The sequence below is a fragment of the Sebastes fasciatus genome, chromosome 20 (genome assembly GCF_043250625.1).
Source record: "Sebastes fasciatus isolate fSebFas1 chromosome 20, fSebFas1.pri, whole genome shotgun sequence".
Lineage (NCBI taxonomy): Eukaryota > Metazoa > Chordata > Actinopteri > Perciformes > Sebastidae > Sebastes > Sebastes fasciatus.
Window position 1 is genome coordinate 4,269,221 of NC_133814.1, and position 144,179 is coordinate 4,413,399.

The 144,179-nt window shown below is 40.0% G+C and overlaps 2 protein-coding genes across 3 annotated transcripts; both read right to left on the reverse strand.

The window, feature by feature from the left end:
• Positions 1-18,228: 18,228 nt before the first annotated feature.
• On the reverse strand, positions 18,229-20,142 carry LOC141758539 (dexamethasone-induced Ras-related protein 1-like). Of its 2 annotated transcripts, none has more exons than XM_074620071.1 (2): positions 19,743-20,142; positions 18,229-19,312 (listed from the first exon to the last, which is right to left on the reverse strand). In XM_074620071.1, exons 1-2 carry the CDS (start codon positions 20,011-20,013, stop codon positions 18,780-18,782), a joined length of 804 nt encoding a protein of 267 aa, XP_074476172.1. In that variant the 5' UTR covers positions 20,014-20,142; the 3' UTR covers positions 18,229-18,779. The 2 variants fall into 2 exon arrangements, with proteins under 2 accessions (XP_074476172.1, XP_074476173.1); XM_074620072.1 differs by having other exon boundaries at positions 19,018-19,238; positions 19,743-20,139.
• A 7,712-nt stretch (positions 20,143-27,854) lies between these two features.
• pemt (phosphatidylethanolamine N-methyltransferase) lies at positions 27,855-103,407 on the reverse strand. The gene is made up of 7 exons (XM_074620237.1): positions 103,149-103,407; positions 99,005-99,112; positions 61,755-61,870; positions 51,861-52,006; positions 43,883-43,994; positions 34,432-34,506; positions 27,855-30,696 (listed from the first exon to the last, which is right to left on the reverse strand). The coding sequence occupies exons 1-7, from the start codon at positions 103,251-103,253 to the stop codon at positions 30,642-30,644; spliced, it is 717 nt and encodes a 238-aa protein (XP_074476338.1). The 5' UTR covers positions 103,254-103,407; the 3' UTR covers positions 27,855-30,641.
• Positions 103,408-144,179: the final 40,772 nt, after the last annotated feature.

A 144,179-nucleotide genomic window follows, 5' to 3' on the forward strand; every position in this document is an offset into this window, starting at 1 on the left:
CCGTTTTATAAAAATACACTTTTTTTCAATCATATTTGCTCCAAATCTACCCACTGCTGCTCTAACAGTGTGTTTAAAATTGCAACCATGTGTCTGTTTGTGACGAGTTGGAAATAAGAATGGTGCTGCAGTCCTCTGATTCAAGGAGTGTGGCTTTTACACAAAGTGTCGCTCACTGTCAGCAGTCAAGGAGCGGATGCTGAAGAGGCGGACAGCGACTATGAAGGAAGGTCGAAAGAAGACAAATGTGTAACAGATGGAGGGAGGGGTGAGGAAGAGAAACACAACACACACTGAAGCTGTGTAGGTGTGAGCTTGACCCACAGTTAACTGTTAAAGCTGCTTACAATTGTTGTATAATTTTTCACACTTTCCCTGTTACTGAATGCCTATAAGGAATAGTAGATAACATCTTATCAATTAGAGTCATACAAGTGATACATGCTGTACAAATACCATTTTGTAACCAAGAGTGTGTAACGCTAGAGTCAATATCTGCCTGTCTTTACAGATGTAAACATTAGCACGTGGGTTGAAGGATATCCTGTCTCTGCCTGTAAAACCATCCACCTGCAGATATTTACTGAGGGAGGAATACCAAACTAAAGGTTACTGATTAATCACAAACCATCATTTAGTTATTGCGGTTACACTGGAATATTACAGAATAACTGGATAACACAACACTAAGCTAGACAAACAGAGAGGGGGTGGATATATGGCACGTGGTTATTTCAGTGGAAAAGAATAAGCTTTATTATATTATATTTGTATTACATATGTTATAATATCCCAGGCCACATAATTAAACTATGTTACGGATGTCAATTTTCTTCTCATCTTATCTTTGAAAAGTATATATTTCAATTTTAAAGCATGTTTTAAGGACAATATTTGTATGTGTAACAGAGAGTAGTGGAAGAAGAACTCAAATGATTTACTTAAAGGAGACATACAGTATCTTGCACATTTGCAGGTTCATATTTGTATTTGGGGTTTCTACTAGAAGATTTTTACATGCTTTAATGTTCAAAAGACATTATTATTCTATTCTCTTATTACTCATTCTGTCTGTCTGAATATACCTGTATTCACTCTCGGTCTGAAACGCTCCATTTTAGTGCCTGTCTCTTTAAGACCCCCTCCTGAAAAAGCCCAGTCTGCTCTGATTGGCTTGTGAGAAAAATATGGTGGCACCTTTAAGAAGGTAGTTCTCAAGCTGTGGGCGTTATATTCTGATGAACCTGCATGTGACATAGGAAGGGGAGTTAAATCTGAATGGCTTGTTGAATCACATGTTTTCTGATCCAGGCAACCCACAAAAAACTGACTGGGTTGAAATGTATCTGTTCTATATTATTTTATAATAAGATAGAACTAATAATTTATTGTAATGATGAATAATATCAACCTTTATTGGGTCTTCACATCGACAAAATAAGAAACCAACAAGATAAGAAGATAGATTTGTGGTCTTTTTATTTACTTATAGCCTAATAACATCAGACACTCTCGGTCCACACACCTTTAAATATGCACTTCTGTTACACCGTGTAAATAAACCACGTACCTATCAGCTGTGCGGTCAAGCCCACGACAAGAGATGTATATAGCCACTTAAATGATGGGTCAATAGTACTTGCTGTCTTCCAATGTTTGTGTTTTTTAAACAGAAAACAGGTTTTATGCTGCGATAATTCCTGAAAATGAATTTCAATACAGCCAACAGTAGCCTAAGTAAACTTTCAGGCGATCTTCTGGCAATATCTCTCCAGCCAGCGTCCTCCTTATTTAGGTGTTTGTAGTGAAATGAGGAGGTATCGTATTGATAAGTCCTCATTTCAACTTCATGAATCAGCCGTTCCTCATCCGTTGTGGCGCTTTCAAAATGAGCGACAGGAATAAATAGAGACAGGGCGTCAGACAGCACGTCATCGTTAGGACATCCCAAAAGAAAACAATGCAATCAAACTAATTTAGTCACTGACGCTTGCTTGCGTCACATTCTGTTTGGAGGCTGTAATATGCAGGCTACACACATCTTAAAACATTAGACCTCCCTGTGTTGTACACATTGCATTCCCTCTAGATTTTTTTTTGTGAACCTTCAAACTTAAAGTTCAAACTGCGCCTATAGATATGTCCCCTTTAAAGGTCCCATATTGTAGATAGTGAGATTTCCATGTCTTTTTTTTATTATAAAGCAGGTCTAGGCGCTATATAAATATTGTGAAAGTAGCCCCGGGGCCTCAAGTAATATTAAGGCACCCCTGACTGCAGCTTATGAAAGCCATCTTTAAAATTGCATAACTGTGCAGTAACGTAGCAGTCGATGAGATAGCACATCCTTGTTTTTGTCATTGCCGATAGCTGAGATCCTGCTTTGATCCAGATAGTAGGAAACCTAAACACAGTGACCTCAGAGGTGTGCAGCGGCTGACCCAAGTTCTTATTTAGGTCAAAGCTAATCCACCGTAGAATCGATTGTTCACACCACATTAACAGAGAGGTGACTAATACGTTTTTATATATAAAGGCGACTGCTTTAAAGGAATACACCGTGTTGGGGGAGGTTGGTGGTCAGTTAATCCTGGAAGTCCATTGTATTGAACTATTTCCACCTCAGGTGTAAAATAGACCATGATTAGGTGTTCTGAACCCATCTGTGGATTCATAAATATATATATATTTATGAGGCCCTAGGTGTGTCTCTGTGGATCAGACAACCCCTGCATCTCAAACCCTGCTAATCCTGGTAATGAACCTAGCATCAGGCCTGTTTCTTAATAATATATCATTTCATTTTTATTTCATTAATTTGTATTTGTATTATATTTGTATTGTATTAGCCTATTTCCACAGGCTAATACAAACCACTGCTAACATTTGATATATTTAAATGTCAGTCTTCTTGGAAGGCTGTTTCCCCAGCGTCACTATATACTGTATAAAGAAGCAAATAGTATATTATAGTAGGGCTGTCAAAGTTAGCACGATAATAACGCATTAACGTAAATTGGTTTTAACAACACTAATTTCTTTAACAGTTGAGTGTGTAGGATCTGGATCTAGATTGCAACCAACTGAAGTCTCTCCCGTGTGCCGAGCGTGTTGGAGAGCTACGGTGGCCGACGCGAAAACGTGAATGGCCCTCTCTGGAGCCATTTGGAGCGGAAGTGAGTGGTGAAGCAAGAGAGAGAGAGAGCGGCGGCAATAGGAGTGAGTAACGTTATTGACTCCGGCCCAAGCAGGAAAAGTTAACAGAGTTTGGTTTGTCCATTCTGGGCTACTGTTGAAACATGGCGGACTCCATTGAAAGGACCTGCTCCCTATGTAGATATAAACGGCTCATTCTAAGGTAACGAAAAACACAAAGTTTCTTATTATCAGGTGATTATACACTAAAGAAAACACACTTATTAATATTATATTCTATTACTGCCAATAGAGAGCAGTTACACATTAACGCAACTTGCAATTTTTAGATTGTAGCGGGCTCAGTTTTAGATACTGGTATCATATGAAACTAAAAAAACAAAGAAATCCATTCTTACCAACCAGGTATGTATACTTACGCTAAATTTTGGCCAGGAAAAATTATTTCAAAGGGGTCCCTTGACATCTGACCTCAAGATATGTGAATGAAAATGGGTTCTATGGGTACCCACGAGTCTCCCCTTTACAGACATGCCCACTTTATGATAATCACATGCAGTTTGGGGCAAGTCATAGTCAAGTCAGCACACTGACATACTGACAGCTGTTGTTGCCTGTTATAATTTGAGCAAATTATTTTATGCTAAATGCACTACCTGTAAGAGTACTAATATTTGTCATCGTTTTATGTTGTTAATTGATTTCCAATAAGAATTTGCATAAAGCAGCATATTTGCCCACTCCCCTTGTTGATAAGAGTATTAAATACTTGACAAATCTCCCTTTAAGGGACATTTTGAACTGAAAAAAAAGTGCAAATAATTTGCGATTAATCTATTAACTATGGACAATCATGCAATTAATCGCGATTAAATATTCTAATCGATTGACTTGCTCTATATTATAGATGTTCTCAGCACATGAATTGATTGAAGACCAGTTTTATAAAACACCTGAAGCAGACTTTTAAAATTCTGCTCTTTTTACAAAATGCACTCCAGAAACCCAGCATGAAATGTGTGTTATACCACAGCTCTCTGTGCTGATTAAATATATCAGAGCAGAAGTGGAGAGCGGCATGTGCACTTCACTTCTTTGGGCTGGGTAAAAAAAAACAAAAAACAGCCCAGATTGAAAAACATGCAGTTGAAGAGTTCATTTTTAAATGTTTTCCAAAAAAACAAACATTTTTAGAATAATAACCGGAGCTGCTCACTCAAAATGTTCCAGGCCATGAGAATGTAATCATCCATGTTAAGCAAGGACTACATGTATTTGTCACCCGTTCGTTCATTCGTTGTCGTTGCATCATCATTTTGTCAAAGCGGCACTCTTTGAGACGGAGGACTCGTTCTAATATCAACCTGAGGATCTAGAAAAACATGCAGTATTATTAACAAAGCTGCAGAGTGACACAGCGGGAGGGTCGGCACCAGGGCGAGGCAATTAAGTCCTTCAAAACCCCTGAGTCATCGCCCACCCGTGGTACATCAAATCCATCACCAGACCTGGCGGGTTTACATGGCCGTAAGACGTCTGTTATATTGTTTCTGTTTGAGAGCTGTCGTGCGTCAGTGGATCAGCCTCCACACACACACACATACTCCCGAACTCACATCAGAAAGGCCTTTGATGAAAGCGCCTTATGTCATCTGTAATTGAATCTTCACTCCTGCGTCTTGTCTGCTCCGATCTAAAGCCTTTGTTGGAGCAGATTATCCTCACACGCAAGACACCCAAATCATCTGTTTCTCATAAAAGCTCCTCGTCATACAAGCCCCCATCTGTCTCATCCCTGCTACTCCGCTGCTGTTGATCCAAGGACGAACTGCCGTGAAAGATCCTGCAGGAGCAGCGTGGAGTGGAGATAAGTAGACGAGCAAGTTCTGGAAAACAAAGACATGTCGGCCTGATAATCACCAGTCTAAGATAGGTCTTACAGCACCTGCAGGCCAAGTCATTAACATGGTGCGGAGCCTGGCAGGTGTCAAGAGTGGGCTGATGCTTCTAGCGACCTCTGACGAATAAGTCAGTCCGGTCGCACTAAATAGCGTATGAATGACACGGTAATTGCAAGTCATTTCGTGTGCAATAAGGTCGCCGTTCTTGCATTTGGCGTTTCATTTGTACGCCATGTAGTCTGTATTGACTGCAATGTAAAAACATTTGCGTAAATATGCTACGCTCAGAGCTAGTGACGTAGAATAAAAAGTGTGAAAGACTGCTTATGGTGGGGGGTGAGGGGAGGTGGATGGGTCCAACAAACACTGGGCTTTCAACCAGAGAGTTGTTGAGTTATTATGAAGTTACGTTCGTGACATTTGTGACGTGTTTTTCGCACTTTCCGTTATATTGTTTCCGTACGTATCTTACTTAGTTTATGTACTTATTTTAAGCCCAACCATGATGTTTTCCCCAAACCTAACTACGTGTTTTAGTTGCCTAAACCTAAGTGAGTGGTTTTGTTGCCTAAACCTAATTGTGCTAAACCTAACAGCGAAAGTTTCCGAAGTTATGTTGTGTTGTTTCTGTACATATTTAACTTAGTTTACATACTTATTTTGTGCCCAACCATGAGGTTTTAACTAAACCTTACTAAGTGGTTTTGTTGCCTAAACCTTACCTTACATAAGCAACACTACTGTTGCGTGGGTTATAGACTACCTCACTTCCAGACCTCAGTATGTGAGGCTTAGAGGGAAGATATCCGGTACAATTGTTACCAACACAGACGTGCCCTAAGGCACCGTTCTGTCGCCATTTTTATTGTACATAAAATGTTTTTCTTGACCTGGGAAGTTACGATTATTTTGTCAAATGTCGTGAATGTTAAAATGCAGTTGTTCAATATCATGCTCTGCTGCGTGCACAAATGTGTTATTATAGAACATGCATTAGCAAATTTAAAGCAGCAGACACGACGAAAACATGTATGCCAGACAGCAGATTACTCAGAAACAAACAACAGCAGTGACTTGTTTGTGTAACCTGATATATGAAAATATATCTGATCTGGAAAAAAAAAAGAATAATAATTAGTGAATATTATAACTAACACATCATGATTTGCACATAAATTATATGCAAAAAAGGATATATATAAACACGGGCATCTGTGATTCCATAATGTGTGCATACTTGGAATTTCAAGTATATATAGTATAGTATTTATAGACTCAATTACTATTACATTTGTGCAGCGCAAATAGGACATATATGTAAGCCTAGAAACTGCAAATCCATGTGCTGTGAGGAGACTCTTTATGAGACCATGTGAAGATGTTAAAGCACAAACAAAAACTGAACAAAGCGTCCTGAACTCACGCTGACTGGCATTGTGATTCCCAATCTGCTCAAATCGAAGCAAGTGCCATCTACGTATCAGCAGCAGCAAAATGTTAAATTTAGATGCCAGGCATTGTCTCGAATCTGGACTGAGACAGACAAACACGCAGCAGTCATGTGGGCACACACACATATAGCAAAGGACAGACAAGCGCAGCTGCTGATGTACTACAATTAGATTTGTGAGCAATTTTAACATGTGTTTTTTGTGTGTGTGTGTGTGTACACGTGTTGGTGTGTGTGTGTTTTGTTCCACTGCTTGAGTTAAGGTTTCTCTCTGTGTGATTGAGGGACAAAGAAAAGAAAGGAAAAAACAATCATTCAGAGGTCATGCTCAGTGCGTACTTCTGCTTTTCCACTTTACATGTTCACTTGTGTTTTTCCAGAAAATTAGCCATTTTCTGTCCCGGTAGCAGAGGTTTTAAGATATGACTTCAGCTACAGTCAAAATGCATTGGTCATATTTCAAGCAATACTAAATGCAACAAGGAGAAATATGCATAAACCTATGGGTTTCCAACCTGACTGCTTTAGTGTATTATTTGGTGGTAATAATTATTAAAGGAACAGTGTGTAGAATTTAGGGGGATCTATTGGCAGAAATGGAATATTATATTAATAAGTATGTTTCCTTTAGTGTATAATCCCCTGACAATAGGAATCGTTGTGTTTTCGTTACCTTAAAATGAGCGGTTTATAACTAAATATGGAACGTATCTTTTTCACGGAAACAATGGCTCTAGTGAGGGCCATTCACGTTTTCACGTTTTGCGTCGGCCACCGTAGTTCTCCTACACGCTTGGCACATGGGATCATTTTCAGTTGGTTGCAAACTGCAACCTACACACTGCAACTTAAAGGCCTAATAAAGTACATGATTGTACAGAAGACGAAAACGGCTGTGATTGCAATATTTTTTTTAATTTGATCCTGTTATCTCAGGTTCACGATTTATTCACGATCTGTTCACGAATTATAAAGTTGTTTTCTTGGTGGCAGGTTATCTCCAGAAAACAAAAGGTATTTTTTTCGAGAGAATGAGGAAAACTGCTTAGTCATTTTGCAAAAACAAGATATTTATCCTGTTATCTTGAAATTACGAGATAATTAAAGCTAGGGTCAGTAATGCTGAGAAGCAAGCAAGAGTACACTAGATTTTTAAAATGATCCAACCGAAAAACTCAGCCCAGTGTTGCCAACTGTTTTCCAATTACAGTAGCTAGCAGCACTAGGTCCAAAACTCCCTAAATCTAGCGAGAAAGTAGCCAAGTCCGCGACACTGATAGTCTGTCCTTTCAGGCCTCCCTCCAAAGCCACTCCCCCAAAATTAGCATTATGAACATAAAAACGAACATGGCTATTGTTAGTACTCATAGCTGTCAAGCTAGCAGACTGTGGAAGTGCAATGAGTGCAAGGGCAGAGTGCGAGCACATAGTCAGAGCATTTGATTTATTGATTGCTGTTGGGATGTAATGAGAATTTCAACAAATATAACAAAAAATGTATTTAAACAGCACTACGATCCCTACCTTTAACTTGTGATTTCAAAATAGTGGAGAATATAAAATTATTGCAACCGTGGCAGTTCCAGGCTTCCGTATATAAGAAAATTGGCAAACTTAAGACACACCAATGTTACTTTTTAACTCTAGATGACTTCCTGTGGCTCAGTTACATCCTAACTAGAGTCAATCTGATCATGTGCTACTGTGTCCGGAGGAGGATGTGGATGGCTGCTGCTGCTGGGATGCAACCAATCAATCAGTAGCCATAGTTTGGTAGAAACGAATCAACACACACCCACTACAACAATACCGGCTCACGTGCATCGAAGTGTAGGTTGAACCTGGTTAGGATGTAACTTGACCTATGCATACAAAATAGGATCGCATTCAGTTCCTATGCATATACATGACACATCGGGGTGGCATTGACTCCTGCAGGGCACCCTTCCTGTTTGCAATTTAACCAGTGAGTTAATACTAACTGCTGCTTTGGGCGTGCAAGGTTTAGTCTGGAGAGCATCTCTGACATATTGAGCATGAGAAGTGAGATGCAAAGTCAGCAAACTGTTTGTGTATTTAACTCTGAATCAATAGAAAGATGAAAAGCATTGATAGATGTGGAAATTTACAACCCAAGGTTTATGAGTTGCTGTTAAAATTACATCAGATTTTTGGGGAAAAAACATTTTTACAATATGACTAAGTGGACAGTATAGTGTACAAAACCATGGCTAAAAGGTGGTATGTTTTCATTCTGTGCAGTCTCTAACGGACGACTTTGAGACGACTTTAAAGGCAGGGTTGGGAAATATTTTAGAAACATTTTTTTTTATAGTAGTTGAAATTCTCATTACACCCCAACAGCAATCAATAAATCAAATACTCTGACAAAAAAGAAAATAGAAATCTGTTATCTGTGGCTGTCACGGGACTATAATAAGCCTGGAGTCTTCCACAAGCTGCTAGCTAGACAGCTGTGAGTACTAAGAATAGCACTGTTTGTTGTTTACATTCATAATGATAATTGTGGAGGTTGGATAATTTGTATAATCGAGCGTACTCTTGCTGGTTTCAAAATATAATAAATATGAAAAAATACTATAAAAAATATGTACAAGAAACATAAATATAGAGTAGAAGAAAAATATTGTAAAATATCAAAAAGTGTGTATGTATATATTAGCCTCACTATACATCACTTCCTGCATTGGTGCTCGTTGGCATCGGACATGAACCATGACATTTTTTTGTGTGGACCTGGGGCTGTTGTATTAAACTGCATTAGTTTTAGCTGCACTAGGTGGACCTAATAAACTGGCAACTGCATGTGCAGTATGTTGTTATGTCACTATTTAATCAAGGCCTGTCCTATCAGTTTGATCTCAGCCAGTGTCTGAGCCATCTCTGCATCTGCTGTGGTGTTCTGCTGAAATATATAAATACATTACGGATTAAGACTGATGCTGCCAGAGACCGGGCTACTCATCATCCCCGTATCAGTAAATCATTTTTTGAAGAGGCAGCAGTTTGGTGTAGCAGCAATCAGCCCTGTGTTGTGTAATAAGTGTCCACAGCCTGGCAGACTGAACACAAAGGTCTCTCTTTCCTTCCTCTGCCACAAAAGCTGCAAATATCAGAAGGACAATATGATGCAGATGCTCATTTCTTACAAAAATGTCCATGCCGACCCAGTCTGTAGGGGAGTTCATTCATAGCTACTTGTTACGTAAGATCACTCATAACACTGAGGGTTCAGAGGTAACCAAACATCCTGGATTACTTTTTATTAAATCATGTCTCAGTGACAAATTGGGGTTGTATAGTTTTCCAGTTAACTCGTCGGTTATTGGAAGATTTAATTTGAGGAGGATGCAATTGAGTACAAGAGAGCAAGGTTCCCATCTTAGAGGAGCATGCTGGATAGTGATGTCACTATTGGTGTCACTGAAATCAGACAAATTGAGAGGTTGAAGTTTAAAAATGTAATGAAAGCTACAATTAATAAAATAACAAATAATTTGATTTCCAAATGGATTTTTTTCTATTAAATTGTCCACAGCAGTGAGCTCTTTTTCCAGCAATGAGAGAGGCATTAACAGGGATCATCACTAAAACAAACAGCTTCTGTTTTCATTGCTCGGTGAAGTCATTTTGCATTTTGCCTTGTCATTCAAAAATGATGCACAGACCGATTTCTACGCTCATCATAGCAGAAATTCTACCAGAATGTAATTCTGTTTCATGGATGATTTGTTTATTCCGTTATGTTAAAGCAAATAAAGCATATGAATAAATATTGTGGTTGGTGCAGAAATAATGCAATGTAAACAATCTGATATTCCTGTTTTCTTGCCATAAAGGAAAAAGATAAGTAATTCTGCCACAAAAAAAAGTGTTACATTTCCATCCACCTTATGCAAAATTAAAAAAAAAAGACTGGAAATTTCAGAAAGGAAAAAGGCAAAATATTGCAATAATGTTTTTATGGTTGGCTGAGATGAAAAAGTTGGCATAGCAAAATATATGCCTTAAAGATTTTCCAAACAGATTTTTTGGAAAAGATACTACAGTGCAGTCATAGTATTCATGTTATGAGTGTAAAAGTTCATTCTTATATAATAATTATAGATATTATAGGACATAGTCACCGTGACGTCACCCATTGGTTTGTGGACTGCCATTTTGAGGCATTTTGGCCGTTGCCATCTTGGTTTTTTGGAACCAGAAGTAATTTACTAAATGAACATCATGCTGTATTGAAGAAGACTTGAAACTAGTGATTGAGACCATAAACTCATGTTTACAATGTTTACTGAGGTAATAAATCAAGTGAGAAGTATAGCTCATTTTCTCATAGACTTCTATACAATCAGACTTCTTTTTTGTAACCAGAAGAGTCGCCCCCTGCTGGCTATTGCAAAGAATGCAAGTTTAAGGTACTTCTGCGTGGGTTCACTGCTATTAACCTTGACAACAATAGTTTGACGATGGTAATCTTAAAGGGCCAGTGTGTAGCATTTAGGGGGATTTATTCCTTTAGTGTATAATCACCTGAAATTAAGAATCGTGTTTTCGCTACCTTAGAATGAGCCGTTTATATCTACATACAGAGCGGGTCCTCTTCACAGAGTTGGCCGTCATGTTTCTACAGTAGCCCAGAACGGATAAACCAAACGCTGGATCTAGATAGGGCCATTCACATTTTCACGTCTGCCACCGTAGTTCTCCTACACGCTTGGCACACAGAAAAAGCTTCAGTTGGTTGCAATCTGCAGCCTCACCGCTAGATGCTGCTAAATCCTACACAATGCACCTTTAACTTAAGGTCCACTTACTATAGCTCTTTCTATAGATTTCAAACTCATCTCACGGTGGTCCTTCAGTTAAAATGATAGTAGTCTAAACTGTGTCTGCTTCTACTTATTGTTACATGCCTGGATTGCATTGTACACTATCTGCCCAGCACCAAACGTCAGACAGACAAACATTCTGTAACGCCCCTTCATAACCAGACTAAATAAATAAAATATGGGACAAATAATGACGTACCAATGAAAACAGACCGGACTGTTCAGAGATAAACAGAACTTGTTGACCTAGAAATGAAGGATGTCCACTAGATTGGTTGCCGGAAAGGGAGAACACCTAGGGTAAAGTAATCCCAAATAACTCCTGTGGTGCACAAAGCGTTGCTGGTATAGCTCTCAGATATGACTCCTCAGATTGCCAGGCTGCAGTGTAGCATGTAGTTTCCACTTCTACCTCTCCCAGAATAACTGTGACAGCAGCACTGCGTGCATAAGGCCATCTCAGCTCTAGATGTCCCCAACCTCGCTGTAACGTGCTGAAGATCAGTTACGACATCGGGTTGCATAAGCAGGATCCTACGCACCTTCACTGTATCATTTGCCCCCATATAGCAATTATGTCTCCATTCTCTCACCCTGTGTGCCTTTAATGATGTACGTCAGGCTGAAAGTTGGCATTTCATTAAAGTGCAAGTAGCTTGGAACATTTTATCACAGCTCTTGGTTTTACAGTGACATTACATTTCTAAGAAGTGGAGGTCACTTAAGTTTGAGCAGTGAAAATCAAGGGGTGTCTTTCCACTTACGAGGTCGTGAATATAGAGGGGGGCATTCATATGGACTCTTCTCCTGAACCCAGTAAACATTTGAAGGCACCAAAAGTCTTTAAAATGCTGGATAGTTCAAAGACCCTGCATACACATGGTCTACCCCCACAGGTGTTTTCACTTGTTGCCTGATAAGGACCTTAGGATGGTGTGTGTGTGTGTGTGTGTGTGTGTGTGTGTGTGTGTGTGTGTGTCTGTATTAACTTTTTATTAAAGTCAGTATTAACTATAGCTTTATTTAATTCAAACCCACCTAATGCCAGACAGCATATTGTCTACAATACAGTAAGCAATAAGCAGAACACAACACACAGCACCTCCTGCAGTGATGGCCGATGTGATAAAGGAATTCCTGATGGAAGTGCCTGAAGCTCACTGTATTCCACCAATATAGCAGTGTGCTCTTATATAACATTGTGAGACTCACGATAGACAGTTTAAAAAAAGGATAAAATCAATCCTGCAGAAGCAGATATATGGTCTTTTTTATTTCAATCTTCCCTGTCGAAACCAGGTGCCTACATCACCCACAATGCAACTTGTTTGCCGACAGTCCCGTCAGAGATTTGGGTGTGTCATGCCAGTAGCAATGCAGCCTTGAGCTGTTAGCCTCAAGCAGAGAAAAATAGCGAGCTATTGAGGCCTGTTAAAGTTTAACAGGCCTCAATAGCTCGCTATTTTTCTATTTTTAAACCACCCAATTCCACTGTTATCAACTCATTAAATGTGCGTTATCAGTCGTTCTAAGCCTCATAGATGTGGGTCAGTAGGGGCCTGCTACACATACTACGTTTGAAAAATGAAAGTGAGACTTAAGGTTTTGAATACGAAGACAACCACACGTTGTCGGTTTCACACGGGATGCAAACTCCGTTGATATCTTACAAAAAGTTATTCCTCATTTTTTTTGTGTTTTCCTATGAATGTGCAGCAACATGTGATGCATGTGTCAATTTCCTCTCCAGTCTTTTGAAATAAATTTCTGTCTTCTTCTGAAAAAACTTGATTAGGTTTAGGCAACAAAACTACTTAGTTGGGTTTAGGAAAAGATCGACTTAGTTAGGTTTAGGGAACAAAATTACTTAGTTAGGTTTAGGAAACGATCGACCTAGTTAGGTTTAAGGAACAAAACTACCTAGTTAGGTTTAGGAAAAGATCGACTTAGTTAGGTTTAGGGAACAAAACTACATAGTTAGGTTTAGGAAAAGACTGACTTAGTTAGGATTAGGGAACAAAACTACATAGTTAGGTTTAGGAAAAGATCGACTTGATTAGGTGTAGGCAACAAAACTACCTCGTAAGGTTTAGAATAAGATCGTGGTTTGGGTTAAAATAACACCAGAAGTGACGTAACTTAAGTATGGAAGTTACATGAAAAAAATAAATCAACAGTTTCTTGGGTGAAAGTCTAGCGTTTTTTGACCAACCCATCCAACCCAACCTCCTCTGTACACCGAGTTTATCGCTCTTTATACTTGCTGGTTTGCAATTACGTGGATTACATTCAAATTGATTTCATAGGATATATATGAATTAGAGGGCATAATTCGTAGGCATAGCTACACACGCTGTATGAGAACAGCCGGTATAGAATATGTTTGGTTAAGTCTGACTGTCTGACCTGCATTTGATGAAAACTAAAATTGTGCTCATGTCACAGTGTTTTATTGTGGTGTCTGTATAAAACAATAACAGCAGTGCAGAATGTGGCCTATACTTTGCATTTCCTTCGATTGAGGCATAATGTAGCAGAGACTTTGTCAGGCCGTCCCTCATCTACGCCAGCGATATTGAAATATTTTCAGATAACGATATTTACTTAGCCATTCCGAAGAAGAATGCATACTAATCCTCTCATTGTTCTGCTGCTGCATTATTTGGTACACCCTGTTCTTATCCACACTGTGACACTGCCCTTCCTCTATTCCCTGTGATGCTGGTACAAATGGTGATGTGTGTGTGTTGATGATAAATGTATGCTCTGACTGGTCCACAATGATTTTCTGTGTGTAAACCTCGAACATTGTGACCTTATTAAATATATTTCTGTGTTTTTGTTGGAGTGTCTCCGAGATTGGAGATCAACGCACACGTTTCTTAAGGACAAAAACAAATGTTTCTCTTCAGCTAATAGACACAACGATGCATGATAATAAAGACCATAATTATGTATCTTTATAATGAATGCAACAAGGGGGAGAGCACATGGTATTACTGATTAGGAGGAGGGCAGTGTAACAGTACGCTGCTGTGTGTCCCTGACTCCTACACACACTTTCTCTCTCACACATACGCAGGGTAATGCAGGATGTTCTGTGCATGTGCGTGAATTGACGGGATACAGTATACAGGAATATTGCTGATAACGAGGGGGTGAACGCGTCACAGAGAGGGAGAAAGAACTGGACACCGTGTTTCTAGTTCACCTTGGAGGCGGCGAAAGGCTACAGAAGCACGTGCAAGATGGCACTTTTGCTGTGGTTTGTTTGAATATGGGGGCACCAAGGGGGGTGGGAGAAACACACCTTCAGCTAAAAAAACATTCAGAATGATAGACTTTAACTCCCGCTTAGCCAAAGACTTGGACACAAGAATATCGTAATGTGCAATAATAGGTCATCTGTCCTACAACTATCAAATAGTTTCAAAGTAGGATTATTCACAAAACTTTCCAAACTAAACAGCCATATCTCGGACGAGCCCTTGCTTACGACCTTAACTTTAGATGAACACAGGAAGTAACATATAACCAACCTTTGCAAAAACAGGTCCAAAACAACAAGAAAAAGCTGCTTATTTATATGAAAATTATTAACAGAGAAACCATCTAATATGTATCAGAAATAGTAGCAAAAAAAGGCGTCACGGTCTCCAAGGCCAAAATAATAAATAAAAAGCCCACACTATAAAAAACAACAACTCATCAAACAAAAACACAATGATAAGCTCCCTAACTAACCACAAAACAGGAGCTGTATCAAGGGAGCTCAGACTATTTGGGTTATTTTTGAAACCACTGACAAACAGCCTTTTGTCTCCTTTTAACCTTTCGTTGTTTAAAAGTTGAGGAACTTTTTATATGTCACAATTTTAATGGGAAGAAATTACCCCCCCAAATTAAGCGATTTAGTGTTTCCTCCAGAATTGTATTTTTTTTTTAATGTATTTGTAATGGACCGTGTACAATATAAAACATTAATATAATGTAGGTGTTGTAACATTATTTAGATTGTGAGAAATTAAAACACTCTAGCCAACTACATTAGGAATGATTCAAATCATAGCCTCTCTTTTACCTTATCAGATGTCGGCATGCACTGCATGGATGATGATTGAAATGACATGCAAATACCAGTATTGTATATATATATATATATATATATATATATATATATATTTTTTTTTTTATATAGCATTAGTCACAAATGTGGTTAAATTTAATGAGGAAGTCCTGGTTCTGCTCCCTAGTCTCATCCTTCTGCTCTTCTTTGGGCTTGATGAGGTTAATTCGGGGCCTGACCTCCTCTTCAGTCTGGAGGTAGAGGAGGTCTGTTTGTATTTCAGGTCCTCCAGGTCTTTGAAATCTGATTTCTCTTTCTGGGAATCGTTTTCCTTCAGGGTCTGGATCTCCTCCACAGTCTCTTTCTCAGCCATCAGCTGCTTTATGACCTCCTGGTCCTCTGAAAGAGATTCAGCTTTGGACTGAATCTCTTTCTCCAGCTGCTTCTGAAGGCTGTTGTTTTCTTTTCTGATTACGTGAGTCACTTTGAACTCCCTCACTTTGTCCTGCAGGGTGCTGTTTTTCTCCTGAAGGGGCTTATTTGTCTCCACTTGTTGATCCTTTTCAACCTGGATCTCTGCTGTGAACTTATGACACTGACTCGTACAGCAGAGTTTATCGACGATGCCAAATTTCCTAAGGGAATCATAGACTTTATTTCCTTGAATGTACCCAATTAATCTTAACTTTGAAGCTCATATAGCAATCACAGGTGAGAACAGATAGATATGCTGTTTAGATATGAAACAGTAGTTGTTTTTCATTTTAAAGGGGAACTTTGGTATTTTCCCTATGCTCCCATGTTTTTGTGTCCAAGTGACTAATGAGGACAACAATTTCTGAAATTGGTCCAGTATTGAGGGAGAACGCTGCAGACGGCAGCCGCAAAACGAGCTGCGAGGGAAAGTGAGCCTGTCACGGTGCCTGCTTGCCCCAATAGCACCATATTGCAGGCTGTGAACAACTGCTGTCTACAGCATTCTCCCTCAATACTGGACCAGTTTCAGAAACAGTTGTCCCCATTAGTTACTCAGACACAAAAACATGGGAAAATAGGGTCCAGGTTGAAAAATACCAAAGATATTCTTTAAGTTACATGAGTGGACTCATAAAAATTATAATTTTAGTGTTAAAGAGGCAGAATCTGCCAATTCATGCTAGTTTTTTATTTTTTTTTAAATGTGCGTGCATATGAATATTAACGCATATTAACGCGTATTCAGAATTTACAGTTAAATTTTGTGCTCATGGGCACTTCTTCAGTCATTTTGATGGACAGGTCCACTTCATTCAGGTCAATTCATTGAAGGGATAATTTGGATGTTTTGAAGTGGGATTGTATGAGGTACTTATCCACAGTCAGTGTATTACCTACAGTAGATGACGGTTGACACGCTCTCACTTTAGAGAAACAGACAGGAGTACCAGTACAGAAGCAAAGCAATGTACTGCTGAGGATGTGGGTGGTGGCAAAACATATTTTAGACACCTAAAAAAATCAATATCAGTTTAAGTGTGAGACAGCTATACAGTCGTTGTATCCATCTATGCTCTTGCCAAAGTCACCAGACTCCATTGAAAAAAAGTGCAATTCTACCTCGTAGATCACAGGCGTTGTTGGTCTACCGCTGCCCTGATCAGTTAGTTTGTTTGAGCTACTTTGACTTTGGTGAATCCAAAACAAACTAACCGTGTTCTGTAATGTAAAATCAAATTTTTTTTCAATGGAGTCTGGTTGCTTTGGCAAGAGCATAGATAACGGCTTCAGTTCCCCGGTCGGAAACATAGCTAAATGTTAGACAGCCAAACAGCCTATGTTTCCAAAAACGAACTGAAGTCATATCCATCTGTGCTCTCACCAAAGCAACCAGACTCCATTGAAAAAAACTGTAATTTTACCTCACAGAACACAGGGGGATGGGGCGGGTGTGTTCTGTAAGGTAAAATTACAGGTTTTTTTTTCCAATGGAGTCTGGTTGCTTTGGTGAGATCATATATAACGGCTTCAGTTCCCTGTTGGAAACATAGGCTGTATAGCTGTCTCACCGTGAAGTAAAGCGGAGAAAATATTCTAAATATAGTATACACTGATATTGATTTTCTTTTTTACGTGGCTAAAATACGTTTTGCTGCCGGCCCCGTCCGCAGCAGTACATTGCTTTATTTTCTGTGCCCGTACTCCTGTCTGTTTCTCCAAACTGGGGGCATTCCAACCACCTTCTACTGTAGGTACTACACTAACTATGCATCTCATAAAACCCCACTTTAAAACACCCAAACTATCCCTTAAAGGCTTTGGATTTGGGTTGTTTTACTAAACGTGGAGTCACAGTTGTGCAAACAGATTGGATTTCTAACCCCTGGTGGTACCAATATTATGGTTTCATATCTGTCAAACATCATCGGATACTGTTCAAACAACCACGAAAGGCCTGCATGCTTTCTCGGAACAATTAAGCCAGTTTCTCTGTGCTGTATTTTCTTTATTTGATGAATGTTATACGTCTGTTTGGATCCAGGTGCACATACAGATCTGAAGTGGTATGATCTGAGGGTGTTTGTTATATTCTGCAGTATATAGCTGCACATTTGGGGGGATAGTTGCATTACAGCAATGAGACATGCTGAGAGGTGTCTGTTATTTGGCCCACTGATGCTTATTCTGCACAAGTGCATGGTTGCAGCAGTGTGTGTGTGTTGTGTTCACTGCATGCTGTTAGAAATGAAGTGAATAGCAGGTGCTGTGTAAAGAACAGTGTAGAGTGAAGTTAAGACAGAAGGAACGAGAAACAATCCAAAAAATATGTTTTAGTTTGTTTTTATTAAATTAAGATTTTCTTTGACTTCTTTGCAATAAATATACATTCACATTTAAAAAAGAGATTACAATGAAACATTCAAGTAGCCGTTATAAAATAGATGTAAACAACATTGTTTCCCCCCCCAACAACATTGCCCCTTCTGAGGTCTAAAGAGTCTCTTTTTTCTCTCCACCTCTGGCATCTGTAAAAAGGCATGACGTCAACAAAACACATTTTGCGCGAGTCTTAAGCCACTTCACACATTGAGGCGCTCTGGTTGACAGAACAAGCAAAACATTCTCAAATGTCTTTTTTTTTTTTATTGGCAGCTCAAGCGGACTCAGCGTGTCTAGTTTCAGTCAGTGTGTCTCCAGAGTGGAGACGGCGCTGCGTCAGAGCGCACGGCGGTGGCGGCGGCGGCCCCGCGGCGTCTCCACGCCTCCCCGTGTCAGTTTGAGGCAGCCGGCAGCACGGGTCGCCTCTCAAAGCTTGACGCACCAGGCTCCTTCTCATCTCAAAGATTTCGTGTCGAGTTTATACTTCGCGTTCCTTTCTTTTAACTAATTGAGCATCTCTCTTTGTCCTTGCCCTGGCCGCCTCCTATGGCCTTCTCCTTAATGTACATGAGGTCGCTGTGCACGCTGGGTCTCCGTGCGCACGGCGTCACAATGCCGAACGCCTCCCCGATTCCTTTCATCTTCTTGTTCTTCATGGACTTCCTGTGCAGCATGTCGCAGTACTGCACAGACACTTTGCGGTGCAGGTCGGGGCTCATCTCGTGTGGCAGCTTGGCCATGGTGAACAGAGTCTGGAACATCTTGTCCACGTTCTCGTTGCGCTTGGCGGAGATCTCGAAGTAGGCGCACTTCTCGTCTTCGCCGGCCACCAGCTGCTCGATCTCCTCCTGCTGCACCTCCCGGTAGAACTCCCGGTCACCCTTGTTGCCGCAGATGACCAGGGGCACGTCGATGTGCTCCTTGATCTTGTTCTTGAGGCACGACTTGGTCTCGAAGATCTGCCGCTTGAGCCGCTGCACCTCCTGGAAGGAGTCGCGGTTGTCCAGGCTGAAGACAAGGATGAACACGTCACCTGGGAGGAACAGAGAGAGAGGGATGTTTGGGTTAACTTCTAGACAAAGAGCAAAGAGATGCAACATGTGTGTTTTCTAAGCCTACTGGTGCACACTGCATCCAGGCATAAAGTGTGCCTTTATGCATAGTATCTCATAATATTGACAGTTTTGATTTATCATGATTTTTTTCATTTATTATAATTTCTAATTTAATCATGTTTTTTTCTTTTCTTTTCCTGGCAGAAATGAGCTTCCATAGTATAAATCGGAGGTTTCTTCAAGTTAAAAAAAAAATAAAATAGGCACAAATCACAAAAAAGTGCGCCTTTACGCATGGCCAAAGTGCGACTTTACGCATGGATGCAGTGCTCTTTGCAGCATTTAAAAAACGCACTTTTTTGCACCATCTAATTCTCTACAACTATTCATCAAGCTGTGGATAATTACCTGTGAGTATGGACAGTCTCCTCATGGCTGGGAATGGGTGGTTCCCTGATGTGTCCAGTATGTCCAGCTGGTAAACGTCTCCCTTGATGCTGTACAGTTTCCTGTGAAAGTCCTCGATGGTCGGCGTGTACTGCTCCTCGAACCTCCCGTTCAGGAAACGGGACACGATGGCCGTTTTACCGACTTTGGTGGATCCCAGAATCACCATCCTGTAACAGTTCTTGGCTGGGATGTCGAAATCGCTCTCGGAGGGAGACATCTTCTTAATCATGTTGATATACTTGGACTGCTTTTTTTTTCTCCCTTGGATCGAGATAGAGTGCGTAAAAAGAGCGGTGGAGCAGTCAGTCAGTGGAGATGGTTGCTGTTTGCTCTGCTGTGTGTTTTGTGTCTGAGCTCCGGACTGGAGTCCTGTATTTATGCGCCTCTGCGCGCTGCTCCTCCTCCTCCTCCTCCACGTCACAGCTCAGTGAGGAGGAACTTCATTGAGAGCTGGGAGAAGCGGACCAATCTCCCACTGGTGCGTCAGTCTGACATTTCTACTGAAGACTAGACTGGGAAACAGTGAGCAGCAGACTCCTCCAAAGAAACCACATTGTACAAGTTTAAGGGACAAATAATAACTCCCACGGAGTTGCACCAAGTGAATAATTGACTTCATCATCCGGCATTTAACCCGGTTTGGCACAAAAACAACAAAACAGGGTCACCCTTGGACATTTTCTCATAATATAAAACCTCAACAGCGGATGTGAGTTCTTCCAGACAGAGCAAATATGTTGCAAGACAGTTTTACTCCATGTCATCACTGATCGTGGATCAACAAGTGGCCTTTAAAGTGTTTTTTTTTTTATTATAACAAACAGTAGTTTATTCTCATGCTTGCAAAAAATAATACACTGAACACATATTTGCACTTTAAGATTAGGCTACAGTTGTGCATTCACTGCTATTGCATATAAAGTTGCATTCATGAATGAATGAATGAATGAATGCATTCACATTCTCAGGAACTGCTGCAGCTTCGTGTCACCAGGCAGAAAGAAGTGGAGTAGTTGAGGATTGAGACGCTGCAGTTACCGAAGTGACCAAAAGGGAGCACTAAGAGTTCAATTTTTTATCTCCACATGAAAGGCATACATTTACCTGGAAGGAAAAAAAACACACACAGTGGAGGAGCTTTGTGTCTGTGTGCATGGATCAGAATATAAGCAGTCTGCCATCTCTTTGTTTAGTGTGGACTGCGTATGAGAGATTTTTGTTTTTAAATGCACATAACAAACACGACAATGTGATAAAATGACTTTAAAACCTCAACAAAAAAAAGTGAAAAAATTAAGAAGACACTTAGACTAAAAGAAAAAATAAATAAATAAATAAGAGGTAGAGCGTGTTTATTATTTTATATAGTCCCAGTCTTCACTGGAGCAGATGTTTTTCCATTTCATGCTGTGCTGTGCTACATTTTGGTGGTTTGTAGCAATTATTTTTTTCCAAAAGAAACTGGCTTTGCAATGTATTATTCAGCACACTTAGAGATTCAGATTAGTTTTTGAGTTTTGAATATAAATGATTTATCCAACAGAATAATTGTATTCAAGAGATTTATTTTTTATTTATCACAGGTGGCTAATGCAAAGAAAAACATGTATCTGTAATGAACAACAGTCATTACAAAAGAAAAAGATGTGTGAATGGAGGTGGGAACAGAGCTGTTTTCCTTATTTTTCAGTAGCGCTTCATAAAACTGAATGGAGTCTCTGTAAAGTGAAAACTTGATTGTTTGCTGCTTTAATGTGGCTCATTCAGTCGGGTGTGAAGAACAACTTATTAACTTTGTGGCACCAAATGATGAAAATGTGAAAATGCAGTTTAGTCTGCAGGGACTCTGGTGTGGAGGGGAGTTGTAACTGTGCAGAAGTGAGATGAAAAGGGAGGCTGAAAGTGTGACAAAGTGCAATAAAAAACTGACTTTCTACATAAATCATGTCTCAAACATCACTCGGGCTTCCGCTCCACCGAAGAGACGAAAAGTGGAGCAATGGAGACTCTAAACCTTCATCATATTAATACATGGAGTAAACATAACATGCGATATTTACATCATTTTTTCTACATCGTTTTCGTTTGTTTGAGGTTTGACTGGTGCTGCTGGTGGGTAAATATACTTGCTTTGTGCAAATGTATGCATATATATTTATTATTGTAAATCAATTACCAACACAAAACAATGACAAATATTGTCCAGAAACCCTCACAGGTACTGCATTTAGCATAAAAATATGCTCAAATCATAACATGGCAAACTGCAGCCCAACAGGCAACAACAACAGCTGTCAGTGTGTCAGTGTGCTGACTTGACTATGACTTGCCCCAAACTGCATGTGATTATCATAAAGTGGGCATGTCTGTAAAGGGGAGACTCGTGGGTACCCATAGAACCCATTTATATTCACATATCTTGAGGTCAGAGGTCAAGGGACCCCTTTGAAAATGGCCATGCCAGTTTTTCCTCTCCAAAATTTAGCGTACGTTGGGAGCGTTATTTAACCTCATTCCCGTATGGTTGATACCAGTGGTTTCCTTAGGTTTTCTAATTTCATTTTTTTCTCCTGGTAAGTTTGACAGGCCACTGAGCCTTTACACTCCGGGGTAATCAGTAAGTGTATCGGAGGTGTCGGTGTCAGATCAGGTTAACAAACTACAGATTGTGCGTCACAGAGTCAGCGGTACAACGCTGCTCGGCCGTCGGCCCGCTCACGGCCAGCTTCAATGTTTTCTTTTCCCAGAGGCGCCCTGCTAAGATAAACAATATCTGCACGCTGACCCACCGTAACCCCCTGACCTGGCCACCTGTGTGGACACATTGTTTAATGAGTCATGGCAGTTTCAAGTATGTGCCTGTCTTGGGGGAACCTGCAGAGTGAGAGGAATGATGTGTTCTTGTGTGTAAGAATAGGTTTTCTCCAGCATGTAACCTCCTGATAGAGAGAAAAGACATAAGCAGTTCATAACACAAAATGGACAAGGTGCTCATTACAGATATAAATAGATGCAACAAAGAGGTGTTGGGGGGAGGCAAAAAAGAAAAAGCACTTGAAAACCATCTGAAGAGTTCCCCACAGCCATCAATCAGCTCTTCCTCCTTCGCTCCATCACAGGTACATAAGACACAGAAAAAATATTACAAGTGTATTTTTTCCCCCCGCTGTGTGAGCAACAGTAATGAGGAAGAAGAGGCGTGTGAAAACAGTCAGTTCATGTTAAGTTGGCTGATAGATAATGCCACTGCGAGGGAGGACTGTCTGTGTAGTGTAGTGCAGCAGCGAAGCGGGAGTCGCAGAGGAGAGTGGAAAAACAAACGGTGCCGACGGCGAGCAAATACGACTTCTGACGGACAGCTTATAAAAGACAGAGTGCAGAGTGCAGAGATACAGATCAGGCATCAATGGGAAATCAATTGCGAAGTCAGCACAGAAACAGGCATGAAATATTGAAAAGCAAATAGCGTAGACTCTGGGGCTGAAGCTGGAGCAGGTTCAGCTTTAGAGTGTAGGTAAAGGAAGGAGGTTAAATAACGCTCCAAAGATGGGCTAAATTCTAGCGAGAAAAAAACTGGCATGGCCATTTTCAAAGGAGTCCTCTTAACCTCTGACCTCAAGATATATGAATGACAATGGGTTCTATGGGTACCCACGAGTCTCCCCTTTACAGACCCATGCTCACTTTATGGTAATCACATGCAGTTTTGGACAAAGCCATGCAGTTTTATGAATGCAGTATGTTATTTTTGCCTATTCTAAAGATGATGTGTTTGAATATTTCTGCATCCTGGGGTCCCTGAACAGTCTTGAATTACATAAATTGTGTATCACTGTAATGCTGAGACTCCTGTGGATCCAGTTGAAATTAAACCTCACTGTATAAAATGACCTGTATTGACCTCTAGGATAATCACAGCCTCATGAAACTTTACAGCCACAAACTAGAGACCTAGAGCATTCAGAAGATGTATGGTTTTCCTAGCTAGATTGACAATAAGTGGGTTTCTGAGCAGTTTCCAGAACAGAAGTGCTCGCTATACAATCACCGAACAATTTAATTCTTGCAGAAATCTCCAAATGTCAAAAAGTTTTTGATCCCAAATCACAGCATGGTTTTTTCTATGGTGTTCCTCAAGGTCCTGGTGTCTTAATGTGGTATTTTGGAGGGATTATTGTTTTTTTTCAGTTCTCGGGTGGTAAAAAATGGTTAAATTTGACACCAAATCTGTGTGTGACGGAGTAGGCGTCACTGACTGAGGGCAGCGCACACACCAACATTTCTCTGCTGCGTCGCTGGCTGCAGGCAGCGTACACACACACACACACACACACGCATACACACGCACACACACACACACACACCAAACATTTCTCGGCTCCCTTGCTGATTTACTCAGAAGTTAAAACACATCGCGACATATCCCTCTCCCCTGAACTTGTTGTCAGTAGTGCAACCAAGGGTGCACAATTGACTGTTCTGCTGTTTTCTAGACGCATATATTCACACAAACATTATTCTCACTCACCAGTTGATGAAACGCTGCCTGTCCATCCTGTCATCATGTCCCCATTCATGAGTTTGATGAGCGAATTTATATGTAAAATATGGCTAGGTTAAAGGGGCTATAAATGTCTTCTCTGCTGAAGAATGTTGTTCATTGCAAATTTTTCTATGTAAGTAATACGCCCAGGGTTAGGGGCTATTAGTTTAAGCCTGGTGAAGGCAGTCACACTATATTAGCACCCTCTACATCCACAGCATGTCCGGAATTAAAACCATCCAGGAAAGAACAACATCCTCACTCAGAGATATATACTGTACAGAGAGCCATGCATAACCCTGCCATGACACAGTTAATCCATGAAGGACAATGGGCCACCAGAACACCTTTCTACATAATACTCGAAAACAAACCACCATAACTATCAACCCCCACCACCACCAACATTAACCCATGATTACATTTAACTCCAGTTACAGTTCACACACCACATACAACCACATCATCCTTTTTTATTCATCATTCTATTTTAAAACATCATCTTTTTATCCATCACCCTATTAAACACCATCCTTTTATCCATCATTCTTTAACTTCCATCTTCTATCTATCTGACTGACAGCCAGCCACCCCCACCCCTATCAGGCGCACACACACTGTACACAGTCACATGATATTGATCTTTGGCTAGTTATGTTGGCTTTTTTAAAGTTTTCTTTATTTTTCTTTATTGAATAAATTTTATCCGTTTTTTTCCCATTTTTTTTATACATATTTCATTTCATTTTATTTTGTTATAAGAAAAAAAAAGAAAAAAAAAATATATATATGTATATAACAAAAAAAAACAAAAAAACTTCTCAACTGGCCGGGCACTGGCCATGCTGCCTCAGCACCAACTGGGCTCCTCCTCCATCTCCTCTCTCCTCCCTCCAATGATGGCCTATGGATAGAAAAGGGCAAAAGCTCTGAGCTATCAACCAGGCTCACGAATTTACGTTACGTTACATTTTGGTGAAGGCAGTCTTGTCTTGGTTTGGTTACAGAGAAGGTAACATTCAGTGAACTCACAGATTGCATTTTGGATTTTTTATTATTTTGCCTGTTTCTAACTGGAAAAGTATGGAGTTATTGAGGAACTCAATTGTCAGTGCTGGTTGATGTTTTTGTAAATAGCTTATTTTATATTTTTTCACTGGATAAAAGCTGTTTTTAATGCCACTTTGTCCTATACCTTGGAACACTAAACCTTCATCCAGAAGGAAGAAGCTAAATTCACTGTGCAAAGGGTTTGGAGTCATCATTAAAACATGGAGCCGGGTATCCGTTGTAACTGTCTGGTGTACAGGGACCCTGAGTTCAGCTGTGACTCACCAATCAGCCTAACTAGACCATTTCACAATCTGATTCTGAGAAGTTCTGTTCTTTAAAGATACGTTTCCAAACCGTGACACCAAAGAAAAGGACAAGATTGATTCAATAAAAGCACGATAAAATAAGGTCATCGTGGTTTTGTCGGTGTGAAAATAGGTCAGTTTCCTCAAGCAAAACAGACGCTGCATGGTGCCCCTTTTTGCACACGGCTTCCCAATTAGCTTCAAAGTTGAACTTTGAGTCAATAATTGTTCCAACATATTTATAAGTTTGCACCCATTCCACTGTCTGGCTCTTGATTGATGTGACTTTGTGTGTGGGCACGTCTTCTAAAATCAATCTTATTTTTTAGATATATTTTAATTGAAGTATAATGTGGGGTTAACTTGGCTACTTTTAGGCTGCAGCTGGTGTTTTTGTAGCACTAGATATTGTTTGACAGTGATGTGATAGCGCCGACACCTACGCGGCGAAAACTCCAATGAAAAGCCAGGTGTTTGGAGGACAGGTTTTTTTTCTCCAGACAGTTACAAGGACAGATGAAACTTGAGGAACCAGGTGTTCTGTTGTAGAGAATTTTCATATAACAGACTTCTGTTCTTGAGACAAAGGAACAAAATGTAGCCAAGGCAGTTGTTTCACAGTGACTCTGACCTACTTTACAAGTATAAAAAGGCATTATAGGGAGGAAACAGTCAGTCTGGCTCTGTCCAGCACCTCTCAAGCTGACTACTCAGCATGATTTGTTCAGTCAGTACAGAATTGTAAAAGAACAAAGAAAAAGAAAACTGTCATGGCCATTTTCAAAGGGGTGCCTTGACCTCTGCATCAAGATCTGTGAATGAAAATGGGTTCTATGGGTACCCACGAGTCTCCCCTTTACAGACATGCCCACTTTATGATAATCACATGCAGTTTGGGGCAAGATTTGAGCATATTTTTTATGCTAAATGCAGTACCTGTGAGGGTTTCTGGACAATATTTGGCATTGTTTTGTGTTGTTAACTGATTTCCCATACAATACATACATACATTTGCATCAAGCAAGCATATTTGCCCACTCCCATGTTGATAAGAGTATTAAATACTTGACAAATCGCTGCTCTTCTTGCTCACTCAGGGTTCATTTTACATGATCAGTGCCGGGAAGGCCAACGTCTGACGGTGTATAGTGGAAAGAAAAGTTAAACGAAAAAAAAAAGTGCCGCATTCACATTGAGGCAAAGAGTGACACATTGCTAGAATAATGACAAAAACACGCTTGAAAGCTCCAGAACAGATAACAATTGGACCTTGTGGTGAGACAGAACGTTCTCGTTCCCAGGGCGTCAAATACCGACCAAATTGTCACGGCCGTCAGCGTGAGACGCACTATCAAGGATGGAGTGACGTAGTTTAAAGAGTGAAAGAGACACACGGGGTAGGCGGGAGGGGAAAACACACAGAATAGTTTTGCCGGTTTATTTTGCCGTGAGACAGCTATACTGTCTATGTTTCCGATGGGGAACTGAAGTTGTTATCTATGCTCTCGCCAGAGCAACCAGACTCCATTGAAAAAACTGTAATTTTACCTTGCAGAACATTGGAGTTGCTGGTCTACTGCTGCCTAGATGGATACAACGGCTTCAGTTCCCTGCCAGAAATGGCTGTTGGACAGCAAAATAAAGCAAAGAGAATATTCTAAATATAGCGTACACTTAACCTGATATTGCTTTTTTTAGGTGGCTAAAACATGTTTTACTTCCGGCCCCATCCACATCACTACATTGCTTTACTTCCGCGCTGGTACTCCTGTCTGCTTCGCCAAACTGGGGGCATGGCGACCACCTACTATGGATAAGTACCTCATACAACCCCACTTCAAAACACTCAGGGACCCCCAGCTATTCCTTTTAAAGTAAAATAGCTGACCTATTTTCTTTGGATTATGACTTAAATGTAAGAATCCAGGCTACTCTGTACCCTACATAGATAGGTAGGTACTAGCCAGTATGTATTTAGTTGCTACTTAATCACAAACCAAATCCAATGTGTCATTTATCACAGGAGCTGCATTAGCACTGCTTGCTGCGATCATAAAGAGAAACAGCACTCTCCTAATAATCCTGAATCATTCAAAGACAGAATAATTATGCGTGATGTTCCCACATGTGTCTGTAAGAGGTCCATATGCAAAAAGTGCTGCCTTTAAGTGCATCAATTAGTAGTCGTGAGACACAAAGAGAGACCTCACTCTTTTATTACATAAATACACCATCAACAGAGAGTACATCAGCATGGCAGTGTGTGTTGTTCAGTTCGGAATGGTTTGCATAGGTAGAGTGTAAAGCCTGTTATTAGTATATAGCTCCTCTGACATTTAAAATGGGTTCATTATTCACACTGAATAACAGTCACAACAACAATGGCAGTGTTGAATGCTATCTTACATTTGGTTACGTAGAAATACAATATGTTTCTCTGAACACAATTGCTGAGCTTAAGTTTTCATGACCCTTAACTCTTTTGAATTTTTTCATTGTGCCTTGAAGGACATTGAAAGTTTCACTCACACCAGTTGATTCAGGATGATGTCACTTAACGTACAAAACAGTCACACCATCAAATCGAGCACAGTATTTTCATTAAACATAGTCATCATGTAGGGTTTTTATATGAATTTGAAAGAGAATTAATTGAGAACTTCTGGCAGTGATCAACTAAAGAAACATTTTGGGATATATTCTAGCTGCTTCCCTGCATTTAGGTCTTTGCTAATAGAGAGGCAAAGTCCCGCCCCCTTCTGGTGGACCACCATGGGACCGTATTTTGGAAGAAATATGAACAGCGGGAGACAAATCATTTTTTTTTTTAAATTGCGCCATAAATTACACATATGATGTTTGTCAATTTAAAAAAATTTTGCAAGTCAAGAAATTCGCAGTTTGACTTAAAATACATAATTAGAAAGACGACACACCCAAAAGTTGCGTAAGTGACGTCTCTCTCTCGCTGAGGCTACAATGCCTGTGTGTTTCCTACTGGGATGTATTCACACCAGCAACAGGTCTCGCTCGCTCTTTTGCTCCCCGGCTGAAAAAAAGACCAGGAGTCGCTGGATAAAACACATCAGGTAAGATAAAGTTTCATCTGTGACTGGAACAGAGCTAAGTTAGCTGGCTAGAGCTGATGACGTATATTGTGTGAGACGAGAGATGTAGTTCACTGAGTGGTTTCACACAAAGCTAACTACAACAACCCATACGACAAACTGAGACTTTCTTGGCTTACTAAATTATCTTTTAAATTGACAAACATCTTATGTGTGATTCATGGTGCAATTTAAAAAATATATATTTCATTCTCGTCGTTGACTACCGTTCATATTTTTTCCGAAATAAGGTCCCATGGGTTCCACCGGAAGAGAAGGGACTTCGCCTCTCTATATCTTACTAATATCTTGAAATGTCAAGAATAGCACAGTGCCTGTAGGTAAAAAAGTGTTGACAAAGTAATTCATGCATCTGGAGAGGAACACAAATAACACAAGGAATGTTATCAACATCAGATAGGTCATTAATACAATACGTGTTTTTTCACAGTGGACTTGTCAAACACAGGTGTAAATGTTTACCATCAAATATGACTTCATTCCATTGAGGCGTGTCAGGTGCAGGTGCTGGGATTGTGCAGGGAGTCTAGTGACGATACCTGAGTTAAGGTGGACGGGTTCCTGTTTTCTGTCCTGCATGATTTAGGCTGTTGATGGCGGTGGGGGTGTTTTTACTGCACATACAGTACAAATCTAACCTGGTACAGCTTTAAAGGAATAATTTGACATTTTTTGGAAATACCTTTATTTGCTTTCTTGCCACGAGTTGGATGAGATGATTGATACCACTGGTTCAAGTATGGAGCTCGAGTTGGGAGGAGGTAAACCTAGCTTAGTATTAAGATTGGATGGTTGCAAAAAGAAGTCTGATTGTATAGAAGTCTATGAGAAAATGAGCCTACTTCTCACTTGATTTATTACCTCAGTAAACATTGTAAACATGAGTTTATGATCTCAATCACTAGTTTCAAGTCTTCTTCAATACAGCATGATGTTCAGTTAGTAAATTATGGTCCCATTTAGAGTCAGATAGACCATAAAGCAGGGGATGCTTTAGGGCGTGGCTACCTTGTGATTGACAGGACGCTACCGTTCAGCGTTCGGTTGTACTAAAAGACACTCTAAGGATACTGTTCATTTTTTCCAGTAAGTACACAAACAAGTGTTTTTCGAAAGCCAAAATTAGCATCCCAATTAATATCAAAGTTAATGTGAATTATGGATGCACCTTGCTAACCAAGCTAGCTAGCTAGTGTCAGCTGCTAACGGTACTTAGCCCTGTCGGGCCTCGGCTACCTTGTGATTGACAGGTCGGTGTTTTCAGTTCCTGAAAGTTAATTGTAACAGTTTGGTTGCCTAAAAATGTCTTATTCAGCGTTCGGTTGTTCTTAGCTCCACCCTCTCGTGTCACTTCTGGTTGCAAAAAAAAACCAAGATGGCGACGGCAAAAAATGCCGAACTCAAGGCTTCAAAACGGAAGTCTACAAACCAATGGGTGACTTCACGGTTCTGGCTCCATACTTACCTCACAGACATGAGTGGTATCAATCTTCTCATCTAATTCTCAACAAAAAGAAGAAAAAAAAATGTTTCTCAGAATATAAATTACTTTAACTTGCCATCCTTAGCCCAAAGTATGCCATAACCATGTGGTCCAAAATTACATTTAAAAAATGTCTCCATGTAGCGTCCACATTCATGAGAAGAGAATAAAACCAAATCAATAATGGAACCCTTGCAGCTGTAGTGTGAACATAGCCTTTGGATCCACACCGGAGGTGGATTAATGATCAACGGTGTTGTTAAATCTGTCTGTCGTTCAGTCCGTCTGTCTGTCCTCGTGACAGGACGGGGAGTCCTCAGCCAAACCAGGAGCAGGGGGAGGTGATTATTCAAGCTTGCGGCGCTGACTCCTCTCCTGATAGATCTGCTCAGTGAATGGTCTGTAAATACAGCAGAACAAACAAGTAATGGGACAATAAATCAGAGAAAGGAACGCCGTACCACTCTGTACCAGGACCGCCGTGTGTGTGATGAACCGTGAGGGAGCCGGAGCGGATCGTTTGTGAATGATAGGAAGATGTCTCTTGTCTCCACGTGTTCCTCCACTCTGTTGCACATGAATGCACTCGCAGTTTTACACCACCATGAACCCCCATATCAAACAAACAGCTGCACCACAAAAACAGCAGCTCTGTTCCTTGTGGGTAATTGAGAGAATATGGAAAATAACATCCCTAATAGGTGATAGGTGACAACTGAGAGGAGCTCTTGAACAGTGCCACGGTGGTGTGGTTAACTATACAGTCTTTATTCATATTCTTATTCAATTAGAAAGGCAAAAAAATTTGTCTATACATTTAATATATATTATTATTTAGCATCTTTATGTAAGCTTATGTGAATAAACCTCAAAATAAATGCTCAAAGAAATCACAATGTGGACCTTTACAGCAAAAATCTAAAACATTTCAAATGCATAAGAGGGAAATAGGGGCATGATGACACACCAAGTCTATTTTTTCCATGGTTATTTTTTGCTGCTCTCGACTCAATCAACAGTCCTTTGTCATTTTGCACAGCCAGGGAGAAGTCCTTTCATGACAAGTCGGCGCTGTGCTGCATCTGTTTCTTGAGTCTGACCACTTAATGTGTCACCAGAGAAAATCCTCTCTGCAAAAGGCATCCGAGCCCGGTGCACAAACCAGGCTTCACTTGCTGCGATTTTGTCATTTTCCACAGTAAACGTCTCAAAGAATTTCTTTTCTTTTTCCATATTTGCACATGCCAGACCGACACCGGACAAAAGCCGTTGAGTTAATTCATTAAAGAAATTAGTAATAAAAATAAATAAATAATAAAAGTAATTTAATACAGTAATAGTCAGTTAAACAAGTTAAAAAATCATCACAGCTAAAAATAAATCTGGATTCTGACTAGATTTCTGAATTGAGCCATTGGAACCAGAGTATCAAGCTTCGAAGTACAGCTGCCAAGTTTATTTTGGGGATTTAATAATATGGGATGGGACTCAAAATCATTATTTAGTGTCAGCTTTCATTGCTGCATCTCACTTTGCATCATAGAAGATGATGAGCTGAGAAAGCTGAGAGGCATTATCCCAACTCACTTGACATCTATTTCCATTCACAGTGTAGTTACTGCATCCATCCCATTGCTGCTTCACACCCCTTTCAGCCGCTGCGTGAGGCCGTATATCCAACCGCCCACCTTTCTACGCTTCACTAAATGAGATCATTCAGAATCTATGCCTGAAGGCAAAAGATAAATATAGCGTATGAATCTTTTCCCAGTCGCAGTGTGTGGTTAAAATCTCGGCACCTGCCTTACCTGCAATTCACAGGCTCGGGCTGAATGTGGACTGGTGCTGGCCGGAAATTGCCGCAGCGACATGCACACCTGCGCTCTCGCTCACGGCGCCTGTTAATGTGTGACATTTGCAGAAATGCATGCTTCCGACACCGCCGGGGCTAACATCTCTTTTCCTTTTCAAGTCGAACATGACACTTGCATTTAACCTGTTGGGCAAATGAGCCCCGTTTTGAGAGAGACATCATATAAATAACTAAAAATAACATTCAGGAGCTCGAAGAGGTAGGGAATGTGTGTTTATGGTGTTTCTGTGTTACGGTTCATGTATGTGATAAAGTAGGTCAATCAGTTGTAGCCTCATCAGTCTGCCATTTTTCTTTTTTTTGCTGCTTCTACTCAGTTAAACATGTTGTTTGTGTTCTAATTATGGGGCTCTCAATATAGTAATGCCGGGTACACACTACACCAGAATCAAGCCGATGCCTCCCTCCCGACAATCGTCAGCAAAGCCACGATTTTTTGATGATGTTAAAGATTATCTTTCCAGATATTCTTGTGGTGTGAGGTGTGTTAAGAGTGTTTCTTACATCCCCCCTAGGAATGCCCCGATCCCACTTTTTCAGTCCTGATACCGATAGCGATACCTAAGGTTTGGGTATCGGCCGATACCGAGTTCCGATCCGATACCATGCAGTGTTTAATTAATAAACTGTATGCCTCACTGTGTGGAAGTGACTTTTATGGGTAAGGCTCGACTTAAACATTGCTTCCCTAACTTTGTAAAACAAAATGTAACAAATAAAAACATACATTTCTAAATTTAGTGAATTGTTATTTATTATTAAAATAATAAATCATACATGGAAAAACCTTCAAAATTAAAAGGAATTACAGTAAAACTTTTTAATGCTGCAACAAATTAACAGGAATTCCAATTCCAATATATAATGTATATAGTATATAATAATATAATTTAATAGATCTGCCCCGATATCCGATCCAACTGTTTGAGTCCGTATCAGCCCGATATCTGATCCGGTATCGGTATCTATGTATCCCTACATGTCCCGATGGGCTCAGAAGTCCATCCTGGCCGCACTGATCTCAAATTAAACATGTTCAATATTTACAATCGGATATCCTGTTGTGTGTGGGAAACCCCGAGGACAGACGATGACGCAGTCATGTGGGAAAGAACGATGCAAAATGAGCTAATACAAAACACGGAGCATAAAGTAGTAGTAAGATGGAGCTCAGAGATGGAGGACCAACTTGTTGATTTGTGGCAACAACACAAGTGTTTATTTAACATGTCGCCATGACTTCATCCATCCATCCTTTGTGAATTCTCAGTACAAAGTAGTGCAAAAACTAACCTCACTAATTCTCCCTGCCCGTCATCGGCCATATTTGTTTAAAGTCACGTTTGATTGCGAGAGATTTTGCGAGGTTTACGCTTTTTGTCTTGTTGTTCGTGAATGGAATCTGTTAGTGTGTGGTGTGCTGTTTTGGCCAAATCGTCGCTCACTACACACTATAGGAACAGAACTGTTAAATTTAACATAACATGTCGTAATGTGTGGGGTCTCTCACATATTCAACATCTATTAAGATTAGAAAAATCATCTTTTAGTGTGGGCCAGCCTTTAGTCGTGACAAAGTGCGGTGTGTTTGGGTACAACCGTGTGCATCTGTGTACCATTGTTGTGCACATATGACTCGTAAATCATATCACGATGCTATGCGACTGGTGTCCCACAATGCAAAGGGCCGCTGCACAGTTAACACACAAACAAACACCTGTACGCCTGCTCTGAAGATGAGAGGACACACGCACACACACACACACGCAACGCTCGATGAGTAAGTGCACATAGCAGCTGCTTCCATGCCGAGCTCTGCCTCGTTTTTTGTGACCGGCCTTGTGACCGGTAGTGGCGCCTATTTTGTGTATTTCTGTGTCTATGTGGCGTGTGTGTATTTCTGCACGTATGTGTCTGTGCAGACAGATGTTCAGAAGTAGGTCGCTGTGTTATAGGTCTGTGACTTAACTCGTAATCGCCGTGGACGAGCGAGAGGTGGAGGACTAATTAATGTTTTGGACCTACTTGTGCTGAAAATCTAAATGATCTAAATTGACAGATGGTGAGGCATTCACACGACACTTCATATGGTGTCATGTGCACCCGTGACCATGCCTGACTATGACCCGAATGGTCCGATTTCACTCTGTGCTTGGCGCATGTTTGGGGCGCACTCCCGGCCGTACACATGAAAAGATTAATCAAATGTATTTTATTGACATACAGTATGTGAACATTGGCCTGAGACAAAGAAAGACTTACCCCTCAAATCTTATCGCCACCTTGTAAACCACGGCGACTACGGCAGTCAGGACGAGCCCAACAGGACTGGCACCACTGGAGACGGAGAGGGAGAGAACAAAAGAGCGAGACAGACGGGTTAGGTTATATATTATGTACAACACAATATGTACTGGACATGAGAAGCACTTCTCAGATGTGAAATGATAGGGAGCGAGAGAGGTCGGTACAAAAAGAGTGTGACAGAACAAAGACAGCAGAACTTGAGATTGAAATAGAAATCATTATCTTTGTGCCCGATATGCCAGAGAATATTATAGAGTCTGAAATTTGGCACCTCTCTCGCTGTTTGAGCTCAAGCCCCCCACATAACCAAGTTTTTTTCTGGTAAATTTATGACTTTATGATCTTGCAAATTTGGGATTTTTTTTCTTGTAAATTTGCCACTCTAATCTCAGAGAGTATCCACGTTTGTTTCCTTACATTTGTGGCTTTATAATCTCACAATTTCTTTTTTGTTGTTGTTGTAAATTCAAAACTTTATAATCTTGCAATTTTGTGATTTTTTTTCTCTTAAATGCATGACTATATAATCTCACAAATATATGATTTTTTTCCTGGAAATTTGCCAATTTTATATCAGAATATCCAAGTTTTTTTTCTCGTAAATTTACAACTTTAATCTCGGAAGTTTCTCAGAGTATTAACTCCCTCCCCCAGCTCCATAATTATTATTTGTTTAAACCTACAATGGCCCTAATATGCAGTCTTACAAAAGTGAAACTGGATTTTATTTTATAAGTGACCGTTTGATGATGATAAATAAAGTAAATATAAAACAGTAAAGTAAACTACAATTACAAAAAAAATATTTTAATTATTATTTCATAAATAATAAACTTTAAACTAGGTTTAAAAAATTATTTACCTTTGTAGTTCATCCTTGTGGACAAACATAAACACACACAACACACTGACCTAAATATACCTGATACCTGAAAGTGGCCCAGTGACAGATTTATTTTATCAAGACAGAAAAAACCCCCATCATAACAAATCCTGTAGGCTCACTTTCATTCAGAGGCACACATAATGGTGGTAAAGCAGGGGGCATATTTATATAACAAAAAAAAGCTTATGAGTGCTGGACTAAAAGCCCTCTCATGTAGAGCACTAGTGTGAGTAACAATAAGCTATTATCTCAAAACACTGTGGACACATAACACATTTTCAATATACACTCAGGCACACCAAGTGGTCTGGTTTCATTTCTCGCCAGACTGAACCTCACCATTGCCAACCATGTCATTAAAAGTAAAGTTAGAAGCATAATCTCAACACCCAGACACAACCCAACTTTGCTATGAGGGTGAATACAGGTTTATTCAGACAGACAGAAAAATAATGTGTTTTTTGAACATTACCGCATGTAAACATGTTCCAGCAGAAACCCAAAATACAAGTATGAACCTGAAAATTAGCATGATATATCTCCTTTAATATTCTCTCCAGCTAGAATGCTTATAATCACCCTCAACCAGAGAAGGTTAGACAGCAAAGAATATTCAAAAGGGCCTAAAGACTTAGTTTCTGGCTGACACTATCTGCTGAAATGTGGGTCAAGGAAGAATCGGAATGCCTCAGATGTGCGATTCCCTTGCTCTCTTAAGACCTACAGAAAGGGTGTCGTCACACCCTGATTGGCCAAGAGGGGAAATGCACCAAACTGCTCTCAATTCTTAATTAAGAGCCAGTCTCCAACACCCTGCAACAGGTGATCTGAATAACCCTCCAATCAACTCAGGGGAATTGTGACATTCAGCTAAAAATTAATTAGTTAACATGCTAATTAGCACATAACACAAAGCTGAGCTTAGTGCTATAGTTGGGACACAGTTTTATCATATTTGGTCAACTTCATCCTGTTTTACTGGGTCAAGTTTTAATTGACTAAGTGTCTGTGCATTTTAGTCTTATCTTCGTCAAAGAAAAGGGCAACTATTTTGGTGTATTTTAAGTCAATAAAAACTGTTGACATTTAAATTGTTTTTTAGTCAACAGTTTACACTGAACATTTCAGTCAATCTAGTCTAGCCAAAATATCACCTAATTTTTTTCTCCCAATCCCTGCTGTTGTCATTAACTTTTTATTTTTTAAACTACATTTTAGTCCCGTCTTTTTTTGTCAACAATATTGCATGTTGTTTCACGGTTTATGCAATATCTTACAAAAAGGTTTTCCTATTTTTTTGTGCGTTTTCCTATGAATGTCCAGTATCAATTTCCGCCCCAGTCTTTTCAAAATGAACTTCCGTCTTCACAGGAAACAACTTTGTTAGGTTTAGGCAACAAAACTACTTAGTTAGGTTCAGGAAAATATCGTCTTGGTGAGGTTTAGGCAAGAAAAGTACTTAGTTAGGTTTAGGAAAATGTTTGTCTTGGTTAGGTTTAGGCAAGAAAAGAACTTAGTTAGGTTTAGGAAAATATCGTCTTGGTAAGGTTTAGGCAAGAAAAGTACTTAGGTTTAGGAAAATATCGTCTTGGTTAGGTTTAGACAAAAAACTACTTAGGTATAGGAAAATATCGTCTTTGATTAGGTTTAGGGGAAAAAACTACTTAGGTTTAGGAAAATATCGTCTTTGATTAGGTTTAGGCAAAAAAAATACTTAGTTAGGTTTAGGCAAGAAAAGTACTTAGTTCAATTTAGCCAATCTTTATACTTCCTCGTCCACAATTATGTGGATTACATACAAATTGATTTTGTGGGATATATATATACGAATTACAGTGCATTTACTTTTTGTAGGTATAGCTACGAACGGTGTATGAGATGTAGATGCATGTTGATATAGTCACAATTGGTGTTTAATGATGGTGCCGTCTAGTCTTAGTCATGGAAAAAAAGGAAGTTGACGAACATACCTAGTCATAGTTTTTGTTAACGCTGCATGGACGATACCACTGAGGGTCGGGAGAAAAATATATTTTTTTGTAATTTGAATGAACTGAGCCTTTAATTTCGACTTTGTTAGTTGGTCTACAACTTTAGCCCAAATCAAATTCACAGTGACTTTATGTTCACAGTTGGAATACACCCAATATTTTTGCTTTCGTTGCTGGGGGATAACCATAAACCAGGTCAAGACGTGTGAAGTGACGCAGGGTTTGACACTACCTGTGGTTTCCAATGATTACTTCCTACAATTCATTTAACTGTCTTTGACCTTTTTACAGGATCACAGGAGCCACAGAAAATAGGACTACAGCATGATGAGTCAGTAGATCTCCATTTACCACTGACCTATCTTACAAACCGTCATAATCACAAATGACAAAACCAAAAGTCAGACCGTCAGCTGACTTGCTTTTGTCAATCTGGTACATCATTTCCAATTATCAGAGTAAGACAGCGTGCCCTTGAACTAGAACTGAATGCCAGTTTTTTTCTTTTCTTCCTCCGATTCATTTTGTCCTTGACCAGCTACGGGAAAAAGAACTAGAGCATAATTCACGACACAAATCTTTTGTACATTTGCCTATTCATGAAGTTTCACAGTTACATGATTCGTTATTAGAGAGAGAACAGCTGTTGGTTTGGTGCAAGTTAATGAGCATCTGAATAAACAACACAGTCTCACAGCAGTTTGTGAAACTGTCACGAAATTTAATCTATTTGATTCGTGTACACAGACACGAATTTCCCTTTTTATCGTGACGCTCAGCACGACCTTTCAAAAACGTCTTTACCGTGCGTTTTCCTAGAAATGTCCAGCAACACATGTCGTATGTGTCAATTTCTGTACAGTCTTTTCAAAATAAAACTACTTAGTTAGGTTTAGGAATAGATCGACTTGGTTAGGCTTAGACAACAAAACTACAGTTGCAGTTTGGGTTAAAATAACTCCGGAAGTGTTGTAACTTTAGTATGGAAGTTACGTGACAAAAACTACTTAGTTAGCTTTAGGAAAAGATCGTTGTTTGGGTTAAAATAACTCCGGAAGTGCCGTAATTTAAGTACGGAAGTTATCTGACACTAAGTTATCTGTGGTTTCACACGGGACACCATCTCCTGGGAGAATCCCTGTGTTTTTTGACCCACCCATCCACCCCGACCTCCTCCCAACGTGGCGTTCGCCACTCTCTGCACTTCACAGTTCACAATTACATGGATTACATACGAATTGGTTTTGTGCTGACCATCACAACATTTTTTTGAAATTCATGTCTATGTACACGAATCAATACACTAAGTTCTGCGACTATTTCACCAACTGCTGTGTGACTGGGCTGGAATAAATAAACGCTGATATTAGAGTAGTGATATTTTTTCCGCAAATGCCTGCATGCTGTTATCTGAATCTATGTACATGACTACGTAACGTGTGTTTCCATGTGCTGTCTGTATGAATAAGGCTGCAGATCTCCTATTCTAGCAGCGTGGTAGCGTTTGGACAAGGACATCGAGCAGACGGAGGCAAAAAAAATAAAAATTAAATCAATATTAATTTGCTCAGGCAGTCAGTGTTACATTATCTTTTTTGTGCACAAGACAGGGTAACAATGTGTGGAAATGGCCCCTGTGCATATGTTAGTGTAGTGGAAGTGTGCAAATTTGATAACAAAAGCGCAAAAACGTACTGAAAATGCATATACGGCATGCCCACTGGAGGCGAGACCTTGGTTACATGCCTTGAGGGAATATATAGGTCATATGCTCATCTCTGTGGTGTTCTTGATGAATGACATTACTAGAGCTTGTGGGAGGAGTGCACACACTGATCCATATACTGACACACATTCACAAGATAGTGGTCATGAAGGGACTGTAGCAAAACACAGGCAATTGACAAGTTTACTTCCCAGCTTCAGAAATGTGAGAACACATCTACAGACATCACAATCCTTGCAGCCCTCGGCAGCTATAGTCACTGCCATTGTTGTAAGTAGGGCGAGGCGCTATGGCTGAAGTCAATATCAAGATATTAATAACAGAGTTTTTCCTGTATTGATATCACAGTATGGCAAATGTATACACAATTGCAGATGAAATGACCAAATTATTGCTTAAAGCTAGGGTTGGTAGTGCTGTTTAAATATGTCTTTTGTTAATTTGTTGAAATTCTCTCTACATCCCAACAACAATCTGTCCAAAAAAAACGAAAATAAAATCCGGGACTCGCTGGACTGTAACTGCAAATCCGTCTGCTACTTCAGCACCATGGACAGCGCCGTGGATTTATCAATACACTGCACAGTTAGGTCTGATATTTCAAAGCCATGGTCAGGGCCAAAGATTGTTATTTGCACAAACCTCAGATAAAGGATCAACGAGTCAGACAGACTAGACTCAGGCAGACGCATCCCTTTTCAAATCGCCCACTGACATGGAGGCATACATGACTCTAGCTTTGACTGTTGATGTGTTCATTGCCTATTTATCCCCATTATCATCTTATATAAACTCGAAGGGATAGATTTCCGTCCGAGCGAGAGAGGTTCCCCCAGTGAAACTGGGTTAATAGCACGTATTCAAAGACCTTATACCTCCCACATAAACACTCACTCGGTGACAAGCAGCAGACGGATAGCATGAGCTTTAAGTGCGAGCGTGCTGTGATTCACTGTCACCCGTGTCATTCTTAACAATATACATATATAATACCTGCCCTCTGCCCTCTGGGACAAGCGATGCAATCAACATAGGACGCACAAACAACAAGCAATCAGGTGTGACGATCGTTTGTGCGTGAAGGAGTTGGAGAATGAGAGCTGCTCCACTGACCTATTTTTCAGGAAAAGGAGAAAGGAATCTGACGTAGAACCCTGAGTTCAATGAAAAACTCTATCATTCATAAAATACGTATACACAGGTCACATGCATCTTTCATCTTTTCTCATTTCATCCTATCCCACCCTCAGTCCTCTGGAGACCCCGCTGCGATCCCATCTGACCTTCGGTGAATCGAATGGAAATAAGATGTGATTGAAAAACAGAAAACATGATGTCTTCATTATGTGGACAGAATGGAGAATAGCGGTGAGGGAAGCACCAGCATGATGGATCCAATATAGAGATTTGGCATGCACCCACCTTGTTTATGTGATGTATACCTGCCTTAGGCCCTGTCTACACGTATACAGATATTTAAAAAAAAGGATATTTTCCCCTTCGTTTAAAAAAAAAAAAAACCTGACCTAAAGTGTATACCACGAGCAAAACCAGACATCTACTGGTGTTATATCGTTCTCTTATTACTGTGGAACAAAAAACAATCATACTTCTATCACAGGAGCCATGCCGTGATCACAGTGTAGCAAATATAGCCATGAATATATGCTTTGTCCATGAAGTTATGTGTCGTGAAATGTATTTGACCGTTTCATTGCTACCCTGTGCTGTTGTTGCACTCTCCACATATACACACTGTATTGTGTGAGCCGTAGCCGAATAGCAACAGGGCAGGTAAGAGAGGGGAGTGCAGAGAGACGAGATTTGGCCCGGAGCAGAGAGCGACCTTTTGAAAGTCAGAGGATCGTTGTTCTCTCTCTCGCTCAAAGATACCGCTCCTTCGCACAAGCACAGCACATGATGGTCCATGATGTACTAGAACTGAAGAGCAGCATTCACCACACTGTCAATCACTCTGGGAAAGTAAGTGAGTGAGTTACCTGGAGGGGTTTTCTCAAAGCGTGAGAAAAAGTACAAGAGGAGGACAGGGCGGGGGGGTTGAAATAGCTAAAGAGCTTGTATATACATATGCTACACTGCTTGAAGCTATAATCCATATGATTTTCATCGCATCACACCCCAGTTTTGATACTATTTATGGACAGCATTTTTCAATAACAGCAATTCAATGTACTGTATTTGAGTTCCATAATTGAATAATCTTTATGTAGCCATTTTTAAGACCTTTACACACTGGGGGCTATTGTTGTGTGTGAATCATTTGCAAGTCAATATATCTTTTTTAGAACAGTTGTTCTTTCACACAGAACATAAATATTATGCGCGAAAAAGTGACGTAATTTTTTTCCCGGGTCGAGGTTGATTTTTCGGAGCTTTCCCAATGCAAATAAAGACATCGACCAATCACGTATAGCCGAGGGTTACGCGTAAAACAACAACACGGAGGCTCTGTAGTCTTAACCAAGACGGCAAACTTTATTACTCCTTTCAACCTCATCATTTTTGTCCAGGCCAGTTTCATTAGTTTGTTTTTTAAAATGATTCTGTTGAACCACAATTCAAAAGCAATATCTGATTTTCATTAGTTCATTTTCAGTACATTTTTATTTATTATTACTTTTGTCAGTTTCAAGTTATTTCAGTGACCATTGTGGGTTTTTCTTTCTTTAACGGAAGGGTACCAACAATTTTGTCCACGTTTGTATATTGATGGGTTGTGAGATAAATGTATGAATGCTTAATTGTCTTACTGTGAATTCAAGTAAAGAACTGTTCCTCTGTGTTTTTTACAGAGACATACGAGGGAGCAGATGTAACCCCTCATCATTCTTGATCTGATAAAGCTGATTGGAATTTAGCCGCATGTCTGAATGTTTCAACTCAAAGGGAGGAGTGCAGCTAAAATACGTTATGCACCCCACAGAATACAGTACTTTTGCTACTACTCATGTAGTTTTTGCTCTTTAATTTGCATCATGCAGCAATTTGAGCTTCCATCTTAGTCATTTAGCGGCACGTGTCCAGATCGTGTTCATGTATTGGTCTAAGTGCAGCGTGTGTCGGCTAATCTCTGTTTCCAGGTCACACGGAGAGGCCGGTAAGTGGCCTAATTTGTGGGTGAGATTGTCTATCACAGCGAGGGCCTTCTGCGAGTGAATGGGGTGTGAGTTTTCCTTCCTCCTTATGTTCTTTGTGTGTGTCTGAGAATATGACATCCGATGAGGTCCTTCAGGATCACTGAAGTACTCTCACAGTCACAGTGGAGCACGTCCTTGGTGGCTTTTGCATTCTAATTCTTCACAACATATCTGAAGTGCATATTAATAACAGATGAGAGTAAACAAAAAAAAAAATCACCATGATGTTATGGCAGGTATAGAAATGTATAAAGTGTACGCTATATTTAGAATATTTTCTTACTGCGAACTGAACTGAAAGTGAAACATATCTGTACTTTTTTTGTCATCGGAGTGGCTGGCTTTGGAGAGATAAGACATAAGTTTCACTTTCAGTTCAGTTCCCCGTCCGAAAGGAGTGAGAAAAGGGTTGTCTGACGGCAAGATAAAGCAGTCAAAATATTCTAAATATAGCGTCCACTTAAACGGATATAGATTTTTTTTAGGTGAGCCATTCTTTTAGGTGGCTAAAATAAGTTTTTCTGCCGTCCCCGTCCACAGCACTGTATTACTTTGCTCTGGTGTCGGTAGTCCTGTCAGTTCCTCCAGGGCGTGCCGACAGTCATCTACATTTTGAACAGATTGTGTGATTAATATGCGATTAATCATGATTAACTATGGACAATTAATATGCGATTAAATATTTTAATTGACTGAAACTAAAAACACCAACAAATATGAAGCAGTGGAGACATACATACACAAAGACATTAGCAAGTTTGTACTAGTATAGAGGGGGAGAGAAAGATGGAGGTAAGTGGAGGTACAAAGGTGAGAGAGAGATGCAGAGAGAGAAGAGGAGGTAGGGAAATTAGGCGATCATTGGAAGCTCGCAGTGCAGAAGACGCGGGGCTGAAAGTGGATTAAATCCAAAGCAGAGAGAAAATAGAAAACGAAATTAGTCACAAACAAGTGAAATGGCCATAGAGGCGGTAAAATTAGGAATGGAGTCCACGTAGCTCTGTGAGGGAAAATGGGGGGCTAACAGCTTTTTATTGGCGACTGGCTCGTCAACCCTGGAGCGCTCGCCTAGCAACTACGCACGCCGGGCTCCGAGAGATGTGGTCACGGTTGTCATAGAGACGAGGCACGAGTTTTTTTTACATCCCCACCTTTTTCATGAGGGAAGTGATTTGCAACTTGGGAGAAAACAACATTTGCAGGTCGCAGCTTATTATCTTTCTGCATGCCCTCACTGTATTTAGAACGCCAGTTGACGTACTTAGCAGCCAGCCGTCGAGCCATTTTCCTTTAATTTAATCTTATGTGTTTATGTGTTAACAACCCCTCGGGTAACGGTTAATGGCGAACCTGGTAAAAATAACTTGTTGTGATTTATTAGAGTCAATCTCAGCTCCAGACCTCTGCAGCGGCATTAAGTTCAAATTACACTCTAGCTGACCTCAGATACATTCATGGAAGTGACCTCTCCTCCTTTCCAGTCACACACACACACACACACACACACACACACACACACACACACACACACACACACACACACACACACACACACACACACACACACACACACACACACACACACACACACACACACACACACACACACACACACACACACACACACACACACACACACACTTACATGAGTGCCAAGCCGAGGTAGTTGGCGGTGCTGCCCCAGTACATCGGGTTCTCGATGATGTTGAAGGGAAAGCCTGTCACCTTCTCATCCATCAGGATGCCAAAGTAATCACCTGGAAAATCAATGCAGACAGATACAGGTTTAGTTGAGATCTATTTAACACTCCATTTAACAACTGTACATTTTTTATACTCGCTTTTTCCTGTTCAGTGATGCAGGAGGCTGGAGCATATCCCAGCATGCACTTAGCAATTAGCAGGAAACATCTCTAAAGGTGTAATTTGTCTCCAGGCACCAGTTTATCAACTAGTTCAGGTTTGACAGGGTCTCAGTGTCAAACCTGGTGGGCTGTTTCAAACTGTTGCCATGGTTACAACCTCGACGTCTCGTTTTGAACTCGGACTTTGGTCCGTTTGTCACGCTACAATCATTTTTGACAAGTTTCTGACAAAGCGGCAGACCCTGAAGTCGGACTGAGGAGTCACTGCCAGGCAGAGCCTGACTCTGGCACCACACAGCCTTGTTAACGCCACGCTGTCTGGCTGCCCCTCCGTCACCTGGCTGCTACTGATGTCAACAAATGTGACCACATGGATATGACCTCATGTGAAAGACTGAAAGATTGACTATTGAGTAACACTTGTCAGAAAATATTAAAATGGAAATTGAATTCTTCTCCTATTGTGTGAGGAAATATTAATTATGACGATATTCTGTGTATTTTTCAAAAAGAGGATAAAACAGTTGTTGGACATTATATTTGTTGAAACAGTGTGAAAGGTTTAAGCCTCTGGGTAGGTGTTTCTCATGAAAATGTTGCTAGGAGACCCGCTGTCAACTTACGTGGTGCTCATTTTCAGGTTCATACTTGTATTTTGTGTTTCTAATAGAAAATGTTTATATGCTGTAATGTTCAACAACACTTTATATTCCTCATACTGTCTGTCTAAATATACCTGTATTTACCCTCTGTCTGAAACGCTACGTTTTAGTGCATTTCAATGGAATTGCAACGGAATTGTGTTGCTAGGCAACAGTTTGGGTCCATGTTTACTTCCTGTTAGCTGATGATATTTACATACACTGCAACAGGAAATAAACTGGGACACATTTAGAATGTTTACATTTAAAACCGTGTAATGGTTTAAATATTGTATATTTGTGACATCGCAAATGGACAGAAATCCTGACGGCTTGTTTCAAATGCGCAATTTCTGAATACGGGCTGTGTGTGTTTCTCCGTATATTGAGTGTTTTGATAGTTTAACAGTATTTACATAGCACTTAAACCTGCTTTATAATATAAAAGATCTGAAAATCTCACTTTTTACAATATGGGACCTTTAAGAAAGCTGGATATGGCGCCGCCACTTAGCCTTGTTGCCAATTTCTCACAGTGGTCTTTTACCCAAAAGACCATCGTTACGAAAGAGACTTCTAGAAAACTGCTGACAGCTCAAACTGCAAACAAAGTCAATTATTTAAAAAAATATATTATTAAATATTTGTTAATGATTACCAAATGATTTGTAATCTTTAAGAAATTGTTCACAAACATATCTATACATCTATAAACATTACATAGATAGATGGACCAGATATTTGTAACACTTTGTTAATCGTTAATAATCTGTTTCTGGTACATCTATTTATGTAACATTTAATAGATGTTATACAAACAATTTTACAGGTTTACAAATCATTTAGTAATCATCAACAAATATGTTATAATGTGTGTAACAATAAACTGTTTTACTAATTTACTAATATAATCAGAATGTAATTGTTATTGTCTCTTATCAGCCATCATACAATATATCATTTATAAACTAATTATTTCATATTGCACAAACTAATGATAAAATAACAAAAATGACAGCATTACTAATAATTCTTAAAGATTGTTAAATATGTTTTTTTTTGTTAACAGTAAAATAACCGTTAACTAAAGTTGAATTAACTATCTATTTACTTACCATTTATAAATGATGGTTATTATACTAGAAAAAATATGCACCCTGGGGTAAACTCGCGTAGGGAGCTCCATCAATGTATGACAATAAATAGAATTTAAAATTTGTCCTTTTGGGTAATTAAAATGTTTAACATCATAAGTACAAAAGTTAAAACAAAGTATATGTATACTGATATCTTCGCAAAAATGAAGATATCAAACATTGGGGTCAGCTGACGTACTGTAGGACACCGTTCTATGTAACCTGAGCACTTACTATTCTTCAATACGTAATAAGTTCCCCAGGTATTATGCACACACATACATTCAAATATTTCCCTTAAGCCTCCCTCGTACATGCACACACGCGCGCGCACCCGCACGCGCACACACAGTAGGTAACAATGACCTGTTGAATTACGCATGTGGTGCTGCTGGCCTTGTTTTTCTGTCAAAGAGAAGCTGTTAATGCCCAAGTTGTATAACAAATTGCATTATGTATGCTTAAACCACCAGTGGGGCAGGATAGAAAAAAGAGATTATATAAACAAATGTGTATGGTTTTGAATTGAAAACTGGCCTTCAGAACAATACGCTAACCTCATTTTTGACCTCCAAAGCGACTACCAGTAACCCATTCATTTGAAAACCAAGCATAACCTTCTTTTTTTTTAAGTGCATGTTCCCAGTGCATGTTCCACTGTTGTTCCATTGCGGTTATGAAAATGGGCAACCTGGATTTGCTGAAGAGTGGTGAGAGCACTGTGGTAGCCCAGAGGTTAGAGAAGTGGGTCTGTGATCGGAGTTTACATCCTGGGCAAGCAAGCGGAACAATGAGTGAACACTCTCCGTGTAATTTCATTGTGTCTGGATCTTTGTTTCTGACTCTGTGCCATCAGTTTGAATCATCAGGTCACAGTGACTCCAGAGGCTTAATATAGAGCGAATAAGACACATCAAATTACATACACACACCCACAGGCTATTTCCTCTAGTGTGTGTGTGTGTGTGTGTGTGTGTGTGTGTGTGTGCGTGTATATATGTTTGTGGGTGTCCACGGTAAGAGGAATTGGAAAGAAAACAGAGTACAGGTTGATCATGGTGAGGCATAACAATCATCCCCACATATACACACCCTTATCCAGAGTAACTTCAAATTAGTTCAACAGTCAAATAAGTAAATAAATATGTAAAGTAATTCCCAGATCGCCATATTGGAAACATACTGAAAAGGGCTTTATCCTCTAGGGCAGGGGTCAGCAACCTGCGGCACCGGAGCCACATGCGGCTCTTTAGCTCGTCTCCAGTGGCTACCTGTGGATTTTTTTTTTTGTGTATATTTTCATTTTTATTTATCATTGTTGTAGGTCTATGGTACGACAGTACGACAGAATATTAGGGCCACATTGAGGAAAAAATTTAAATCTGAGATTTCGAGAATAAAGTCATAATATTATAAAGCAATAATTTTACGTGTTATTTTCTTTTTTTCCCGTAAAGTTCTGACTTTATTCTCGTTATACGACGAGATTTTTGTTCTCGTAAACTTATGACTTTATTTTCGTATGGTTACAACTTTTTTCTCGTAAAGTTATGACTTTAGTCTGTAAATCTCCGATTTTTTTCCCCCTCAATGTGGCCTTATACTCCATAGCACATTTGCACTTGGTCCCTCACTGCATTAGATTTATATACTATATACTCAGACTATAAGCTGTGTTATCTTCATCACAATGATCAAATATTTTGCGGCTCCAGACAGATTTTTTAAAATTTATTTCTTTTGATAGTAAAGGTTGCTGACCCCTGCTCTAGGGAGAATGACTACGTGGATAAGTGATTTCCCCCAAAATTAAGGAGCTAAATGAAATTCAGCCATCATTAATTATATTACTTACACATGTGCTTTTGCTACTGTGACATGACAAAATGCTCAAAGTGAATTTCCCTCCTGTAAACCGTTACGCGGTGTATATGTCTAGGGCTTTTATTGTTAAAGATAAGAAAAGAAGGAGTGGATCTGGTCTGCGCTGCCTTTGTTTGCCATTTTGGTTCAGACTACGGAGTCTCCATGTCGTCGTATGCTATCGTGCACAAGCCTTTACACACCGGGGGCATGACGAATAAACAACACGAAAATATCAAATACTCGCCTGCAAATATTATATGTCTAGGGCTCTTATTGTGAAAGGTAAGAACGGAAGGATTGGATCTGGTCTACGCTGTCGTTTTCAAGGTTGACAAGTCTGATAAAGTTTGCCGTCTTTGTTCGGACTACAGACCTGTCCGTGTTGTTGTTTCATAAATATAAGCGCGACTCAACCCGTTCTGCACAACGCGGTTGGTTGATGCCTTTATTTGCGTTGCGAAAGCTCAGAAAATCGACTTTCCTGAAAAAAAATGACATTGCTTTTTAACCCTGTAATATTCGTGGTCTGTGTGAAAGTACTCGTGACAAAAACAACACTTTGAAAAAAATATATTGACGTATGAATTAATTGGAACAAAGGTCCATAAAGGCTGCTAAACCTGCTGTAGGCCGAATGTTTTTGGCATCATTGGGAAAAAATTTCATAATAACCTCTCAGTAAAAAAGCTAGACTTCTGCACCTCCTCATGGCTCGGTTTTCAAGCTTTACAAAATCTAAGCCGTGATGGAAGACTTTAACCAATCACAGATCATTTCAGAGAGAGAGAGAGCGTACCTATTGGCTGTGCTCCGGCTGGTGGGCGGTGCTTGGTAATACCTCAACTTAATCTCAACATGGCTGCCGGGTCACAAACTTTCTCTTTTAACAGCAAAACAGTACACTACAAGATGTTTCTGAAAACATCTGAGGAGAGAAATAGGCATTACTGTAACAGAATATTGATTCATATTTGATCAGCGCTGCCTTGTTTGACCGTTTGATCGGAGTTTGCGAGTGATTGACAGCTGCTCAGAGACGGCAAGGCTCCAGCTCGGCTCTGATTGGTTGTTTTCCTCCGGTCTGTGAAATCTTGCAAAAGCCATTAGGAGCACCGGAGGACACCGGAGGAACATGATTTTTTTTCCCCGATTACCCGTCTCATGCACTACTGTCAGGATATAGTGACCGTTTTATATAAATAACTTTTTTTAAATCATATTTGCTTTATTTCTACCCACTACAGCTTTAATCACACACACACACACACACACACACACACATGCACACAAAAAAAAACCACATGCAGTTATCATTTTAAAATGGTCTGGGGCATCCTGATACAGTTTATACAGCCATTTCATAGAGAATCTCAGTGTGAATACCAAAGAGAGAATGCATTCTCATAAATCACTGGATGGATGAAATGATCTACTATGAGCTACAAAGTCAAATTTCCTTCTGGAGATATTGAACATGTTCTATGCATCGCTTATACAACAGGCAGCAACAACTTGTCCTCTCCCCAGTTTTCTGCACTACTGTTACTCATTCACGTTGTTCACATGTGCCTGGGAAACTTGTCTATTGGCTGCTACTGGCTGGGCCTGGTCTCTTCTCATTAGTCACACATTTCCTCGGAGAAAAACATTGCTAGATAAACTTTAACGTTTCAAACCTTGCCAGCAGAGTCTGTTGTGATCACTTCGCATGATCTGCATGCAAAATAGACGCCTGTTCATGCACACTCACACACACTAACACATACACACCCTCCTGCTGCCTCCCCTCTGTTGACTGGGTATACGGAGTGATGGACTGAGGGCATTTCCGAACAGCGATGGACAAAGATGGTGCAGGAGCTGAGACTCTGCCTGGAATCTTGGAGATGACTCACTGCAATGACCGACCTAGAAACCAGAACTTGCCAAATGGTCCTAATGTACTGTCATATTCGTGTTCATTTGAATCGATGTCTGGATGTATTCAACAACACGACAAATGACAATAAACATGTTTGCTTCGGAGGCAGATGCGAAGATAATTTGCGCGTGGTGCATGCAAGGACACGAACGCGTTTGTTTACATGCATGGAAATGAGCCGGGCTCTATAAATTGGCACAAATGTGTCTGAAGTCACGTGTCTTTACTATGTAACTGCATTTATATGTCCTCGTTAGGAAACAGCACGTGTGTGCATGTATATTTCTCCTGTATCCCCAACTCAAAAATGATCCCCTAAACTAAAGATTTGGTGTGTTGCTTACGGTATGTATGCTAACTTATTAAATTCTATTCTATTCTATTGTATACCCACGAGTCTCCCCTTTACAGACATGCCCACTTTATGATAATCACATGCAGTTTGGGGCAAGTCATAGTCAAGTCAGCACACTGACACACTGACAGCTGTTGTTGCCTGTTGGGCTGCAGTTTACCATGTTGTGATTTTAAATATTTCTTATGCTAAATGCAGTACCTGTGAGGGTTTCTGGACAATATTTGTCATTGTTTTGTGTTGTAAACTGATTTCCAATAATAAATATATGCGTATGTTTGCATAAAGCCCACTCCCATGTTGATAAGAGTATTAAATACTTGACAAGTCTCCCTTTAAGGTACATTTTGATCAGATAAAAAAATGTGCGATTCATTTGCAATTAATCGCGATTAAATATTTTAATCGATTGACTGCCCTACCATGTAAACCATTTTAGTTAAGCGCGTTACTATACTAAGAATGCATCCAATTTGATACCAAACCATGTGATAGTTGTTGAAATATTTTCACGCAAAACCATACATTTTTACCTCATGGTGGAGGGAAAGTCAGGGGATCGACAAAGTCATTACAATACATTCTCTGGGAACCATGAATATCCTCCTGTACCTCTGTCCCAAACCAATCCATCAAATAGTTGTTGAGATATTTCAGTCTGGACCAAAGTCCACATACGTTTACATTATGTTTGTGACTTTAAGTGACTTAAAGACCCTAAAAAAATTCTATAACATTAAATATTCATGACTAAATTCATTCATGACTAAAGAAGCAACAACAACCATCAAAATTGAAGCGTCTTTGGGTATTAATTGAGAGTTTTACACTCACAAATGTAATTTGCTTCATCAGGACTGTGTGGGTGTGGTTTGATCAGATTGGATGTGAGACTGACCAAACAACCCACCAACTCATTCGATTTTGATTTGAATATTGCCAAATTCTGAGCCTCGCCCACTTCAAACCAATGAGAAGAGCACTGAGAACAAAAGAAAAACAGAAATTTCTTAATTGAAATAACCAAAACTGTTCTAACTTTGACCGAAAAAAGTGTGTCCATGTAGGGTTCCATCCCTCTTAGTAAGGAGGTGATTGAGAAAATACATTTTCAGGTTCTTTTGAAAAGTACTACGCCAATTTAGTGTTGGGGGATTTGCAGAAGACGGTTTACAACAGAAAAAATCGAAGCAGCAGAGGCCCAGATATACTGACTCAAATGTGGGTCAAGCTTCATCCTACACTTTCCATGATGCAACTCTCTTTCAAGTCTTTATAACGCCACACAAAACCTGTAGCTGGGATTACTCTGTCATTAAAAGTCTTATTGCTAACATTTTTATGTAGATGATTATTTAAAAAAATTATAATAATACACCCACCTAGCTTTTAGAATAAAAGTATGGTTTTCCTGAAAAAAAATATTATGATTGTGAATTAATCATTTAAAAAAATGTGGAGGGTCCAAAATTAATGTTTTGTTTATCTCCGTGGAAGATATCTGACATTTGGTTCCCACTTTTAACAAGGCTTGTGAACTAATAGAAAAATGATGTTGGTATCACGTGATATCTCTGGGTTGTCAGTTGGTGTGGAAAAAAAGGATAAATGGAGGTACAGTAAGTGCCTGGCAACGACTTGTTGTGAAGTAAATGCAATGGAACGAGGGAGGGTGAATGTGAAATGTCGTGGCTGAATGTTATCCATGTTATCAATAGCACCGTTAAACAACTGTTTTCATAGATTGAGTACTACTTCTTGTGACAAAAAAACAAATACCTCGACATGTAAAATCACTGGACTGCCCCTTTAATATTTGACACTGTGTTTGCTACCCACCCAGGAAGGTTCCAGTGAATCCCAAAGCCAGAAAGCTGCCAACCACCAGCACAGTGCCCAGAACGATGAGGGCTACCCCAGCGTAGAAAACATCAGTCCTGTCCATCACCTCCCACTTGGCCTGGGCCTTCATCGCCACCGTCATACTGCAGAAAAAAACAAATCACGACAACCTTTATTTAACCAGTGTATTAATGTACACTCTCTTGGTTTGATTACAGCAGTAGTGCAAAGGGCATGGACCGCAGCATACCGAAAGACCTTTACTGTGGATTCACCTGGTAAAAAGTGAGTGAGAGATAAAATGTGTACAATGAAAGAAATGTAGAGAAGCCTTGGACTCTGAATTATATAAGAAGACTGTTGTGTTGACCTACTTCCATCAGAATGTATTCATTGCTGAAGTTAAGTAACGCTGAGGAACATCACGTGTCATGGCCATGCTGATATAAGATCAAATAATAAATGGAATAGAATACCTTCTCCAAACGGAGTCTAACCAAGTCAGAGATTTTATTGTAGCAGAATTTGTGTGAATCAGAAAAATCCCTTCTAGATGCAAACATCTTTTTGAAGCATTGTAATGTTTTTATTAAAGCATTGTGTACACTGTAAATCACACCCAATTGAAATACTCTGAACTCTCCATGAACATCACAAACTAGATAATTGTGAATTTGGCCGTTTGTAATAATTGTTCAGTCAGAGAAGAGAGAGAAGAGTCATCTGGATTTACTCTGTGCATTGTATTTAAAATTTCCAGTTTTCCAAACATTTCCAATAACTCCAGAGCGTTATCAAGTCCAAAAAATAGATTTAATAATTTCCAAAATACACAACATGTTCTACCAAAATATTCTGCTTCAACACAAATTTGTTGGCGTTTAAGCCTTTAAAAAATTACATTTTCACTGCGCTTTGCACTTCCACTCGCTGCACACAAAGGACACACCTGTAGCCTATTAACGGGCAGTCTAGCAACAATCAAACAAAACTTACGAGGTATATTCATTAAAGAAAATTGATTTAATAAAAAAGATTGGCTTGTTTAATACGATGTCAGAATTTTGTTCGAGGATTGTTTTTCAGGGGGATGTCATCATAAAATATGACATTTGAAGCTTCATCCAAAAACCTCAATAAGAGCTTTAAATGTCAAAAATATGATATTTCGTAGTTTACAGCCCTAATTAAAATACAACGCAGCAGGTTTCATTTTTGGAGCGATTTGAGTGGAGCGACTTTGAGCTGGGGAGCAAAGGGAATGAACAGCTCAGTGAGCTAGCCACACAACTTCCATTCACATGATGGGTATTGAATGAAGTACTCTATTGGCATCGGTATCACTTTAAGGGTACTGGTATTGGTACTGGCATAGTTATTCTTTAAACGATATCCAGCCCCAGTGGAAGTGCAGAAGTGTGAGAGATTGAAATTCAAGTCTATTTTTAAACCACCAGTCACGGGCCATCAGTGCAAAGATGCAACATCTCCCCAGGTTTCATCAGGCTTGAACGCCGTCACTCTGGGATCAACAGACTCTGAGATATCATGACATCAATGCATGGAAGTACATCCACAGGGGAGTCGTCAATGACCACTTACTGTTCATAAACTGTTTAATGATAGTAGAGAGTGGAGTCACACTTTCATTTCGTTCGTGAGGGTCAAAAAGAGACTTCCAGTCATTTGTTGACTCACTCATTGGGTCCACTTATGTTTGTTTTTACACCTCAGAGCCAATGTGTGTGGCTTCATCTTAATTTGAACTGTGGCACCTTTAATTGGCTTTACACAGGAAGTCTCGGTGCATCAAATATCCTGGTAGCCCGCAGAAGCAGCAGTCATTACAGACACGATAAAGCACTTCCTTTCCCAACACAATCTGTTCTAATGCATCGACTGTGTGTGTGTGTGTGTGTGCGTGTACTCCTTGTTAGCGAGAGTGCTTTTAACTTTCCCTGACGTCACACTCAAATGTAGCCGGCACTGACTGATGATTTGAGGGTTGTGTGGTCTTCAAGTAAAAGCATTTTCATTTTCTATCCGCTCTGTTATCTTACGATGTTTGGGGTGAAGAGTTTCTGGAAGGGTGAGGGTCTGGCTGTAAAAGGTTCTCAGTTTGGTTTATAGCGTTGCCTGTGTATAACAGATGGTACTTACAGAGCGCTGACACAGAAGATAAATTTGTATTAAGATGTAACAATTGATTTAAACCTTGGTGAGTCAGTTCAGTTTTGTTTAGCAGTTCAGAACAGCGCTACTTGAAATATGGTGGTACCAAATAAGTATCTCGGCCTTGTTCCAGCACTGCTGCATAGTTTGGAAGAAGTGGGAGCATTTTTACAAAAGCTCATGGTTTTAAAGACTATCCTAACACACTGAAATGAAGGCAAACTGGAAGGTAATTCAATGTAAAAATGTGAAGAAAAGTAGGTAAAGTTATCATTGTCTTCACTAATGCCTCAGCTGCCCCTCTCCCACTGGACAAGAAAAACATTAACACCCACTAACACTTGCCTTTAGTCGGAAGGGTTGCAATCAGCATTGATTCCCGGGACAAATGACTCGGGTCATTTATCGGCCCCAGCTCCGATCGGCAGTGATGGAAACATGACACCCGGGTAGACACGCAAATTTTTGTCCCTTTTCCAGCGCGATGCTATCTGATGCACGTTGAAGTGAATATAAATATAATTAACAAAATCAACAGGGATTTGGACGATTACTGTAATTTATTAATGAACAAAAGATACAATTACTATGCTCTCCTCAAAGCCACCAGACTCCATTGACAGAAACAGTCATTGTACCTCGCTAATCGTCGTAAAACACACTTCATTTCATACCCTGGACTTTTAACCCCCAAAAGGAACAGCAAGACCACACTGTCAACCATCATACCAAATTTGAAGTTCCTAAGTTCAATAGTTTTCGATTTCTGCTCTGGAAACAAAAGTGTGACACGTGAACAGACGGAAGGACGGATGGACGGAAGGACGGACGGACGGAAGGACGGACACATGGAGCACTATATACCCCTGACTACGTTGTCGCAAAACTCACTTAAAATGTTAAATATTTATGTTGCAGAAAAACGTGATCTACGGGCCTAACCTTTAGTTCATACTACAATATGCAAGAATGCAAGATCAATTATATAAAAACACACCTATTTTACCAGCAGGAATCCCACATTGTAGCTCCAACATTAATGCCCCATTCTGGCTAATTGAGACCCCATTGATTTGATATATTTACCCAAATGATTTTTTGGGGAATTGCATACACTTCTGCATAATAAATTGTCAACTAAATCTTCAGAATTAATATACTGGAGCAGTTAGGGAGAGCTTTTTGAAAACTGTGTTTGGTGTTTTGTTCCTTTCATTCTTTTTGGATGATAATTTAAGTTCTTCAAATTTGGAGAAAGTGCAGCTTAAAGACCAATAATACTAGTTATTGCATATTTTTGTTGGCCTTCTGTAGGCTCTTCATTTTGCATTTTACGTTTTTCTAAATTTTGTTAAGGCTGTCCCGCAGTCTTTAAATGTAACTAGGAGTTTAAAAGTTTAGTATTTGCAATGTTGAAAGGGTTTGTAAATTATAATGGAACACACACACAGTGCAGTCGTGTATGTGCATTAACATACCCTGTGCGGTCCGAATGTGGTGTACTTCCTGTAGACAAAAATGGCCCCCAAATCAAAACAAAGTTTGGGGTATATAAGAGAAAACTGGGTTACGGGGTCGGTCATGTGAGTCTTATGGTGTTCTCTCTTTGTCAAAGGGAGCAGGAAGTGTAATGTGATGCGGCTTGTTGTTACGCCACGTCACACACAAAGAGCGACCGCTGGGCTCTCTATGAAGTAAGGTGGCCTGGCGCGGCACACTGCTGGGATTTGGATTGGAATAGAGATGGGAAAGGAAAGGAGGTCTGGGTGGATGGAGACGTGGGAAGGGGGTTAGTGGGTATGAGGGACTGACCGCTGTGATGTACTGTTACGACTGGTGACGAGTGACTGCTGATGTAGCGCACTCTGTAGTTTCTAGAAATAAAAGAAAACTTTATTTTGGAAACTAGCAATATGGTCATTGATGCATGCTTTATGTCATTGCATTTTACTTGATTGTTTTGATGGTATAACGTAGCATATTTTTGTGTGATATTTGTGCCTTTAGTGTCTGTGCATTCAAGGGTGATGGTAACAGATAACAGGGAATGAAAAGACCCACGACTGTCAAAGCCATACATCTGCAATCTTTTCAGAATATGAAATGGAAAGTGTGATTATAGAGAAAGACGACGAGAAGGATGAGAAGGAGGAGGAAGTAAGTGAGGGTCAGAGAGGGAAGGTTTGGTGTGGGAGTTAGACAAAGTCCCTTTCATAATGAGCTGCTTTACAGCCGACAAAAGAAAAGCAAGGCTGGTGATTTCACATAACCACACTTCAGTGTTCTGATCCGGTGTGGTTGTTTCTATACATTCAGACATGAAAACATTGGGTATGCAGTTGTCCAAATCCATCGTTTTCCAAATCCATCGTTTAATGTGACCAATGTATCCGCATACAACGGTACGTATGATATCTTAGGAAATCACATTTTTTGTGAGTTTTCCTAAGAATATCCAGCAACACATGAAAAATGTCCAGTGACGTGTCGGTTTCCGCTTGTTACATGCATACAGTCTTTTCAAAAACAACTTCTGTCTTCACAGGAAACAACTTGGTTCGGTTTAGGCTACAAAACTACTTGGTTAGGTTTAGGAAAAGATTGTGGTTTGGGTTAACAAAAAAAAAATACCGAAGTGGCGCTACTTGAGTACAGAAATTCGGTGACAAATGAGTCAACATTTGGGTTAAAATAACGATGAAAATGGCGTTACTTAAGTAAAGAATTTACGTGACAAATAAGTAAATGTTTGGGTTAAAATAACTACCGAAGTTATGTGAAAAAAAATCTACGTTGACTTCTAGTTTCACACAGGATACAAACGGCGGTCTCCTGGGTGAAAGTCCGGTGTTTTTTGACCCAACCTTCCACCACGACCTCCTCCCTACGCTGCGTTTGTCGCTTTTATACTTCCTGGTTCACGATTATGTGGGTCTCCAGTTCAACTCTGAAATAAGCTTAATAGCACTACTTCTACTTGAGTAGAAAACTTTATCTTTTGTATGTTTTATTCCTTTTCCTATTTCAATGACGAAGAAAAGTGTCAAAGTTTAAAACGTGATACATTTCCGCTTGCAGTCGAGTTGTAGTAGGTTAGCTATGGCCGAGTGCCCACACACACATTTGTAAACACCATCACTTCTGACATTCCAAACTAATACAGTAGCTTGACCTATTTTCTCCTCTGGCACCGCAGTTTACAACACAACCATACTGCGACCTCCGCCACAGTGCATGTATTTCTTTTTTTATTATATTCGGACAAAAGCAGATGCCTGAAAAATTCTTTCTAGTACTGATGCAATTGAAAGGCACAAACGACCTTTCTACTCCCTTGCAATGGATTCTATGGTTGCCATGGTCACACATAGTGCCACGGCGACAAGTTGAAAAAGTTGAACCATCGTAAACTCCAAATGCAGCGGCAAAGAGCTGTGCGTAACCATCATGGATGGATAAAGAGAACTGGATGTTAGCATTTTACTAAAAAAAAACTGCTGTGCCTTAGTACAGCCTCACAGAGCTGCATGACTGAGACTCTTAAAGCTTAGTTCATAGGGTCTGTAATGATGACAAACTAGCAAAAGTACGCTATATCTAAAATATTAGCCAACCGAAAAACCCAGCCCAGTGTTGCCATCTCTTTTCCATTGAAATTAGCTAGCAGCACTAGCCTCCAAAAGTCCCCAAATCTAGCAAGAAAGTCGCCAAGTCGCCAACACTGACAGTCTGTTCCTTCAGGCCTCCCTTTAAAGCCACTCCCCCAAAATTATCATTATGAACGTTCACATATGATAATCAATGTAAACAACGAACATGGCTATTGTTAGTACCATAGACTGTATATAAAGATGGACATCCTCCCAGAAGTGAAATCAAAATATCCCGAATACGGGAGCTGCCATCTTGAGATTTATGACTTATATTGCAGCCAGCCACCAGGGGGCAATCCAGATGTTTTGGCTTCACTTTAAGGGAGCTGTCATGTCGTCCATCTTTATATACAGTCGATTGTTAGTACTCACAGCTGTCAAGCAAGCAGCTTTTGGAAGACTCCGGTGATGCACAAGGAGTGCACAGGCAGAGTGTTCGCAGGTAGGCAGGTAAGTTAAACAGGCAGGTAGTACGTCAAATCATTTAAATCGGTCCAAATTGAAATGATTGGACGGCCTTATTACAGTATGCTACAGCCACAGATATACTGGATTGTCCTTTTTTTGGTCAGAGCATTTGATTTATTGAGTGCTGTCGGGATGTAATGAGAATTCAACAAATATAACAAAAATCATTTTGAAGAACATTACCAACCCCATCTTTAAGACACTGGGATACTTTAATGCAAACAGCTACGCACATGTGCTTCTATCTTTTTACATGGTACAATCAGGGGTCCTTTAATTTGATCATCATTAGCCTGTGCCATAGCAGTTGCAAATCTTCCTGGGCGTTATATTTAGCTGAACAACAAGAAAAAGACGGAAAAAAGAAAATGGTGTGCACAACCACACCATGGATGTGGATTACAGTACATACACAGACCCCCTTTACACCTTGCATTAAAATGCGTCACATATCCAGATTGTAATTAATGCATTTTGGGTGCATTTAAACCTGTACTCTCATGTGATCAAGCACTATCTGATTGCAATCTGATCACCCAAAACACATTTAAATGCCAGGTGTTAAGGGGGTACAAAAAACAAGCATCCAGTTTGCTTTTCTAGTGCATGGGTGGTAATTGGCATGCTTGCAGTGCGCACAGTTTCCAAACACTAATTACATTTCTAAATTTGGCTTTTGAGACGTTCTTTTTTTAGCTTTTTATATTTCCTGAGCATAAACACAGGCAGTAACATTTTTACATTTAACACTTCTAAATGTGGAAACCCCAATCCTCCTGTCTCATTAGGTTTCCTGTTAATAGCAAGAGTGGCAATTAAACACACACACAGTTAATTAAAAAATTGACTTGAAGCCCTTGGAGGTTTCATTATTATTATTGAACACAGTCAGCGGAGGGCGTAACAGCTGTGTGCTTAGAAGATAACAATGCACACTCTGTATCCACTACGTGTCGAGAAGACTATGAATCTGTAGCGGAGCTATAAAAAGAAGTGGCTGTCAGTCAGCTAATCAGCACGCCTGTGAATCACTCAATGTATAATAAGTAAGTCAATTAGGTAGACAGATAAGCAGCACAGCAACGAAGCTGTAAGTTAATTAGTCTGCTGGTCAATCAGTCTGTCCGTTAGTTGGGTTTGGAAACTAATATGTTTTTTCCAGAGGACCGCTGTAGGTGTTATATGGTAGCAGAGCCAACTGCTATTGAGTCTTCTTTTTTTAAGTACAGTATTGCTGAGTTAATTTTTCTTGCACTTTTTAAGGTTTGCATTTAAATTTAGATGTACTTATAAAATGACAATAAAGATATATTCTATTCTATTCTATTCTATCTCTCAGTACTTTTCTAGTTTGTAACAGATCAGCCCCACTGTTGACCGGTAGTAATGTAAATGTAAATTTTTCTGCCGACGCTTCACATTAAAGTTGTTCCCGAGCCAACGACTTGGAGGCTTCCTTGTGAAGGAATTACAGGAAATGTTATGTGGATTTTGGATTATTGCAGGAAATAAACTCTGAGGCAAACAAATGTTTATGATACTTTCACGTTTTGTTCAGCAAGATAATTTTCATAATTTAACACCACTTTTATGATTTTTGAAGCGTGAATGCAATCGCCAGAAGTAAAAAGCTGAAATTACGCTATAAAAAAAATACACCACGGTCACATGACTTCAATAATGTCACCACCACTAAGATAAAGGCAGACTAGTGGTCAACGTGTAGACATTTTGTCGTCTCATTTAGTCACTTGTGAGACTTGTCAAAAACTTACGCGAGACTGGCTGCCCGACGACCTCTTCTAACCTTAACCATTCAAGGTCAATGCCTAACTTTAATATTAAAGGTCAATGCCTAACCTTAACCATTTGAGGCCAATGCCTAACCTTAACCATTCAAGGTCTATGCCTAACTTTAATATTAAAGGTCAATGCCTAACCTTAACCATTCGAGGTCAATGCCTAACCTTAACTATTCAAGGTCAATGCCTAACCTTTACCATTCAAGGTCAATGGCTAACCTTAACAATCAGAGGTCAATGCCTAACTTTACTCATTGAAGGTCAATGCCTAACCTTAGCTATACAAGGTCAATGCCTAACCTTAACCATTCAAGGTCAATGCCTAACCTTAACCATTCAAGGTCAATGCCTATCCTTAACTATTCAAGGTTAATACCTTAACAGTCTTGCAAGAGTTTCACAATTTGTGTTACCTTCTAGACTGGACCCAAAATGCTACAAAACCCATGAGAATGTGAGGAAGGGTAAAATAACACCCACAGCGAGCTTTTGGATTAAGAGCTGTATAGAACAAAAGGCTCTTACTGCTGTTTGTGCAACTCAGCGCATCACGAAGGTTAACATCTTTTACCTTGCCAAGCTTTCCTGTGGAAAACCATTTGCACCATGCCAGCACAGCTGGGACGGTTGCAGTTGCTCAAGGCTCAGTGCGACTACCCATCTTCATTGATGGTGTTATGCATCAGTCTAGTCAAGAGGTACTTGTGTTTTGTATTTCTTTTGAGCATCTTTCTCTTCTTCTTCTCTTTCTTCTTTAACTTTTTCTCTTTTCCTGAGTATATTGTCCAAGCAATTATTGCTATTTCTCAACCATTACATTGCAATAGTGAAACTAAAACGCATTTTAAACACCATACAGCTTATTTCAAAGGGTTACTTCCACAACAATTGTAGCCATTGTTCGCCTCATTCATAACTCCTGTTCCTAACACATCTGAGTAAATGAATTGCTTTGTACTACTACTATTTTTAGTTCCTCATGTTGCACTGTGTGCTTTGATAAATATTCTCGTCAGAAGCACAAGAGAAAACTGGCAAGACAATTTATCACTTCGAAGCAGCTTGTTCCAAAAGCGTTGTTGCCCGGCAACAGACATCCTTTTAGAGGGGGAAAAAAAAACAATAATCTTCTGGCACTGGCATACTGTCTAAGCATGGTTTTGTAGAATGCAGAGGGTGCTTTGTCACCATTTTGATCCACAGTGGGAGTTGTGGGAGTGTGTACTTGCACTGGGTGCTGTATGATGGCAGGCGTGGGGTGACACTGGCACGTATAGAACCGTGGGATTAGGATGGGAGGGAGGAAGAAAAGAGCAGCAGTGGAGAGAGGAAAAAAGGACACAGAGGTGGAAAAAGAGGAAAAAATATAATAAACACAGGTTGAAAGAGAAAAAAGAGTGAGTCCTGCATGCTAGAAACTGAACAGAAAGGTTGATACAAGTTGCTCAGCTGGGTGCGGTGTTTAGCATCAACAGGAAACTGGAAACAAAACTGGGTTACTGAGAGAAAAGTTGTATAACACAGGACTTTAATCTGCATTTTATGTTGTGAGTCAACGGGTTGGAGCGGGCGCTAAACACTGCTCTACATTCAATATGATTGCACCTTGAGGCTACCAGTCGTCTCCCCATAATTCAAGCTAAAGTTTTATAGTGAATCATAAAAATGATGTGTTAATCCAAACATTTGAATAACATTTGAATTGATCAAAACTGAGCTAATCTGGATGGAAATGAAGAGCATAAAAACATGACCTGAATTGAGCGGAATGAGCAGAAAAGTGTGTGCTTGTTCACCTGTGACTGCGGTACACGTTGAGCAGAACGATGGCAAAGCCCATGCAGTAACAGCCCAGGTAGGGGCTACCAAAGAGCCCGGAGAGCGTCCGCGTACGATGCTCCCATCTCGCCACCTGGCAAATGACAGAGAGACAGAAAACAAAGGTCATGAGATGATGGAGTTATCCTTAAAAATCCCATCATGTAGTTATCAAAATTGCGCGGGGGTTAGTCTCCTCAGAAGGGAACAGTCCAGAAAACAAATGACAGGAAACAAACTGCATCGGCAAAAAGTATGTCGGTATATGGATGGATTGAAAAACTCATTGGCTTGCAACCTAAAATGACTTTGTGGCAAAGTTTGAAATGATGGTTTAGTTACTTCAGGTATAAATCTGCATTTACCCCTTATAAAATAACTTATAAAGTAAATTAGGGTTGCACAATTAATCAAAATTTCATCAAGATCACAATATGGCCTACTACAATTTTCAAATCGCAGGATGAGGAGGAAATCACAATATTTGTTGGAGGTGAAATATGTGTCAAAATACCATTTTAGGTTAAATATTGTGGTGCTGTAGAGATGTCCTGGCCTACACATATTCTAAAGACTAAAAGAAACATCTTTGTTTTGTACGGATTAGGGATGTACCGATACAACTTCTTCAGTCCCGATATCGATATTGATACCTGGGCTTTGGGTATCGGCCGATACTGAATACCGATCCGATACCTGTGTTTAATTAATAAGCGGTATGCCTCACTGTGTGGAAGTGACTGGGATCATTCCTTTATGTGTAAAAGAAACATCAGGCTTGACCTAAACATCACCTTCCTAACTTTGTAAACAAATAAATACATAGATATACATTTTATGGTTATCCATTATTAAAATAATAAATTGGAAACCAAAATCTTCAATATTAACAGGAATTACATTCATTGCAAACCTTTTTTATTGCAGCAATAAATTGGTCAAAACCTAACCAGGAATTAAAATTCCAGTGTATAATATAAACTGGAAAAAGAAAGTTCGGAAACTTGTGTTTGGTGGATTATTTCTCTGTTGTTACAATGCTAACTGGCATTGTATTTTACATCGTTGGAAAGCCTGTTTATTTACCTTCACAATGATGTCCAACTTGTAAGGATCATGCATGTGTGGGATGAGCAGCACAGCTGACTATGTGAGGAGCGCCCAAGAAAAATTTGCCAAAATGCTCTGCCAATGGTAAACAGTGTATTCTCCTGTTGGTATTGACTCTTGTTTTGAGTTGTTTGGTGGATTGGATGATTGAACTCTCTATCAGTAACAAGGAACAAACAAGACATATTGGCTATTTTACACTTTATTCATTTAATACACCGGCAGGAGCCTCAGTATTAGTGGAAGATCCATACGCAGCCACAACAGCCTGGCACCTCCTCCTCATGCTGGTCACCAACCTGGTCACACGTTTCTGTGGGATGGCGTTCCATTCCTCAACCAGGATTCGTTGCAGGTCAGCCAGCGTGGTTGTGTTGGTCACTCTAACACGTACAAGCTGATCCCACAAGTATTGAATTGGGTTGAGGTCTGGACTCTTGGCAGGCCGTTCCATTCTCTCTACTCCCACATAGTGGAGGTAGTCTGTGATAACCCTGGCTCTGTGGGGGCGAGCGTTGTCATCTTGGAGGATGAAGTTAGGTGCCAGATTGTGGAGATATGGGATCACCACTGGCTGCAGAATCTCATCCCGATATCTCACTGCATTGAGATGGCCTTCAATGATGACAAGCCTCGTTTTGCCAGTGAGGGAGATGCCGCCCCACACCATGACACTGCCCCCACCAAAAGCTGTTACTCCATCGGTGCAACAATCAGCATAGCGTTCTCCGCGTCGTCTCCATACTTTCACCCTGCCATCCGACTTTGGCAGACAGAACCTGGACTCATCACTGAACATGACATTCCCCCACATTTTCAGGTTCCATTGTCTGTGTTGTCGACACCAGCGCAAATGGGCCTGACGGTGAAGGGCAGTCATTGCAGGCTTCCTGGTAGCCTTATGAGAATACACTTTTTACCATTGGCAGAGCATTTTGGCAAATTTTTCTTGGGTGCTACCCACATAATCAGCTGTGCTGCTCATCCCACAAATGCATGATCCTTACAAGTTGGACATCATTGTGAAGGTAAATAAACAGGCTTTCCAACAATGTAAAATACAATGCCAATTAGCATTGTAACAACAGAGAAATAATCCACCAAACACAAGTTTCCGAACTTTTTTTCCCCAGTATATATAGTACATAAACATAGCTGCCTCGATTGGTTAGCTTGTTTCCGTGCTTCTGTGACTTTGGTGAATCTGAATTAAACATTAAAACACAAAAGTCACACAATAACACAAACAAACTAACCGATCGAGGCAGTGGTAGAGCAGCAACTCCCGTGTTCTGCGAGGTAAAATTACTGTTTGTGTCAAAGGAGTCTGGTGGCTGTGAAGAGAGCATAAATGGATATGAGGGCTTCAGTTGCCTGTCGGAAAGGGCTGTCTGACAGCAAGGTAATGTGGTGGCGATATTCTAAATATAGCACACACTTAAACTGCCATTGATTTTTTTAGGTGGCTAAAATACGTTTTGCTGCTGCCCCCGTCCACAGCAGTACATTGCTTTGCTTCCTTGCTGCTTCTACTGTATATAATACACTGACCATGGATAAGTACCTCATACAACCCCACTTCAAAAAATCTGAACTATCTCTTTAAAGTCTTTTGTTATTAGATTGACATCATTTTGTTGTTGCCTCTACGCTTTCTTTCTCAAACCTCACAATGAGTAAAGAGCCAGTATGCCATTATTCACTGCTTACGTGACTGCTTACTTTCACTTACCTCCAAAAGATGGTTGTTTTGATGCTTTGACTAAAAGTGCTTGACCTATTCTTTTGAAACCTTGGCTGGTTGTGGACTTTTCTAATGTTCTTTTTTTCCCTCACAATGACGGAGGAGTTTGTGATTCAGGCATTAATTTCCGTTCCTTTCCCACTACTTGAAAATGTCAGAAACAATGTATTCCAACATTTCGTGAACGGTAATAGCTTTAATATTATTAAAGCACTTTTTCTTCCTGAGCCTGTAATCACCTCCATCGTCCCTCAGCTTTTAGGGAAAAGTTAGTGTTTAATGTAGTGGTTGGTGTAATGATGTCTTCATCATTTTAAGCATTGCTCTATCATCAGTGGTAGCATTGATTAGCGAAACACAGAGTAAAATAGGGACAGCAAACAGAATGAGATGCTATAATTGAAATATATTTCAAACTAGACAGCTCAGAATCCATTGGGGACACCGTGTTCAGACAGCAAGCATGTCTGAAAGTACCATTGAGTCTTTTTTGTCTGTTTCAGCGGGGCATTATGCCTCCAAAATTAGTAAAAAACTGAATGAAAGCAGGACTCCATCAAGAAAACAAGCTCCATATAAACATGTTTTCAATCATGATTCTTGTGTTATATGAACATAAGGGCCCTACCAAGGGCCTTCCATCAGAGTGCTGGATATAAAGGTTATTGCTTACTGATGTTTAACATGTTTATTTTGAGCAGAGTTCTTGATGGATCTGCTCTTTTTTTTTGCACTTCATGAGATTTGTTTCCCTTATTTGCTTTTCAAATCGGATCTTATAGTGCCACATGATGATTTACAAGTGATTGGATTTGTGGATTTGGACCACACAATCACTTCCAGGGTCTACACCAGAAGTGGTTGGAAATCGTCTGCTTCATTTTCTGTGTTAATCTGTTTTCTACTGCTATTTATACTCATACGTATATGTTTAAGTTTAGCTGCATACAAAATATATGAAATAAGAGAATATTTTCACCATGTACCTAAATTAATAAAATAATAAACCATGATTTGTATTTGAAACCAATCTTAAAGGAACAGTGTGTGTGTGTAGTATTGGGGGAATCCGTTGGCAGAAATGGAATATAGTATTAACTAGAATGGCCCAAAATGGTTATTTTTGTTTATGTTGAGATCAACTGTACGTAGCGGGGCATCGTAAAAACACTTCATTTAAACTGGACAGAAACAAAATAAAACTCACCTAAACCGTCGTCGTTACTCTTTCCAACAATAACCAAGTGTGCTTTGGTCGACCTCAACTGTAATTTCACAGAGTTTAATGTGAAAAACGCTGGATCTGCAGTCGTCAATCCTACACACTGCATCTTTAAGATACTTAGCCATTGACAAAAACGAGCCATTATACGGTAGCTCATTGGGTCATATTGCATTTTTTTTTAAAGGATGTGTATGCAATGGGAAGAGGTCAAAATGAAAATAAAGTTGGTTTGTCTGTGAAAAAATAACAATTGACCAAACAAACAAAAAAATCTAAAAACCTCTCGTGTCATTTTGCATGCACTTTTGAGACGGTCCCTAACTTCAGCTCTTCAGTTTAAAGACATCCCAGGGGCCAGGCCTTAAAGGGTAACTACGCCCAATTTCAAAATTCATACATGTTATTCCTATGATGTAGAGCTCCTATGATGTGACTCAAACTTGTGATGTCATCGGGTATAAAGTGTGGAACCGCTCCATTGACAATGAATGGAGAAAGATGTTAAGAGATGACGCTGAGAGCACCGAGGGAAATGTTCTGAGTATATGGGAACATTTTCTGTTTCAGATCTGAGAACACTACAATACAAAAAAACTCATTTGGGTTTAAAAAAAGAAAACAAACAAAATCAGCCTCCCATTCATTGTCTGTGAAGCAGCTCCAGACTTTATACCTTATGACGTCACAAGTTCAAGACTTACTTCTTTGGTTTCTGGCTTTGAGAGAGAGTAGCTCATGTTCACAAATATTTATTGACCTTTACTAGGTCGTGGAAATAACCTATTGGAATTCTTAATTTAGGTGGTGTTCCCCTTTAATACTGCATCTTAAGGTAAAAATAGCACCTACGGTGCATCATTCAAGCTTCATCCTGCACTGCATAGCAAATATGATCAAAACCGATGAAAAATCATTGAAGATGAACCTCGCTGAATATTGAACGTGTAGCAAATTGTCAACCAGATACTGTTTGTGTCTGCTCAGAGGGAATCATCTGCTCATAATGTTCTTATTTGTGTACATCCCTATAAGACAGCTGGTACATAAGCGCTAACCAGGCTGCTGTATTCTCCAGCTGGAGCTCCTAATTGATGTTTGTTTACAGTTTTCAGCTCTCCGAGTTGCACCGTGCACATCGCACAGGAACTGAGTGACCACTGTTGACCTCACGCTTAAAATAGAAACTACTCAACTATCGTTTATGCAACATAAAAAGCGTTTGACCCGTCTATCCATATGGCGAACCCATCTCTTTACTGACTGAAAGAGTTGCTGCTGGACTGACAAGCGAACTCCAAGTTACATACTGTCAGACTGTGGGCTGAAGAAGTGCATAGATGGACTCTAAAACAGCGAAAGAAAAGGACACAAATGTTGCCATGGCAACACCTTTTCTATGTTCAGGAGAGGATAGATAGATGGAAATGAATAAAGGTGAGAGGAAACAAACTGTATAAAGGGAAAAAAAAGGTGTTGGTGGTTAATAGGAGGGCTTTAGCGACTGCAGAACTACACCTACTCAAATGCAGAGTTTGACTGTTAGTCACTAAGCAGCCTGTGGCAATGATGGGAGGTTAAGCTCCGCGCTCAAGTGCAATCGGAGGTAGTTGATGAAGCTTTGTTTTAAAAGTAAAAAACAAAGCTTTTTACTTTGATGAAGAGATAAACCCATGGGTACTTTAGTGGCTGCCTTTGGATCTTTAGAATAACGGACATCGTCGGTGTCCTTTTCCATGTTCCTCTGCCCCCCCCCCACCCACTGCGTTTTCATTGCAGCTGTGCCAGCCGCCTCTTCCCTAATGTCTCTTTCATCCCTATTTCTTCTCCGTCTCCATGCCAAGGGAAGAAGACGGCTGTGTAATTAAAGCACAACAATTTAAGCTCTTCTCTGACTCACACTGAGGTTACGTCCAAATGTTGATCACATTGGAGTCTGTGCTCTGTAGGAGACACTGGAACACGGCGAGCCAGAGAGAAACAGAACGTTAGCAATAACAATGGGGGGGAATAATGGTAAGGAATTAGCCTCGCAGGTAAAATGAGCTTGTGCAGGGATGATAAGATGACGGAATGCATTTTAATGCTGTAGCATTTTAAATGTGAGACGTGATATATACATATATACCTCATCATCATCACTTTGCTTATTCATAGAGCATGGTTGCGCAGGTGTTTCTTGATGAACCACTCGGTGAGCAAGGACACTAAAAATACTCAGGTGTTCTGCAGACGGACTACTGATGTCGTTATCAAATCATCAATGAAGCCGTGGAAATAACAGAAGGCGGGGATGAGGAGAGTACAGGGAGTGGCGCCAGCTTGGCAGAACTAGCAGCTCTCCAGGACAAATTCAATCAAAGCTTAGGTAATCGGCTCCTCCTGCGTCCCCCCATCAGCCCACTTAACTCTGAGATGCAAGCACTTGAATGGGCTTGAATGCAGCACATTAGGAAGACATCTGAGAGGAAGGGACTTCTGACTTCTGATGTTCCTTAATGGGAGAACATCTAAGCAGCAAAAACGGGAAAATAAAGCTAAAAGCACCTTCATCCTCACTTCATCACACCCTTATCCACACGCCAAGAATACACTCACTGACTTCATACAATGTCTGAAAACAACCCGGTCTCACTCCGTCGGCATTGGAAACCAACGCATGGAGGCAACCTTTAGCAAAAGTATGTGATGAACCTGGCTTTCAACTAACTCCAATGTAAACCCACCCGCGGCGTTATTCAACAGTCGGAGAAAGTGACGTAGTATTAATAGCGTGAGAGTCCGTTCAGGGCGGGCAGGAAGGGTCAAACAAACAGGACTTTCATCCAGGAGACCGGTGTTCGTGTCCCGTGTAAAACCAAAAGTAACGTTGGCATATTTTGTCACGTCAGTCTTTAGTCATGTGACTCGTCGGTTTGGTCAGTTCCTTGAGTCCCGTGATTCGCTTGTGTCATCAGTCCCGTGAGTCTCGTAAGTCGTTAGTCACGTGACTCGTCAGTATCGTCAGCCCCGTGACTCACGTAAGTCGTCAGTCCCGTGAGTCGTTAGTCACGTGAGTCATTAGTTACGTGAGTCATTAGTATCGTCAGCCCCGTGAGTCACGTGAGTTGCTCGAAGTTTACACCAACCACGACCGTTTTCTAACCCTACCTAAGTGGTTGTGTTGCCTAAACCTAACTTTCTGTGAAAGCGGGAGTTTATTTTGAAAGGACACTATGCATGTAACGAGTATGTAACGTATTTCTACACGCCGTCCCTGGTCCGTCCAAAAGTAACGCAAAAGGGGTAGCCCGTGCGTCGGTCTCCGATGCCGAGGGGCCCTGACCAAGCAGTGGTATTTGACGAGTTGGGAGTGAGAATGTGTCGGTGAAAAGGGTACTTCAGTGTACCTTGAGTTTAAGTAACGTTCAGCCCCTCCAGTGTAAAAGTCTCCAGCTTGGACTGTGACTCTATCAGCCTGATCAAAAGCTGCAGGTGGGTCCGTTATATCAATGTACAGCTGTGTTCCACGACTTGCCACCAGGCACGAATGCAGACACACGCACAGCCAACAATTGCATTAATGCGAGGATGTGTGCTGTCCTGGAGGAGAAAGAGAACAAGAACATGATCGGATCACATGCACATCGGCGACACCCTGATTAAACCCTCTTCAATTCAGAAAACACTGATTTAGTATTTAATTTGTCTGGGGATTTATGGACATTTTGTCAACAGCAGATACTGGGAGCACATGTTCTTCCAACAAAACAAAGCCCCCACGCTAGCAGTGTGGCTCTCAGGATGGCACAGTTGTCTGCCAGTCGATTGGTCCGGACTGAAAACTCAACAAATATTGGATGGATTACCGTGAATTTTTTAAAATTTTGCAGACATTCATAGTCCCCAAAGGATGAAGCCTACTAACTAGTGATCTCCTGACTTTTACCTCTTGCGCCTCCAGCCAGGTCAAAGCTTTACCATGAGGTTGACAGTTTTATTTTTGTGATATGTCTCATCAACTATTGGATGAGTTGCTTTGTACAAACATTCATGATGCCAGAGGATAGGGGTGGGACTCACCAGAGGCCCTTCGATATGATATTATCAGAATTATTAAGTCACAATATGATCTTATTGCGATTTTAAACATTTTGTGATATGCTGAGAAAAGACATATTGTGATATATTACAAACTATGCAGTTCTGTCATCTTATAAGATACAATTTTCACTCTGTTCATCTCAGTGTTTTCATTCACATATCTTGAGGTCAGAGGTCCAGGGACCCCTTTTAAAGGTCCCATATCGTGCTCATTTTCAGGTTCTTACTTGTATTTTGTGTTTCTACTAGAACATGTTTACATGCTGTAATGTTAAAAAAACAACTTTATTTTCCTCATACTGTCTGCCTGAATATACCTGTATTTGCCCTCTGCCTGAAACGCTCCGTTTTAGTGCATTTCAACGAAATTGCAACAGAATTGCGTTGCTAGGCAACCGTTTGGGTCCATGTTTATTTCCTGTCAGCTGATGTTATTTACATACACTGCAACAGGAAATAAACTGGGACACATTTAGAATGTTTACGTTTAAAACCGTGTAATGGTCTAAATATTGTATATTTATGGCATCACAAATGGTCAGAAATCCTAACGGCTTGTTTCAAAAGCACAATTTCTAAATACGGGCTGTGTGTCTTTCTCCGTATATTGAGCGTTATGATAGTTTAACAGTATTTATATGGCACTTAAACCTGCTTTATACTAAAAAAGACTTGTAAATCTCACTTTTTACAATATGGGACCTTTAAAACGGCCATGCCAGTTTTTCCTCGTCGAAATTTAGCGGAACTTTGGAGCCTTATTTAGCATTGTTCCTGACAATCTAACCTGTATAACCAGTAGTATTCACTAGTTTTAAGAGACTTAGCCCGCTACAATCTTTGAAAGATAGAATAGCAGCACGGACAATCATGTTCCCCTTTTGGATGAACTGACTTCTCAATTAGCACCATCGTCAGATCATTTCAGTTTCAATGTGTCCAATAGTTTGGTCTATGACCAAATACCTGCAAAACGAATGACATCCCCATCAGATGTACGTTTAGTCAGTGCTAATTAGCAAATGTTAGCATGCCAACACAATGGTGACCATGGTGACCATGGTAAACATCATCATTCCATCATACCACAATGTTCACTTGTACACAAGAAATACAAATTTTATAGGCACATCAATCTGAAGGTTGATTCAATTTTACTGGTTTGGTAAAAAAAGCAGTAAATACGTCATCTTGCTCCAATAACCATTGTTTGATTCTGCCCTTAAATAATCCCTTTGGTGTCAGTTAAAGCCTAACGAGATTATGATCTCTGTTATGACTGTATCCATTCCATCTCCAGGCAGGAGCAGAAGGTCAAACCTATTATATCATCCTGATTATGTCACTAAAAATGATTCAGTTGAAATTGTTTCAGGCTGCGAAATCGCAAAATTAATACAGGCAGATTAGTCAAGATTATGGACCCAAATGCTCTCCCTGTAGCAATTTTCCGGGGACATCAAATTGAACTAGGCCAAATAAAGATACATGAAAGGAAATCAGCGTTGGACACTCGCACTTAACGACACACTTAACTGGTCAGGCAAAAGGTGACGTGCCCCATCAATTAATGCACCTGGTCCCTGGTTTTCTGCTCGTCGTTTCGAACAAGAAACAACGTGGCGGCCTGTTGAACACTTTCTGTCATTCTGTCTAAACAATCCACCAAAATCCACTTCAGAGAATATTTAAGGGGGAGAAATAAGGCTATGCCACTGCTGAATCTTGTTTCATTTTAAAACTAGATTGTCTAGTTTGACAGCTTGGTCCAAGTTTCGTGTTTCCGGACGCGTCACGCTTGACGGGCTCATTTGCATAAAGGACTGTTTCCCGCCTTTTTTTTTTGAAAGAGCAACACACACGCAATGGCGTTTCTGAACCAAAACTTTGTTTCATAAATCCGTTTCATATCAGCCCTGTCTCACGCTTGCAGAAACGCAATGGCAAGTGGTTAGCGTTGTGAAACAATTGGTTAGGTTTAGGCAACAAAACTACTTGGTTATGGTTAGAAAAAAGCTCATGGTTTGTGTTCAAATAATAATGTAATAGCTTAAAAATGTAACGTAACAATGTAACAAAACCACTAAAGTTAAATTTAGGTAAGAACTACATGGTTAGGCTTAAAGATACTATGTTTGTACAGTGAAAATGACACTGAATGTTGTGAACACGGAACATGAACAAACAGCTGATAGTAAAGTGATTAATTGCACTTTAATTAATTTGCACTTAATCATGATTAACTATGCCAATCATGCAGTTAATTGCAATTAAATATTTTAATCGACTGACAGCCCTAAATATAATACACTTACAAAACAGGACAAATTAGGAATACAGGACTCTCGCTAATGAATACCTGGTTCAAATAAAGGCCTGACTCTCTGGAGTAGAGGTAAATAATTGAGGCCGCTATTTGGAAAAATGATGGTAAATTAATGTTCTATTGTTTTTAGTTTTTTATAAATTGGCAGGCAGTAAGCCAACACACGTTCGTTTTTGTGTTTCTTTTGTTTGTGTTCTTTTTCGCTTAAAGAACATGTTGAAACTTCCCCAGAACACGCCGTCTGCCTTTAAGAACATTTCAGAACAGTCAAATCCTTGGGGACTAATTTGAAGCCAATTTTTTTGAAAAATAATAATCATGTAACGCTTCTACAACTTGTGTCCTTCAACATGAACAGCACATCCGAGTTGTGAAGTATGAAATGTGTTTAACGAGCAACAGATTTCTTAGTGATAACCAATGTGGGAAAAAAAAAAAAAAACTTGACATAGTTCATAATGCCCACGGGTATGACTCACACACACACACATACACACATACAAACATTAGCCTACAACCCGTGGGTACATCTGAGGTCAGATCACAGCTGCAATCAGTGTAATTGAGTCCAATGAATAAAAACATGAAATGTTTGATTAATGAAATGAACTGATGTTCTTCACTGAAGTCATGAATATCTATCTGAATGTCTCTTACCTGACTGAACCAGATAACAACATTGATCATACTGTTATCTTTCTGTTATCTTCAATATCACAGTCAATGAGGTCACGCTGCATTAAAGGAGACATACTGTATTATGCTCATTTTCAGGTTCATTCTTTTATTTTGGGTGGCTGCTAGAACATGTTCACATGCTTTAATGTTTTAAAAAACACTATTTTTCTCATACTGTCTGCCTGCATACACCTGTATTCACCCTCTGTCTGAAACGCTCCGTTTTAGCGCCTGTCTCTTTAAGAGCCCCCGTCCCGTAAAAAAACCCCAGTCTGCTCTGATTGGTCAGTGTTTCCGGTCTTCTGCATCTGCTCTGCCTGCTGCCGGGGAACCACTGTAACAAAGGCTATAGCTGCACTTCTACAGTGAACATCGCCACAATAACTGCTTTCAAAACAAAACTTCACAACCGCACATGTTCCAGCGGGAATCTGATCCAAAATCGGGGAGAAATTAACAACCACAGCTACCAAGACTACAGGTGACATTTGCTTCAAGTAAATACTGCTAATTATAAGTCACATAATATAAGCTTACTATTTATGCATAAACTCTGTAAAACGTGATAATAACACGTTAACACAAATTTGTTTTAACGCCACTAATTTCTTTCACGCATTAATAAAAATTGAGATTTTTAGGTTGTAGCGGGCTCAGTTTTTAAGCTAGAGTTATGTAAGGAATCCATCGGTACCAACCATGTCATACTAGCTTGTTGTGAGAGAGGCTAAATAATGCTCCAAATTTACGCTAAATTTTGGGGAGGATGATATCAAAACATCCCTATTGGATGCTGATTAACAATGCTTGATTGTGATTGGTGCATAGCACAGGCAGATAGAGAGATGGTCTGCGCTGCCTCAGTGTGTCATACTAACTTGTCGGGAAGGAGGCTAAATAACCCTCCAAAGTTAGACGACATTTTGGCAGGGAATAACTTGCATGGCCCTTTTCACACGGGTCTCTTGACCTCTGACCTCAAGATACTGTATGTGAATGAAAATGGGTTCTATGGGTACCCACGAGTCTCCCCTTTACAGACATGCTTTATGATAATCACATGCACTTTTTGGGCAAGTCATAGTCAAGTCAGCACACTGACACACTGACAGCTGTTGTTGCCTGTTGGGCTGCAGTTTGACATGTTATGATTTCAGCATATTTTTATGCTAAATGCAGTCCCTGTGAGGGTTTCTGGACAATATCTGTCATTGTTTTGTGTTAATTGATTTCCAATAATAAATATATACATACATTTGTATAAAGCAGCATATTTGCCCACTCCCATGTTGATAATGGTATTAAATACTTGACAAATCTCTCTTTAAGATACATTTTGAACAGATGAACAAATGTTTAATTAATTTGCGATTAATCATGTTTAAATATTTTAATCGATTGACAGTCTTAAAAAATAGTAAAAGCCATTCAAACTTTTCGATTAGGAAACATAATTTGATAGAAACAAAGTACAATATGTACAAAAGCCCTAGAATTTTGCAATTAGGGTAGATAATTTGACAGATTATTAAATGAAAAATGAAATACAGTTATGTAACAACAATTATAGTTACAATTACCTTTACATTTGTACAAGTACAAGTTGGGAGATTTAAGAACAAATGTTTTCTAAAATGTCCGAAAGGTATAAGTGAATTGGTTTTAAGGAGGTGCTGTATTTTGTTCCTATAGTCAGGTGCAATAAAATTAAAAGCAGTTTTTCCAAGTTCAGACCTTCTATAGCTCGTGGAACCTGAAGCAGGAGAGTAGAGCGTGTCTGATAAAACCCGTCTGAGTGAAAGAGCAATTCTGAGAGGTAATATGGTAATTATCCACTAAGAGCTTTATAGATAGAAAGATACCAGTGAGCAATGCGTCTCACTTGGAGAGAAGACCACCCAACCCTATCATCTAAAAATACAATAATGTGTACCATAGACAGTTGAGGCACTTAACTCCAATAAGTTGAGCAAGCTTGGAACCCGGCAGAACCTTGGTTAAATTTCCCCTTGTTTGTTGGGTTATACTTAAATATGCTATTTCTGTTCAAAGTAGGGATGCACCGATACCACTTTTTCAAGTCATAGTCAAGTCAGCACACTGACACACTGACACAGCTGTTGTTGCCTGTTGGGCTGCAGTTTGCCATGTTATGATTTGAGCATATTTCTTATGCTAAATGCAGAACCTGTGAGGGTTTCTGGACAATATTTGGCATTGTTTTGTGTTATTAATTGATTTACAATAATAAATATATACATTCATTTGTATAAAGTCAGCATATTTTCCCACTCCCATGTTGATAAGAGTATTAAATACTTGACAAAACTCCCTTTAAGGTACATTTTTAACAGATAAAAAAGAACATCAGAAACCACAAATGGGGAAAACTATGGTTTATTACATCGTGGGTTTTATTTTAGAACTGGCATATATATTGCAGCATCGCAAAAAAAAAAATTAGGGCAATTAGACAATAAATACTTATGGCCAGATGATCTATGAGACTATCAGCTGCTGTAGCAGATGACGTGGACAAGATGAGCTGACGAGTATCTTGTTCCCGTAGATGTAGGTCACTGGGCGGCACAGACGTGATGACTTAGACTAACTCAATATGTAGGGTGAAGATCAGGTAACGTTTAATATGTTGTTTTGCTCTATATCGGCTTTATCGCCACATACGGGCAGGTTTATAATGTGTGCACCGTATGGCATCTATTTGTTCAACTGAGGCTGACCTCTGCTTGCGAGGGCACAGTGAGAGGGGAGATCTTGTTTGTGCAGTTGCTGAAAAAAGTATAAAAAAAAGAAACAGTACTCAGGATCATCTGATTGCAGATGAAACTAAAGGAAGAAAAATACACTATTGGAGTTGTTTTTTTGTGCGTGTCTCTTTTTTAAAACTAAAAACACAAGATCAAGAGTGTAATGAATGGATTAAATAGTCAATCACATTCACTGCTGTCATACCCTTTAAACACAGGGCCCTCTCTGTCATGAAAGGGGAGTTTCCCCTCAGAGGAAACTTATTATTGTCTGCGAGGACGTACAGAGAGCCGATATGAAAATATGAAATATGAATGCAGGGAAAAAAAATCTGAGATTTCGAGAATAAAATCATAATATTAAAAGAAATTAGTCATAATATTACGAGAATAAAGTCATAGCTTTACAAGAAATTAGTCATAATGTTACGAGAATAAAGTCATAACTTTACAAGAAAAAAAGAAAATAACAAGTCAAATTACTACTTTATAATATTGACTTTATTCTCATAATACTACCACTTTTTTTCTCATAAACCTATGACTTTATTCTCGTAATATTATGACTTTATTCTCGTAATATATGACTTTATTCTCGAAATCTGTGATTTATTTTTTTTCCTCAATGTGGTCCTAATACTCCGTCGTACCGTTGTACCATAGACCTACAACAATGATAAATAAAAATGAAAATCTAAACAAAAAAACAGTTATTCATTTTCACAAATTTTTTTAAGAATCCACAGGGAGCCACTGGAGAGGAGCTAAAGAGTTGCATGTTGCAGACCCCTGCTATAAGGGAACCATAACGTTAATGAGGCAATCGACGAAGCGGTCACAGCAGGTGTGCGCGGCGCCAGGTGGGAACCTGCAGCCTTGCAGTGAAAGTTCGACCGGAGAGGCCGGACACACAGCCATCCAACGTTAAAGACCAAAGTAAGCGCTTTGCATTTATTGAGCTTGTAAAATGTCCAGTGTAATCGGTAACACCGGTGTTGTCATGAGTTTATTAACCGGTTGGAAAACTTCCTCACCGTCACATCCCTACTGCCAAGAGCAGATGATGACTCTTTTTGAGTTGAATTCACACGGAAAACAGTTCACGATTTGTATTCTCATCACAATGATCCATAGAGTGCCTTACTGCCTTTAAATACCACCATAGGGCCATAAATAAAATGAAAGTAGAATAAACTAGAGACCTTCTTGCGATGGGATCACGGCTGCCGCCGCGACGCCTAATTGGGCCACAAGGTGAAAACAATACCACACGCTGTTGCGGTCTAGTTTTATCACCAGCTGCAACAGCAGCAGGAAGTAGGGGGGTAGGCAGTGGGGATTTTTATCAATCCAGAGTTGATAAAAATCATCAATAATCTTTCCAAAATACCACATTAAGACACCAAGACCTTGAGAAACACCAGAGAAAAAGCCATGCTGTGATTTGGTATTTAAAAACTTTTGACATTTAGAGATTTCTGCAAGAATTGCATTTTTCGGCGATTGGATGGCGAGCACTTCTGTTGTGTAAACTGCTCAGAATCCCCCTTATCGTCAATCTAGCTAGGAAAGCCATCCATCCTCTGAATGCTCTAGGTCTCTAGTTTGTGGCTTTAAAGTTTCATGAGGCTGTGATTATCCTAGAGGTCACCACAGGTCATTTTATACAGTGAGGTCAAATTTCAAAAAATGGTCTAACTATAATGAAATGGCTACTATGAGGACTAACATCATCACACATGAATACAGTTGGGCTCATTGGATCCACAAGAGTCTCATTTAAACTGCAGGCCAAAAACTGCATGTGATTATCATAAAGTGGGCATGTCTGTAAAGGGGAGACTCGTGGGTACCCATAGAACCCATTTTCATTCACATACCTTGAGGTCAGAGGTCAAGGGACCCCTTTGAATATCACCATGACAGTTTTTCCTGGCAAAACATTTAGCCTTTGGGGCGTTATTTACCGTCCCCCCCAACATGACAGCATGACATGGTCGGTAGCGATGGATTCCTAATTTAGGTTTTCTAGTTTCATAAGATATTTGTACCTTCGCTCTAGTTAAAACTGAGACTGCTACAGCCTCTGAATGACAGTAACGTTGGTTGGGATCGCGGGTCTCAGAGGGTTAACCAGTGGATCTGCCGTGTGCGTAAATGTGACTCGAGAGTGAGCAACGGCTCGTAGACTGCAGGTGGAACAGATTCCAGTTATCTTCAGATGTCTGTAAAGAGTCACCAGAGTGAAGGAAGGACGTCAGCAGGCTGCTAACTGTCATGGATTAAAGGGCTGATAAGAATTACTCATTAATCTTCATTCTGTCTGGCTGGCATTAATGTAAGAAATGAAATAAAAACTTCTTTGTCTGCATAACCTCACGCTAAAAGTCAATAAAGGGGTTTGTGTGATTTTAGAGAGGTTTATATGGGTGTGCCTTCACCAAATAAAGTCTCAATTGTCTTACTACACAGTACATCTGAGGAGCGTCAAGTAATAACAGTCACTTCTGAACCCTAAACCGAACCTTAAAGAGCTCAGCATTGGCCAAAAGCCTGACTTTACACAAATGTTGTCACTCGAGGTCTAAACAACCGCTACAGCTGGCTCCCCCCCAATCCACACACACACACACACACACACACACACACACACACACACAGCGGCAGCATTCAAACTCTGACACTTTAATGCACAGTCCTCAGCTGACACAGTCTTGCCGCTAATTATCCTAAATATAACTGCCATTAAGTTTGTGTTCCAAGACAAACCCTTTATGCCCCCATGTGCGCAACACTCGTGCGTCAGACCATAAAAATAATCTGACTGAGTGTTGATTGTTGAATTTCATCCTGCCAGAAACTACCGTGGCAGCATGTGAACTGAAGGGTTTCATTTCAAAATAAATCCACAGTAGCCTCTACATACTGTATATCTTCATTCTGCATGTAAATATGGTCAGAAAAGTAAGTCTCAAGATTCACTTTAACACTGTGAAGCCCAAAGAAGAGTTACTATCTCAAGATACCATCAATAGAAATTGACTATATGATTTTCTGTACTTTTACACCACAAATCTAAGAGTAAGTATCACTTTTCTTTTGTTTTAAAAATGAACCGATCCTAAGTCCCGCCCCCCCTTATTGCCGGTCAAGCTTGACGACAAGAAACATACTTCAACATACTTCGGGGCAGCACAAAGCGGAGATAATACAAACAGAGGAACGGAATCAGGCAAACTCATGCAGGTTTACTAGAAACTCCTTCAGCTCAGAACTCCAGATCCTGCTGCAGTAAAATGAGAGGTTTTCTAAAGGGAGTCTGGTGCTTGGAAACACTACTCACTTTTGTCCACAGGGACCGCCAAAATCAACACCAAATCAAAGTTCCTCGTAGTAACTTTGACTATATACTGTATGATGTGTCTGTGAAGATTGTGACACTAATGTAATGTGACTTGCATAGTAATGTTAACTTTGAACTAAGGATGCACCGATACCGATGCCAGTATCGGGTATTGGGTCCGATATTGTGCTCATGTACTCGTACTCGAACTCGCAAAACGGCTCCAATACAACGGCACCGATACCACTTTACAGTTTACAGCAGCGCGACGTTAACCTCTCGTCACCATCTTTAGGGTCCTCACACTCCACCTCCCCGACGGTGCGGGTGAGACGGGCCAGTGGTGCACCCGGCCCCGCTGGGCCGGGATCCTACCTCAGCCGGCACACGCCGGCCCTCACTTTCAATGCGACACAGGGTTTGCTTGCACCCTCTGACTTGCGCGTGCGTTAGACTCCTTGGTCCGTGTTTCAAGACGGGTCGGGTGGGTTGCAGACATCGCCACAGACCGCTGGCACCTTTTACCCGGGCCACGGCACGACACGGTTGGGGCGCACTGGGGACAGTCCGTCCCGGTCGACAGTCCGCACCGGGATCAGGGAGCCTCGTCACGGTGTGGCGAGGTCTGGGCGGGGAGCGCTGTAACCCCTTTAACTCCGAGCCTTTCCAAGCCGACCTAGAGCCGGTCGCGGCGCACCGCCTCCTATGCAGGACTCCCCAGCCTGCCGTGTGTCGCTCACACCCTCCAGCTGGCTGTTAACGAGGGTCTTTTCGCACAGAGAAGTACTCGTATCGGTACTCGGTACCCAAATGTAAGTACTTGTACTCGGTCTGAAAAAAGTGGTATCGGTGCATCCCTACTTTGAACAGAAATAGCATATTTAAGTTTTAACCCAATAAAAAAGGGGAAATTTAACCAAGGTTCTGCCGGGTTCCAAGCTTGCTCAACTGTTATTGGAGCACAGAGCAAAAAGGGGTCAATTAAGTGCCTCAACTGTCTATGGTACACATTATTGTATTTTTAGATGATAGGGTTGGGTGGTCTTCTCTCCAAGTGAGACGCATTGCTCACTGGTATCTTTCTATCTATAAAGCTCTTAGTGGATAATTACCATATTACCTCTCAGAATTGCTCTTTCACTCAGACGGGTTTTATCAGACACGCTCTACTCTCCTGCTTCAGGTTCCACGAGCTATAGAAGGTCTGAACTTGGAAAAACTGCTTTTAATTTTATTGCACCTGACTATAGGAACAAAATACAGCACCTCCTTAAAACCAATTCACTTATACCTTTCGGACATTTTACAACATTTGTTCTTAAATCTCCCAACTTGTACTTGTACAAATGTAAAGGTAATTGTAACTATAATTGTTGTTACATAACTGTATTTCATTTTTCATTTAATAATCTGTCAAATTATCTACCCTAATTGCAAAATTCTAGGGCTTTTGTACATATTGTACTTTGTTTCTATCAAATTATTTTTCCTAATCGAAAAGTTTGAATGGCTTTTACTATTTTTTAAGACTGTCAATCGATTAAAATATTTAAACATGATTAATCGCAAATTAATCAAACATTTGTTCATCTGTTCAAAATGTATCTTAAAGAGAGATTTGTCAAGTATTTAATACCATTATCAACATGGGAGTGGGCAAATATGCTGCTTTATACAAATGTATGTATACATTTATTATTGGAAATCAATTAACAACACAAAACAAAAACAGATATTGTCCAGAAACCCTCACAGGTACTGCATTTAGCATAAAAATATGCTCAAATCATAACATGGCAAACTGCAGCCCAACAGGCAACAACAGCTGTCAGTGTGTCAGTGTGCTGACTTGACTATGACTTGCCCCAAACTGCATGTTATTATCATAAAGTGGGCATGTCTGTAAAGGGGAGACTCGTGGGTACCCATAGAACCCATTTACATTCACATATCTTGAGGTCAGAGGTCAAGGGACCCCTTTGAAAATGGCCATGAAAGTTTTTCCTCGCTAAAATTTTGCGTAAGTTTGGAGCGTTATTTAGCCTCCTTCGTGACAAGCTAGTATGACATGATTGGTACCAATGGATTCATTAGGTTTTCTTTTTTCATATGATGCCAGTATCTTCACTCAACTAACCACACTCTAGCAGCCATTGTTGTTGCTTTGTTTTCCTTTTCTTTCTTGTGATGTCACTGTGAATGCCCCTAAATGACCTCTCGAGTATAAATAAAGGTTGAATGAAATGAAAAGTAAAAAACAAATTTACTGACATCACCGCCACATGCCAGGAAATAATGGCTTTCCCAACATGAGTTGTATTTCAGAAAATGACAAGGAGAGGTGGCAGACCAATGACACATCCTATCACCAACTTATCACACCTCCTTTCACTCTTACTCTCACATGTCTTTCTCTTGTATTGTTCACCTTTACTCTGAACTAAAATATCTATTCAGCTACTGATTGCGTTTTTTCCTAGCCTTGTCCTTCTCGAGTCTTGACGTAATTTTCATTTCTGCTCCTGTGTCCCCTCAGTTTGTTTCTCCTCAGTTTTTATAAGCTGCACAAGGTTCCTCTGCTTCCTCCGCACAGTTTGCTTTTATTTTCTCCTTTTCCCAACATTTACAGTTTAGTTTGTAAATAATCAGAGATACACCGGAGGTCACATTGACCTTGCATTGCACTTTCCACGCTTTATATACTCCCTTTGACCTTGGGTTTCTTTTTTATTTCATCTTACCATTCTCTCCTCTCTAATTTCTAAAGGCACTCCTGATGAAATGAAACACCTACCGCTTTACCATTTCGCTCTGCTTCTCTCCATTAAGTCCCTTCTTCTGCCCGTCTAAACACAGATGACTCATTCAGGCGCTATTGCTCCGTCCAAGGCCGAATCAGGACTCCTGACCCCTGAGAGCTGCAGCACAATGATGGAGCCTTACATCGATGATGTTATGTATTCATACTTTTGAGTGTAAGCCGGCGTCTGCTGTCAGTAACCTGCTGACTCACCTGTAATTTCATGGGGTGCTGCTCACGATTTCTGTAATTGCAAATGCTTGGTTGTTGTCTAAGCGGTAATTAGGGCTTGAAAGCAAAATATTCATTTGAATTGATTTTGAACGGCATGTATCTTAATCAGGGCTGTCAAAGTTAATGCAATAATAATGCATTGACGCAAATTTGTTTTAACACCACTAATTTGTTCAACGCATTGACGCAACTTGCAATTTTTAGGTTGTAGAATGCTCAATGTTAAAGCTGGAGTGAAGTGGGATCATATGAAGCTAGAAAAAAACTAATGAATCCATCGGTACCAACCATGTCATACTAGATTGTCGTGTAGGAGGCAAGACATAGTCAAGTCAGCACACTGACACACTGACAGCTGTTGTTGCCTGTTGGGCTGCAGTTTGCCATGTTATGATTTGAACATATTTTCTATGCTAAATGCAGTACCTGTGAGGGTTTCTGGACAATATCTGTCATTGTTTTGTGTTGTTAACTGATTTCCAGTAATACAAATATACATACATTTGCACAAAGAAGCATATTTGCCCACTGCCGTGTTGATAAGAGTATTAAATACCTGACAAATCTCCCTTTAAGGTACATTTTCAATTAATCGTGATTAACTATGGACAATCATGCGATTAATCGCGATTAAATATTTTAATCGATTGACAGTCCTAATGTTAACACTAACCAAGTGGATATTGTTACAATCATTTCTTCATAAAATTAAGTGGTGAATGTTTACGTTCGGTTTGGTCGGGTTTGCAATCGTGCTGCTACCGCTTAGAGTCGCAGAAGCTATTACTTTTAGCAAACTCCTTCAACCATTTATCTGTTACTTTGAACTTTTTTTTTTATCATTTATGCAATACTTTAAAGCGGCTATAATTGATACTTCTATAATAGCAGTAGGGATCGGGGGCTGGAGCCGCGGTATCAAGGTCCCACCCACCCAAACACCCGCCTGAGCCAATCGTGAGCCGAGCAAGGCCGCAGCTTGTTAGAGTGAGCCACTATAGCTGCTATAAAGACACAACAACTAACCAGAATATTTCTATAACTACATTTATAATCAAATTTACACATGTTACTGCGCGAATCTATTCAAACCTTTCATTGAAAAAGTGTCGCAACTGTCGCATATTCACATCGCTACCTGAATAGTTTTGATGCAAAATATTTGGAGGCGAGTATTTCACATTTTCGTGTTGTTTATTTGTCACCCCGGTGTGTAAAAGTCTGTAATCACAAAATGTAGTTTTTAGTTGTTATTGCTGACTATATGCAGACATATTTTTTCAATCAAATTGTAATTTCAGTTTTTTAAAACTAATTGAGCAACCTTTCCAAGTACCTCCTGGCAACTGCAGAAGTGTATCCCTGGTTAGCAATTACTGGTCAAAGCAAGAAAAGACATCATGTCAAATGCTCTCCATTTTGCAGTCCGTCTCTTAAAACCTATTTGTTTCAAACTGTACTTAACAATGCACTTTTCCAACAATTTATTCAAGCCTTATTTTGAAGGTCAGCAGAAAATGGCTCGCACAGCTTTCTTGTAGTTGCACAGTTAGTTCCCACATTCTGTTATCTAAAGTCTGACGTACGTCCACGTGATTCCAGCTGTGATGTCAGCCTAAGGCCATGATAGAAAACGAAAAGGAACAGGCTGACCACTCTCCTCCCAGCGGCCTCAGTGTCAGCGTGACATCTACGTATATCATGCAGCCCCAGACCCGATCTAATCTCATTTAGGTAGGAGCAGATTTGACTTTGGAATAGTTTAAGATATCTGCAGACGCCCCTGTCCCAGATGCTGTATATAAATTAGGGCTGTCAATTGATTCAAATATTTCATCTTGATTAATCGCATGATTGTCCATAGTTAATCACAATGAATCGCAAATTAATCACACATCTTTTATCTGGTCAAAATGTATCTTAAAGGGAGATTTGTCAAGTATTTAATACTCTTATCAACATGGGAGAGGGCAGATATGCTTGCTTAATGCAAATGTATGTATATATTTATTATTGGAAATCAATTAACAACACAAAACAAAAACACATATTGTCCAGAAACCCTCACAGGTACTGCATTTAGCATAAAACAATATGCTCAAATCATAGAATGGCAAACTCAAACCCAACAAGCAACAACAGCTGTCAGTGTGTCAGTGTGCTGACTTGACCAAAACTGCATGTGATTCTTTCAGATATCTTGAGGTCAGAGGTCAAGGGACTCCTTTGAAAATAGCCATGACAGTTTTTCCTCGCCAAAATGTAGTGTACGTTTGGAGCGTTATTTAACCTCCTTCACAACAAGATGATATGACATGGTTGGTACCAATGGATTCCTTAAGGCTACTATAACCTCTGAAAGATTGAATAGCGGCCGGGCCCGATGGCGGCCCGTCATATTTTTAAGATGTAAAATTAAAAATGTATTTGCATTAACGTGTTATTATCGCGTTAACTTTGACAGCCCTAGTATTTACTTTGTACTGGCTTCCAGCTGTAAACTAGGGTTGCAGTATTGAATATGTTGATTGACAAAGGTTAAAGGTACTCCGTTGACTCCCGCAAACAAAGTCTGTTTATATCCACCAAGCCACACTGTGTATATCCTCGAGGCCAAAATATATGCGTTGAATTCATTTCCTTCCTCAGAAAAACACTTGCAAAATTTTGGAGAAAATTCGAAACTTGCATTGTTTACACTCATGTTTGCTAGCTAAGAGTCTGTTTCATCCTTTCATTTTGCTGGCACGATGCTACTTTCTTGACGTATTAAGACACCTGTAGATCAGAAACAATTGGCAGAAATGTGTATTGTGTCAACTTGCATGCCCGTGCGTCCTTGTGCACAGGTTACTACCAGATGGGGACCTATACTCATAAAAACATGTTCATGTCTAGGAGGTAAAGCACAAATTGTAAAACTCTCACGAGATGGTTGATCTTGAATGGTTAAGGTTAGGATAGGTTGTCGGGCAGCGAGTCTTGCAAGAGTTTTTCCAAGTTTTTAAAGTTTTGGCAATTTGGGGGTTACCTTCTAGACAACCTAAAAACATTGCTCCATAGCACCGCTAGTGGTCAAAAACTCCACAGGGTACCTTTAAGGTGCAGAAGCAGCAGAGAAGTTCTAGAAAATGTAGTGATGTGCACGGAGCTGCCCAATGCCTGAGAAGAAAAACCTCATTCACACTTTTAGTTAATGGTTCACTGTTTCTAATATGGAACGCAGTTTATGAGTTTAAAGTGCCTTTGGGTTGCAGCTGTCACACGACTAATAGTAAATTGGGAATTATTCATGATTTTGAACTTTTAATTAAGGACATAGTACAGGCACAGTCTGTCTCTAAACTCAATAAAAGGCTGTCATTTTTCACAACACTTTCAAGACTGCAAAATGGTAAGAGCAATTCATCAAGTAAAAGGTAATAATCGGAGCATCTCAGTGCAATCCTCTGCACACAGACAGAGGATTATGTAACCAGCTGATGAGTCATGTTGTAATCATTGAGATAAAGATTAAAAACGCATCAGTTTCAAAAGCAAAATGAAGATTTGATGCACCCTGATAAACTTATCACAAGGTTATCATGCAGAACAGACTCTTTACAGCGAGTTAAAAACTCAAGCTAAAAAATTGTGTTTATAAATCTGCCTACAATCTAGATAATCAATATAGAATGATTTAGCGAGAAATGGACATTGTGTATATACAGTGAAGGCCCACATATGTTTCGCCAATTGGAAGAAAGTACAGCAGAGCAAACACACACAATGGTTTCCAAGTTAGCAGAGGAAAGTGAAAAGAACAACAGAAGCAGAAAACTACCTCTAGTAGGCGGAGTAGGCTACGGCAGAATAGGCTACGATGGAATAGGCTACGGCAGAATAGGCTACGATGGCGTAGGCTACGGCAGAATAGGCTATGACGGAGTAGGCTACAGCGGAGTAGGCTAAGATAAAGTAGGCTACGGCAGAATAGGCTATGACGGAGTAGGCTACAGCGGAGTAGGCTGCGATAAAGTAGGCTACGGCAGAATTGGCTATGACGGAGTAGGCGACGGCGGAGTAGGCGACGATGGAGTAGGCTACGGCAGAATAGGCTATGACGGAGTAGGCCACGGCGGAGTAGGCTACGATGGAGTAGGCTACGACAGAGTAGGCTATGACAGAGTAGGCTACGGTTGAGTAGGCTACGGCAGAATAGGCTATGATGGAGTAGGCTACGACAGAGTAGGCTACGACAGAGTAGGCTACGGTTGAGTAGGCTACGGCAGAATAGGCTACGGTTGAGTAGGCTACGGCAGAATAGGCTATGATGGAGTAGGCTACGACGGAGTGGGCTACGATGGAGTGGGCTACGACAGAGTGGGCTACAGTGGAGTGGGCTACGATGAGTGGGCTACGGTGGAGTGAGCTTCGGTGGAGTTGACTACGACAGAGTAGGCTACGATGGAGTAGGCTATGGCCAAGCCTACAACGTTTTGGCTGTTTGTCCAGTGTTTTTGTAGGTAGGGGAGAGTGGGGTAAGATGAGCCAATTTTTACTTATGCTGTCCTCGAGGTTAGGAAAAATGAGACAGAAGCAGAATGAAAACTTGAACCTTAAATTCAGGATCTCTCCTATCAAATGAAATGATCAGCATGCATCCATCACAAAGCTGTCTGGAAAAAATGACCTTCCCAAAAAAAGTGCTCCTGTGGCTCAACTTGCCCCAGGTAAGGGGTAAGTTGATCCGAGTCAGTGGGTAAGTTGAGCCATCGTGGGGTAAACTGAACATCTGAGTTTTTAAGTTTAAACCTCAGCATAAGTGTGTTAACAAACAGTTTCACAGTTATGAACTTGTGAGAACAAACCACCTGTGAGTTTCAAGACCATTGAACAATCAAAATATCATTCAATATTCGACAATATTCCAGTCGTCGAGGTTGCAGTGAAATATGAACTGTTGCTCCCTCCTTGCAGTTCCTCCAGCCTTTTGAGGTTGAGGTAGCTCCTTCAGCACATCACTCAGTGGAAAAGATGCCTCATCCTTTTCCTTGAATACAAAGGTGGGCTTCTCACGTCAAGTGTTCCCCCGGATTCTTCTGAGAAATCTTGCACTCACTTCGTTGCCCTCCAGGCTCTCAACCAAGCCAATGTAATGGTAGCTTCTGCCTTTGGATACAAAGTTTACTATGACAAAGTCACCAACTGACAGATCTGAGATGTCTGATTCACTTCTCTCATCATTAGAACTCTCATGCTCAGAAGTGTCATCAAATGGGATGGCATCACACTCTCCTCAGAACTGCTGTACGCTGTGATTTTCGTCTTGGTCTTTGGTTTGACCTAGGCCTACCTGCTAAACCCTGCTCTTTCCAGTTGTTGGGGACAGGAAGGTTGTTCTTTCTGCCAATTCCAATGCCAGTTCACAGCATTTCTTTGGAGTAAGGCCGTGGAACTGTTCAGCCAGCTTCTTGATATGGTCTGCAAGCTCCTTCTCTACCTCCTCTGTGAGGACCCTCTTTGCCTCTGCTGTTCCACTATAACCAACTGTTTTAACTTCCTTTATCTCCCTCTTCTATAAAGGTTAACACATTAAAAAATCAAACCAAGTTGTGTAACACTCAACAGTAATACCATTTTATACATCAGAGAATTAATTTGGTTAATTTATGGTGGGGTAAGTTGAGCCAGTGGCTCGGAATAATAGTAGAATATTAGTGAGCCAGTGGCTCAACTTACCCCATAGCCTTTGGCTCACTTTGCCCCATAGCTACCAATTTGGAAAAAATGGCCCAGTTTAGCAATTCAGGCTAATCTTTAGCGAAGGGATTAACATGGTGTTATATCTTAGTAAATCACCAACATGTATAATATATTTTTTTAGACCTGGATAAATTTGCTTTGACCTAACATTCATTATTCCTGACATGCAGAAAATTTACTTTGATAGGGAAAAAACTGTTTTTGGTGTAAAAAAGTACTTACTACTTCTCCCATGTGCTTCACTTCATCACAGCAAGATAGAAATGATGGGTACTTCCTGAATTTATGGTCACATGACAAAACATAATCACAGTTGCCAAGATACAGGGGGTGGGTCAACTTACCCACTGGCTCATTTTACCCCACTCTCCCCTAGAGGAAAAGAGATTATAAAATAACAAACTTTATCAAAATTGTTATCGTGGAAGATTTATCGTGAAAATGTTCACTGTCACTAAACATATACAGTCCAAAGAGCCACAGCCACATGAGAGCATGCTCACTGAGAAATATTGGCGACTCTCTTCAAAAGTGATGAGTTAAGGTCTGCTCAAAAAGTTTTTTTGGCACCTGTTCGTGCAGGGCAATTTACACCTTCGTCATTCTTATCGGCACATGAAGTCCAGGGACCTCATATGACTCCCTGCCTATCTATGCCCACCTTCTACCTCAGCGGAGGCAGAAACACTCCAGCGGTCAAATTCACACCATCATCCCAAGGCAAAAAATGTGCTTTGAGCCGTCATTGCTTTGGTGATTTGTTCTGGGGGTCAGGGTTAGGGTTAACATTAACGTAACACAGTTTGTTCATGTGGATCAGAGGATGTTAGCTCTGAGTGAGGTTGTTTGATTGTGATTTTAAGAGAGAAAGGCAGAGGAACAGGCCCATCACCAAGGACAGAGAGAGGGATAGACACTAACGGATATGTGGGCGAGAACAGACCTGGGGATCATAGGGGAGTGGCGAGAGGGGGGCATGAAGACCTAGTCATGCAGGAAAAAAGAGAAAATGACTACAATGTGATTCACTTCCCCGCGACAAAACCATTGGTGGTGAGAGCAGCAGGGCACACTGAAAGGAGAAAACTGCAGGGGAGCGCAGTGAAGATGACTGAGGACAACGCATACGCTATGAAACACTTATGTATGAGCAGGACTTATTTTCAACCCGGACAATGAGTCCGGGGCTGAAGGAGGAGTGCTGCATTTGACTGCTTATTCTGTCCCACTCCAGCTTATGTGGCTGTGCATGAGGCAGTGGTGGGAAATCCCATTGGCACATAGGAAATGGTGCGTTTTATGCAATAGGTAATCAAGACAAGAGAATTACACCATTTTAGGGGTAGTTTGGACGGTTGTTAGGCAGGGGTTAAATTGGGTTGGGACTGTCCAGAAGTTTGCTGATCCTGCGGGTGGTCCGAGCCCCGTTGCTGGGGTTTGCGCTGGCTGAATTTCAGTTGCTACAGCCGTAAAATGAAGGGTTAGGGTTCAGACTTTCAACCAGGAGACCGGTGTTTGTGTCCCGTGTGAAACTAAAAGTAACGTTGACTTATTTTGTCACGTCAGACATCAGATACGTGACTCGTCGGTATCGTCTGTCCCGTGAGTCGCTAATCAGTGAAGGTAACATTCACCACGACCGTTTCCTAACCCTACCTAAGTGGTTGTGTTGCCTAAACCTAACTTCCTGTGAAATGGAAGTTTATTTTGAAAGGACACTATGCATGTAACGAGCGTATATTGACACGGCGTCCCTGGTCCGTCCAAAAGTAACACAAGAGGAGTTTATTTATTTATATTATATTTAATATTATATATTTATATCATATTTATATTTATATTATTATATTTATTTATTTAACTTTTGTGCCCGGCTGCTTCCCAGAGGAGCATAAAGTGAGCGATGGACACAAATGTAAGTTTGGAAAATCCATCCCACACATTTTGAGAGTAATCTCAAACTTTTTCATGTCAAGGAGCTCCAAAATAGATGTCCAATAGACCACAGACCATGGATTTATTAGTTAATAGCCTACAATCAATGTAAATTATTTGCTAAAACTACATTGAATTCTGTTTATGTAATGCTACTAACACTACTAGCTACTGGCTGATAGCTGGTTGTTTGGGAACAGAGATGTTAATACATCCACCACGGTACAGGCTTACAGCATACAGCCCATGGATGTATTATAAGATAATAAAAGTGATGAATTACAGCCAATATATCCATTATTACAGCCACATACAGCTAGCAGGAAGTTGGTAGAACCGGATATGTCATATGAACGTGCAGGACGGTGCAGTCCCGTGGGTCTGATGCACGTTCATTATGCCGATTCAGCTAATAGTTAATTTTACAACTTTTAGGACATAGTTATTTAAATGAGGGCTATGTAATTGTTGGTACTGGGAAGTTGTTTTACCTAAAAAAAAATAATCTTCTGATTTACTGAGTTCTCGTTATACATCCATGACCACAGACTCATTGGCGTTTTCAGTCCAAAATGGTCACAGATCAAAGCCAAATCATTAAAGAAGAGATTAAAGATTATTATATGACTGATCTGCCTTCGCAACAGAAAAAAATAAAGATTTTATTTCTATAGGTCTTCTGATAAGTCACAGCTTTTGATATCTTGGGCAGACGTCACGTTTGTCTGTGTGTGTGTGTGTGTGAGGTCATTGTTTCCTTCACGGACAGCGCTCGTGCCAGTGCGATAAAAGATAAAAGGTTAACGTCCTGATCTGTGCCAACACACAACACAGATTCAAGGAACAGGCCTTGCTGTGTCTGTGCTCCAGTAGGAACACTGTGTTCAGTGCACATGCAAAGTATACCTCCATTATTATCGAGCAGCTGCAGTGTCCCTGCCTCTGTTACTTGACTGCACATATAGTGCATGTGCGTTTAAAACACGTAAGTGAGATACTAAGGAGGGAGAGACTTCCCCTTGACGAGGATACTGACGTTTGAGTCTCCATGAGTAGTTAGCTCTCTCACTGGTACCGGCTCTTAAGTTGAGATTCATAAGCTGCGTTTCCACCAAGAAGTTCCAGGTAATTCAAGTTAATAAAATGTTCCTTCAGCCCATTGTTGTCTGCGTTTCCAATAGCGGTCTAAAGACCTGCGAAGTTTAGGCAAATTAGTCCGCTGACGTATGAAAAAGCAACATGACATGGGACTGGTTGTGATCGCAGCAGTACACACACTCTGCTGCCTGCAGTTCAGTGTGTCCGCCCGTTTCTAGAGCTGACCCGGATGCTGCGTGGTAATCAACGTCCAAACCGGTATTCGAATGCTTCGCTTTTTTTTTTTTTCATATAAGTATGTAATAATAAAGTATAAATCCCAAACTATAAGGAATAATCCCATTACATTATTCATTATTCATATTCAACATTAATTATTATTATTTGTTATTCTCAGATAGATATCGCTGTTTGTTGTGCGTAAAGGCGTGCATGTGTACAGTAGTGCCGCAGCGGCGCTGTCTCAGGCACTGAAATGGGGAGATGGAGAAGGAGATAGAAGTCAGCCTGCTGACCCGTTCCGCACCTCGAAGCTTCGAATAGCTTCGAATATTTCTCATTGAAGCTTAGAAGCCAAAAAAACGATATAAGGGGCAGTCATACACATTTCATCTACAAAAAAAAGTTGAAAAAAAAAATGAATGTTAGGTTTTGTCTCACTGTGACAACATTTATACTGCTGCATATATTTACTGACTCATATTGGATGGAATGAATGAAATGCAGTGGAGGAAAATGAAACTAAGAGCATCTGTCTCCACAGTAAATCACAGAGTTGAGTGTTTGATGGTTATTTATTTGTGCTTCAGAACGTAAACCGCCGTGAAACAATCTGAAAACAACTTTATTTTTCTCTCATTCAAGCACTGCCATTCTGTCTGTATCGGGAAGCCGACAGCGAAGCCAAACTTTACTTTTAATGTTATCAAAGTACTAAAAATAGTAGAGTAGTTCCTGTATGTGTGTGTGTGTGTGTGTGTGTGTGTGTGTGTGTGTGTGTGTGTGTGTGTGTTTCACCAATCAGCAAGACAGTGACGGTCGTCCCTGGAAACTCCCACCCGAATGTTCATGTACTTTCAGAAAGTACATTATTAATGTCATTATTCCAGTAGCTGGGCTCATAAAAACTCCAGTCCCGGGACCAAAACTAATTTGGTAGGACTGCAGAACTGTTCAAAGCAAGTTATTAAATCCCCTTCATAAGAAATGTAGTGGTTTGGATGAGTGTACTAAAACCATCCTGGAACACGATGAACTGCTTAATGTGACCTAATAAAAGGCAGCCTCTTAAAAGAGCTGCATACATGTTGTACCACACTTTAATCACTTGGTCAGACTGCTGGGTCGGTTCATCCTGCACCGTGCATCTTCAGCTCAGACTTTTATGGTCACAATGTCCGCAGAGTCCGCGGTCATACCAACCATCTCTTACTGTATTACAAGTGCACCCACTAAAAGGGCAGCATGCACCTCACACTGCTATTGGCTACTGTCTTCTCTCACAGAGTCTCGGGGAAGATCAGGGAAGGGAAGGGAGTGGAGGAGGAAAATGAGACTGAAAAGATTAGACAGCACCAGATACTTTTGAATCAAAACCATTCATACCAGCAGCGATGCAAATTTGCAACATTTGCAACACTTGTTCAATGAAAGGTTTGAATAGATTCACGCAGAGAACCAACCACATGGATCCTGTTGACCCAGAGCAGCATCTGGCAGTCTGTCTGAGGTAAACTGCTGTATAGACTAAACTACTGTAAGCTATTTTACCTTCCTTTTAGCAACATGCTCTGCGTGAATTTGAGTTCCCTCTGGTAAACAGTTATGCAGTAATTGTGGAAAGTATTGTGCAAGGTAACAACAGAAGGAGTGCATCTGGTCTGCGCTGCCTTTGTCAAGGTTGAAAGGAGTAATCAAAGTCTGCCATCTTGGTTCGGACTACAGAGCCTCCGTGTTGTTGTACAATATAGGGTGCATCCCAAGTCTCAAAGCTCTTATTTCTGCTCGTGGGAGTGAGGATCTAGGAGGGATCTCTGAGGAGCCATGTGCGAGGATTCACAGAAGTCTTTTACCGACCGACACGCCCCCTTATTGGATATCAGTTACTGATTGGACGCTGCAGCAGACCGGACTGATCACTGGAGTTTCATACCGGAGTGAAGACAGATAACAGATTAAAAGTTTTATATTTTACTAGTCTTCCAATTCACCATCTAGTTCAAATCTGTGTTAATTGTAGGTCTGAACAACAAAAGGCAGCGTCTTAATTAGTAATAGTACAATTCAGTCACATCAAAAGTCTATACAGCTGATCCAGCTGTGATCAGCTGTCGCTTCACTCGATGCTTTAGAGAGAAAGGACGTTTCATTTCTCTAAAGACATTATTTCCTTGTTTCCTCTCTCCTTGCGTTGTTTCCTTGACGCAAGTGAGGGAAATGTGGATGCAATTAAGAGACTTTGGATGTTGGGACATTCTGTGTTAAAGTACTCATGATAAAAACAACAGTTGGAAAAAAATATATACCGACCTGTGAATTAAAAAAAATGCCCCCAGTGTGTAAAGACCATTAGACATAAACAGAAAATAGTGCACAAGTTAAAATATGGGAATCAAATAAAATATTTATAAAATATTAAATTAAATTAAATAAAAAAAAAAAAGTTGAACTGACTAGCAACATTTTGGATGTAGACCAAAACAGAGCTCAAAGAGAGTGGAATTTGGACTTAACATTTGCCATGAAGCCAGAAGAAACTATGAAAAAAAAAAAACAGCTTGAGTCAACGTGATCCTTTTATTCAAGTTGAAACATTTCAGTATATTTTTGAGCACTGACACGCTACACCTACAGCACTAATCAGGAGCACGGTACCGGCACGGCACATGCAGCACACAGTGTGCCTTGAAACAAGGCGACAGAGTGACCTGCAACAAATGATGGTGAGAAGCGTGCTTCACCGCTACCTTTCATCCATATGTCATCGCCATAAATGTAAACACGTTCCTTGGACGAAGCGTGCAGGGACAAATGTACAAGTTATATATATCAGCGGCTGTCTGAGCCATGTGACAGAAATAATATGATTTAGGCACAAAAACGTGAATCACATACTGTTTCTTTCTTCACCCTTTTAGAGATGGTAGTCCAATAAAACCAAATGAAACACCATCCTTTGTGAGAATACGGCGTTATAACTCAAAACAGATAAGATGAAAAGATCTTTTTTCACCTGCCTCTCTAGTGTAAGTAAGTTCCATCAGTCCTAATGCTGTTTGCCTCAATAACAGCCACTTACAGATTATCTTCCAGCAAAATGAAGAAAAAGGGTGATTTGGGATCATGTGCAGGGCGGAGAGCATCTCCGCGACATTTACTGTAATGCAAATAATTGGCTTCTCTTTTGTGAGGGAAAAAGCTACTGTATGATGGACGTGTGTGCTGCCGCGCTGCGCAGGTGTGATGAGTCAATGGTGAAATGAGCCACAATTACAGGTTATTGAAATGGCAATGTTAATGTGAAACGCATGGACCTGCAGTGAAACTCATTTCAAAAGCAGCGAGTAAATTATGGCAATTTTAGCCAAATGATCCCAAAGCCTATAGCAATTTGATCAAATCTGGACGACAAGAGATCATTATAACGTGTAGTTAAACATCATAACCAGGTAAAAGAAGACTGATGGAACACATGGAATTATTCAGCTGCAGTATATCGCTTTTGAATTTGTATTTTGTTATTTTATTCGCTTTTTTTCTTTGTCGCATTTGTGCATGAAAAGACCTGTTATGCTTTTGTGCTTTTCCCCTTTCCTTTAGTGTTATTTTTTTTTTTTTTTGTGCATGTTAATGGTCCCATATTGTAAAAAGTGAGATTTTCATGTCTTTTATATTATAAAGCAGGTATAAGTGCTATTTAAATACTGTTAAACTATCAAAACACTCAATATACAGAGAAATATACACAGCCTGTATTCAGAAATTGTGCGTTTGAAACAAGCTGTTAGGATTTCTGTCCATTTGTGATGTCACAAATGTACAATATTTAGACCATTACACGGTTTTAAACATAAACATTCTAAATGTGTCCCAGTTTATTTCCTGTTGCAAAGTATGTAAATAACATCAGCTGACAGGAAGTAAACATGGACCCACACTCCTGCATAGCAACGCAATTCTGTCGCAATTCCGTTGAAATGCACTAAAACAGAGCGTTTAAGACAGAGGGTAAATACAGGTATATTCAGGCAGACTGTATGAGGAAAATAAAGTTTTTTTTGAGCATTACAGCATGTAAACATGTTCTAGTAGAAACACAAAATACAAGTATGATCCTGAAAATTAGCACGATATGGGACCTTTAAAGGTCTGCAAAGTTACAAAGCCCAAAATCCAAGTCAAACTGCTTCTGAACTGCCTGAAACGCCTCGCTTGAAGTCCCGCTTTGTCTTCCGTAACGTGGTGATGTCACCAAGTAACACATTTGCATAATACCTGCCTAGCTTGGCATGCGTTCAAACGAAGTTAGTTAGAGCGGAGCTAGAGTGGAGTCTGAAGAGTTTGGTTTGGTTGACCAATCACAACAGAGTGGGGCAGGAGCTGAAACAGAGCGTTTCAGACAGACAGAGGGTGAAAAGAGGTGCTGCAGCACAGCCGGTATGACAAAAGTAAAGTGTTTTTTTGAACATCAAAGCATGTAAACATGGTCTAGTGCACTGGTTCCCAACCTCGGGGTTACGACCCCCACTAAAGGTCACCAAAGCTTCACGGAGGGGGTCGCGAGGCCTTCTTGATTTTAAGGGGTGTAAGACAACAGATCAGCATTTCATTCATTTCTGTGACCAAAACTAGATGAACTGTTGTTATTAAAGTTTGGATTATTATTTAGGATATAAACAGCATAAGGGCACGGTGACGACCTGAACACAAGTTATATTCACAGAGCCTTCCCAATCTGCTAAACAGCCTCATCCTACCCAGTTAAAACAACCAAAGAGCTAATGGAACAACGGCCAAGCATTAGGAAATAACAAAATTTGTCAAAAAAGACGTCTATTAAGTATGTTTTATTGTTTAAAAAAAAAATTTTAAGAAAAATTTATAATAAAGAGAATTGTATTAAAGATTCTTAAACACATGAAAACTCATCTCTGCTCAAAATTCATCCTTTATACAAACCTCCTGTAATTATTGCGTTCACTATTTTGGTTAATTGTACAATTTATCAGTACAGTTCTGTACTGTCATTGTTATGCATTGAACATAATATGAAATATGCATAAAATATGTCACTTAATCAGGGCTCGTCAGTTTACTCAATCATAGAAATGGGGTCCCCTAAGGAAAAAAGGTTGGGAGCCACTGTTCTCGTAGAAACCCAAAATACAAGTATCAACCTAAAAATGAGCATAACAGGTACTCTTTAAACATTCATAATTATGCGCAACAACTACATTATAATTAATGGTGCTCTTTGACCGTGTATGAAAGCAAAGTGCCACATAAAGAACGTGGGTGAGGAATACCGGTAGAGAGGATTTTTTTTTTTTTTCTACTTCAAGTTAATTGCAGTATTGTGTCAAGCTCAAAAACATAGCTGAAGTGTTGGCATGATTCACTCAGTAAACCCCCATAGCTGAGGAAGATGCAACTTGGAGTGTGTGAGTCAAGTCTGCATAGCACTTATCTCAAGCCTATCCAATTGATAATAAAAGAGAACATTTTCTTTCTCTGCGTCTTTGTGTAAAAGGGATCCTTCAGGGCTGACTTCTTTTTCAGTGAGTTGCAATCAACATGCAACATTATTTATGGCCTGATACTGGGATGCAAAATGATGTAATGAGTAGTCTATTAGATATGAACTGTAATCAGTCTTGATTGCCCTAATCGTGATCCTGACTAATTAAGATAAGATATGTGATATGTAACCATCTCGTGTGTGAAATATTACCCTCTGTGATAGACAGAAGGGCTCGTTTTATCAGGCTCAGGGACGCTGTCGGGACAGTTTGCCTTGATTTGACGAAGATTGATCGACAGTCAATGACGGCGTATCTGTGGACAGATACACAATTTTCAAAGCTATAGCTTGTAACACTCATGTTCCCAGTTTTGTCTGGAGTACTGTCTGGGGGGTAAGAAATGTACAATGTCATTTTTGTTGTGTTTTTTGGGGCCTATCAAAGTTAATGCGAAAATAACACATTTACGCAAATAAGTTTTAATGCCACTAATTTCTTTAATGCATTAACGCAACTTGCGATTTTTAGGTTGTAGTGGGCTCAGTTTTAAAGCTAGATGATACTGGTATCATATGAAACTAGAACAATTTAAGGAATCCATTGGTACCAACCATGTCATACTAGCTTGTTGATAAAAGAGGGTAAATAACGCTCCAAACTTACGTTAAATATTGGCGAGGAAAAACTTGCATGGCCATTTTCAAAGGGGTCCCTTGACCTCTGACCTCAGGAAATGTGAATGAAAATGGGTTCTATGGGTACCCACGAGTCTCCCCTTAACAGACATGCCCACTTTATGATAATCACATGCAGTTTTGGGCAAGTCATAGTCAAGTCAGCACACTGACACACTGACAGCTGTTGTTGCCTGTTGGGCTGCAGTTTGCATATTTTTTATGCTAAATGCAGTACCTGTGAAGCATTTGCAGAAATCAGCATATTTGGCAACTCCCCTGTTAATAAGAGTATTAAATACTTGACAAATCTCCCTTTAAGGTACATTTCAACAGATAAAAAATGTGCGATTAATCACGATTAACTATGGACAAGCATGCGATTAATCGCGATTAAATATTTGTATCAATTGACAGCCATAGATTAAGTAGTAACTCAAGTGGAACTTCAAACTTTCCTCTTCAACCTTCCCCTATCCATTAGGTGCCCCAAGCAACCAGTGGGAGTTAGTAATGCAGCAGCAAAAAGGACAAGATCCCTCACCGGCTTCCCACCAATAACTCAATTGTGTGCACCTGACTAAGCCAAAAGCACCACTGCTCCTTTTTTTTAGTTAAGAAGTGAGTTATGAACACAAACAGTGACTATGTTAACATGCACAATAATATTATTCCACTACTATTCCAAATATGAAAATGTTCCAATGTGATATGGGTCATGTAAACAGCATATTGTGTTTGGTTATTCTGAATTAGGCCTCATTTCGAAAGGAGCATTTTCCAATTAAGACATGTGGGATATGCTGATGTTATTCAGGTTATAGGAGCATTTGGAATATGCGTTTTTTATGGCAGTTTGCGACACACAGCCTCTTGCCTGCTTTGGGCCAACTCTGTGCGTTGTACATAAACCATATAGCTGACAGTTTGCAGAGACACGTGTCCAAAAGAAAAGCCCACATTTCTGGTCAGAAGGAGAAACACACCTACTTTAAAACATTATGAAAGACTTGGATATCAACAGGTTTTTTGGATATATAGCATATATATAATCATAATAATAAGATATAACCTTTTCAAGAAGGTGGTTGAAAGAATGAAAGAGGAGGCCGTGTTCGCACGGTCCAACAAGTCCTCCACCGGTTACCTTAATCGGAGTATGCACGGCTGCATGTAAACAGGAATATTCGTGGAATATTCATTCTCATTAGCCATGTAAACAGCTTCATAGGAATATTGTCTTTTTTAGAATAAGGGCAAAAACCAAAATATTTTATGCATGTAAACGTGATTCAGTGATTCACTCGCTGATCAGCTTGTTATGCTTGGTGCCAGCTGATTACTCACAGCCATGAACAGCAGGAGTTTTGCTATTGTTTGTGGCTTCCAAAAAAATAACTTGAATTGAATTACAAAGCACCAGACTTTGGTAGAAAAGAGTGAAGACACACTAAGCTGCCTATATACTTCAAACCAATACAATTACGCTACAGAGAATTTGCTTAGATCCAACAAATATCCAATCAGGAGAACGGTTTCTGGAAAACTTAGACTTTTCAGCCAATCAAACAGCAAACGGTCATGATTTCCACGTCTTGATTTCCCAATTTTGTTGCGCCAGACCTCAGTGAGCTTAACCAGACAAAGTTTTTTTTCTACACAGATTAAGAATACAAGAGTTAATACATGACATATTTAGTGGCTACAATATCTACAGTATCTCTTACCACATTCCAGAAGAGAGGGTTGAAAACGATGGCGATCACAGCGATACAAAAGCTGGAGTCGTGAAAGTTGACGTGTTTTAGAAGTCCTTCCATCAGCGTCAAGTCCATCTGAAAGAAACAGCCATGTGAAAAATACACGCAAACATGTAAAAAACATAAATCAAGGCTTGACACAGTGTGTTGCCAGGTTGCCATTGGCAACCATTTTGAGAAATTGGCAACCAATTATTGGCCTTGGTTGCCATCAGTGGCAAAATGTGCACCCCAAAATAGATTTTTTTTTAAAATATTTGTTCCATTAGTGATATTTCAATATTGCTGTCACAGTCAGAACCACAACCAGACAACACTCTACGAGACAACGCTGCATGTGCGTCAGTGCGTTTACTCGCGGATCATGGTGTATTGAATAAGACTTGAAACTAGCGATTGAGACCATAAACTCATGTTTACAATGTTTACTGAGGTAATAAATCAAGTGAGAAGTAGGCTCATTTTCAGCAGATACATCTGCATTTTCTTGACATGTAAGCAGCTATTTATTAAATTATTTGAAGTTATTTTACACCTTGAAAAGACACACACCGTCTGTTAGTTTTGGTCTAAAATAACTTTTGCTCTAATTTGACCTTTGTGTTCTCGTCTTAATGTCTGTCTTCACCTATTACTGCGTAATAAAACTATTCTTGTACTGCTGTATCAAATCACAGCAGCAGGCTTTCGTACAATATTTTCATTGTGAATGAAGAGGGAAAACGGACGACGGGCGACCCCGGGCTTTCCTGAAAATTAAGCATGGCACATTGGCGTAAAAATTTATTCTAATGACTGATATGAGGTGTGGCAGCATAGATTGGTATTCCTTCTCTGACGCACATTGGAGTGCTGTTGTGTATGGTTTTCCATCTTATGCTTGCTGACGCCAGAGATGAAGAGCCACAAGGGGCCACAAGGGCAATACAGCCATAGTTCATCGCAGTTTGACAGGCCCTATGTCCACTTGAATAATAAGTTAAGATTTCCTCGTGCTAATGTGTTATCATCAGAATGAACAAACAAAAAGAGTTGATAGCAGAATTTATTACGTGGCTTTGTTGAATACTCGATACTGATTGGTCAATCACGGCGTTCTACGGTCTGTTATTTCTTTATCGCAGACCGTTGCTATGTATAACAGACCGTTGCTAAGGGCGCAGTTCTGATGTCGCACTCTGGCGGATTGTTTTTTATGTCAAATTATTGATTCCTTAAAGGTCCCATATTATGCTCATTTTCAGGTTCATACTTGTATTTTGTGTTTCTACTAGAACATGTTTACATGCTGTAATGTTAAAAAAAAACTTTATTTTCCTCATACTGTCTGCCTGAATATACCTGTATTTACCCTCTGTCTGGAACGCTCCGTTTTAGTGCATTTCAACGGAATTAAAACGGAACTGCGTTGCTAGGCAACAGTTTGGGTTCATGTTTACTTCCTGTCAGCTGATGTAATTCACACACACCGCAAAAGGAAATAAACTGGGACACATTTAGAACGTTTACGTATAAAACCGTGTAAAGATCTATATATTGTATATTTGTGACATCACAAATGGACAGAGATCCTAACGGCTTGTTTCAAACGCACAATTTCCGAATACGGTCTATATATATTTCTCCGTATATTGAGCGTTTTGATATTTTAACAGTATTAACAGTAAAGCACTTAAACCTGTTTTATGATATAAAACACATGAAAATCTCACTTTTTACAATATGGAACCTTTAAGTAAGTAGCCGTGTAATAAGCGACATAATGTACAGCTAGCAGGTCATTGTTGTGAAAAAAAACCTTCAGGGCAATGCAAGACCCTGACGCGAATGACTGTCTCGCTGTACATTATCCCTTACATGATATAATGCCTAAAGCCCGGTTAGCAGCCCTCATAGAGTGTGATGTCCATCACACTCTACTGGACAAAAGCGTTGAAAACAACAACATAAAAAATGTTCCTGTTCTTAGAGGTTTTGTCTCGAGGGTAGTGCTGAGGGCCTGTCTTGTTTGTGTGAAATTGTGTATGCCAATTACAAGCCCATCACAAGCTGCTTCTGTTGTTCACTGTGGAGGGATACTGATCTCAGATCTTGTTTTCTTTCTAATCAGTTTCCAGTGATACAGGCTGACAGAGGCAGCAGGTCAGGGTTAACCAGTTGAGTAACTAATGACTGCTCTGACCTTAAGTAGCTTGCAAGTGATTGATTGAAACAGGGACTTTTCATGGTAAACTGCTGCAGGCCGGGTTTGTTATTGTCAACAACATGACATCACCTGACTGGAAATAAATGAGAATAAATAAAAAACAATATGCACAGAATGGTTTGAAAAATAGATAGGGCATATGGTATTTTTTCTGCCCGACGACCTATCCTAGCCTTAACCATTCGAAGTCTACAGGCTTGTTCGAGATGAACTGCGCCTCGCCTGGAAAGTAGATGAGATCAGGCAGCAGCAGCACGGCAGTCAAGTTTCCAGCCGTTTTCAGCAGCCTTCAAAGAATTTACAGAAAGTCACAGTAAAAGTGACATCCTGTTAGATCCGATCTCTAGGCTACATGTAGTTTGCAGACCAGGTTTGGCTTTATTTACATTTGTTTGTAAATAGATGTAGAAATGTGCGTGTATCTGGCATTGGATTACATTTTTAGGTTTGCCTGGTAAAGCACTTTGTAATGAGCACTCGTTTTGATCGTTTTGTATAATTAACCTTCATTATTATTATAATCAACCACACCAGATATATTTGTTAACAGATCTTTCATTGCACAACATGAGACTAATATCCTACAATCTAGCGTTAAACATTACAATTACACAGAAAGTTGTGACCTTCTTCAACACGTGGTGTTTGATGTCAAAACTAAGAGCCAATCAGCTCTTTGATCAGGCGACAGCCAGGCACTTCCCATCATGCCTTGGGTCTTGCAGTCGGTGGAGAGCAACTGCAGTGCCTGGCTCTAAAAACTGTGGCCGCCTCGATCTTGTGAGCTTATTGTTGCCCACGTGTACATGAATGACGTCAGAGCAAGTCAGACACAAATCTAACCTGTATGCATTGTGCGCCGATCACCGGTGATCGATTCTGCGCAGGCCTGGCTCATCTCGAACTGGCCTAATGTCTTACCTTAAATATTCAAGGTCAATACCTAACCTTAACCATCTCACGAGAGTTTCGCAATTTGCGTGTTACCTTCTTGCCACAAAACCAAACCAATGGCAGGCTACTTAAAGGTCCCATATTATAAAAAAGTGAGCTTTTCATGTTTTTTTATTATAAAGCAGACTCAAGTCCTATATAAATGCTGTGAAAGTATCGAAACACTCAATCCACCGGGAAATACACACAATCCGTATTCAGAAACTCTGCATTTGAAACAAGCAGTCAGGATTTCTGCCCATTCGTGATGTCACGAATATGCGATATTTAGACCCTTAACACAATTTTAAACAAAACATTCTAAATGTGTGCCAGTTTAGTCCTGGTTGCAGTGTATGTGAATGTCATCAGCTGACAGGAAGTACACATGCACCCAAGCTGTTGCCTAGCAACGCAATTCTGTTGCAATTCCGTCAAAATGCACTAAAACGGAGCGTTTAAGACAGAGGCTAAATTCAGGCATATTCAGGCCGACAGTATGAGGAAAATAAAGGTTTTTTTGAACATTACAGCATGTAAACATGTTCTAGTAGAAACACAAAATACAAGTATGAACCTGAAAATGAGCATGATATGGGACCTTATATAATAATTATTATATAAAACTTATATAATACCTTAAATAAGAGTTTAAAAATAGTATTTATGTTGTAAAAATACATTCTATTATTTAATTAGTTGCAAGTTACTTTTATATTGTGATTTGTTTGAAGTTGCATTGTGTTGCTTGGAGTCAACATTTGTTTACTGTGGGTTTGCAGAAAATCATGCTTTTATTTTGAAAAAAAGGCGACTGTCCCTCCTGTTTTCCGGCTGTCACTAGCTCAGCAAAGTGGCAGACTGGTTCAGTCGGTTAAACTGGGACCTTCGCTGCTCGTCTGTGTGCTTACACCGATTCATATGAGAGTTAGAGAAGTGGATCGGCTTCGTACTTGATCGTTTGAGTTTTACCTTTGAATAGTCGATGTTGTTGAGTCCTCCGCAGCAGTCCAGCGGCACAGAGTGCTTGTTGTTTCCAGCCGGATTATCGTCCTGACCGGCGGCTGAGTCGCTCATCCACACTGAGTGGACTCTGGCAGATCACCAGCCCTCATCTATGTGCGTGAAAGATAACAATTATTGCACAATATTGAGTGCAAAGTTCTTATCTTTCAGTCAAAGAAGGGTGCAGAGGCTGGAGGAGAACTACACAAGTCCTGATATCCTCTAACCCTGCGCAATGCGTTCTGGGAAATGTAGTTCATACTTCGCTTGTAGTGTATAGAAACTTTTGACTGGTATTTCTCACCCACAGCAGCCCATATTCTGAAATGAATTAAAAGCTTCAACTTTTGGACCTGCTGCTCCACATGATAATAATCTGTGGGATTTGTTTTGTTCCTGCATTTTCTTCCTCCTTTGTAGTAAATGAACAGTCTGTTGCTCTACATTGACATCTGCTGGCTGACAATATTAAGGCTTTTCAGATGGCATGTGTGGGGGAGAAAACTCCCAGCATTATATTTATGAGACATCTTATCAATCATCACATTTATTGGCATAAAAACAAAACTAGAGACTCAATCTGTTATGTAGTGTAAATAAATGTAAATCAAATCAAAGGGCAGCATTAACACCAATTCCCTAGAGGATTGACAGGTCGTTTAATACAGGGATATAACACTAGACATGAACTCTGAATTAGTTGTTGTTTTTAAATGCTTTAAAAGGGTCAGTTTACATCTGTAATGTTAATAATGCATATGTATATATATATATATATTTGTATATATACATACACATATATACACATACAGGTATATATATATATATATATATATATATATATATATAAATACATAAACATGAAAAACAGACATAAAATAAATTCATGTTAAAATATTTCCTCTCCCTGCCTTTTCATCTATTCTAGTTTATCTTCTCTTTTCCCTAATTTTTCCTTCTCTTCTCCTCCCTCTCTTCTCTTCTTTACACATTTCTTCTCTTCTTTTCCCTCCTCTTCTCTTCTTGTCCCTCTTTTTCTCATTTTCTCTTCTCTTCCCATTTTCTCTTCACTCCTTTCCTCTTTTTCATTGTCTTTCAATTCTCCTCTTCTTTTTCCTTCTTTCCTCCTTTTCTCTTCTATTTTTCTTCTCTTCTCACATTAATGTATTCCTTTTCCTTGCTCATTTCTCATTCTCTTGAGTGTCTCAATTGTTCAAAATATGTCCTTCCTCCATCATCACCATTATTCCCTGCTCTCTGTTTCCCTCTCCTTGTTCATCCTCTGTTCTCCTCCCGTTGTTTACATGTCCTCTTCATTCCTATTTCTGCTCAAGTCCTTCTCTCCTCTTCTATTTTGACACCTTAATCCTTTCTTCTCCCCTTCATCTTGCCACCAATTTTCCTCTCCTCTGATCTTTTCTTCACTTTCTCTCTTTATCTCCTATATTATTATTTCCCTTCTACTCTTTCACCATCTTGTTTTTGTGTTTCTCCCTTCGGTCCATTTTTTTCTTTTCCACTCCTCTTCTCTCCTCCACTCCTCTCTCCTTTCCTCCTCCGACCCCCCTGCTGTTTGTTTGTAGTCGATCTGTTAAGTAGAAGATGCCCCATGTGGTGGGGGACATAGAGGAGGCGCGTGAAGCCGATGTCTGTTCATCAGCCCGCGAGCTGTCAGAGGCGAGAACGCTATCATGTAAAGCGAGCATGACATCCAGCCAGCAGGAGAAGATTACGGCTGTAATTGAGACTCTCTCCTCCACACTCCCCTTCCTCGATGCTCCTTCATCTTCTCACTTTATCCTGCTGCTTCAGCTCCTGCCACCCCAGATGCAAACAACATAAGGAATATAAACCCAAACAGAATTCAATGTGAATGTGAACACAAAAAAGTCAAGTTTTATCCTTTCCGCAACCCCTCAGAGTGTGTATGTTGTTTTGTGTAGACCATAGGGGATTGTGTTGTTCACGTTGCAGACAGAGCCAGTAGCCATACTCACCGTCTCTATTATTGTGTCCAAGCCCTTTGCATTGACAGAGGCTGCTCTCTATAAGCCTCTTTTGACTCTTTTCATTCACATTTATATACTGTATGTCTCTAAAAGGACATTGGTATGAAATTGCTTTAAATGGTATTACATCAATTGTGAAGATTAAATACTAAGAGCAAACGGATGACAATATGATGGGAGGAAATGGTTGTGTAATTGTAGAGTCAGACATGGGCGCTCAGGGACATTTAAAGTATAAATATCGTATGTATACCTTTAACAATGGATAGTGTAGTATGTGAACAGGGTATAATTATCACTAGCTCTGCAGTTGCCTTCAGCTCCACAGGTGGTTCTGCTGCATTCACATGGAATCAGGCAGGCGGCAAACTGGATATCATGCTAGTGGATAATAGACGACATTGCCGTCCAAAGTATTTTTAACTTTAACTTTAACTGTTACGTAGCTCCCTCGTACCAGAGAAAGTTGTTTGAGTTTGCATTAGAATATTAAGAGAAAGCTGCAATTTATAGCCGCATGCATTGCTAGAATATACGTAAAATAGTAGGCACAAAATAATTGTATTTAATATATTTTATTTCTTCACCATAGCAAGATATTGTCATGCATGTTTCCTTTTTCGTTTGTTGTGTTTATGTAAGTTTTTACTTAGTTTACGTACTTATTTTAAGCCCAACCATGATGTTTTTATTGATCCTGAGGGAAATTCAAGAGAAAGTTCGGGGAAATACACATCATTGCTTTCTTTTCAGGAGAAGATTTATACTGCTTTCATGTCTGTATGGCAAATATGTAGCCTGAGTAATACACTCTAATTCATATATATCCCACAAAATCAATTTACGTGTAGTCCATGTAATCGTGAAAAGAGCGACAAAAACTCCATGCAGGGAGGAGGTTTCGGTGGATGGGTGGGTCAAAATACACCGGACTTTGACCCAGGAGACCGCTGTTTGTACCCCGTGTGAAACTAGAAGTCAACGTTGATTTATTCGTCACGTAACTTCCGTACTTAAGTTTAGCCATGACCTTTTCCTACACCTAACTAAGTTTGTTGCCTAAATCTAACCAAGTCGATTGTTTCCTAAACCTAACTAAGTAGTTTTGCAGCTTAAACCTTAACAAGTTGATCTTTTCTTAAACCTAACTAAGTAGTTTTGGTTTTGTTGCCTAAACGGAAGTTTATTTTGAAAAGACTGCGGTGGAAATTGACATGTGCGCCATGTGTTGCCGGACGGTCATAGGAAAACGCACAAAAATTGAGGAATAACTTTTCGTAAGATACTGTATCATACAAACCGCTGTATGAGGATACGTTGCACTGATTAACATGTTGTATGTTGTTTCTTTAATCCGAACAAACACCTTAGTTTTGCTGTTTTACCGGAGGTTAGGTGCTGGCATGAATGTACTTCATTTGACGTCAGTAACATCATCTCTTCCCTCAGTCTCCCTATTGGAAGAAAATAACTATCGCATTACATTTAGATGTCATGAATGGAATATGCAGGACGAGCAGAGATAGGAAAACAAGGACACATGAAAGAAAGACCAGCATGTTACATGACAGTTGACAAAGGAAGTCATTGTTGATCACGCAGCAGCAGTAACTGCTTGCATCACTCTCTGAGCTGAATTTTTGACACATTTTTTTTTATTTTTGCAAATGAATGATTTGTACATTCAGCTCTAGGGTGATAGTGATAGGTCAAGAAAAAAAGAAGAATACAAACCCATATTTTTAAAAAAGAGATCTGAATCACTCCTTTATGTGTGTATTTGTCAAGGCAGCACCAAAAGATGACTATTGCATTTGTTAGTTGCCTGCACAAAGACACACACACACACACACACATATACCGTATAATCAAATGTTTTGCAACACCTTCCCGTTACATACAGTGTGTGTTCAGTTTACAGGACACACAGACGCACCCATTTACACATACGGTTAAACATTCACACAGCCAGCTGACTGTGTTTACTTTTCCGTGGATTAGACAGGAGGACCATGTGTGTTGTTTTTTCAATCACACAATCAAACACGCACACACACACACACACACACACACACACACACAGAGGGCCATCATAGAATGTAATTGCACACACTATTGGTATATTGTTGAAATAGAAAAAGGAGGACTAAACAAAGCAGAGGGTGATAAAAGACTTGGTCTCTCATGCCAACCTTTCTCTCTGCAATAGAAACACTGTTGTCAAGGTGCTGTCGCAAGTAAACATCTGTTACTCAATCCAACTTGATTGCTGCATTCCAGGTGGAGTTTGCAAATCATGGGTTAACTATGATGTAAGAGCTGTTTAGTTGTACACTAGTGCTTCCAAACGTTTTCACATCAAGGACCCCTAAACGGACACAAATTACATCCCCATTTGATTTGAGATTTTGTATCAGGGTCCCCATCTGATAGGATTTTTGCTTTTAGATGTTTTATTACAGAAAGTGTATGCAACCCACGACCAAAATAGTACATTCTGTCATTGTGTTAAGGCTTTTGCACGTAGCCCCCCTATACCCCTAGGAGAATTATTTTGAATATTTTTCCCATTAAAAATTCACCAAAATTATGCAAAAGCAATATTTTTCCAAACTAAGTATTGTAGTACAACCATGAGGGGACCATTGATGTGTGAAGTAATTTTGATGGTACTACACTGTATAATAGTGAAGTTATGGAATATTTTTATAGCATCTCTTTTCGCCGTTGCACTTTGTAGACGGTCCCTGAATGATTGGAAGAAGTGCACTACAAAGTAACTCGAAGGAAGGAGTTACTTATCGCGAGGGAACGAGTTACTAACTTGAGGGCACGAATTTGATAAACATTTTCTACTAGGGGTCTAGGGGGACTCTGTACTTTTGCACACCAAATCCATATATATATATAATTTTTTTTTTATCCGTTATCTGATAAAAAACGTTACGCACAGAAAACTTGCGCAATGAGTCCGATGCGTCTTATTATTCTATTTGTTTCCGAAATTCCACAATACGAGACAAAACTTAATTAACTACATGTGTGCAATGGATAGCACTAGTCCCAAACAGGGCTAATGAATGACCAACATTAGCAAGAAGCTATCATTTAGCTGCCTAGAGCACAATCACTACCGTCTAATCTTTCATACATCCTCTGTTTTGCAACCATCCCCGATTCCAAGCTGTTCTGCAATCACCTATCACAAACTATCTTTCAATTCTGCATCTCTGTATTCTTTACTTTGTTCGTCGTTAAGTGTTTGGTGCAGGGAGAGAATGTTTATCAGATGCCATTCTGGATGATGACATTGGCACGGATGGTGGCCAAAGAGCAGCGGTCAAACAACCTTCTTTTGGCTTTTGATGGGTAAAACGAAATGCAGACAATCGCTATTTATTTTTAAGTGTGGGACAATCGGATTCCCCTATGGATAATCATGCGATTAATCATGATGAAATATTTGAAGCGATTGACACCCCTAATTAAAACACAAACCCACATTACACATACACAGACAGCCAGAAGGACACACACACACGTGCAAATGCACATGGTATTCAGCACACGTAAACGCTGTCTATCAAAACAGCAGCTCATTGTGAAATCATTTCCTCCAGCTTCCTGTCCTGTTTACAGTCAGACCCAGGCTGAGGCAGAGAGAAAAAACAACCAATGGAAGGCTCTATATGCTTGCTTTCCCACAATCCCTCTGTCCCTAGCCTTGAATCATCAGAGACAGATGAAAAAATAAGCCTGAAGTTATTCAAAACCACAAGCTCTCATGAACGCACGCATGTGAACGCATGTGAGAGACAGAAAGGTGAATGGTAATTGGTCACGACACTCATACGGTGCACATGCAGACACGCATTTTCACACATGTTGAGCCCTTCACAGCCGGTACTGCCAATGCTGTGCTATGCAGTATTGCAAGTGAACAGAGAACATTCCAAACACTCCGAACTTTCTTTTAATAAATAAATATTTTTCTTTTAAAAAACATCTTGACATACTGAATGATGTACTGGCATTACATGTTGGAATACTTTCAATATACTATCTATCAAATATATTAGTCATTTTAAGGATAGTTATGAGGAACGCGTATAAGAACTCATGGTACAACTGATTCATCATATGGCGCTGTCAGCTTTCAACTGTTTGCACCTAGATGCTTATCAGTCAGTGTCTGTAAAGCTACATCAATCAATATTTTCCATAGACTGTATGCCTATATAAAAAGTGGACGTAGTCACCATGACGTCACCCATTGGTTTGTGGACTGCCCGTTTTGAAGTCTCGATTTCGGCATTTTGGCTGTCCCCATCTTGGTTTTTGGCCGTCGCCATCTTGGTTCTTTGCAACCAGAAGTGTTACGAGAGGGTGGAGCTAAGTACAACTGAACGCTGAATAAGACATTTTTAGGCGACCAAAATGTTACAATTAACTTTCATGAACTGAAAACACACTGTGAAAGGGTTAAAGTTGTAAGACGAAAACACGGACAACTCCCAGACCGGACAATGCCGTGGTAGGTACCTGTCAATCAAAAGGTAGCCACGCCCTAAAACATACCCTGCTTTATGGTTTATTTGATTCTAAATGGGAATAAAAAACAAAACATTAAAATCCTCTTAAGCTTGTGTTAACCAGAGACATTATTTCAGACATCTAACCAAAAACCCATTCAAAAAACCCATTGACTACCAGACAAGGGAACTGGAAGAGCTAAAATGCTAACTAATTTCCAGGTTTTAGGAGTCATTCCTGTAGCACTCTATTTGCATCGCAGTCAGTACAGACTGCCGTACACATGACACACAAAAAGCAACGAAGGCGTTGTTATTGCATGTGAAATTACCTAGAAATTACCGTGTTATTCATGTGCCATTTGGTGAGACTGGGCTGTGAGTTCATATTAAAAGTGCTTTGGACTGCTGATCATTTCAGTTAATTTGACAGTCACAATGTGGGTGAAGAGGACAGGGAAATGAGCGAGGGATGCATTTGAGAATAGGAGGCGACAAAAAAAAGTGGCATAATCATCTGATGACCGAATCATTCATGGTCAGAGGATCCATTAGGTTCAGTGTACTCACTTAACTTCCTCATTTGTTTAGTGTGCGCGTGCGGAGGACTTTAATGAAAGCACATGCAATGTCCTCATCTGTACTCTGACTTTTCCTTCTTGTCATTCTCCAGTGTGAATTTTAGTCGATGTGTCGTACTGTCAGCAGGTTAATGAAACTCAAGAGACCCACAAAGAACAAAGATGCTGTACTTGCCAGTACTAGCAGCAGACAGGAGAATGTTCTGAGGGTGTTAGTGTAATTTTCCACTGGATATCTTTAGCCTGAACAAAAGATGAAGCTGTACTTAACTCCGGCTGTGGGAACAGACTTTCTATTTTTAAGCAATAACTGCTGTTTTTTTGGAGCCCCTTTGGGGCAGGGGATGTTACAAACACAGCATTCACCTTTTAAGTAGATATAACAACCAGCTGCTTAATTACACAACCAGCAGACATGGAGCACCATGCTATTTGGAGTCATGTCTCTGGCCACCTGATGAATGTAAGTCCAGTATTCACTCTCTTTTAGCTGTTTTTGGTCAATATCTTTATTTTAACAATGCATTAAATAACTATTTTGTAATGTGAAAGGGGTCCCTCATAGTGACAAACCCAGCTATGTTGGTTTTCCCTAGGCTTCAGTCCAATTTAGGCTATAAAATGACAGTGTGAGTCTTTGCCTCTGCCAGATGTTTGACATGAAACATGAGATTCTTTCTGCCCCCAGATCAGCTTGGCCTACAAAAAATTATGTCAGGTTTCCACTCTGCACAGAACCCAACTTTGTAGTAGAAAGGAAATTAACTCTTCCAATCATGAGCCATATTTAGCATCACAAATCAATTTTCAAGCTACCTATCAATCCATCCCTCCATTTACCCTGCTACCAATGATCCATTGCTGCATCCATTCATCAACCCATTCAATCATCCATCCATCCATCCTTCCATCTGCAACCAGTTATGAAAACTAATCTGAGCTGAGCTACATCTTATTTCTGGTCTCTTATCCCAGCGCCATTGTCAGGCTGTGGGATGGTTGTGTTTAATCATTTTATTGCAGTTATATATTTTGGGTTGTCGTGTTTTGGGGTGCATGCATTATATCTAGGGCTTTCAAAGTGAACGTGATAATAACATGTTAGTGCAACTTCGTTTTAATGCCACTAATTTCTTTAACGCTTTAAAGCAACTTGCGATTTTTAGGTTGTAGCAGGCTGAGTTTTAAAGCTATGTCATACTAGCTTGACAGGAAGGAGCTTAAATAACACTCCAAACTTGCGCTAAATTTTGGGGGCGTGGCTTTAGAGGGAGGCCTGAAGTCAGTGTTGCCGACTTGCCGACTTTCTTGCTAGATTTAGGGACTTTTGGAGCTCGGGCTGCTACATCTAGCTACTTTCATTGGAAAAGAGTTGGTAAAAGCTGGGGTTTTCGGTTGGATAATTTTTTTAATCTAGCACACTCTTGCTGGTTTCTCAAGATTACCAAGTAGATTTAATGAGTAAACCTAAGGTACCAACCATGTCATACTAGCTTGTCACGAAGGAAACTAAATAACGCTCCAAACTTACGCAAAATTGTGGCGAGGAAAAACTGCCATTTTCAAAGGAATCTCTTGACCTATGACCTCAAGATATGTGAATGTAAATGGGTTCTATGGGTACCCACGAGTCTCCCCTTTACAGACATGCCACTTTATGATAATCACATGCAGTTTGGGGCAAGTCATAGTCAAGTCAGCACACTGACACACTGACAGCTGTTGTTGCCGGTTGGGCTGCAGTTTACCATGTTATGATTTGAGCATATTTTTTATGCTAAATGCAGTACCTGTGAGGGTTTCTGGACAATATTTGTCATTGTTTTGTATTGTTGTGTTGATTTCCAGTAATAAATATATACATACATTTGCATAAAGCAAGCATTTTTGCTCACTCCCATGTTTTGTCACATTTTGAACAGATAACAAAGATTAATCACGATTAACTCTGGACAATCATGCGATTGAATGCGATTAAATATTTCAATCAATTGACAGCCCTAGCAGTTATACTGTATATTTTGGGTTGCTGTGTTTGGAGTTGCATGCATTCTATCTTATGTTAGTTATTTTGTTTTGCATGTAATTATAATCATTTAGATTCAGTTTTGTTGTGGGTTGCATACCTTTGTATGTATTTGTGTTGAATTCTAGTGTGTAGTTTCTGTTTGACTTACACATAGTTTTTTCGATAATTTTATCTTGTTTACCTTTCATCATTTTTTTGCAAGGCCTTGTTTTCATCTTTTTAAGTCATCCTGACTGGTGCCACTTTTACTGAATAATTTATAAATAAATGATTCAACTTGAGTTCTGTCTCCTTTTGGGTCATTTCTACTGCTCACCCCTGCTATTACAAAAACAAAGAACCTCTCAGCTCACACCATCATGAGCTTTTGCTGGTCGAGCCGGTCCCTGTCGGGCAGTTCACTGTACTGTACACACTGTAATACATCTCAATAATGAAGAATCAAATAACGCAGGACAGGATATTGATAAGCAAAGCAAATTCATCAAAGGAAGCAATGGAGAGCATCCCCTCGTTTATGTCTCTATAAACGGCCACAGCTGCCGTCAGCTTAACTGAATTAGCACGGATGATGATGTGTAATCCCCAAACTCATCAATATTTGGTACCGTATAACTCGTTCACGGATTTGTTCCACTGTGTTGTCACCCCAGCCGTAATTTACGCAAAGAGCTCTTACGCCAATTAAAGCAAAGAACACATTGATCCCTGCATACTACTGACTGTAATTTACAGTCATATTTGCCAACGTAATATTTGCCAACAAGATTGGAATGATAGTGTATATGTATTCAGGGGTTTCTTGTAATCCAGGGCGTCATTGGGTTACGCAAATTGAGCTTATGATGCGTAGTAACGGATGTTGTTGTTTTAGTGCAGGGGGGCGGACGCACATGTTGCACACGAGTCCTCTTTCCTGTTGGCACGTAAACAAACAGAAAACGCTTCATTAAGGTACTACCTGCTGCTGCATTGATGTAGTGACGGCTAAATATATTTCTTTATTTATTTTGAAGAGTTTACCTCTTCCCGTAAAACTGTAAACAACGGGAAAATACACATGGGAGTCACAGTGACCGGTGCATGGCAACTGCATCAACACGACAACAAAACAGTCATTTCCATAAACAGGACATGATCATTAAAATGATAACAAAAAAAGCCTTTAAAGACATGATTAAAATATACAAAGGACAGTAATGAAAATAGAAATTGCAGAATGGTCCGCCTCTCCAAAAAAACGACGTACATTATTTCAAGATAGATTTGAAGGTAAATAGATTCAATTGTATTATGTTATGTCTGATTTTAGTTATTTTTGGCTTGCTGTCACTATTATTTCTTTCTATTACATTGAAAAATGTACAATGTTAGTGTTTCTTTCTCTCTCTGATAAATTCACTGTATTTAAATTGTGTTTAGGGGGCGTTACCTATGCTAAAACATTCCCTTATACAGTGTTTAGGGGGCGTTACCTATGCTAATACCTGCCCTTATATAGTGTTTAGGGTGCATTACCTATGCTAAAACATTCCCTTATATAGTGTTTAGGGGGCGTTACCTAGGCTAAAACGTTCCCTTATACAGTGTTTAGGGTGCATTACCTATGCTAAAACATTCCCTTATAGTGTTTAGGGAGCGTTACCTATAATACCTGCCCTTAAATAGTGTTTAGGGTGCATTACCTATGCTAAAACATTCCCTTATATAGTGTTTAGGGAGCATTACCCATGCTAATACCGTCCCCTTATATAGTGTCTAGGGGTAGTTACCTATGATACCTGTCCTTATATAATGTTTAGAGTGCATTACATATGCTAATACCTGCCCTTATATAGTGTTTAGGGGGTAGTTACCTATAATACCTGTCCTTATATAATGTTTAGAGTGCATTACATATGCTAATACCTGCCCTTATATAGTGTTTAGGGGGTAGTTACCTATAATACCTGCCCTAACATAATGTTTAGGGGTAGTTACCTACGCTAATACCTGCCCTTATATAGTGTTTAGGGGGCATTACCTATGCTAATACCTGCCCTTATACAATGTTTAGGGGTAGTTACCTATGCTAATACTTGCCCCTTATATAATGTTTAGGGTGCATTACCTATGCTAAAACATTCCATTATATAGTGTTTAGGGGTAGTTACCTAAAATACCTGTCCTTATATAATGTTTAGAGTGCGTTACATAAGCTAATACCTGCCCTTATATAATGTTTAGGGTGCATTACCTATGCTAATACCTGCCCTTATATAATGTTTAGGGTGCATTACCTATGCTAATACCTGCCCTTATATAATGTTTAGGGTGCATTACCTATGCTAAAACATTCCATTATATAGTGTTTAGGGGTAGTTACGTACCTGTAATACCTGTCCTTATATAATGTTTAGAGTGCGTTACATAAGCTAATACCTGCCCTTATATAGTGTTTAGGGGGCATTACCTATGCTAATACCTGCCCTTATACAATGTTTAGGGGTAGTAACCTATGCTAATACCTGCCCTTATATAATGTTTAGGGTGCATAACCTATGCTAGTATTGACTGACTAGTTATAGGAACTTTTGAAGTGAGTGCTGCTTGCTACTTTCCTTGGAAAACAGTTGGCAACACTGGGCTGGATTTTTTAGTTGGATCATTTTTTTTAAATCTAGCGTATACTCTTGCTAGTTTCTCAGCATTACCAACCCTAGCTTTAATATAGAAGCAATAATCATGGCCACTTGTCGCTGCTCTGTCACCTTTTGTACAATTATGTCCAGCACCATAGAGAGGACATTGTCAGAACGTGTATACCATTATCCCCATTTGTACGATTCTTCACATCTTGTCCCTCTCTTGGAGACAGCAGGCTTTTTTCTCCGCCTTCTAGTGGGGCCTTTTAGAAAAGGTATACCATTTTTGACTTTAGACGTGATGGGACTACCTATATGACCTCATTCATTTGAAGCATACTGACACTTTCTTCATCTATTTCCTCCACCTTCCCCATCGTTCTAAATAACCCTGGGCTATAATTCATCACATAAGTTCACTTCTCTCGCTTTCTGCTTCCTCCCCCCTCCTAACCTCTTTCCATCTTTCCTTCCATAAACTCTCTCCTCTCCTCTGCTCCATCCTCACCCCTCCCTCCACCATCATTACTGCGTTAATGAGGCGAGCAACGATTGAGCTCTGTATGTAAACAAAGAGTTTCCCTGTCACCGTGGATCGATACGGCTGATGAGTGCCACGTGATCGTAGCAGCAGACTGATGGGAAATGACAAGAATGTGGAATCATTAACATAAAGGAATAACAACTCCTGCATGCGTCAGTCATAGGCCGACGCTGAAATGAGCATTTCCATCAAACAAGTCAAGTTAATGTAGCAGTCTTTTACATATTTAATAAAGCATGAATCAGCCATAAATGAATTATAAATAGATTCTGGAGTGCAGTTATTACCACTGCAGTCCTCCTTAAAAATAATGACACCAACTTAAGAAAGCCTTGACATTTAACATTTACAGTCTCCCAATGAATATATTAAAAGTGAGACCTTACAGTTACACAACATGGAATATATTCTCCCATTAAGATGAAGAAGTGACAGAAGAAGAGGCACCAACTTCCTCATCTTTTCCTTGTCGCCGAGAGACATGCGTCACCTCTCTGTGGGAGACTCTCTTCAGTCCGCCCAGGGAGGGAGATTAACATGTTTTTTTTCTAATTTGATCATAGTAATTTTATGAGTCTGTCAACGAGAGGCCTCTGCAGCAGTGACGGAGGCTGGTTCGCAAAATGGCCTTTAATTTTGGCTGCCAGTCTGAGGAAGTGGATGAGTCACAGCGAGCACAGATCGGCGGCGTTCGATCAGTTGGCCCGCTGTTCTTTGCTGGAGGAGTTAGCTGCACAAACACATATAATATGCATTTCCCTTCTTATCGTGCCTTTATTTCCCTTTATACTCTCAATGGCCCTCATGCAGGAAGCAATATACGAACACATTCACTCTCATTTATGTTCGTAGCCACGATTTGTTCTTATTTCGTTAGTACCCATTGATTTCTTGGAAATACCTTCCCTTATATAGTGTTTAGAGGCTTTACCTATGCAAATACCTGCCCTTATATATTCATTAGGGGGTCTTACCTATAATACCTGTCCTTATATAGTGTTTAGGGGAACGTTTGGTACATCTAGAGTTGACTTTCCTTATTTTTAAGAGAAAATATAAGAGAAATTTAAGGGAATGTTTCTGCGTGAGGCCCAATAACTTGGGGAAAAAAAGTCCAATGGCTCTCGCTCACTCACTTCTTGATTCAGTTGCTCACTTAATGACTTTTACATTGACTTGCTGACTTTTTCACTGAGACATTCAAATACTGACTTCTTTTCCCAGCAGTGACTTCACTAACGCAGGTCTCTTCCTCCCGCTATACCTCCCTCCTCTCTTTTTCTAGCACACATTACAAAGTACACTCACTGGCTCCCATGTGCCTGAGAATGAACTGGGCATAAATCAACACCCCATGGACACACGCACACACACACACACACACACACACACACACACACACACACACACACACACACACACACACACACACACACACAGACACACTTTCAACTCTGTCCAGCCAAAACAGATCCAGGGCAGGAATCCACATACAAACAAACACTTTGTCCCGATTAACGACATTACACAAACTGTAACCACAGTGCTGCTCCTCCCTGTGGAACTAGTTTTTAAACATATGACTGCTGAAAGCAAAATGTATGCTGCTTACCTACGTCAGTAGTGGTTTAGTGAATATGTGTGTTGTGTGCATGACGGGAGGAGTGGCAGACACCCCTGTTGACTGAGGGGCCACATTTCTGCAGGGGAAAGGAGCCGTACGGAGTTACATTGTGCTCTTGCACGGTGTAGAACTTATTACTAAGAGTCACATACAGGATGTAACAAAACACTCACAGTGTGATTGGACAGGAGAACAAAGAGCTGGATTTCATTTCATGTCATAGTTATGGCTGTTTTTTTTCACATTTTTAATGTTTTTGTACTCAGGCAGTATACATTACCTTATCAAAGAGTAGCATTGTAATTGTTGTCCATTATAGATTCAATTTAATTTACATTTCATCATGTATTCCATGGTCAGCTTACAAAGTATATAATTAACCCGATCTCAATAGCACGACATTACAAGGACATTTCTCGTGTCATGAGAATGCAATTTAGCCTTTCTGCGTGTCATTTGTACGCTTCTTTTTGAGTGTCACACAACTAAACTTCAGGTAAAGGCAGCGGTTGGGTTTAGGCGACAAAACCACTTAGTTAGGTTTAAGAAAAACATCATGGTTGGGCTTAAAATAAATATATAATATAAGTAAAATATGTAAAGGAACAACCGAAATACGAATATGTCACTAACGTCACTAACTTCATAATACCTCTTTGAGACATGAACACTGGTATCCTGGTTGACAGTCATGTGTTTGTTTGACCCGACCACATCCCCTCCCACCCACCATAAGCAGTCGTTCTCACTTTTTTATTCTATATCACTAGCTCTGAGCGTAGCATGCTTGCACTTGCATTTATCTGTTTGACATGCAAACTGTGTAACATTATATATTAGATTTGTAGCTTGAGTTTGAGGGCAAAAAATGTGACTGAGCATACTGATGAACAGTGGAGAGAGGAATTATGCTGCAGAAGTGGTTGTTGAGGCATTTTGCTGGATATTTGGGTCATTTTTTAGTTTTTCTCTGTCCAACTGGGTCACTTTTTGAATTAATTATAATGGATGTGAATCCAAACTGGCATGCTCTGTAAAAGAACCAGCTACAAATTATTCAGAAAAACCCAAAAGCGGGGACTGTTGAAAACATCGATTTTCAGTGGAGAAGTCCTTCAAAGTTATAATCAATAGGATTTCAGTCCTTGCTCATTTGGCTGTTCCTAGTCGCCACAGCTGTGTTTGAGCAATAGAGCTCTGATCCAGCTGTAGGAGAGTGAACAGTAAACAGTGAGGCTGATGTCAATGAGATGAGATAACAAACATTGTATACATTGCATTGTTTCCTGAATCCAGCACAGCAATGACGGACTCCGCCACTAGCAATGGGAACTTCTGTAAAGAGAGGTCACAGAATGTAAATTGTATCTAAAACTTGGTTCAATTTCATGGAAATGTTAAGGATTATAGCTTCAAAGTTCTGGTGTTAGAGCATATTTGTCTTATCATTTCAGTGAAACTGAATATTTGAGTTTTGCACAGTTATGAGAGAGATATAAATAAAATCCTCCGCATTTGATTGGACCACTAAAAAAGTGGGCCAGTTTAGAATCTAGCACGTCGCTAAAAGTTGCAGATTGATTGATGGATGGATGTCATGATATTGGTTGGTACTAACTTACGTAAGCACATGTGTCATATTTTGTTTTACAGGAAGAAAGGGCAAAGGATTTTGATATAAAAATACAAAGAAATATATATTTCTTTAATTTTGTTTGCATACATTGTTAAATAGGTGCAAAATTCACCTGGGGAGGTGATCTAAAAGGGTTAAAAAGGCATTTTTGATTTAATTTCAACTTTAAAGTAACAGGCTCACTCAATGCAATAATTTATAGTATAAAACAGATGGGACTATAATTAAAAAATAATCATGTCAATGCAATATTTGCAGAGGGTTAGAGTTAGGGTTAGCCGTGTCTGTGTTACTGTAAAGTAATAACCACCACAGCACATTACCGACCATATTCTATACAGTGGTCATTTGTGGCTTTATAGTCCCTTGCTGCTTTGCTACTTTTCTGGGAGGAAAATGATATTGGCTCTTGAGGAAATGCGTGGGAGTTTTTGGATTAAAATTCAAAAGACTGATTCAGCTTCTCAGCATGAATACCTCTTCAAAAAATGAACAAAGGGAACATTGAAATCCTTCCAAAAGAGTCTTAAGCATACAAAATTTGAGCTCCTGTATGTTGTGTCACTTTTCATATCAAGGGATAATCTTTGGGATTTAGTCAGCAGATTTGAGTGAGACAGACTTTGTTTATTCTTTGTAAAAACCTGAATGAAACAGAAGCTGGGGGATGGATTGTTAACTCACACACTGTTTCCAGGTAATTGTAGTTCCGTGTGAATAGGTTGTGAATAGGTGTCATTACAGGAAAGGAACATATTTTAAGTGGATTTTTTTGTCACATTTAACTTTGCTCAACATCTCCCTGTGCTGGTTTCCGAAAGGAAGCAGCAAAGAGTATAGAAGCAAAAGAGACAAAAAGAAGAGACATTTTGGACTGAAAACACCAATGAGTCTGTGGTCATGGATGTACAGTATATAAAGAGACATCTGTAATTTAGAGGATAATTTTTTTTAGGTAAATCAACTTCCCAGTACGAGCTCTTAAATAGCCCTCATTTAAAGCTTGTACCGTAGTGGATGTATTGAAGTCTCTGTTCCCAAACAACCGGCTATCGGCCAGTAGCTAGTAGTGCTAGTAGCATGACATCAACAGAATTTAATGTATTTATAGGCTATTTACTAACACACAGGGCAAAAGCAAAGGACACAACCTCTTCTACATCCATGGTCTGTGGTCTATTGGACATCCATTTTTTGGATCCTGGACATGAAAAAGTTTGAGATTGCTCTCAAAATTTATGGGCTGTATTTTTCTAACTTCCATTTATGTCCATCGCTCACTTTATGCTCCTCAGGGAAGCGGCCGGGCAAAACAGTTTAATAAATAAATAAGTAAGTAAGTAAATAGTTATAATAGAATGCATATTTATAATAGTTTTATGGTTCAACAGAGGACATTTCGGTTGAGACATTAAATATGTACTTGTACAGCACTTTGTAGGCGGACGTTTTACTGGCGTCCGATGGTCGCTTTCAGTCCAACATGGCAGAAGCGTAGCTCTGCTGCTGGGCGCTGATGTTGCATAAAAAATGACCGATTAGCTTTCACTTCTTATCAACATACAGTACGTTCTTTGGTAGCGGTCTGAGCTGCATTCACTTTGAACCACTTTGTGTCCTCACCAGTCACCTCATCTATCATCTCTACCAACAACACTTGACCTTCAGTGTTTGACCTTCTTATTGTCAATGTTCCTCTATTCGTCCTTATCAGACACATAGTTGAAGTGGTGCTCTGGCAGAGCACCCACTAGGTGATCAACTCTCACTGGACAAGAGGTACAACAATTTGAGTCTTAGATAAATACAAGGATTCGGAGAAGCAAGAGAAAAGAAAATTCTTTTACATAACCCGACATGAGACACATCCCATCATGTCTCAATGGCTTAAAAGAGGTCTGAATCACAAGGTAAAGACAAACATTACTGTACGTCAGACCTTGAAGAGACACAGGATGATACTCCTGCCATCACTGTTGAGTTCCTGTTGCATAACACAGTGAATCACAGTGTTGGTGAGAACGCCCACATCTGCAGGTGAATGGTGCGTCTCTGATGCTTAATGATGCACTCTCATTAATTGCAAAGTTTCTAAAGTACATTCAACGAGGCTCTCACTGTCGTCAAGTGCTTCAATTTTATGCAAAATCTGTTTGATCATAAATCATGGATGGTAAATGTAAAGTCAAAGTGAAAATAAATGTCTTATTTGCTAAAGAAATTGGTATATTTTTGGTGCTTTGTTTATTCACAGGGACCTTGACCTTTGACCAACAAAATCTAATTAGTTCATCTTTGAGTCCAACGTTTGAAAATTTGAAGAAATTTCCCTCCAGTCCCTGAGATATTGCGTTTATGAGAATGATACAGATGAATGGACGGATGGACAGACGGACAACCTGAAAACATAATGCCTTCGGCCACAGTAGACGGCGGTGCGGAGGCATAAAAAGGGGAGATAGTATCTTGTTTCTACGTTTGTAGGCTATACAGGCCTATGACGGGCTCCAGTCAGTAAGACGAGGCGAAGCAAGTTTATTTTTATGGTACCTGCAACAACAAGGCACTTCAAAGTGCTTTTTATAAGCCACGGAGGTTGAAAGCACGTCACCTACCGTAGCAAGACTGGGTCTCAACTGTCAGTGAACCGCTGCCCACACACAGGCATGGAGCTCAGACTGACTCCAGTTTGTAACAGCTGAAGTATCAGTATGGTTTACATTTACTTACACACAAAATGAGGAGAATTCAAATTTCAGTTTGACTTTTATGTTATTCAATTAGGCTGCTGATCACATTTTTAAATTACTAATTATTAGGGCTGTCAATCGATTAGAATATTTAATCGTGATTAAATGCAAATTAATCAAAAAAAATTTATCTGTTCAAAATGTATCTTAAAGGGAGATTTGCAAAGTATTTAATACTCTTATCAACATAGTAGTGGGCAAATATGCTTCCTTTATGCAAATGTATGTATATATTCATTAATGGAAATCAATTAACGACACCAAACAATGACAAATATTGTCCAGAAACCCTCACAGGTACTGCATTTAGCATAAAAAATATAAGCTCAAATCATAACATGGCAAACTGCAGCCCAACAGGTAACAACAGCTGTCAGTGTGTCAGTGTGCTGACTTGACTATGACTTGCCCCAAACTGCATGTGATTATCATAAAGTAGGCATGTCTGTAAAGGGGAGACTCGTGGGTACCCAAAAAACCCATTTTCATTCACATATCTTGAGGTCAGAGGTCAAGGGACCCCTTTGAAAATGGCAATGCCAGTTTTTCCTCGCCAAGATTTAGCATAAGTTTGGAGCGTTATTTAACCTCCTTTGCGACAAGCTAGTATGATATGGTTGGTACCAATGGATACCTTTTTTAGTTTCATTTGATGCCAGCCAGCTTAAAAAAAACTGAGCCCTCTACACCTCCAAAAGATAGATTGTGTTAATGCATTAAAGACCGAATCCTGGTTGAGGAATGGAACGCCATCCCACAGCAACGTGTGACCAGGTTGGTGACCAGCATGAGGAGGAGGTGCCAGGCTGTTGTGGCCGCGTATGGATCTTCCACCGCTACTGAGGCTCCTGACGGTGTATTAAATTAATAAAGTGTAAAATTGCCAGTATGTCTTGTTTGTTCCTTGTTACTGATAGAGAGTTCAATCATCCAATCCACCAAACATCTCAAAACAAGAGTCAACACCAACAGGAGAATACACTGTTTACCATTGATGGAGCATTTTGGCAAATTTTTCGTGTGTGCTACCCACATAATCAGCTGTGCTGCTCATCCCACAAATGCATGATCCTTAAAAGTTGGACACCATTGTGAAGGTAAATAAACAGGCTTTCCAACGATGTAAAATACAATGACCATTAGCATTGTAACAACAGAGAAATAATCCACCAAACACAAATTTCCAAACTTTTTTTTCTGGGTTTAGTACATTTCTATTCGTGCCTCATGGTGTGTCGGCTATTGAATTTATGTAACATCTTCAATTTCATTATTTTCATTGCCGAGGCGAACATTTGCAATAACCAGACCCTGTGAGCTCATCTCTCATTTCCTTTGCAACCAGGATCTCATTTTCCCACTGAGGCCTTGAGGCTTGGAAACGTTCTTACAGCTCAAAGACAACAGGACAACAATTAGTAGGTTCTAAAAAACACAACTGGGATGATACGCTGTGTGTGGTGTGTGTTCATCATACATCATGTCGATGTTTGCAATGTCTGACTATCTTGAAGCTGCATGTGCTTTGGACCAGAGCCAACAATTACTGTCTCTTACCATAATCCACAGAGGCAGCAGCACAGCATATCTGTCCTGCTGTGAAGTCGGAGGACAGAGAGACACAACAAGTGAATCAATCTGTTTTCTTTCTGCAGGAGGGAAAAACAATAAACACTGTGTGATAAGAAGGCCCTAAATACACTTAAAGCTATAAGAAATTTACATTTATTATATCACACTGTTTTGTTTTTTGTAATTTGACTGGAAATATAAACAGACAAACACATGACATACTCTAGTCAGTTGAGCTGTACACACTACACTATTAACACTTAACTTTACATGAGGTTTTACATGAATGATACAATGCTCATTTTTAACAAGGAGCATTGATTTACAATATTTACCAAGAGTTCATGTGCCACGCTCACAAAAGTTATGTTTACTGCTGCTTACAGCAGTGGTTCCCAACCTATTTTCCTTGTGTCTATGAAAAGCTGAGACCCACCCCCGAGATTTTCATGACGTCATCACCCTAAAAGAAATTACAAATCCTCAAACAAAATCCTCAATTTGAGTAAAGCGATTCAGTGTTTTAAATTAGTTAGTCTTTTTTTTTTTATTAAATCTTAATTTCTTCTCTGTGTGCGGCGGGCGGAACAGTTTTTGACCTCAGTGAAAATGTTGTTTTTGAAAGGCTAAACGGCAACAAATATGGATTGAAGCAGATTATTTTGTTAGATAAAAACATGTTGTGAATTTTGGAAATGATTACATCCATCTTTTTTTCAACAAATCTTGACTTTTGGACTTTACAACGCTCTGGAGTTATTGGAAAAGTTTGGATTACACAAGTCTGAAACAATCCTTCGCAGCCACTACTGGAATCTAATTATACTAATATTATAATACTCATAATATTAGTGGAGCCTGATATTCATTTGCAATTGTGCAGAAATAATGGGTTTAAACACAATTTGGCCTACTAAGTAGCAAAAAATTATCAAGCAAGTGTGTTCTTATTTTAGTTATACATGTACAAATCTAATTTTGTCAACCTCAGAGCAGACAAATGCTGGCGCACCCTCTGTGATCTTTGGCGCACCCCTAAGGGGGGCCTGGACCCCTGTTTGGGAACCACTGGTCTAGTACAAGGGGTTCTTTTAAAATGAGTACAACTCAGAAAAGGCTTCAAGTAATAGAACGTGAGGGGGAAAATGCAAATGATCAGCTGTTTATGTATGTAAGTAAGTAAAATAAACAATTAACATTTAACCTACTGAACTCCTGAGAGTTTGTAAATGGTATGTCTGATATCCAATCTTCACTAGATTTTTGTAACAATAATGTTTTTAAAAATCCCCTTTATTCCAAACATTATTCCCAGAGGCAAATGAGAAAAAAATGCAAATGAGCAGCAGATTTTGCAGCTCAAGTAAGTGAAAATAAACAATTAAATGTTTGAAATGACACAGGAAAAGGCTATATTACGTTCTCATGACACGTGGAATGTCCTTGCCATGTCGTGCTATTTCCATAAGATCGGGTTAAACAAACGGATCTCTACGCAGTGCCCTCAATTCATGGTTTTCAAAAACTATGCCAAGGCCGTCCTGTTCATCCATTGTGACACCGTGAATAATATTGATATCTTATAGGATCCTTAAGGAGACTGACGCACACCATTTGTGATTGGCATATTCGGAAAGGTACAGTAAGGGAGGAGTGATCTGGGCAAGAAAGATGGTACACAGTTATTGAGGGAGAGTGATTGTGCATTATGACTGAGGTTTCTCTTGAGCTCTGACATGGTCCAAGATATTCCATAAAAAAAGAGTTTTGTGGAACGTAAACATAGGGTGAGTGCAGATGATACAAGAGACTTTCCAGGCAACAGGGAAAAAGAAAGAAATACCACATCTATACCGCGTTAGTCATGATTAGGTCCCATTTTTTCTGCAATTGTCCCCACTGTAATCAAAATACAACATTCACAAAATAATTGTCGCACCATGAAGGAACAGAGGAAACGTTTGCAGTAGCCACAATCGTACATTACAATGTATATCACCAAACAAAACTGAATATTATCCGCAGTGCATATTAACTAACTCTTTCTTATATGCACCTGTATATGCTTATGTATAAGTGTGAATGTATTCCAGGCCACTTCACTTGATAAAGAGGTGTAAATATTGCTACAATACAGGAAACTGTAATCTGATATGTTAGATAAGTCGGAGGCGCGGAAATGCAATAAACCAGAGCTCAAAATAAAGTGTTTTATAACATTTATGCATAACATTTCTGTCTCTGACCTCGTTAACTGTCTGCTGTTGATGAGTTTGAGACATAATCAGACCAAAAACGTAACAACGCTACATTGCTTAGCAACGTTGATGCTTTTGTGTGTGTGTGTGTGTGTGTGTGTGTGTTGTTGTTCTCACCAGTCTTCTTGGGGCACCGCAAAGCCCTCCACAATCTGCTCATTCATGCTCAGTGCAGAATAAAACCTCTAAGTCTCTCTGTCCCACTGCATGGTATATTCACATAGAATATATTGGTAAGACTTGTTCAACAGCAATGTTAGAACTATGAGAGAATATCAAAACATCCCTATTGGATGCTGATTAACAATGCTTGATTGTGATTGGTGCACAGTACAGGCAGATAGAGAGATGGTCTGCGCAGCCTCAGTGTGTCATACTAACATGTCGGGAAGGAGGCTAAATAACGCTACAAAGTTAGGCAACATTTTGGCGGGGAAAAACTTGCATGGCCCTTGTCTCATGGGTCCCTTGACCTCTGACCTTAAGATATGTGAATGGAAACGGGTTCTATGGGTACCCACGAGTCTCCCCTTTACAGACATGCCCACTTTATGATAATCACATGCAGTTTTTTGCATGCAGTATAAATGTGTTATTTTCGCCTATTCTAAAAATGGTGTGTTTGAATATTTCTGCATACTGGGGTCCCTAAACAGTCTTGGAATTACATAAATTGGATATCACTGTAAAGCTGAGACTCTTGTGGATCCAATGAGCCCAACTGTATTTATGTGTGATGATGTTAGTCCCCATAGGAGCCATTTCAATGTAGTGAGACCATTTTTTGAATCTTCACCTCACTGTATAAAATGACCTGTGGTGACCTCTAGGATAATCACAGCCTCATGAAACCTTACAACCACAAACTAGAGACCTAGATGGATTTCCTAGCTAGATTGACAATAAGGGGGTTTTCTGATCAGTTTCCAGAACAGAAGTGCTCGCCATCCACTCACCAAAAAATGCAATTCTTGCAGAAATCTCCAAATGTCAAAACATTTTGATAACAAATCACAGCATGGCTTTTTCTAAATTGCTGCAACAACTTATGAGACATAATAGAGCATGGGGATGACCATCATATACTTTTATCATAATGTTCTAAATCCTTATACACTTTAACAATGTATTTTAATTCATTCATTCATCATTTATGACGAGAACAACTTGACACACAGTTCTGAGCTGCATCTTAAATTAATTCAATGGTGCCCATCTTTCAGATGATGTACACCACTTATATGTGACATCTACTGTTGACCTGCTATCTCCCTTTAAAGACCGCCTGTACCCCCCTAAAAAAGACAAAAACACGTCTGTTGTGGGTCTCAGAGAGTTGAATAAATACTTTGAGCTATAACACGTTGTCATCTGGAGTAATACTTGTACACAGTGTACAAAACAAGACATGGTGTCAGAGTTAAAACGATTTTCAAACGACATGTCATGTCATTGTAGAAAGCGACCACAAGCCACTTGAGTCCATTATGTGAAAACCACTCACAGCAGCACCGCCAAGGCTACAGAGGTATGACTTCACTATCATCCACAGACCAGGCAAGGACATTCCTGTCTCTCTCCAGGAAGTCACTGTCTGACGAGGATGACAGCCTCAGAGGAGTTATGGACATGCAGGTACATACACACTGTACATAGCATCTTGCCCATCAGTGACACTAAGCCAGAAGAAGCTCATGTTACTGAGAAAGACAAGCAAAGAAGGGTGGCATGAGGAGAGGAGAATGTGCCGAATATACTGGAACCATTGAGATAAACTTTCGCAGATGAATGACACCCTATTCAAGTGTGAGAAAATCATCATCTCTACCTCACTGCATGCAGAGATGTTGTCCCGAATACATGCATGTCACATGGGCATGGGAAAGTGCAAACAGAGAGCCTGTGACATCCTATTTTGGCCCGGGATGAACAAGCAGATTGAGGAGATGGTTAGAAAAAAAAAAAACTGTCTGGTACATGAGCCTTCCAACACTAAGAAGCCCAGGATAAGCCAGAAGATCCCAGACAAGCCATGCCAAACATGCTACTGATCTATTCACATGGAACAATGAGAACTATATAGTCATGGACTAGACTGAAGCCAAGTTCACACTACACGACTTTCAGAGTCGGATCGCTGTACTGTTCACACTACACAACTTGCTGTCTTGTAATAGGGAGTCTTTAAGTCTACATGACTGACAGGGGGTCACAAGATCTTTCACTGAGACGAATCCCTGAAATCCGAATTTCGCCTCAGCCCCCCTAAAGGGCTAGAGCCAGCCTTGATCATGAATACTGGAAACCAGCAGCTTTCATCTAGCCAGCTGATACTGATCGATTATACCACATACTGTATGCACAGCTGAAGGGCAAGAGTAAAGAAAGACCCCACACACCTCACTTAAGCTTGTTGACCACACAACATTGTGGGTGTGTTTAATTTAGGTCACTTCCAGTTGATGCACTCTTTTTTCTACCTATGCCGAGGTACAATAACAGCAACCTTAACCTTAACCCATGACGACGGAATTCTTTATGAATAAATGAATCCATATGAGTCACAGGATACAACCGTCACTTCTACAGATTGTTCATGCTTCATTAGTGTGACACTGAAGAGAGCCAACAGAGAAAGAACTTAAAGTGGAGCAAGGTTTGCTATTTCAATGAGAAATGAGCATATTCCATTGAAGGTTATGTCCTTACTCTCCATGCATACTATATCTTAAGTAGCTTATACACTATTGTAAATTATCCACTTGACAAAAATGTCCCATAAACCTTTGAAAAGCAATGCCATGAGCAATAATTAAACATCAGAGATGATTTAAAATAAGCTGATCAAAGTATTACAGATTTTATTGGGCATTTATGATTAATTTTTGGAGAACCGGGGATTCGTTCATTTCTCCATGTTCCATATGATTGCATTTCCATTTCTGGATTAATGTACTTTTCCAATGAAATCATTTACTGCAGGCACGAGCAAGGAGGGAAAACAAACATTGGCACAGACAGGAAGGGAATCTAATGATATCTATTTCTGTCTTTATGAGACAAACAGTCCTCTGGCTCGGCCATGGCCTGTTGTCTCTGTGTCTTACCCTCGTCTGGTCGTCTTGTGTCTCTCCCTTAAAGCTGCAGTCGGTAAACTTTGAGCAAATATGATGATGAAAAGTTATTCTTATTCACTATATCCTGAGAGGAGTGCACGAAACAGATAACGAAAAAAAAAGCATGCTCCTCCGTGTCGTCCTGTGCTCCTAATGGCATTTGCAAGATTTCATAGTGCACAAAAGGAAAAAAACAATCAGAGCCGAGTCTCCACAGCAGCTCTCAATCACTGCTTGCGAAACTCGCAATCTCCAATCAAACTTTCAAACTAGATTCTGTAACTGTAATGCTTATTTCTCACCTCAAAGGTTTATAGAAAATTAGTGTACTGTTAAGCTGTGAAATGAGAAAGTTTGCTCCGGCCAGTGGACGCTGCTTTGGTTACGGCTCGACCGTTTTCAACATGGCAGCCGGGTCACAAACTTCCTCATTTTAACAGCAGTCATGTTAGGCGGCGGATGAGTTAATGCTACTGGGCGTAGCAGTATACACAGGAGTCACAGTTCGGTTCATACCCGGGTTTAGGAGTCACGGTTTGGTGCAAGTTTGGTACGGCGGGACAAAAACCAAATGCATACAGATCTGTTTCTTTTCATTTATTTTGAGCAACAGTAGTGCAAGTGTCAAAGACAGACACAATCCTCTTGCTGGTGACTGAGATAGCATTTTCATCATAAAAATAAGGAACATGCATGTTCCATGTGTTTGCATTCACACACCCTTCAAAAGGTGGAGCAATGCTGGCACACCGCAGGCAAGTCTTCCAGCTCCGGCGTTTCATTTGCACTCACCATAGTGTTACTGACACACACACCAGTCAGCTTGTTGTGCTAGCCTCAGCACGTTACCAACAGTGTACGGCTAAAAGTTTCTGGGCGGAACTGGTGCTTGTGACTTTGGTTCCGCATTAAGTGCATCAATCTACTGGATCGTGACCCCCGTACCGTGACGGTTCGGCACGAATGTCTTACTTCACAAACAGAAACACCATTATAGGTTTTGCACTTTCTGCTTTCTTGTATTCAGTGCTGCAATTGGTCACCAGAAGTTCTTTCTCATATACAATATTTACAAAATCACATCTCTATTAGTCTATATCATCGTGGGAACCCTGAGTTTAATTACAGCTCACGCACAGTACTTTCTACCTGATGTTTTCCTTCATCAACCATATTAATCGGGGGAAAATAATGAACTCATTCACTGTGTGGGTGTATTTTGTTGTGAATATTATTTGTTTGGATATTTATGTCGTGTGTGGGTGGGATGCAATAATACTGTCTGTGATGATCTGTGTGCACGTGTATTTCTATCTCTTGGCATCAGCGCGGCTATGATAGCTTGGTTTCTAGCACGTGCTCGCTCAGTTTGACGTCTTCATTCTGGTAGTTGAAGATCCAGAATCAATACTACACTTGTCATTTTCTTGTTATTGCACTGCCGTCTTTGTCTTGCTGTATAGGTTGTAGGCCTAGCAAATGCCCCCGGAAACTCTTATAATCAGTGACTATTCTTTCATTGGCTTTTCCTTTATTTCATTGACATTTCTTCCTCAAAAATACTGCTTTGTCACCTGCTTTTCTCAAGAGCTCTTTTGTGGTGCTGCCGTCACTGAGCAGTTGAAAAAGTGAGGAGGTGGACAAGCAGGGGAGTTTTTGTTCTGATACACAATGAAGGCTTCAAAAGAGAGTTTTGAAGGCCTGAAACTTTATCAGGAAAAATGTATGTTGTTTTGGCAAAAATACAGCAGCTTGATGCCTCAAGTTCTCAAACATACATATAGGACAAAATAACCCAGGGCTTTTGCTGCTGCAGCCATACTTGTATGGTATGACCCGTAGTTTATGGTGGCTAATGTTAGCACTGCTGTGTCACTGACATTACTTTATGACTCTTCTCTACTTGTGCTACAGTTAAACTACATCTTAGCTCATTCAGATCACCTAATGATGGCATCTTTAAAGCAACTGAGTCGTGAAAATCATGGGGAAATAAAAGCAAATTCAATATGTCCTTATCCTGTCATGACCAGTTGTATCCACACTGGACATGTTTCGGAAAAAGTTACATAGGCTCGCTTTAAGTCAATAAGTTTAGCAAACTACAAAATACTTGGTTATGGTTAGAGAAAATTCAATGTCATGTAGTTACACAGAGATAGATAGGTAGATAGATAGATAGATAGATAGATAGATAGATAGATAGATAGATAGATAGATTAGAGCAGAAAAGAATAGAGAGGCAAAGTTCCGACCTTATTTCAGAAAAAATATAAATGACAGTCAACAGCGAGAGACAAATATTTTTTTGATCCCGTTTGAATTCCTCCATGAATCACACATGTGATGTTTGTCGATTTAAAAAAAATAATTTTGCAAGTCAAGAAAGTCTCAGTTTGTTGTTAAACTGTTGAAGTATCAGACTGTGAAAATACGTCATTAGAAAGACGACACACCCAAAACTCGCGTAGAGACGTCTCTCTCTCTCTGAAGCTATGATTATGTGTTTCATACTGGGATGTACTCACACCAGCAACGGGTCTCGCTCGTTCTTTCTCTTCCCGGCTGATAAAATGACCAGGAGTCGCTGGATAAAACACATCAGGTAAGATGGACTTGCATTTATACAGCGCTTTTCTAGTCTTCTGACCACTCAATGCGCTTTACACTGCATGTCAGCATTCACACACACACATTCATACACTGATTGCAGAGGCCATGGCCATGCAAGGTGCCAACTTTTGGGGTTAACATCGACATGTGACCGGAGGAGCCGGGGATCGAACCACCGAACTTCCGATTGGTGGACGACCTGCTCTACCCTCTGCCGCCATTTTCCCCTCATGGACAACTACATTTGTGCGTGGAACATAGCTAAGTGATGTATATTGTGCGAGACAAGAGATGTAGTTCACTGAGCAGCTTCACACAAAACTAAATGATGACAAACTGTGACTTTTCTTGATTTGCAAAATGATGTTTTAAATTGACAAACATCATATGTGTGCTTCATGCCGCAATTCAAACGGGATCAAAAAATGATTTGTCTCTCTCCGTTGACTACTGTACATATTTTTTCCAAAATAAGGTCCCCTATGCCTCTCTATAAAATAGAATGCAACACTAGAGGAAGAGAGTTTGTGCATTTACACTAAACAAGCAGAGAAACATTAAGCCACAACATTCTGGTGTGCAGGTGGATGTGATGTTGTCTTGTCTCACCATCACAGAAAGAGAGAACAGCACGTACAGTAGTGGGATTAAGGATCCAGCTCATAAGCAGTGTTTGCTTCTGTTACCGTGTGATCCCCAGAGAGTCAATCTGGACTGACTGAGCCATAATAGAGGGAATTACAGCATGTGGAGGTCCTTACAGGGCATGAGGACATTAGACCTATACAGGAAAGGTCACATCCGTCCATTCCCCATGCAGTCAAGCTATAGGATCAGTCAGTCTGTATGGCATTAACACAGGCAACTCATTACAGATGATGAGAAAAGAGTAGCCTCATTTGTATGCAAGTACATGATTGGAAAAGCATTATTCATGATTTGTCCATGAGAGGAAAAGACATCTGGAACTGACAGTCTGTTGCAAGAAATGGTTGATGCAGAAATAGAGAGATAATGAGCACAGAGAGGGAGAGTTAGTTAGTTAGTTAGCCGCCCCCCATATCCTCCCCATCACTTCCTACCATACTTCCGAGAGCTATTAACAAGGTACAGTGTTCAATGGAAAGAGCGAGTCAGAAAGAGAAAGAGGTCAGTGCAGATGCACACAGTTTGACATAACATGAATTGTAAGTAGCTCATGCTCACATTTTTAGACTGCATCCTTAATGAGCTCGCACCGTGCTGCGTTAGCGATATATACCCCCGTCGTCATGGAAGCGGTGGCCATAGCGATGACTCCGCTGAGGACTGTGATGTTTGGCTTTAAGGAGTTAAGTCATGCTGTTTGGTCAGAGACTGCTTTGGGAATCAGGTTTTGCTTATTCAGAAGGATTTCTGACTCAGTGATTGTATGCCAGTGACATCATTTACAGTCAGATCAGAAGTAAAGACACAAATTAAAGTGATTTAAAGGAACAGTGTGTAACATTTAGGGGGCTCTATTGGCAGAAATGTATTATAATTAGGGCTGTCAATCAATTAAGATATTTAATCGTGATTAATCATGATTGTTCATAGTTAATCGCGATTAATCGCAAATTAATCACACGTTTTTTATTGGTTCAAAATGTACCTTAAAGGGAGATTTGTCAAGTATTTAATACTCTTATCAACATATGATAAGATAAGATATTCCTTTATTATTCCAGAAACCCTCACAGGTACTGCATTTAGCATAAAAATATTTTCAAATCATAACATAACAAACTGCAGCCCAACAGGCAACAACAGCTGTCAGTGTGTCAGTGTGCTGACTTGACTATGACTTGCCCCAAATAGCATGAGATTATCATAAAGTGGGCATGTCATTCACATATCTTGAGGTCAGAGGTCAAGGGACCCCTTTGAAAATAGCCATGCCAGTTTTTCCTCGACAAAATTTAGCGTAAGTTTGGAGCGTTATTTAGCCTCATTCACGACAAGCTAGTATGACATGGCTGGTACCAATGGATTCTTTAGGTTTTCTAGTTTCATATGATACCAGTATATTTTCTAGCTTTAAAACTGAGCCCGCTACAACCTAAAAATCGCGAGTTGCGTTAATGCGTTAAAGAAATTAGAACAAGGATAACATATGCAAGCGGAAATACAGTATATGTATGTGACAGGAGAATGTATGTGTGTGTGAGTGCAAGAATGAATAATGTCTTGTACGGCCCCTCATAGCCTACTGCAGGTTTATGGTAGAATTATTATTATGTATGTATTTGGTATATAGTTGGTTGATGGTTTAAAGAAGATCAGCTTGTTCCACAATTTAAAAAAATAAACCCTGTCTACCGTCTGGGACGATGAGCCAGCCAGGTTGGTATTCTTTATATTCAAAAGTGCAGCAGATGCAGACTGACAGCAAACGGATGGAGGGAAGGGATCGCTTCCTTGTTTGAGTGTTCCGTACTCGGTGATCTTTCAAAACGAGACTCTGCCATGATGCAATGGCTGACTGCTGGAAACTCTACAGGGAAAAATGTGCTTTATATTCAGCCAAGTGATGGATACATGAATCACTGCAGTGTTGTTTTCTAGGTTCACAGGTTTACTGTGTTCTCACAGGGTAATCCCTCACTGACTCAGGTTACTGGAGAGCACAGTGACCTCCACACTGTGTGTGTGAGTGTGTGTCTGTGCTCTGTACAACTTCATACAAAGAGTCAATCTCCTACTCACATGAGATGTCCTAGTAGGGTTTTCACAGTGACACAAACTCATGGACGCCTTTTGTCTGTCTCTCTATATGCCAGACTTTATCCCTAAAATGAGTCGAATGAGACTATTCGTTTTAGAATTGGCCAGAATTTCCACCAGATCTGGTGTTGTTTGACGGTCAGTTTAAGGGGGGTGGCGGCACCTGATACATTACCTTAACAATCAACCATCTGCCATGTCTGAAATTCAAGCTGTTTTGCAGCTACAGCAGTTATATTTTTTACACAGCTGCTGTCATAATATTTGCCATCTGTTCCAAAGCAGACACAAAGTGGCACTTTCTGACCCAGTAAGGGGTTCATATTGGGAGCATAGAAGTCGAAAGTTTCAAGCATGCAGAAAGCATGATTAAAATATGTTGTGTGAGTTAACCCAACCTACTAGATTAAAATTGCAGTGCGTAGAATTGGAGCAAATATGATTAGAAAAAGTTATTTTTCCTAAAACAGTACGGTTACAGTAACAGTAACTCCGTTGAATGAACAGCCAATAGGAACGCTCTCTCTCTGAAATGACAAGTTTTTTTTTGTTAGGGCCAGGTATAATGTCTCAGAAGTACGTAGCGACATACACATAAGAAATACATGGTTGGAGAACTGTGTATGGGAATGGCCATAATGTTTAATGTTTAATCTTTGCGCGACTTTAGTGAAACAATTGCGGCATAGCGCCATCTCCTGGAAGGTCAAGTCTGTTTCATTGTCACAAGAGTTGCTGGAAATTCATGCTGTCTCCTTTTTTCGGTAGTGATATATTAGAGCTAAAAAAAAATTAAACTGAAATGAATTTCCGTTCATTTTTATTTTATTTGTATTAGTTTTTAACCAGATAATGTTGTTTCAGTTTAGTTTTTCTTAAAGGATATAGTTTTTATTTAGTTTAGGTTTACTAAGAATATTTTTCACTGCTTATTTTCGTTTTAGGTTCAATTTAGCTTACTATAATAAGAGTTTGGTTGTAACGTTAGTATATCCAGCATCAAGCAGCAAAAGTGAACTGCAGTCAATGAGCCAGAACCTGTAAATGCCCGCTGCTGACGACATGCTCGACTCAGTCTGCAGAGCCCTTAAACCCCGTCCCCGCTGCTGCACAGAGCACTATCGCTTGTTTATTCAAAGTTTATTAACATTTAACGTGTCACGTGTCCAAATCGCACCAAATCCGACACTGCATGTCCTTGACTCCCCAGCAATATACCCGCCAAGTGTGAAGTAAATCGGAAAAACGGTTCTGAAGATATGTGAAGGACACACAGACAGACAGACAGACAGACAGACAGACAGACAGAGATTCCTTGCTTTGTAGTTAGATTCACCCATACAACTGGGATCTACTGTCCATGACTGCCTTCAAAACACAAAACAGAAAAAGAAAGGAGAAGCTCAAGATGAGAGATAAGAGGAAAGAGATGAAGGTGCTGATTCTTAAGAAAAATCACACTACAGAGGAACACACACATACAGCCTCTATAATCACCACCTGTACAGATGTTGCTATGACAACTGTCTATATTTATACCTGCAGCTGGATCCAGGCTGGAGATTTTGGAGAGGAGCACTGTCTCATTACCAGACATCTGCAGCCATACTGTCTGCATGTGAAGTGATTCATGCCTTCTCTCACACCAGATCATATGTTCAGACCTGCACCCCGAGGTGGGACCTCACCAGCAGACTCTCCCTTTGATTTTCGTTAAAAGAACATACAATCCATTCTCTTGTTCAGCAGCACCCTGCTTCACACTCATAGATACATTGTGTATGGACAAGTACTGCCCGAAGACAACTGTGTGGACAAATGGGATTCTTCAAAGCAAAGTTCCAACATGTTTTCACAGTGGAATGTGCTGTACCTCATGATTGGAATGTAACATTTTATTGTTTATCTTAGTTTTTCCTGTATGTTTCATTTCCAACAAATCGGATACGTATATAGAGAAAAGTCTGTAACGTTAGTTTCTGTACACATTACATGTTTGAGTTGTTTTTAATTACTTAAGTTTACAAATACTAATTCATGTTGCTTATTAAGCTGCACAATATACTGTGGTGCGTTATACGTATATCCCCTTACCACTCCAAAGGCCTGCCAGCGGGCCGACCGCTATCCAGTCTTTCAGAGGTAGCGGGCTCACTTTTCAAGATAGAGTGAAGATACTGGGATCATATGAAACTAGAAAACCCAATGAACCATGGTACCGACCATGTCATACTAGCTTGTCGGGAAGATCGCTAAATAACGCTACGAAGTTACACTAAATTTTGGCGAGGAAACACTTGCATGGCCATTTTCAAAGGGGTCCCTTGACCTCTGACCACAAGATATGTGACTGAAAATGGATCCTATGGATACGAGGTCGTGAGTCTCCCTTTTGCAGGCATGTCCACTTTATGATAATCACATGCTGTTTGCCATTTGCACATGCAAATCTGCATGTAGACATCTGACACTACATGTAGGTATGCATGGGTAGTCATCCATCTGCAGAATCCCATCTGCAGATGGATGACTACTATGCCATACATTTTTTTTTAAAAATTGAAAAATACAGTATATTATACCATAACTAATATCATAGTATAATATGCCATAAAAAAGATCATTGTATAGTATGCCATAAAAACTTTAAATATCATAGCATAGTATGCGATAAAATATCATAGTATAATTTGCCATAAAAATGCCATAAAAGTTTTTTAATATCATCTTACATCCATCTGCAGAATCCCATCTGCAGATAGTCATCCATAAAAAATATCATATCATATCATAAATATCATAGTATAGTATGCCATAATAATATTCTAAAAAATAAAAAATATAGTATATTATACAATAAATAATATCGTAGTATAATGTGCCATTAAAAAGATCATTGTATATTATGCCATACAAAATCAAAGTATTGTATGCCATAAAAATGTCACAGTATTGTATGCCATAAAAATGGTATAAAGAAATATCATATCATATCATAAATATCATAGTATAGTATGCCATAAAAATATTATAAAAAATAAAAAATATAGTATATTATACAATAAATAATATCGTAGTATAATGTGCCATTAAAAAGATCATTGTATATTATGCCATACAAAATCAAAGTATTGTATGCCATAAAAATGGTATAAAAAATAAAACCAACATAGTATATTATACCATAAAAAATATCACAGTATAGTTTGCAATAAAAAATATCACAGTATAGTATTCCATAAATTGTTTTAAATATCACCCTATACTATGTGATAAAAATATCATAAAAGTGTTTTAATATCATCAGTATCAGTACATCCATCTGCAGAATCCATCTGCAGATAGACATCCATCTGCAGATAAACATCCATATGCAGAATTCATCTGCAGGTAGACATCCATCTGCAGAATCCATCTGCAGATAGACATCCATCTGCAGATAAACATCCATATGCAGAATTCATCTGCAGGTAGACATCCATCTGCAGAATCCCTTCTGTAAATGCCCCATGTCTGTAAAGGGGAGACTCGTGGGTATCCATAGAACCCATTTTCATTCACATATCTTGAGGTCAGAGGTCAAGGGACCCCTTTGAAAATGGCCATGCCAGTTTTTCCTAGCCAAAATTTTGCGTAAGTTTGGAGCGTTATTTAACCTCCTTCTTGACAAGCTATGACATGGCTGTTACCAATGGATTCAGGTTTTCTAGTTTCATATGATACCAGTATCTTCACTCTAGCCTTGAAACTGAGCCTGCTACAATCTAAAAATCGCAAGTTGCGTTAATGCGTTCTTATCATGTTAACTTTGACAGCCCTGATAAGAAGTCTTCTCCAGCATCAGAAACTTGATATATTGAATGTGCTTCTAATGGGGATCCTTAGATAAACAATAAACAATTTTAGGCTCTCAAGCAGACCCAGATATTTTGTCTCTTACAGAAACTTGGCTTAAGAAGAGCATTAGTAATTCTGAGATGGCCTTAAAAGCACACGTTGTAGAAAGTCTTGCTGAGCGTCAAATAAAAAAAGGGAAATTTGTGTCTATGTACACACAAAAATCCTAGAGTCACTTGTAAATTATCATCTCGGGGAATTTCTCACCACAAACTATGTTCTCTACAAAGTTTGGCAGACCCGTTCTGCATCTAGAGATGATATAATCCTTGTAACTTCAAATAATCATTCCAAAGTGTATTGAGAATGTGGCATATTCTAGTCAGGAATTCAAACTGGCAACTTTCCATGGACAACACACTTCTCTATCAACTAAATCACGCCTGATTTGTAAAGCTTTTTTTTTTTTTTTTTTTTTAAAGTTATTTTTTTGGGGGCATTTTCCATTTTTTTTATGACAGGACAGTGGATAGAGTCTTGAAAGGGGGGAGAGAGAGAGTGGATGCGGAAAGGGCCACAGGCCGGATTCGAACCCGGGCCGCCGCGGTCAGGACCAAGCCTTGATACATGGACGCCCGCTCTACCAACTGAGCTAACCCAGGCGCCCTTGTAAAGCTTTTGAGCTGGTAACTTCCCGCATGTCCCTCTGGGAATTCACCTAGAAGTCATTAGTGAAGTAAAAGGCCCCTGGAGACCTTTGACAAACCCAGGCTGATGAGATTATTGTCTGCATGTCTGCAAACAGCAACTTGTTCCAGTCTGTGACTCAGATTCCAACATTTCCCCGAGGCTGTGTCCACATCTAACTTTAGGCCGCATTGTGAGTGACGAATACAACGAACTTGCCTGTGCACGACTCTAAGACGTTGCTCCATACTGGATCCCCTGAGTGTTTCTCCTGGTCTAACTTTAGCTGCTGAGTCATGTGGCTGCAGGTAGCGTTTTTTTGGCTTTTGGAAAGCAGGTAACGAGGTCCCTGCGGTTTTGTTTCCTGCTGTTGGGAAATACCTTAAAAGGATAATTTCGGTGCTTTGAAGTGGGGTTGTTTGAGGTACTCATCCATAATCAGTGTATTACATACAGTAGATGACGGTCGCCACGCCCCCAGTTTGGTGAATCAGACAGGAGTTACCGGTACGGAAGCAAAGGAATGTACTGCTGCGGACGGGACCAGCAGCAAAACACATTTTAGACACCTAAAAGAAAAAAAAAATTAATAAATATCAGTTTAAGTGTATACTATATTTAGAATATTTTTGCCGGTTTACCTTGCCGTGAGACAGCTACTGTATACAGTCTATGTTTTCCTATGTTGCCCTTATCTATGCTCTCACCAAACTCAGAAAAGAACGGTAATTTTACCCACAGAACACAGGAGTTGCTGTTCTACCGGCTTTGATTAGTTTGGATTCACCAAAGTCACATAATAGCACAAACGGTCAAGGCAGTGGTAGACCAGCAACCCCCATGTTCTGCTGGGTAAAATTACTAGTTTTCTTTTGTGTAGTCTGGTGGCTTTGGTGAGAGCATGGATGGATACAACATTTGTCTGACAGCAAGGTAAAGCGGTGAAAATATTCTAAATATAGGGTACACCTGATACCTCATACAACCCCACTTCAAAACACCCATACTACCCCTTGAAAGTATTTCCCAACAGCAGGAAGCAAAATTGCAGAGCCCTCTTTAGGTATTTAAGGTTGCTAAAATACACTTTGCTGGTCTACATTGCTTTGGTTGCGTGCCGTAACTCCTGTCTGTTTCTCCAAACTGGTTGCATGCCAACCGTCATCTACTGTAGGTTATATACTGACTATGGATCAGCACCTCATACAACCCCACTTCAAAACACCCAAACTATCCCTTTAAATCCACATGCTGACCTAGGTGATTACCATGTTCACTATCTTCGTTTAGCGTGTTAGCATGCCAAACACAAAGTACAGCTGAGGCTGATGGGAAAAGCATTAGTTTTGCACGAATTTGATCATAAACCAAAGTATATTGGACAGATGAAAACTTTGTTATATGGCAACCACAAATGTGACCTCAAGGTGGCGACAGAAGAAAAAAGTCAGAGGATCACCAAAATCAGTAGGATATTGAATGTGGACCATAAATGTTTGTACATTTTATGGTAATTTATCCAACAGTTATTTCAGTCTGGGCTAAAGTGGTGACTGAAATTGTCAGGCTATTAAATAGACGTTATCTGTCACTATAAGCCCCATAGATGTGGGTCAATGGGGGCCTACTAGTAGGTTTTATCATCTACTCACAGGGTAGTTCACCGAAAGAAGGTATAAAAGAAGACGACAACGACCTCTAGCGACCGTCGTAATCGTGACTTTAACTTTCACTTTTACAACGTAGTAGGCTCCATACTGACCCACTTCTATGATGCTTATAGCGACTGATAGCACCTATTTAATGGCCTGATAATAGTGAAATGATGCTAACATGGCTAAAAATAGGATTTTTGGAAGCAAACAGAAGAAAAGTTAAAAGCTTGTGACGATAGAGCCATTGTTATAGTTTTGTGCCAATAGCTCCAAACATTTAGAAGTGTCAAACTGAAATATCCCTTTGAGACAAATCAAAGGCCTCCAGTATGTGTGTAGAGTCCAAGCTTTTCCTGACGTTTGGTAGAAGTCAGGGAATGATGAGTCTTTCTGAAAATAACCCAACAAGGATGAAAAACAGCAGATCTGGGTCATATTGGCAAAAACTGTAAAGGAATTCCACAGGGACTGAAATGGGCGAAGATAAATACCTCACCTCAAATTGAGAGAAACAAAACAATAGTGCATCTATTCAGTATTCTCTTTTCTGAGTCATTTTGATCCCAACAGATACACCAGAATCCCCCCCCAAAGCAATCATTCCTAAACCTGCTCCTTCATCAACTACAGACAAAGACGCATCATGACTCCAGTCATCAAGGGACCAAATCAACGTTCAAATGCGTACAGCGTATACAGTCCTCACCAAACGCAGGGCTAAAAATACTGGCCATGAAATCATTCCCCATTATCTCTGCTCTGAGCGATCATGCATTCCCCTCTGGAATCACGGCAGGATTGAGGCCCCACAATGGCACAACAGGGCTTTGGAGGAGCAGCAGCAGAGACTGGACATGGCAGCATCGGCTGGACACAGCAGGTTTGCTGAATCCCTCTCTCTAAAGAAGGCATGAAAGAGAGAAGTGATGGAAGGAGCCGACGGGAGCTCGTTTTTGTAGCTGATTTGAAATGCAGGGCAGCAGCTTTTTTTTATATGTGATTACATCATTCAACCTTAAGGCAGGACCAATTATTTATCCCTATTCTCCTGTCCCACACCTTTCCAACCTCATCTACATACACAGGTACACACTTTTCTGCCTAAAGATAAGATAACCTGCATCCATAAATCCTCCACCGGTGTTGAAGATGCAGACAGCAAATGCAGCCAATCTGGTGATTGATTTTTCATTCTCCTTTCATTCTCCTGATGTTTGCTGTACATTTAACTTGGCTGGCCTTTCTCTACCTGCTGATTCCACCGTTGCAGTTGTTGCAGTGACTGTTATGTAGTGGCCTCGCCCGCAATAAGTTATATAACAAAATGTCTTCAACATCATTTACAAGATTTAGCTGGAAACATATGATTGGATATATTGATTGTTTGGTCATTGTGCTCAATTGTAGCCAAATTGTTACACCGATAGTCTGCGGTGTCTATAATGTGATTCCTGGATATTAAACCTGCAGTAGGCAGAATGTTTTTGTCATCATTGGGCAAAACCTCCATAATAACCTTTCAGCATATTGTAATTCAAGTGTTCTGAGAGAAAACTAGACTTCTGCACCTCATCATGGCTCTGTTTTCAGGCTTTAGAAAATCTAGCCCGTGACGGGAGACTTTGACCAATCACAGGTCATTTCAGAGAGAGAGAGCATTCCTATTGGCTGCTCATTCAATGGAGGGAGCTGTCAATCACTCGCAACCTCCGATCAAACGGTCAAACTAGGCAGCGCTGATCAAATATGAATCAATATTCTGTTACTGTAATGCCTATTTCTCTCCTCAAATGTTTTCAGAAACATCTTGTAGTGTACTGTTTAGCTGTAAAATGAGAACGTTTGCTCCGGCTGGTTGGCGATGCTTGGTATTTCCTCAACTGATCTCAACATGGCAGCCGGGTCAGAAAAACAAACTAAACAGTACACTACAAGATGTTTCTGTTTTCATGAAGCCAAGTGGCCCGACTGCCGAGTTATAAAGTACCCGGATCATCCGGAAATCTTCCGCATCCATTGGGCCCGTAGAACAGGCGCAGTAGTGTTTCCTTTGACTCCGCCTCCCAGCCCTCATTCACATGAACGGAGGAAGGGAAATAACGCTGGTTTCGGCTTTTAGTGGATTTTACAACTTTTAGGACCTAATGATTTGAATAGGGGCTATTCATGTTGGTATTCGTATCGGGAAGTTGATTTACCTTGTATTATCAGCTGATACACGGATGTCTCTTTCCCAATGTAAGTCTATGGGAGAAAGTTCCCATAGAAGTTCTCCCTGGGGGCTTGGATTATATACAATGTAGCAACTGTAAGGTACTTTCTCTTCCATCATGTGTGTGTTTTAGGTAATCAGTGACTCAGTGTCACATGGATCGAAGCAGAGGATGGGAGGGAGGAACATGTTTTCCTCTTGTCTGCATGGTTATCTCTCACGTTGCTCTGCATGCCCCCCCCCCCCCCCCCCCCCCCCCCCAATTAGTCATTTTGAATTCATTATCAAATAGGCCTAACAAAACATTCTCAGAGTACAGCCATTGTCAAACAATAAGACGACCACGTGAAGTGCCTCCTCCACATCATTTCGCTCCGAGCGTTCATTGTGTGCCTCTTCCACCTCTCCGTTTGTTGCCTCATCTTATCAGGTAAATGTCAGCGATCGAGGGTGGAATCTGTGGATGAACACACACAATACAGTAGACACACGTGGCAAAGCCAGACTACTCCGCAGTAAAGTAAACAAGCCGAGCCGAGCCCGTGTGTGGCGCAGCAGGAGGTCTTCCTCGCGGTTTGTTGACGTTCTCCGGCTGAGTGGAGAGGAGGCTTATCTTAATGGGACCGCATAGCTGGAAGGCCGGCCGTCTCCACAACAGAAGCCATAAACGCATGCGCGCGCACACAAATATGGAAACCGCTGTTGCTCCATTCACATGTGCAAACAATTACTTCAGCTCCCACATTACTGTCAGCCCCGTCGCACACCGGTAAAGATTAAGGAAGTGTTTATTTCCCAGTATTGATAATCAATCTGTTTAAATGAGGCCATTAGGCTTTGTATACAAATACTGGAACACGTTTCCCACATCACCACATTACGAAGAAACAGAGGAAGGGTCAGAATCGATGCACTGTGACAACACGAAGGCCAAAATATTCCCGCAAGAGATCCCAGAGGAGTCATTTACTGTAAAAATTTGAGAATTATGGATCACATTGAAACCAAACTATCAATATATTGTAGTACATCTCTCTCTCTTTTGTCTTTTTTTCCTGTGTTGGACAGTCTTTCCACAGATCCACTCACTTCCCGCCTAGTCCAGTCTATTTTAATCTTATCCAATACAATTTAATCCAATACAACCCATTACAATCCAAATATAGCCCAGTCCGGTACAATCCAATCAAATCAATTCAATACCAGTCCAGTCCCTTACAATCCAATATAGTCCAGTCCATTCTAATCTTATCCAATCCAACCGAATCTATTACAACCCATTACAATCCAATATAGCCCAGTCCGGTACAATCCAATCCAATCAATTCCAGACCAGTCCAGTCCTTTACAATCCAATATAGTCCAGTCCAATGTGACTTAATCCATTCTAGCCCTGTTCAGTCCAGCAAATCCAATATAGTCCAACCCAATCACGGCCCAATGAAATCCAGTTCATCCAGGTCTAGACCAATCCAGTACAATTCATCCCAATCCAATCTAGTCCAGACCAGTCCAGTGCAGTTCATTCCATTCTAATCCAATCCAGTCAAGTCCAGTAAAACCCTGTCCAGTCCAGTCTGAAATCCAGTCTGATGCAATCCAGTCTAATCCAGCCAGTCTAGTACAATTCATTCAAATCTAATTTAATTGTATGTCCTGTGCATTTCAGTCCATTCAAATCTAACCAAATCAGGTCAAATCTGTAACAGGCCATTCAAATCCAGTTCAATCCAGTCTAGTCCAATCCAATCACGTCCAGTACAATCTAACCCAATCTATCAACCCAGTCCAGTTTAATGTAGTTAAAATCAGTCTCATCCAGTCAAGTGAATTCCAGCCTGGTCTAATCAAATAGTCTATTGTAGTCCAGTCCAATCTAATCCATTCCAATCAAGTCCAGTCAAATCCAGTCCAGTTCAGTCTAGCCCAATCCAGTCTAGTCCTGTGTGGTCCATTCTGCTCTAATCCAATCCA

What these genes read in the sequence shown, in the direction of transcription:
- pemt (XM_074620237.1), bottom strand. Translation starts at nt 103,253, where the DNA reads ATGAGCGACTCAGCCGCCGGTCAGGACGATAATCCGGCTGGAAACAAC. An exon ending in ACAACATCGACTATTCAAAG is followed by an intron (nt 99,113 to 103,148) that starts GTAAAACTCAAA and finishes TGTTTCTTTCAG; the next exon opens with ATGGACTTGACGCTGATGGA. An exon ending in ATTCACTGGAACCTTCCTGG is followed by an intron (nt 43,995 to 51,860) that starts GTGGGTAGCAAA and finishes TTGATTTTCCAG; the next exon opens with GTGATTACTTTGGCATCCTG.
- LOC141758539 (XM_074620071.1), bottom strand. Translation starts at nt 20,013, where the DNA reads ATGATTAAGAAGATGTCTCCCTCCGAGAGCGATTTCGACATCCCAGCC. An exon ending in GAGACTGTCCATACTCACAG is followed by an intron (nt 19,313 to 19,742) that starts GTAATTATCCAC and finishes TGTTCCTCCCAG; the next exon opens with GTGACGTGTTCATCCTTGTC.